Genomic DNA, 144,179 nt, shown 5'->3' with positions numbered 1-144,179 from the left:
TGCCAAACCACATACTGCATCAATTACAGCATCATGGCTGCATAGAAGAAGGGTCCGGGTACTGAACTGGCCAGCCTGCAGTCCAGATCTTTCACCCACAGAAAACATTTGGCACATCATAAAACGGAAGATATGACAAAAAAGACCTAAGACAGTTGAGCAACTAGAATCCTACATTAGACAAGAATGGGTTAACATTCCTATCCCTAAACTTGAGCAACTTGTCTCCTCAGTCCCCAGACGTTTACAGACTGTTGTAAAGTGAAAAGGGGATGTCTCACAGTGGGAAACATGGCCTTGTCCCAACTTTTTTGAGATGTGGTGGTGTCATGAAATTTAAAATCACCTAATTTTTCTCTTAAAATGATACATTTTCCCAGTTTAGACATTTGATATGTCATCTATGTTCTATTCTGAATAAAATATGGAATTTTGAAACTTCCACATCATTGCATTCCGTTTTTATTTACAATTTGTACTTTGTCCCAACTTTTTTGGAATCGGGGTTGTAAATAAACACTACCCCAGCACAGTTACTGCTGCTATAAACAAACTCCATCCCAACACAGTTACTGTGACTGTAAATAAACACTACCCCAGCATAGTTACTGGTGCTATAAACAAACTCCATCCCAACACAGTTAGTCTTGCTATAAACAAACTCCACCCCAACACAGTTACTGTGACTATAAATAAACCCTACCCCTTGCACAGTTACTGTCACTATAAACAAACTCCACCCTCAACACAGTTACTGAGACTGTAATATAAACACTACCCCAGCACAGTTACTGTCGCTATAAACAAACTCCACCCTCAAGACAGTTACTGTGACTGTAAATAAACACTACCCCAGCACAGTTACTGTCGCTATAAACAAACTCCACCCTCAACACAGTTACTGTGACTGTAATATAAACACTACCCCAGCACAGTTACTGTCGCTATAAACAAACTCCACCCTCAACACAGTTACTGTGACTGTAATATAAACACTACCCCAGCACAGTTACTGTCGCTATAAACAAACTCCACCCTCAACACAGTTACTGTGACTGTAAATAAACACTACCCCTAGCACAGTTACTGTCACTATAAACAAACTCCGCCCTCAACACAGTTACTGTGACTGTAATATAAACACTACCCCAGCACAGTTACTGTCACTATAAACAAACTCCACCCTCAACACAGTTACTGTGACTGTAAATAAACACTACCCCAGCACAGTTACTGTCACTATAAACAAACTCCAACCCCAACACAGTTACTGTTGCTATAAACATACTCCACCCCAACACAGTTACTGTGACTATAAATAAACACTACCCCAGCACAGTTACTGTCGCTATAAACAAACTCCACCCTCAACACAGTTACTGTGACTGTAAATAAACACTACCCCAGCACAGTTACTGTCGCTATAAACAAACTCCAACCCCAACACAGTTACTGTTGCTATAAACAAACTCCAACCCCAACACAGTTACTGTTGCTATAAACATACTCCACCCCAACACAGTTACTGTGACTATAAATAAACACTACCCCAGCACAGTTACTGTTGCTATAAACAAACTCCACCCCAACACAGTTACTGTGACTATAAATAAACTCCACCCCAACACAGTTACTGTGACTGTAAATAAACACTACCCCAGCACAGTTACTGGTGCTATAAACAAACTCCACCCCAGCACAGTTACTGGTGCTATAAACAAACTCCACCCCAGCACAGTCACTGGTGCTATAAACAAACTCCACCCCAACACAGTTACTGTGACTGTAAATAAACACTACCCCAGCACAGTTACTGGTGCTATAAACAAACTCCACCCCAACACAGTTACTGTGACTGTAAATAAACACTACCCCAGCACAGTTACTGGTGCTATAAACTAACTCCACCCCAACACAGTTACTGTGACTGTAAATAAACACTACCCAGGCACAGTTACTGGTGCTATAAACAAACTCCAACCCCAACACAGTTACTGTTGCTATAAACAAACTCCAACCCCAACACAGTTACTGTTGCTATAAACATACTCCACCCCAACACAGTTACTGTGACTATAAATAAACACTACCCCAGCACAGTTACTGTTGCTATAAACAAATTCCACCCCAACACAGTTACTGTGACTATAAATAAACTCCACCCCAACACAGTTACTGTGACTATAAATAAACACTACCCCAGCACAGTTACTGGTGCTATAAACAAACTCCACCCCAGCACAGTTACTGGTGCTATAAACAAACTCCACCCCAGCACAGTTACTGGTGCTATAAACAAACTCCACCCCAACACAGTTACTGTGACTGTAAATAAACACTACCCAGGCACAGTTACTGGTGCTATAAACAAACTCCACCCCAACACAGTTACTGTGACTGTAAATAAACACTACCCCAGCACAGTTACTGGTGCTATAAACAAACTCCACCCCAACACAGTTACTGTTGCTATAAACATACTCCACCCCAACACAGTTACTGTGACTATAAATAAACACTACCCCAGCTCAGTTACTGTTGCTATAAACAAACTCCACCCCAACACAGTTACTGTGACTATAAATAAACACTACCCCAGCACAGTTACTGGTGCTATAAACAAACTCCACCCCAGCACAGTTACTGTGACTGTAAATAAACACTACCCCAGCACAATTACTGGTGCTATAAACAAACTCCACCCCAACACAGTTACTGTGACTGTAAATAAACACTATCCCAGCACAGTTACTGGTGCTATAAACAAACTCCACCCCAACACAGTTACTGTGACTGTAAATAAACACTACCCCAGCACAGTTACTGGTGCTATAAACAAACTCCACCCCAACACAGTTACTGTGACTGTAAATAAATACTACCCAGGCACAGTTACTGTTGCTATAAACAAACTCCAACCCCAACACAGTTACTGTGACTATAAATAAACACTACCCCAGCACAGTTACTGTTGCTATAAACAAACTCCACCCCAACACAGTTACTGTGACTATAAATAAACTCCACCCCAACACAGTTACTGTGACTATAAATAAACACTACCCCAGCACAGTTACTGGTGCTATAAACAAACTCCATCCCAACACAGTTACTGTGACTGTAAATAAGCACTACCAAGGCACAGTTACTGTTGCTATAAACATACTCCACCCCAACACAGTTACTGTGACTATAAATAAACACTACCCCAGCACAGTTACTGTTGCTATAAACAAACTCCACCCCAACACAGTTACTGTGACTATAAATAAACTCCACCCCAACACAGTTACTGTGACTATAAATAAACACTACCCCAGCACAGTTACTGGTGCTATAAACAAACTCCATCCCAACACAGTTACTGTGACTGTAAATAAGCACTACCCCAGCATAGTTACTGGTGCTATAAACAAACTCCACCCCAACACAGTTACTCTTGCTATAAACAAACTCCACCCCAACACAGTTACTGTGACTATAAATAAACCCTACCACTAGCACAGTTACTGTCACTATAAACAAACTCCGCCCTCAAAACAGTTACTGTGACTGTAATATAAACACTACCCCAGCACAGTTACTGTCGCTATAAACAAACTCCACCCTCAACACAGTTACTGTGACTGTAAATAAACACTACCCCAGCACAGTTACTGTCGCTATAAACAAACTCCAACCCCAACACAGTTACTGTTGCTATAAACATACTCCACCCCAACACAGTTATTGTGACTATAAATAAACACTACCCCAGCACAGTTACTGTTGCTATAAACAAACTCCACCCCAACACAGTTACTGTGACTGTAAATAAACTCCACCCAACACAGTTACTGTGACTATAAATAAACACTACCCCAGCACAGTTACTGGTGCTATAAACAAACTCCACCCCCACACAGTTACTGGTGCTATAAACAAACTCCACCCCAGCACAGTTACTGTGACTGTAAATAAACACTACCTCAGCACAGTTACTGGTGCTATAAACAAACTCCACCCCAACACAGTTACTGTGACTGTAAATAAACACTACCCCAGCACAGTTCCTGGTGCTATAAACAAACTCCACCCCAACACAGTTACTGTGACTGTAAATAAACACTACCCAGGCACAGTTACTGGTGCTATAAACAAACTCCAACCCCAACACAGTTACTGTTGCTATAAACAAACTCCAACCCCAACACAGTTACTGTTGCTATAAACATACTCCACCCCAACACAGTTACTGTGACTATAAATAAACACTACCCCAGCACAGTTACTGTTGCTATAAACAAACTCCACCCCAACACAGTTACTGTGACTATAAATAAACTCCACCCCAACACAGTTACTGTGACTATAAATAAACACTACCCCAGCACAGTTACTGTTGCTATAAACAAACTCCACCCCAGCACAGTTACTGGTCCTATAAACAAACTCCACCCCAGCACAGTTACTGGTGCTATAAACAAACTTCACCCCAACACAGTTACTGTGACTGTAAATAAACACTACCCAGGCACAGTTACTGGTGCTATAAACAAACTCCAATTCCAACACAGTTACTGGTGCTATAAACAAACTCCACCCCAACACAGTTACTGTGACTATAAATAAACCCTACCCCAGCACAGTTACTGGTGCTATAAACAAACTCCACCCCAACACAGTTACTGTCACTATAAACAAACTCCACCCTAACACATTTACTGTCGCTATAAATAAACTCCACTCCCTAGCACAGTTACTGTCACTAAAGTCCAAACTAGCCCATATAAATAATTTTTTGTGGCTACTTCCTCACATAGAAGCTGTAGCCACTATGTCATCATGTTATAAGAATGTAAGAATGAGTGTAACAATCATTCACTGTGCATGCGCATACACGTGTTCCGATTAAAATGGCCGGTGAGCGTATACAATTCGGTTCACCATTTCCAATAAATGGACTAGACTAAAGAAATCGGTTTCAGACATGTTTATGCTTATTACTGAGGGAAAGTGCATTCCTATTTTAAAATATACCCCAGTTTGTCCCCCTTTCCTCGCCTTCTTCAGCCAGTGGTCCCATGCGTGATCTCAATGTAACGCACTTCTGATTTGTTACAGGAAGTTGTCGAAAAGAGACCACTGAACTCTAGCAATAAGAGTTTGGGTCATGGTGATAGTGTGTCTGTCAGCCTCAATTCGGAGGTTTCAGTTTCGAAAACTGTAAGAGTAGAGTAATATAACGTACAGACACTTGGTATATTTGCCTTCTGTGATTTTGAAATTGTTCATTTTTGGATTACGCTTCATTTTTGTGGCTACTGCCTCATAGAGTAAATATATATGCTATATTTATTGTATAGACATGGGATCATAAAACTATTTTATTTATAAACAGTAGCCACATGGACCCATAGGGTACCTTTTTTTTTTTTACTGAAGTAATTCTGTCATTAAGGTTATACTAACTATGAAGCCATTTTTATCGCTCACCCAGAGCAGTTTGTGGAATAAATAAATACATTTGTGGGTAAATTATATGGATCTGTGATGCCTTTTAATCACTTCAGACAGCTTATCGATTTTCATTATTAACCGTCATCATACTTGCCAACCCTCCCGATTTCGGCGGGAGGCTCACGATTTTAGCCTCCGTCTCCCGCCTCCCGATCGTATTTGTTAAAAACTGGATAATCTCCCGGTTTTGGGAAATCCCTACTGCCAAGTTAAAAATACTCCCGATTATGTCCAATCAGAATTGTATGAGAAACGCTGTTGACATCAACTGATATTTAACCAGTCAACGAACAGAATGACAGTCACTTCCGTAATGTAGGATTCACCCAGGCTGTCCGACATTTTTTACAAGCAGTCATTCATCATGACCACTAAACCCAATACCAAACGGCAAAATATGAATGCAAATACCAGGTTGCATGGGAGAACGAATTTCCACAGATAAGCAAATGTTCGACCAGCCTTTTGCAAGGTAAGACTACAAAGTGAATCATTTATCCCATTTATTCAATTGCGATTCAATTATCCCAATCTTATGGTGGGGTAAAAGCAGGTAAATTACATCTCATCTCATTATCTCTAGCCGCTTTATCCTGTTCTACAGGGCCGCAGGCAAGCTGGAGCCTATCCCAGCTGACTACAGGCGAAAGGCGGGGTACACCCTGGACAAGTCGCCAGGTCATCACAGGGCTGACACATAGACACAGACAACCATTCACACCTACGGTCAATTTAGAGTCACCAGTTAACCTAACCTGCATGTCTTTGGACTGTGGGGGAAACCGGAGCACCCGGAGGAAACCCACGCGGACACGGGGAGAACATGCAAACTCCACACAGAAAGGCCCTCGCCAGCCACTGGGCTCGAACCTGGACCTTCTTGCTGTGAGGCGACAGCACTAACCACTAACCACCATGCCGCCCGTTATTTTGGAATGCTGTATTTTTTAGTGTTTAGTTTTGTTTGTTTGATTTTTTGTAGGGGCGGCACGGTGGTATAGTGGTTAGCACTGTCGCCTCACAGCAAGAAGGTCTGGGTTCGAGCCCCGTGGCCGGCGAGGGCCTATCTGTGCGGAGTTTGCATGTTCTCCCCGTGTCCGCGTGGGTTTCCTCTGGGTGCTCCGGTTTCCCCCACAGTCCAAAGACATGCAGGTTAGGTTAACTGGTGACTCTAAATTGAGCGTAGGTGTGAATGTGAGTGTGAATGGTTGTCTGTGTCTATGTGTCAGCCCTGTGATGACCTGGCGACTTGTCCAGGGTGTACCCCGCCTTTTGCCCGTAGTCAGCTGGGATAGGCTCCAGCTCGCCTGCGACCCTGTAGAACAGGATAAAGCGGCTACAGATGAGATGAGATGAGATGAGATGGTAAGTCTGCGTCATGGCTAGATTTCTTTGTTTGCCCGGCAATATGGCGGACGCTGCGTGATAAACAACAATCTGTGACGTCAGTGAAAAGAGCCTCGATCAGAGAGTAGCACGTGACAATAACACGGACCAATCATGTAGCGGTAAGCAGTGGAGGCGGAGCTAGGGCTGTGAAGTAACTAGGCAACCAGAGAAACAAACCGTGCTCAGTGAGATGACGCTTCAGCAGACGTTCATGTTCAGTTTCGCGACAGACACTGAGAGTAATTAGCTTTAGTAGCTATCTGGCTAGTATTTAAAAACTTTTTAGGCATTTTAGTGATTTCTGTGTGAAAGAACAATGGAAGAAGACACACTGGAGCATCAGCGCGCGCCCCCCAGCCGCATTTCTGTAGAGAGGACTCTGGCTTTGATCAAACCCGACGCTATTGATCAAGCAGATCAGATCCAGGAAATAATCCTTCTGTCCGGATTCACCATTCTACAGGTAATAATTCACACACTGATCACCATCATCACTTCCCATGTGATACAAAACAAATGCAGGATACAGCTGGACATGTAAAGCCCTTACACCAAACCACAGCAATAACTCTGGCTCTCTGATGATCCTGTCCAATGTATACTATTTATACAGCAAATTTACAAAACAGTGACAATTCATAATGGGGAAAAAAAGTACTGAGGACTTGTATTTATGTGAAAGTTTAAATAATGTGTCATCTTTCTCAATTAAACGTATTAAAACAAGGAGTATCCAGTGTACTCAAGTGAAAAAATTCATCTCATTCATCTCATTATCTCTAGCCGCTTTATCCTGTTCTACAGGGTCGCAGGCAAGCTGGAGCCTATCCCAGCTGACTACGGGCGAAAGGCGGGGTACACCCTGGACAAGTCGCCAGGTCATCACAGGGCTGACACATATGGCCCTTTTCCACTACCCTTTTTCAGCTCGCTTCAGCTCACTTCAGCCCGACACGGCTCGCGTTTCGACTACCAAAGAACAGCACGACTCAGCTCGCTTCAGCCCTGCTTAGCCCCTAAAACTCGCACCGTTTTGGAGTGGGGCTGAAGCGAGCCAAAGCGAGCCGAGTGAGGCTGGGGGCGTGAGCAGACACTCCCCTGTGCACTGATTGGTGAGGAGGAGTGTCCTAACATGCCCACACACGCCCCGCGAGCACGCTGGGATCTGTAAACACCGTAAACCCGGAAGAAGAATAATTACGAATTACGAGAATTTCTGAAGCCTTATGCGCCTCGCCTCATCTATACGCTCTTGCCAGTATCTGTTGGCGTTGTCGGTGACAACAAGCCACAGCACCAAGACCAGCAACACTAACGACTCCATGTCCTCCATGTTTATTGTTTACTATCCGGGTTGTGAGACTACCGCTTAAAAGCTCACTGATGTCACTGTTTGCGCTGCTTAACGACATCATGTGACGTCCACCCACTTTCGCTAACTCCACCCAATGTGTCCACCCACTTCCAGCCAGCACGGTTCAGCGCGGTTGTAGTCGAAATGCAACTTCAATAGCCCCGCTCAGCTCGACTCAGCCCAACTCAGCACGGCACGGCTCAGCCCGACTCAGCCGCGTTTGTAGTGGAAAAGCGGCATTAGACACAGACAACCATTCACACTCACATTCACACCTACGGTCAATTTAGAGTCACCAGTTAACCTAACCTGCATGTCTTTGGACTGTAGGGGAAACTGGAGCACCCGGAGGAAACCCATGCAGAGAACATGCAAACTCCGCACAGAAAGGCCCTCGCCGGCCACGGGGCTCGAACCCGGACCTTCTTGCTGTGAGGCGACAGCGCTAACCACTACACCACCGTGCCGCCCAGTGAAAAAATTAAGACTTAAACATAAAATTTAAATCTTTCACTCATGGGGTGGCACGGTGGTGTAGTAGTTAGCGCTGTCACCTCACACCAAGAAGGTCCTGGGTTCAAGCCCAGTGGCTGACGAGGGCCTTTCTGTGTGGCGTTTGCATGTTCTCCCCGTGTCTGTGTGGGTTTCCTACCACAGTCCAAAGACATGCAGGTTAGGTTAACTGGTGACTCTAAATTGACCGTAGGTGTGAACGTGAGTGTGAATGGTTGTCTGTGTCTATGTGTCAGCCCTGTGATGACCTGGCGACTTGTCCAGGGTGTACCCCGCCTCTCACTCATAGTCAGCTGGGATAGGCTCCAGCTTGCCTGTGAGCGACCCTGTCGAACAGGATAAAGCGGCTAGAGATAATGAAATGAGATGAGATGTTTTCACATTGGGCAGCACAGTGGTGTCGTGGTTAGCCCTGTCGCCTCACACCAAGAAGGTCCTGGGTTCGAGCCCAGTGGCTGATGAGGGCCTTTCTGTGTGGCGTTTGCATGTTCTCCCCGTGTCTGCGTGGGTTTCCTCCACAGTCCAAAGACATGTAGGTTAGTGTCTAAATTGACCGTAGGTGTGAATGTGAGTGTGAATGGTTGTTTGTCTCTATGTGTCAGCCCTGTGATGACCTGGTGACTTGTCCAGGGTGTACCCCACCTTTCGCCAGCTTGCCTGTGACCCTGCACAGGACAAGCAGCTACAGATAATGGATGGATCTTTCACTGATGAAATTGAGTTTCACATGTTTTCACATTGGGCAGCACGGTGGTGTCGTGGTTAGCCCTGTCGCCTCACACCAAGAAGGTCCTGGGTTCGAGCCCAGTCGCTGACGAGGGCCTTTCTATGTGGAGTTTGCATGTTCTCCCCCTGTCTGCCTGGGTTTCCTCCGGGTGCTCTGGTTTCCCCCACAGTCCAAAGACATGCAGGTTAGGATAATTGGTGGCTCTAAATTGACCGTAGTTGTGAATGGTTGTTTGTCTCTATGTGTCAGCCCTGTGATGATCTGGTGACTTGTCCAGGGTGTACCCCGCCTCTTGCCCGTAGTCTGCTGGGATAGGCTCCAGCTTGCCTGCGACCCTGCACAGGATAAGCGGCTACAGACAATGGATGTATGGATGTTTTGACATCAAAAGTCACTTTTTATTTTCTAGCTTTTCATTTTAAAGCATGCTGAAAATATCATTCAATCTCTGCAAGGTTGCTGATCATACAAATGCATGAGATCAGACTAGACAATATTTTGTCTTTCACGATGGTCAGAATGTCTGATATAGTGCCATAAAGTCTTGCCGTGTCTTTGTTGGGAGACTGGCAACATTACAAGTTTGACCCCGACCAATCATTGTTCATGTCCTTGCGTGTGGTCAAGAAACTGTCACTCATGACTATCAGTGAACATGTCGTAGGAGTTGTCAAACTAGGCACAAAAAAAAAAATACAATAATATCTGACATGCTAGACTTTTCTTCAGGGTGTCGTGGGGTGTCCTAGAGGCCACGTTGCTGTTCTTTGATTATGTCACACTATAAGTCATGTATTCATATTTGGACCTGATGCTGGAAATTTGTCAGACATGAAAAAACCATGTCAAAATCAGGCTGAATTTGTGTAGTCTGATGCTGACATAGTGAAATAAAGAATGAATAAGAAGTAAAACTATACCTCGACCAATATTTACCATGAATTTGACTTTGACTTGACTGCCTTACCAGTTATGTTATATTATGTTCCAGCTACCTGTCATTAGTGAAGGAAACAGGCTCACAGAGTTAAATATCAACAATTAATGTTACCTCGAGATGCTTTTTAGCTCATCTGGCTGTAGGCCAGGCCAGATGAGCTTATGCGATCAGGCATTGTCTGTCGTATGCCCATCATTGTTGTCCGTCCACAATTTACATAAATCGCTATTTCTCCTACAGGATTGATCGTAAATACACCAAAATAAGACTCAAAGTACAATTACTCAAATATTCTCCACCCATGAAAATCACACTGAAGTAATTCGATCATATACACAAAGAGAATTAATGGTAGTTGTAATAATTTGTTGATTCTCCATCTTCTCGCTTTGCAACAGAAACGTAAGCTTCAACTGAGCCCCGAGCAGTGCAGTGACTTCTACACCGAACATTACGGACAGCCATTTTTTCCGAGTTTGACAGCCTTCATGAGCTCTGGCCCGGTCATGGCTCTTGCACTGGCGAGGCATCGGGCCATCGCAACCTGGAAAGGTTTGATGGGACCAAGCGACAGCACCAAGGCCAGAGAGACACATCCTGACTGGTAACAGATGATTCTTATTCCTCACATATCGTTAAAGAAGAACTGAAGGCAAATTTTTTATTATCAAACTTCTATATCTCATTTTATTAAATATCGGAATCCATTTCTGATCACTATTTTGTCGCTGCTGTAGCAAGTTATGAGTGTTTGAAATATGCTGTAATATATCAGTCCGTATGTCAAAGCGACGGCCGTAAACGAGAGTCGTCAAGACCTGTGCGAGACATCGTAGGACGGAAGTAAAACGTATAGCAGAAATCAAAGTGACCAACATCTGCCAACGTTGTCAAAAGACGCACGCGCCCTCTTTCGAATGCTGACGTAATCAAGTCGGAAGTTTTGTTTGTTTTGATAGCAATCAGGAAAGTTTGAAAAAAAGTAGGCAGTAATCGTCATTTAAACTCGTTTTTGTGCAATATTTCATTTGGAAAACAGTTTTCAAAATGGCGGCGCTGACACCTGGCTGACGCTTCACGTTTTGAAGTCTCGCACAAGCCTCGTGAAGATCGCGCGGATAAGTGACGCCTACCGTCGACCAAACGAACTAAATTCAACATGGCTGAAAACCGAATAGGCCGATAAGTATAATATTTGACTGCAGTTAGTTGCCAATATGAGTCACGATATAAGGTTACTAAAACCGAAAACGTCATTGAATAACACGTTAATTAAGAAATAAAGCAAGTTTAAAAATGACTTCAGTTCCCCTTTAAAGATGTAATAGGCAACTTAGGGCTTGTCCTCAGCACAAGAAATCCTGTTTGGAAAACGGACTTCCAGCCCGGAGGCTTGTGTGTCTTTGAATGGACTTCCTGTTAGTCATGTTATAGATGCGCTCATAGATTTACATAGAAGACTAGATGCCTCACCGCGTATTCCAGAACGTCCGCACAGGGCGGCCATCTTACCACAGGCAAGCTTTTCCACAGAATTTGCGGTACACTGAGGTAAGACCATTGAGGTGCTTAAATGTTTATACTCTTGTCTCGCTGAAATTTTGACGTATATACAAATGGTTTGATTTCTTAAAACATTATTAATGTGGTTGTAATTCTGGGTGCTTGAACATGCTAAAATCGTACCTTTTGTCTTCAAAAACGACTTACTGCAGCTTTGTCAAAGTTGTGTTTCATGCTAGGCTAGCTCGTAGCACCAAGTAATTTTACATGGAAGGTCATGAGATAATATTTTCAGTAACTGAAGTTGCACTTGCACATGGTTTTCATTTTCGGGTTGGTTAATTTAAAACAACTTACATTATGATTTCTAGAGGAAATAAAATTACTGACTGTGACGAGATGCCAGACTTCTGCGCGGCTTTCGGTTGCTCGAACCGGCGATGTCTGGAAAGTAGGGCACGCGGGATCACCTTTCACCAGTAAGATAATACATCATTTTTTTAAGGATAATCGGTAGTGTTATTTACTTAGTGAAATAATGTCCAATACAGTTCCTGATATGAGCAGCCGGGCTTTTTTTTGTCACAAACTACCGTGAGTCGCTGTCACTGTTTTATACTATTACTTACTCGGGCAGTGCATTTGTTATTATGCCATGATGTGAGTGCATTAGGTTTTTGAGGTGGATGAAGTATTTCTGAAGTTTCAGAAGTGAGTAAGCTGTTTATTTAACTTTAGCTTCCCCTACGGCCCTATCACATGTAAAAATATTTTCACTAAAAATTGGAAATAAATTGTATGGTTATTTGTCCCAAGGCCGCAGTTATCCATAAGTATGCAGTGTTAGGCTTCTCACAGCATAGGAATTTCAGCATGTATTTTTTTAAAAACATAAAATGATTATTCATCATTAATATCATAAATACATACTTCCGTTTGTTTTTTTTTATATAACAAACCAAACCGTTTGAATATCGATTGAAATTTGAGGAAGTTACGGTCATCTGAAAAGTACATATCGCTACCAACACAATGTAATGGGTAAGCCAGCTGTCTGAGGTAAGATGGCCGCCATGTGCGGACGTTCGACTTCGTTGACGGGCAACAGGGACGAGGCATCTAGTCTTCTATGTATATCTATGGATGCGCTAGTTCCTGGGGGCGGAGCTTCCTGAGCATGGGTGGGAATAGGACATGGGTTCAAGCAGTGTAAAAAAAAAACACGTGACTAATCTTACCTAATGCACCTTTAACTACTGTACATGCACACTTAAAATGAGGACTATTCAGCATACAGCTGAACATTGGGTATTCAGTTCTGATCATCAGAAATATCAGTCTTTTTTTTAGTTACTTTCAGAATCAGAATCAGAATCATGTTTACTGGCCAAGTATGTTGACATACCCAAGGAATTTGATTCTGACAATTGGTGTGTCTCTAGCGGTACAGAAAAGGGGGGAATGAATATATGTATAAGTAAGATAAATATATATATATGTATATGTAATGTACAATGTGACACATATAGACATTACATAATATATAGAGGATATTACACGGTTGTGCGAAGATATGACATTTATCTGAAGTGAATAAGTCAAAATATTTTCAACACAAGAAAAACTTCATATCTTCACGCCACTGTGTAATGTTCTTTATATTATACGGACACATCCACAAAAAATACACAAGTTAATCAAAATAATTTTAATTTTGAACCGGTTGGCCATTTTGACAACGCATGTCTAGTCAGCTGGAAAACACTGATATTTGACGTCATCGGAGTCAAATATCAGGAAATATTATCCATACAGGACACTTTTTCGATGGAATAAAAACATGTGTTGTATTCCCTTCTAGCAGGTTTCATTCATTTGGTTTGAGAGCATGCAATATTGTTAGCATATCGATTATCCTACGTGTATTACATCACTTTACCCAATGGAGAATGAGCGTTGAATATGGTTTACGATATTGCATGGTTGTCAAGACAACATGACGTCACACGCCGGAGACGTAAAACTTCCACGCTAGTGAGCGACTGGGACAGTTTGTGAACAAACATGGCCCCCAGGTTTGCTTCATTAAATACGGAAGATTTTGAGAGAATTTTGAAAGAGAAAGACGCGTTGAACACCCGAAAGGAATGTGTATGTATAATAATAATAATAATAATAATAATAATAATATTGGCTGGCTTTTTTTGTGGTATATCAGTTATATTCCATTCAGCTACTCATCTCGTTCAATATCATGCTAACTGAATGGACTAGATCTGATATTCCACGAAAAAAGCCAGCCAATATTATTTAAATATGTTTGAAGGAGGGGCAGCACGGTGGTATAGTGGTTAGCACTGTTGCCTCACAGCACGAAGGTTCTGGGTTTGAGCCCAGCAGCCGATGAGGGCCTTTCTGTGTGGAGTTCGCATGTTCTCCCCTCCCATGTCTGTATGGGTTTCCTCTGGGTGCTCCAGTTTCCCCCTCCCCAGTCCAAAGACATGCAGGTTAGGTTAATTGGTGGCTCTAATTTGACCGTGAGTGTGAATGGTTGTTTGTCTCTGTGTGTCAGCCCTGTGATGATCTAATATGACTTGTCCAGGGTGTACCCCGCCTCTTGCCCACAGTCAGCTGGGATAGGCTCCAGCTCGCCCGTGACCCTGTAGAACAGGATAAGCAGTTACGGATAATGGATGGATGCTTGAAGGATGATTTATTGACACAAATAATCAATTTTGTTTGCTAATCCTCAGCCTGAGAGCTCAATTTGGGACATCTGACTTGAGGAATGCTGTGCACGGCAGTGAAACGTTTTCGGCAGCTGAAAGGGAGCTCAAGTTCATGTTTCCCAACTGTAAGTAATAATCGTGCACACACACACACACACTGGTTACTTTAATAGGAACACCTGCTCATCCATGCGATTATCCAATCAGTCTGTCATGAGGAAGCAGCAAAAATCATGCAGATACAGGTCAAGAGGATCAAACACTGGGCAAAAGGATAAACTGTGATCTCAGTGACTTGGACCATGGCATGGTTGCTGTTGCTGAGTTGGTTTGAGTGTTTCAAAAATCTCATGGGATTCACAGAACCTACAGAGTTAAAGATTGTCCAAAGGTGTTCCTATTAAAGTGACCAGCGAGTGTGTGTGTATATCATATGTACAATGGTGCTTGAAAGTTTGTGAACCCTTTAGAATTTTCTATATTTCTGCATAAATACAACCTAAAACATCATCAGATTTTCACACAAGTCCTAAAAGTAGATAAAGAGAACCCAGTTAAACAAATGAGACAAAAATATTATACTTGGTCATTTATTTATTGAGGAAAATGAGCCAATATTACATATCTGTGAGTGGCAAAAGTATGTGAACCTCTAGGATTAGCAGTTAATTTGAAGGTGAAATTAGAGTCAGGTGTTTTCAATCAATGGGATGACAATCAGGTGTGAGTGGGCACCCTGTTTTATTTAAAGAACAGGGATCTATCAAAGTCTGATCTTCACAACACATGTTTGTGGAAGTGTATCATGGCACGAATGAAGGAGATATCTGAGAACCTCAGATAAAGCGTTATTGATGCTCATCAGGCTGGAAAAGGTTACAAAATCATCTCTAAAGAGTTTGGACTCCACCAATCCACAGTTAGACAGATTGTGTACAAATGGAGGAAATTCAAGACTATTGTTACCCTCCCCAGGAGTGGTCGACCAACAAAGATCACTCCAAGAGCAAGGTGTGTAATAGTCGGCAAGGTCACAAAGGACCCCAGGGTAACTTCTAAGCAACTGAAGGCCTCTCTCACATTGACTAATGTTAATGTTCATGAGTCCACCATCAGGAGAACACTGAACAACAATGGTGTGCATGGCAGGGTTGCAAGGAGAAAGCCACTGCTCTCCAAAAAGAACATTGCTGCTCGTCTGCAGTTTGCTAAAGATCACGTGGACAAGCCAGAAGGCTACTGGAAAAATGTTTTGTGGACGGATGAGACGAAAATAGAACTTTTTGGTTTAAATGAGAAGTGTTCTGTTTGGAGAAAGGAAAACACTGAATTCCAGCATAAGAACCTTATCCCATCTGTGAAACATGGTGGTGGTAGTATCATGGCCTGTTTTGCTGCATCTGGGCCAGGATGGCTTGCCATCATTGATGGAACAATGAATTCTGAATTATACCAGTGAATTCTAAAAGAAAACGTCAGGACATCTGTCCGTGAACTGAATCTCAAGAGAAGGTGGGTCATGCAGTAAGACAACGACCCTAAGCACACAAGTCGTTCTACCAAAGAATGGTTAAAGAAGAATAAAGTTAATGTTTTGGAATGGCCAAGTCAAAGTCCTGACCTTAATCCAATCGAAATGTTGTGGAAGGACCTGAAGCGAGCAGTTCATGTGAAGAAACCCACCAACATCCCAGAGTTGAAGCTGTTCTGTACGGAGGAACGGGCTGAAATTCCTCCAAGCCGGTGTGCAGGACTGATCAACAGTTACCGCAAACGTTTAGGTGCAGTTATTGCTGCACAAGGGGGTCACACCAGATACTGAAAGCAAAGGTTCACATACTTTTGCCCCTCACAGATATGTAATGTTGGATCATTTTCCTCAATAAATAAATGACCAAGTATAATATTTTCATCTCATTTGTTTAACTGGGTTCTTTTTATTTACTTTTAGGACTTGTGTGAAAATCTGAAGATGTTTTAGGTCATATTTATGCAGAAATATAGAACATTCTAAAGGGTTCACAAACTTTCAAGCACCACTGTATATGATATAGACAGGAAAATTTAACTTGTGTAAACTCATATTTGGTGAACGGCAACAATAAAATGACTGAAGAACCAAACTATATTAAAACTAATTTTACTGAAAAAAGATGACCGTTTGTTTGCACTTTGCGTTCGGTAATTGTCTGATGTCAAATGTTGTTTTGAAAAATTAATAGTCCTTATTAGAATGGTGTGCGTTCAGTCATTTTACACATTCTCATTAAGGGTGCCGATAATTCTGGTGCTGATTGAACCAGAAACACAAGCAAGAATTTTCGTCTACTTGTTTCTATAAACTGTATTTTTTTTTTATTTTCACTGAAGCCCCCTGCGTTTAATCGTTTCTTTATTTTCCTGTCTGTGTTCTAGCTGTAATTGAACCCATTCTTCAGGGCGAAGCTGCCATAGAGTACCTGAGCAGGAACATACATCCAACACTCCTCACCGGCCTGACTGAGCTGTGCAAGATAAAACCAGCCGATCCGTTCGTAAGTACAGCTGTAATTATTGTTCATAAGAAATAAGTGATATTACCGAAAATTATATTTCGTTTAGTTTCTGTTTTAAACTCTTTTGTCTCTAATTTGTCACCTTGTTATGTGTTTTCCCCTAGACATGGCTGGCTGACTGGTTGAGTCAAAACAACCCAAATACACCCCAAATAACTGAAGGGACTGTAGTTGAAAATGGAGTTTGAACATCATTGAAAATGATTTTATGAGTTTTCTGACAGAAATCTTTTTTTAATAAATGTGTATTAAGATTGTACACTTTTGAGACACTACTTTACTGAATGTGTTCATTAATTAGCTGCTTATGTGGATTTAATTTACATTTATTCCTTTGGTGGACACTTTTTTTAATCCAATGAAACTTACAACTGCACTAAGTAGATGAAAAGCTTAGTGATGCAGGGATTTGAACTCATAACCTTCTGAGTGGTACTCCAGCCCTATAACCACTGAGCTGCTACTTCGTAGCTCCACAAACTCTGTTTTGAGCCTGGGTTACTCCTGTCTGTGCAGAATTTTACATATTCCCCTTGCATCTATCGCAGAGTTTTCACCCACCTCCTAAAACATGCCTGTGGGTGGATTGCTGACTTCAAATTGCCTCTAGGTGTGAATGGTTGTGCTCATTGCTGTATGATGGACTGGTGTCCTGTAGTAGTCCACCGTGTTCTGCTGCTGTAGTGGTCTGGACACTCTGCAACTGCAATCAGTCTTTCTTCAACCCTCTCTACTGCATCCTGTTCTTCGCGAGCTTCCTTAGCTCCCGTAGTTTCCTTTCTGACCGTAACGGTCCTTGTCCTCTTTCTTTGAGGTCTGCCCTCAGAATACTCAGTAAGTTCTTGCAATGCCTTCCTTTTCTGGTGACCTGTACAAGGGTGTATTTGTGCCTTGTGCACAGTGATCCCAGGACAGGACGCGGAACTATGACAATCCTAACCAGAATTAAATGCTTACTGGAAAAGAATGAATGACACTCTATAGAATTGTGCATTTATTTTTAGTAATAATTGCCATGTCTAGATTTTCCTTTTGCAATCAATCAACATATGCATGCCATATCATGATAGTACATGTCTGATGATCTGGTTCATCCAAGCAGTTATATAAACCAAAGCATTTATGATTCATAGCATGGGGATCGGGCGGCACGGTGGTGTAGTGGTTAGTGCTGTTGCCTCACAGCAAGAAGGTCCGGGTTTGAGCCCTGTGGCCGGCGAGGGCCTTTCTGTGTGGAGTTTGCATGTTCTCCCCGTGTCCGCGTGGGTTTCCTCCGGGTGCTCCGGTTTCCTCCACAATCCAAAGACATGCAGGTTAGGTTAACTGGTGACTCTAAATTGACCGTAGGTGTGAATGTGAGTGTGAATGGTTGTCTGTGTCTGTGTGTCAGCCCTGTGATGACCTGGCGACTTGCCCAGGGTATACCTCGCCTTTCGCCTGTAGTCAGCTGGGATAGGCTCCAGCTTGCCTGCGACCCTGTAGAACAGGATAAAGTGGCTAGAGATAATGAGATGAGCATGGGGATCTGAGATCTTTTTAAAATGTTGTTACATTATCAAAGTTATTAAAAGTATTATTCAGCTTTGAATAAATTTCAATACCTCAGAAACAAATTATTGTTTAAATCCTATAAATAATGCCAACTTGGGGCTAATGTTATTTGTATTTGGGAAGTTTCAGAATAAAAACAGCTCAAGGATTACAATAGTCAGAATATTACTGAACTTATTTGAATAATAAGTGTAATATTTAAACAGGTGAATTATGTTCATCAGATTAATCTATGCTCAAGGCGGAGCGGTGTGTAACATTAAATTTATTTTACAGGTAAAGGAGTCTTTGGTTCCAAAAGTTGAGAAGCATTTTATTTATTTCAGACTGAAGCTCAATGGAGTGCTGTGTTTGGGTTTTCATGTAAATGTGAAAAAAAAAGCAAAACAAAAAACCCCCCAACCTTATGAATCAATTTGGAAAAGCCAATTTTAATCTTGAACATTTGTGTGAATTTTATTTCCATATTTATTAAAACAAACAAACTATCAATTTGGAAAAGAGTCCATTTTATTCTTCAACATTTGTTTGAATTTTATTTCGATATTTATTAAAAAAGGGAAAGAAATTAAAATATAAAAAACAAAAAAGAAAAAACTCAAACTATGTCAATTTGGAAGAGTCCATTTTATTCTTCAACATTTGTTTGAATTTTATTTCCATATTTATTTAAAAGAAAATATAAAAAATATATAATTGTAAATGCATAATTAAAAATATAAATGTATTATAAATCTATAAATCACTTTGGAAAAAAACAATTTTAATCTTGAACATTTCTGTGAATTTTATTACCATATTTATTAAAACAAACAAAAAAAATATAAATCAATTTGGAAAAGAGTCCATTTTACTCTTCAACATTTGTTTGAATTTTATTTCCATATTTATTAAAAAAAAAGAAAAACCCAAACTATAAACCAATTTCCAAAAGAGTCCATTTTAATCTTGAATATTTGTGTGAATTTCATTTCCATATTTATTTATTTTTTTTAAAAAAGTGCTTTTTCCGGCTTGGAAGAGATTCTGAGATTCGCGTTCGGAGATTCGCGTTCGGACGCGTTACCAAATGACGTAAGGCGAGCGCTTCTCATTGGCCATCCGCTATGATAGACAGTTCACATCATCCAATGAAAAGAGGCCTTATTCGGCTGTCTTTTCTTTCGTCCAGTAATATAACACCCTCTACAGGTCGGCGCAATAAGGAAGAGTTCTTTTTACGGAGGCTCTCAATAACCGACGGATTTTCTTTTCCCCTCCCCGAGAAGTGTAACGCTTTTAAGGTACTGGTTTCCCCGCTTTAGTTTGTGTATAACAAATTGTCGTTTATATAAATATTATATTCACGGTTTTGACTGAAAATTCGGTTGTTAGTGCATCCCGCGTGCGGTTACATAACTGAAGTAAGGTGCATGGCGGTTAGCCGCGGCGGCTAATTTTTTGAGTGGTGAAATTTATACTTTTAAAAAGGTTATAAAATATAATAATGTTCGATAGAGGATGTTTTCGTGATGTTTTAATACTTTGTTTCAGTATAGTGTGCGCTATAGCGAGCTGGCAAGCCGTTTTCTGGGGATTTTTGTTCTCGCGATTATGCTATTCTATGCTAGGCTAATCAAAATGGTGGTCAGCATCTAGCACGAGCTAGTGTGCACGCGCGCGGTCATTTTGTTATATAATGTGACGTTATTGCGTCGTTGTGTTTTTTTTTTTTTGTGATAACGGGATCCTTTTTTTTTCAGATCGTAAACAGACTCCATGGCGGACGCAGAGCAGCAGTTTATGGAGACGGCGGAAAACGGGTACCCAGGCGAAGAGAACGGGGCGCAGGGCTACGACGACGGCGGCGCGAGCGCAGGCCTGCAGGCCCAAACGGAGAACAATGGAGCCGGAGACGGAACTCAGGACGGAGACGGCGGCCGGATTGAAGCGAGTAAAAGTGAAGAAGATGCTGGGTATGTAAATTAAACCGATATAAATGTCGCATGGTGTTTTAGTGAGTTTGATTCGCGATTCTTTTGTTCGCTTTTTTTTTTTTTTTGGCGCCATGTGTGTCGCGCGCACTCACAGGGGGATGGGCGCTCGCGCACGACAGAGTCGATTCTTCTGTCCACTCGGGTGAAGAATCGATTCGGAGTCGATTCCACGCACTTTTGATTCGAATGAGGTTTTGCGCGCAGTGGGAGCTGGAATTCCGATTTAAATCTTACGTGAGTGTGTACAGAGCTACACTGCACGTTTTTTTGCTGAGAACATGCTGAATAACAAAGTTTACAGCAGAGAAGGATTGCACTAAAAGGCAAAATAAATGCCTAAACACCTTTTTTTTTTTTTTTAATTTAAACAATACTGTTTATCCTGTTTTAGAACTTGCTGTTTAATAACAAAAGTAAATGTACAGGATCGACTCCATTGGTCAACTGATTATGGAATTGCCTGTGTGTGTGCATGTGAGTGCCTTGTGCTCAAATGGTCATGAAATCCATCTTGACCTTGATGAGGGTAAAGCTGTTGCCTCAGATGAATAACTAAATCCTCATCACTCAATGTGCTGTTAAAGATGGTGATGCTTTTCCATAGATCCAAATGGCGCGCCTTTTGGCGGAGCCCGCCTTTCTCAAGGCTGTCTGGGGGACTTGTGTGAATCGCGCAGATCCGATGAGGTTTTTTTGGGGGGGGTGGTGTGTTGGAGTGTCTGATTATAATTTCATCAAAGTAAATTCTGTATTAAAATGACTAAATAAGCATATGCTGTTATAGTCCATGAAACATAGGAAGTATAAGTATGAGAAGAAAACAGTAAATCAGAAAGCTGCGCACGTAAAGCCAATTGTTTGCGTGCCAATTGCTGCTGGCTGCACTTCACTGCACACGCAAGGATTTCCATCAGTCCAACGTAAGTTACGTAATTGGCTTTACGTGCGCAGCTTTCTGATTCTGTTTTCTTCTCATACTGGCTATGTTTCATGGACTGTATCAGCGTTTGCTTATTTAGTAATTTTAATGCAGAATTTACTTTGATGAAATTATAATCAGATCCCCCCCCCCCCCCCCCCCCCAAAAAAAAAAAAAAAAAACCTGCATCGGATCTGCGTGATTCACAGAAGTCCCCCAGACAGCCGTGGGAAAGGCGGCATCCGCCAAAAGGCGCACCGTTTGCATCCATGTTTTCATATTGCTTTGAATAATCACCAAATACATTTACTTTTGTGTGTCCTGTGGAAAAAATGTTTTTTATACGTTTTTACACGATTCTTCAGTTGCACTTTCGATCAAAATAATTTGGATCATTCTTTAAAGTACTCCCGAATGATGTAAACAAAAATCAGTCCATTAAATTTCTCTAATTTTTGCATTTGATAAGTTTTGCTGGTCAAGAAAGAGGATGTGTCCTGTGATGTGATGCTTTAAAGATGTCTAAGTGTTTTTCTTATACACTCTGGGGTGAATTGCAGCGCGCTCCGTTTTATTTTCCATTTTGTATCGCCTTCGTCCTGTTTTACCATCTTTCATTGGTTGTCCTACATCCCACCACATTGCCAAAATGCCACCTCTACTTAAAGTTAATGCATCTTTCAGACTACTACACCCTCCTCCTCCCCCCCTTATTGTTTTTAATCTTTATGTTGAAGTACCGATACTTTATTCCTCTAGGAAAATGTTTGTTGGGGGACTCAGCTGGGATACTAGTAAAAAGGATCTCAAAGATTACTTCTCTAAATTTGGTGAGGTGACAGACTGCACCATTAAAATGGACCCAAACACTGGACGATCAAGAGGATTTGGGTTCATTCTGTTCAAAGATTCGGCAAGTGTAGACAAAGTAAGTTTTTGTTTTGTTTAGTTTTTTTTCGAGCGACCGTCAAAGCACTCCAAGTCTTAACTCTGAAGTTTCCACCTGAAAGCTGTTTGCCAAGCCTCTGGGTTCGTCTCTTCTTGCCAGGTGTTAACACAGAAGGAGCACCGGCTCGATGGACGGCAGATCGACCCCAAGAAAGCCATGGCAATGAAGAAGGAGCCGGTCAAGAAGATCTTCGTTGGCGGGCTGAACCCGGAAACGACGGAAGAACGGATCCGAGAGTACTTTGGTGCCTTTGGAGAGGTAGGTTCTCAGAATTTATACAGCTGGACACATCAAGAAAGCTTTTCTTGATGTGTATCGATTTGATATGGGGGTCTGTTTTTTGTTTATTTATTTTTGCCCTTTATTGCAGATTGAGACCATTGAGCTTCCAATGGATCCAAAGACAAACAAAAGGAGAGGATTTGTCTTCATAACTTTTAAGGAAGAAGACCCAGTCAAGAAGATCATGGAGAAGAAATTTCACAATGTCAGTGGAACCAAGGATGCAAACGGGAAGGAGAGCCTGGTGAGTTTGCAGTTCGGAACCAAAATGCTGATGTTTTTTGGACACTCAGACTGGTCGATTAAATATTTTGTTGTCCTCACGTCAGTGCGAGATCAAGATCGCTCAGCCGAAGGAGGTGTATCAGCAGCAGCAGTACGGCGGTCGCTTCGGAGGTGGAGGCAGAGGCAGGGGGGGGCGTGGTGGTGGTAAGTGATCGGTTTATACACTCATCCCAAGTTTATTCCGCGTTCATGCTAGCAAGCGGTTTGTTTTCCGTGTGATGTTTAAGTTTACTTGATTCTATGCAAAGTGCATATGGCATGAATGCTTCCAACCCTGTTGCATGTATCATCCTGCATTTCTGCACCTAAGATTAGTTTCAGTTTGCTGACATGATGCGCAAGAACAGGAAATACTATATACTTGTAGTTTCAACTTGTATCATATTTGCAGCCTCTAATTAAATGTGTAGAAGTGAGATGAGTGATTTGCCAGTGCAAACTGGTGATGTGGAACGTCTAGAAGTAATGTATTAAAACACATTCCATGTTTGCAGGCCAGGGTCAAAACTGGAACCAAGGTCAGAGTAATTACTGGAATCAGGGCTACGGGAACCAGGGCTATGGCTATGGAGGGCAGCAAGGCTACGGTGGATATGGAGGCTACGGAAACTACGACTACTCAGCAGGCTACTATGGTTATGGTAGCGGCTATGATTACAGTAAGAGCGCTTTCGTCTGTCAGTTTCAGTTTAATTAAACTAAGAGTGGGTGGGTGACTGACTTCTCTCATAACCTCCGTCCTCTTCTTTCTGCCCTTCAATTGCAGACCAGGGAAACACAAACTATGGAAAAACTCCAAGACGTGGTGGCCACCAGAATAACTACAAACCATACTGATCATGTTGTGCAGGTATGTCATGTGACTGCGTGTGGGGGAGAAGAGAATGACGAACAATATGGTCAGTAAAAGTTCAATCCAAGGTCAAATAGGAGAAGAAAACTGTTAACTAGATGGCAAATGCTTGGCAGTTGTATTTTTGAAGTGACTCCAAGGAAGTTCTGCCCCTTCATCCTTATTGATGTGAAATTAAATGTGTGTGTAACAATTTGTCATGCCACTGCAAAGTGTGTGTTTTATATAAATAAAGCTATTTTGCTCTGTGTGTAAACTAATAATGGAGATTTTGGTCTAATGATGACTAAATTTAAAAGGTAGAGTTTATTTATTCATGAGGGGGTTAGAATAAGCGAATTGCGAATCTCGGCCCACGCAGTGCATTATGGGATCGCTAATTTTTTTTTTTGGCTACCAAACAGCACTTCAAAATGGCGGAAAGCAGTATTGACAACTACGATTTAGATCAGTTTAAATTTTGGAAAGTTGACTATTTGAAACGGTTTTGCAGTCGTCATGGACTGCCTGTGACAACCAAGACCATGACTGGCACTAGGGCAAAATGTAAAGAAGAACTGGTTGCCCTTGCCTATGCAGCGCATATATATATTGTGTGTGTATATAAAATATTGACTACATCTACTGTTAATTATATAAAGTAATCTAAGCCTGCTTTAATCTGTAGGCCTCCTACTATAATCTATATGGCCCTTATTATGGGACATGAAGGTGGGAGATATTACAGTAGGATGGAAAGATGTAGTAAACCTGTAGGCCTTTTCTGTATAATAACTGCGTAATATTTTGTTAGAATTGCCAGAAATAAATGACAAACTAAATATCTGAACAAACAACTTTTTGCCATCTTTTATGTCCTCCTGGGTCTTTTTTTTGGTTGGAAATGTAATCAAAACAAACGGAGGTTCACATTTACATGGCCCATCTTCAGATGTAGGCCCAGTGCAATTGTGTTTTCTTCCACCGCTTTAGTTTATAACTTCCGTTAGTACATTGGTAAAAAGCACAGCGTGCACCTGTCATAGTTTTACAATTCGATTAAGGTCTTTAAGCCAATCGCTATAAAGCTTTAAAGTTCACGGTCCGCTACCTGTCTTCCTATAGTAACTTCAGCGCCTCGGTAGTTCGTTTGGTAGCTGAAATAGTTGACCTAGAAAAGCCGCGCATGCGTACAAGCGTTGCGCACTTCGCTTATTGGATAGCTCGAAAAAGATGTAACTTTGTTTAAAAAAAAAATCAAGATGAATGGATTGAAAGTGCGCCACTTTGTGAGATGACCTGAGAAAATAAACCAAATTGTTTTTATTTATTTTTAGGTAATGCCGCACAGGAGCCTGTGACCTGATCCCAGCCGACCCCTGGGCTTCAGTCTTTTACTTTTACTGGATGTAGGCAGAATCTGGACTTCTGCTCCATTTTTCTTTTTTTGTACAGACCACAAGTGAGGAACCGGGAAAAGCAAATGTCACTTTTCACGTTTTCATTTTATACCCTTTTTTTCTTTTCTTTTCTTTTTTGTCCATTTTACATTTCCAGAGATGGAAGTGTTATTTTTACTGTACTTTTTGGTACCTTTTTGAATCTAATGTATTGTATGGTTGTATTTTACGTCTCGGCTGCATTTACCACACACCTTCGCCCTGAAGCTCTGGAAAAGAAAAATCCTTTACATAATAAATTGATTTTTGTTTAATTTTGTCAGTGTTCCTGTACCTGCTTATTTTCTGTTTTCATGTGCTATGTGTTGCAAAGATGCATGGTGCGAAGTGTGCAGTGACCTGATAAGGGATTAAGGTTTTTTGTTTTTGAGTTTACAGCCATTAAGTCTTCTACGTGGAATTTTTTTTTTTTTAATAATATAAACCCCATGCTAGTTTTTAGGAGCTCCCTTTCCATCTTGTTGGTTAATTTAAAAAAAATAAAGTGGCTTTTGTAGTGGTTTAAAATTATACCTCAGCACATACACCTTTACCTGTAAGATTCACTGGAAATTCATTCCTGCAATGTCTTGGACAATTTGGTGGAAATAAACATGCTTTTTAAGATCTGTGGCATGTCTAATATTGTTGAATAATTATAACCAAACACAAAACTGTCTAAAGTCTGATCAGGTTTTGTGGATGTTGATGGCTGGGACTACAGACTTCTTGAATCTGATTGGACAGAAGTGTGCTAGTCATGTGTGGATGAGAAAGCTAATAATAAACGGATAAATTGTACAGTACCCTCCACAATTATTGGCACCCCTCATTAAGATATATTCTTAGGCTTCTAATAAGGTTTTTTTTTTTTTAAACAATATAGGACAACTAATGAAAAAAAGAAATCCAACCTTTTAATTCAAGTGCATTTGTTCAGAGGGAAAAAAATCCCACATTAAGAAATAATTCTTTTACATGAAATCATGTGTGCCACAATTATTGGCACCCCTGATGTTAATACTTTGTACAACCCCTCTTTTGCCAACACGACAGCACTTAATATTCTATAACATTTCACAAGATGGGAGAATACGGAGAGAGAATTCTTTGCACAATCTATCTAAATCGTCCTGGGTCCTTTCCTGTGCACTCTCCTCTTCAGCTCACCCCACAGATTTTCAATTGGGTTGGGGACTGAGATGGCCATGGGAGGAGCTTGATTTTGTGTCTGGTGAACCATTTTTGTGTAGATTTGGCCACATGTTTAGGGTCATTATCTTGCTGAAAGACCCAGTGACGACCCATCTTTAGCTTTTGTGCAGAGGCCACCAGATTTTGATTTAAAATGTCCTGGTATTTCAAAGAGTTCATGATGCCATGCACCCTAACAAGGTTCCCGGGGCTTTTGGAAGAGAAACAGGCCCACAGCATCACCGATCCTCCCCCATACTTCACAGTGGACATGAGGTGCTTTTCTGCATACTCATCTTTTGTGATGTATTAGTGTCTGTGTTGCCAAAAAGCTCTATGTTGGTCTCATCTGAACAAAGCACATGGTCCCAGTACCGCTTAGCGAACTCCAGACGTTTAAGTTTATGCTTGTGAGAAAAGGCTTTTTCCGTGCATGCCTCTCAAACAGCTTGTTGGCATGTAGATAGCCCCTGATGGTTGTTCTGGAGACTTTATGACCCCAAGAAGCTACTCTTTGATGCAATTCTCTAACAGTGAGCTTTGGAGAACTTTTTACTTCTCTTCCCATCCTCCTCACTGTGCGTGGTGGCAAGATAAACTTGCATCCTCGTCCAGGCTTGTTTGCCACTGTTCCAGTTGTTTTAAGCTTCTTGATGATTCCTCTGACTGTAGATACGGGCAGGTGTAGGCGAGTGGCTATTTTCTTGTAGCTGTTGCCTGACTTATGAAGGTCGACGCACATCTGCCTTACTTGAATGGTGTGTTCTCTTGTCTTTCCCATGTTGAAGAGTGGATAAGAGAAATAGGCCTCTGTGTCACATATTTATACCCCAGGGAAACAGGATGCGATGAATTACTAATTAAAGGTTCCTAGATACTCTGATCAACTTTATAAACTACAGTAGAAATGACAGAAATGCTTCAATTACATTTATTTTCTAGGAATTATGGGTGCCAATAATTGTGGGACAGGTGATTTTATGAAAAATATTTCTTAGGGATTTTTTTTTTAATTCACTTGAGTTAAGGGTTACAATTTTCAGTTTGAGATTATGCTTCTGCAATAAAAATTGAATTCATTTTAAGGCTTTTAACACATCTTAACCAAGGGTGCCAATAATTGTGGAGGGCGCTGTATAAGAGGATCAGAGAATTTTCTGAGAGTTATGGCAGGAGTCTCCGGTCTTCCTGTTTTGTCATGGTAAGATTACTGACAGAGGAAAGTCTTCAGGATGGAATTTTTTTTTTTTTTACAGGAAAAAAAAAATTAAAGCTGGTTAGGGAATGATTGCTTATCGCTGCTTTGACGTAAAAATAATTGGATAAATTACAAATTGTAATTGACATTATTGTGGTGGTGGTGGGGAACCCCACTGCTTTTGTATTATTGGAAAGCATCAACATCTAGCTGGCATTACGCTGTCGTTGATTATTTTCCTGTAACAGCACGCCCCCAAGTGGTGATAAAGGAAATTGACTCAATTACTATATCTCATCTCATTATCTCTAGCCGCTTTATCCTGTTCTACAGGGTCGCAGGCGAGCTGGAGCCTATCCCAGCTGACTACGGGCGAAAGGCGGGGTACACCCTGGACAAGTCGCCAGGTCATCACAGGGCTGACACATAGACACAGACAACCATTCACACTCACATTCACACCTACGGTCAATTTAGAGTCACCAGTTAACCTAACCTGCATGTCTTTGGACTGTGGGGGAAACCGGAGCACCCGGAGGAAACCCACGGGGAGAACATGCAAACTTCGCACAGAAAGGCCCTCGTCGGCCACGGGGCTCGAACCCGGACCTTCTTGCTGTGAGGCGACAGCGCTAACCACTACACCACCGTGCCACCCCCTCAATTACTATATATGCAGTAAATACTACAGTATATAGATTAATTTTTTTGAACATACAAAAATGCAGATTTAGAAAATTAACCTGAGAGCATACACTTTTTTTTTTTTTCCACTTCCTCTCACACAAACATTTTATACGTGGTAGATTTTCTTCCCAGAGTGCTGTTTGGTACACTGCTCCAAAATCTCACCTAGGTGTTGAGTATGAAGGTCAGAAGCATTGTGAAATGAAAGATTTATTTATAAAAGGAGACCAAATTAATGGATGATATTCATCCAGGAGCATCATCCATTAACCTGATTCTTCATTTTCAACCATAATGCCAAATGATACTGATGTCAGGACTGGTATAATTAACAATTTTATAGTAATACAGCTATTAATGTGTATTCCTGTAACAAAACAGTATGTCGTTACTATGAACAAAGTGTTACAGAAAGAATGCTGAACAGGAAAGAATATCAATCAGTCAAGAGCTGTCAATTTACAAGGTAATTAAAAAAAAAAAAAAAGTGTATTTAACTATTACAACCTGTAAGGAAGATTTAGTGGTTTTCACAGATATCTCCTGAGGGTGTACAAACTTATGCACTCAACCGTACATCGCATCCTCCTCCGGTTTTGCACTCAAGTTTCCATCAATGAAGAGTTATAACATCAACGAAACTGACCATGTTAAAACTGTTAATGTTATAGTCATGTCGTCCAGGTGAGGATGGGTTCCCTTTTGAGTCTGGTTCCTCTCGAGGTTTCTTCCTCGTGTCGTCTGGGGGAGTTTCTCCTTGCCACCGTCACCACGGGCTTGCTCATTGGGGATCGATTAGAGATAAAATTGGCTCATGTCTTGGGTCATTCAGATTCTGTAAAGCTGCTTTGGGACAATGTCTATTCTTAAAAGCGCTATTCAAAAAACAAACTCCTGTCCTGTATTGAGCTCCTGTGTCAGGACTTGCGCTCAGCTGTGTACACATTCTTTAGCTTTTTATTCCTTTTGCTTTCTGTAGCTCAGCAATGAATATTTCACCCTTCTGTGTACACGTAACATGTTGACGAAACATCTGGAAAAAAAAACTGCTGGACTCAAATGATACGTTTGTCATAGTTTAATAAAAGTAATAAAAACTCAAATGACAACCTGAAGAAAACGTCAAAGGAAAGGAAAACATCAGGGTGAAAAATGTTTAAAATATTAATTCTGTTGCTTATAGATTTTTTTTTAAAGTATCGTATTACATTTGTTTAAATATTATAAAGGGACAGCTTTGAAATGTATACTGTACGTTTATGCATTTACCATATTACCCCCCTTCTAATTGAATTTAATCATTTCCCTTAAAAAAAAATACAAAGTACCATATGTACAATAAGAATCATTTAAAGGATGCACAGACATCCACAGTCTCTTTTCTTTGTATACGGATGACAAAATACCTGAAATAATGCTGTAATTAAAAAAAAAAAAAAAAAGCCCACTTCAAACGGAACGGGGTGAATCCAGTGAAAGCTGGTCGATGAGTCAACGTAGCAGCGTACCAGCAGAAATGCATTCTCCACGGGAGGCACATCACAGGCTCAAATGTCCATCTCGAACTGGCTGTCCTCAGCTACAGGATGAAACACAGGTTACAAAGTATGTTAGCAGGGGCAGACATGGGCTGTCTGAGGGGCAGCGGCACCTAGAGGGCACTTTGTCCTTTTCTTGCATGTAGGGGAGCCTATAAAGTAACTGTATCTTGTATTTGCCACTGGAAGGGCATGTCATCACATTTATTCACACACATACAGGGGGTACCCTAGAGGGCACATCACATTTACTCACACATAGGGCACTTCATCATGCTTTCCCATTTGAGGGCACCCATTAGGGCACTTCACGTTTCCTCACACATAGGGGCAGCCTACAGGGCATGTCATCACATTTACTCACACTTAAGGGCATCTTAGAGGGCACATCATGTTTCCGCATATGTGCGACCACCCTAGAGGGCATGTGAACAGGTCTGTTCACATTTAGGGGCACCTAGAGGGCATTTCATCATATTTTCCCATTTCAGGGCATCCATTAGGGCACTTCATGTTTCCTCACAGGCAGGGACACCTTAGAGGACACATCATCACGTTTATTCACATGTAGAGCCACTTTAGAGGGCACATCATGTTTCCTCACATGTACAACCAGGGCATGTTAACTTGCCTACTCACATTTAGGGGCACTTAGAGGGCATTTCATCATGTTTTCCCATTTGAGGGGACCCATTAGGGCACTTCATCATGTTTCCTCATATGCAGGGGCACCCTAGTGGGCATGTCATCACATTTACTCACACTTAAGGATCTTAGAGGGCATATGACATTTCCTCATGCGTGTCCACCCTAGAGGGCATGTCAACATGTCTACTCACATTTTGGTGCACCTAGAGGGCATTTCATCATATTTTTCCATTTGAGGGCACCCATTAGGGCACTTCATGTTTCCTCACAAGTAGTGGCACCCTAGAGAGCATGTCATTACATTTACTCACATGCAGGGGCACCCTAAAGGGCATGTCATCATGTTTACTCACACTTAAGGGCATCTTAGAGGGCACATCACATTTCCTCATATGTGTGACCACCCTAGAGGGCATGTCAACATGCCTACTCACATTTAGGGGCACCTTTGAGGCCATACCATCATGTTTACTCACATATAGGGCATCTCGAGAGCATCTCATCAAGTTTTCCCATTTGAGGGCACTTCATCACATTTCCACACATTTCTGCAACCTAGAGGGCATGTCATCATGTTTACTCTCGCACCAGCACCCTAAAGGGCACATCAATGTGTTTACTCACATGGAGGGGCACCCTCAATGGCATGCCATCATGTTTACTCACATAGAGGGGCACCCTTGATGGCATGCTATCATGTTTACTCACATGGAGGGGCACTCTAGAGGGCAATTCATCATGTTTTAACATGATTCATCATGAGGGACACCCTAGAGGGGAGGGCATGTCATCACTTTTTACTATTTGAAAATCAACCATCATGGCATGTCACATTTTCTCCATTGTAAGAGCACCCTATAGGGCATTTTCTCACATTTAATCTTCTGTTTGAGGCAACTTCAAGGGCAGGTCATCACATTTTGCCTACCATAAGGTACTCTTGTGGGGGAACTTTCATGACACTTTTTCCACCATAGGGATTTGGTCTTCAGAAAATATTTTATTCTGATCAGAATGTCAGTAATGTGTGAATATTTGTAGAAAATAAAGCCAGCTAAATTTGTGATAAAACACATATTGCAGCAGTGATAGGATTGCTCAAGAGTCAGAAATATTACTAATAAAGACATGGCCAATCCAGTGGTGTTATGTGTCAAAGGATGATTCAATGCTGATTAAAAGTTTACAAAAGAAAAATAAGAAACATTTATTATGCAAATACATTTTGACCTTCATGTCAGACTCAGCTCGTTCATTAAAGCAAGACGGCCTTTCGATTTCATAAAATCAGTGAAATTTAGTTCGCGGTGAAATATGTTTATTTCTGGAATATCTCACAAAATATCAGGCCATTCTGTGGCTGGGAAGTTATTTAATTCGAGGGGATTAAAGCAAATAATGTGCATGAAAATCGCTCGCTTCGCGCAGTCAAGCAGACAGAGGAAGTCCGTGTGTGTGCGCATGCGCAGGTTTACCTTCTTCTTTTGGGTTTTACAGCAGCTGGCATCCACAGTGTTGCATTACTGCCATCTACAGGTTTCCCTTTGAGCGTGCACTGACAGTTCCATCATTCTGTCGCTAAACGAACAGCTGATCACACCGAGGTGCTCGCTGAGCGCCGATATTTATTAGTTTGGTCCTGCGTTTCCTTTCCTTTGTATATAACAAAGTCTTTTCTTCTCGCTTTTTTTCCGTTACTGTAGTCGGTCTTTCACGTTTCATTCGCACACTCACGTCCTCCATTTTTCTCTCCTGTTTCAAATTTGTATCCCGCAATGCTTTGCACGAACGGGGAAAGCCCACCACATCATGCATGACGTAGTATCTTGAATTGCGTCATGATGAAGCAGGAAAAAATAGCGGAGAATTTAGAACCATGTGGCTCTAAATTCATTAATTGTTCTATTAAAAAAAAAAACCTAATAAAATTGGAAGCCTGCGATTCGAATTCAGTTGCTTTCGGTTCACTAAACAAAAATAATTGGGTGTCGGGGAAAATTCTTTTTAGGACCTACACTTGAAAAATCTGAAAGGCAGTCTAGCTTTAAAGTCTTTCAGAGTGATTAAAGTACCACTGATACCTGTAATATTCTCAGACGTCACTTATATCACAATGTTCCCTAAAAATCCTGACAAGCTTATTCCCAGTCTCACCAGCTACAATTAAGAAAAAAAAAACATTTATATTCGCACACTCCTTTAAACGTTAATATAGTAACAGGATGTGCTATATTATTTTCAACTTTGAGAGAGAGAGAGAGAGAGAGAGAGAGAGGAAAAAAAACGAGGCTGTTGTGAGGGAAAATGTTTACAGCTGCTATAATGTAAGTGATAACAGAAACTTCCTTTGAGAACATTTCACAACATTGAATGTGATCATAAATGGTTAAAAAGCACTGTGATTATCAATAAATTATTGGCAGTGATGTGATAAAATTAATAACACATTTCAGGGTATGCTGGTATAGTAAAATAATGAACTCCTGGGTCATAACTGTAATTCTAGTTAACATCAGACTGCATCGCACTACCTTGTCGTTGATTATTTTCTGAGAACAACCCACCAGCTATGTATTTTCCTTCACTGGGACATGCCTAGGCAAACTTTATCCATCTGAAGAACCCTTGAGGAACCTTTTTTTAAGCCTTGAACAAGGCTTCATTTGTTCTACTCCTCTGGCAATTTACCCAGATTTGCTTTACCTGCTGCATCTTTTTCCTCCTCCAGCTCTTCTTTCAGTTCCTCGAGTTTGCCCAGAGGATGACTGGAAGGAACCGTCACCCCGGGAATCTGGGGCAGGCAGCAGGGCGGGGTCCGAGCGATCGGCGAGTTCCTACACTCAAGCAGGAACTTTCTGTCGTAAATGATACGAGTGCCTGTAGATAGAAAATGATTCAAAGCAATGAATATTTACATCTAGAGAGAAGGAATCAGTTTACTAATACAACGGAGTGCTTAAAGCATATATGCAGAGCCATGGCCTCACTTTTTGTTTATAAATGCCTTGAGACCTCAAGAATGGCACAGGAATAGTTTTAAGTGTTAACAATAAATCTAATATAGTCATTTTTACGATTAAAGTGATTTATATAGGAAGCGATCTGAGTGAATGACCTTGACGTCCATAACGTCACCGCAGGAAGTCTATTGGCCTAATTGCCATTTCCACTATACTAAAACACAGAGCTGACTGCAATGCCGATCCTCCATTTTGAGTTAATTTATCGCCATGCTACGTAGATGTGTTGCTGGCCGGTGCAGCAACACAGCAGAAGGTGGATTTACGTTGCATTCATGGCCCAAGAATGTTCAGATTTGGACGCGTTTTGTGAGAAATTCCCGGGCACATTGGGAGCCTACAAAGTGGTCTCGCCTCTGCTCTGCACATTTTACTGAGGACTCATACGAAACCTCTGATCTGTTGAGGAGCGTTGGCTGTATTGAAAGAGGGTGCAGTACCAACAGTTAAAGGGAAATAAAACTATAAGAGAAGGGAAAGTAAGTTCAGTTGCACCAGTTCTCCATGAGTGTGAGCCTAGGGTTGTTGCTAAAACCCGGGACGGGACATGTTATCGCTCGGGCAGTGACCCCCCCATGGTTGTTGCTAAAACCGGTGACATCCCATCCCATCCTGGGTTTTAGTAATTGCCTGAACAGAGCAGTAATGGCGGAGTACTCAGTATGGAGAAAATGGAGAATAAGTGGATCAGCCGTCTGATTTCTCCACTGGATATGCTCGCCTCAGCAGCAATATCTCGCCCTTATGTAGAAGCAAATTAATGGAGAACTGAAAGTCAGATTGTTTCGAAACAATCGGCCACAAGATAAGATTATTTAATTTGCTTCAGAATGTGATCGTCTCAGTTCATCTGATTATTTAATAAGCTTTTTACATTTTATCAGTGAAAATGCATGCATGTACATGTATGTTGCGTAAGTTATAACACCTATCCTGTTTTAATGAGAGTCAACCCACAATCAGTGAAGTCAAATCAGTCTTAGTTGAGCAAGTCGGTAACGGCATTTCTTACTTTCACCATAAATTTTTTATTTCTATAGCTGTCAAAGGCCTCGGCCTTAAAACCGGTTACCGCTGTGACGGCACGCACTCAGGGCTGGCTGGATCAGCGGGGAAGCTCCAATGCCAACTTTGCGGTCGATTTTAACTCTCAAAGGCTACGTTCACACTGCAGGCTGAAGTGACTCAAATCCGATCTTTTCGCCCATATGTGACCTGTATCCGATCTTTTATTGACAATATGAACGACACAGATCCGATTTTTTCAAATCCGACCAAGGCCATTTGGATATGTGGTCCTAATTCCGATTCCTATCCGCTCTTTTCATATGCGACTTCAGTCTGAACCGCCAGGTCGCATTCATCCGACTTACACGTCATCAACAAGCCACAAACGTCACTATTCTGCGCTGAAGTAGGCAGGGGGTCTCTCAAAAAAAGTTACAACAACATGACGCATAATCACGGGTGCAGATAGAGGGTGGGACGGGTGGGATTCGTCCCACCCAGATTTAAATTCACTTCGTTCGGTCCCCCCCTACTTATAGGGAGGAAAAAACGTCTATGCTGTCTTTCTTTGCATAAGGCAAACCTCACGGAAAAATCAAAAGACTAATTACCATTCGGTTTATTGAGGTGCACGGCAGTGTATACATAGTTGCAACAACTCACATAAAACAAAACAAAGACTGATATTCGGTTGGTTGAGCTGCGCAGACTGCACAGGTTGCGAGCTCGAGCTTGGTTTCTATGGTAACCCACAACAAGTTTGACAGGCATATCGGGGTTGGGGTTGGTTTGCTGGCAGCTTTGTCCCCCCCAGTTTTTTGTCCCCCCCAGTTCAAAAAACGTATCTGCGCCCCTGCGCATGACATCAATGCGAGGGACGCTTCAGGCTGTGAAGGTTCTGAATCTTCTCAATGGAAGGACGCAGAGGTTAGGGAGCTGATTTCCATTTGGGGGGATGCAGCTATTCAAGCTAGATTGGATGGGTCATACCGCAACCGGGCGGTTTTACTTCCGTAAACACTGGCCATGCTCACTGCGTGTGACGTCGTCGTATCCTGCAATGCGCATGCGGAACACTTTTAGGTCGCTTTTCGTTCATACTGAGGATCACATACAAGTCGCATACATTTGTTAATGTGAACGACCTCACAAAAAAATCGGATTTCACAAAAAAATCGGAATTGAGCATTAAGCCTTGCAGTGTGAACGTAGCGAAAAATATATATATATTTTTATTCCCATTTACGCAGCATACAAGAGTCAAGGATGGAGATATTATCCACTCAGAAATTTATTTAAAAATAAAGGTTCTGCGTATCTGCTTTAAAGTCAAACAAAACAAAACATTCACTGCTTCAATGATCGGGTTTATTTTTACACCCAAACACTTGACACTCGGGGATCTTCAAGGTTGTTTACAACAATTTAGATGTGATGTATCCACTAGATCTCAGCCTCGGAAAGTCATGTGGAGTGCAAGTGACGTCACAGTCTTGGATTCTCTTGTGTAATTTGTACTCAGAGTGGGATATTTGAACCTCAGAGAGGGTGAGATATCAGCGCCAGGGACGTTGTTTTTCTTTTAAAAACAAAATCTATACACAGTATATACACAAATACAAATATGAACAAGTGAACACTCGAACATGTCTTGTATGGAGGAGATTATCTGTCAGTATAAAGGAGTTTACTTTTTGGGTTTTTGTTTGACGAAGTTTGCATTACTTTAGGAAAGAATTAAAAAAAAAAAAGATTTAAAGCTAGACTGCCTTTCAGATTTTTCAAGTGTGGGTCATAAAAAGAATTTTATCTGACACCCAATTATTTTTGTTTAATGGACCGAAAGCTACCGAATTCAAATCACAGACTTCAAATTTTATTATTTTTTAAAACGGAAAAATTAATGAATTTATCTCCACGTGGCCCTAAATTCTCCGCTATTTTTTCCTGCTTCACCATGACCCAATTCAAGATACTACGTCATGCATGACGTGGTGGGCTTTCCCCGTTCATGCAAGGCATTGTGGGATACAAATTTGAAACAGGAGAGAAAAATGGAGGATCCAAATGAAACGTGAAAGACCGACTACAGTAACAGAAAGCGAGAAGAAAAAGACGTTATGTTATATACGAAGGAAAGGAAACGCAGGACCAAACTAATAAATATCGGCGGTCAGCGAGCACCTCGGTGTGATCAGCTGTTCGTTTAGCGACAGAATGATGGAACGGTCAGTGCAGAGTCAAAGGGAAACCTGCGTATGTGCACACACACTTCTTCGGTCTGCTTGACTACACTAAGTGAGCAATTTCATGCACATTATTTGCTTTAATCCCCTCAAATTAAATAACTTCCCAGCCACAGAATGGACTGATATTTTGTGAGATATTACAGAAATTAACATACATCACAATGACCAAATTTCAGAGGGAACCAAATTTCACCAATTTTATGAAATCGAAAGGCCGTCTAGCTTTAATTGATGCAAACAAAATAATTCATGTGTTGGGTTTCAGCGATATTTCTTCATGCAAAAAGACTGGTAAAATTGTATACAAGCACATTAATGGAAAAAAAAAAGGTTTTTGTTGATCTTGCTTCAAGTTTCCGATTGTTTTGTTGCAGGATAAAAAAAGTCACATTGAATTTTAACTACATTGTAAAAACTGAACACACAGTTCCCCGCACCCAATTCAAAAAGTATGGAAGGGGGTGCAAACTTTTGCACTCAATTGTAATAAACCAATTCTAAACAACTGATTGACTTCTGTATTGAATATACTCAATTTAGGAAGAAGAACCTACATAGAGGCTCTAATCGACTCCAGTTGTTTTCTCTGTTAATAAAATTATTCAGTTTGCATTTTATAGTTTTTAATTTTATAATCAAAGTTTTAGAGATGATGGACTATTTTTAGCTTTATTTAGCATTTTTTAAAAATTAATTCTAATCAGATGTGTTACGTTTCTCAGAGTGAAGCCATTACATCATGGCTTATCTCGTTATGTATAACTGTACATTTCATCTACGTCTTTTATATTTTGATTTTTGACAAAGGATTGTCTTTTACTTAACCCCCCCCACACACACACTGCTTGAGTACACTTATGAATCCATTACATATTGTTTGAAAAAAAAAAATCATGCATTTTATTTTCATTTGAAGCTTTTATTTAACCTATACAATAGCAAATAAGATCTTTAAAATAATAAAAAAAAAAGAACTTGAATCGTAAACAACCCAGAACACGCCGACTCTCAGCATGTGTTTATGAACCTGAAAATATTTTTATGACCCTAAAAAAAAAAAAAGACTCAGAAACTGAAAATTCAGAAAACAAAAGTATTTTCAGTGTTTCCTGTTTAAACGTCATTTTACGGAGTTGATCTTGACGATTTTACTTCAACCATTTTAACACTACAGTTCTGAAAGGTAATCGACGTTCTGCAGAAATTTCACCCAGGATTCAGATTAAACTGTTCATACGAGCACGAAGGATTTCCATACACACTTCCTGCTTAACACATCTATTCAACATGACCAAGCTGTCAGTGTGAACAAAACCAAGAGCCTTGAAAGTAATTTGCACCGAGCTTTTTGTCGCGGCTGTGCGAGCCAGCGAGGCGAGGCGAGGCGAGCCTTGGCAGCTGTGTTGAAGTTCTAGGAAATCTGAGCACATGTTCGAGGTGGAGGGAGCCATTTTGAGGCAGGACAGACCACATGGAGGTCTGACTGTGTACAAATGTGGCGCACACACACACACACACACACACACACAGCAAGCCGAGTACTCCATGATTTCATCCTTATGGTCAAGCTCCAAGACAGAGCACAGACTTTAACACCCAGCTGTAAAGGAGCAGTGATTAGATCAGATCAGATCAGTAGTTGGCTGAAGTTTGGCCTGTACAAGGGGTGGTGCTGCTCTCAGAGCTCTACTGGAGCCATGCTCTCGATCAAGAGGCAGAAAAACACGTTACGTAACCTTGTCTATTTTGCGCATGGTGTTCTTGACAAAAAGGGATGAAGGAGCAGGGAGAGGAACATGTTGACACCGAGTAATGTTTCATAAACACCAAGCTTCTGCTTGACTTCTACTCCGGTCCTTTTCTTGAAAATAATCCACTTCAGTTCCATTTTATTCATACAACACTTTTAACAAAGCAGATGTATGGAAATAATTTTAGATTTATCCTTCACGAGCAAACCAGAGGGCATGCTTGGCAAAGGAAATCTCCCTGAAATGACAGGAGGAAGAAACCTCAAAAGGGAAGACGACTCAGAAAGGGAACACATTGTTTTCTGGGTGACACCGGATACTGCGAGGACGGGTCGTTAAGGCTGCTGATGAAACTAGCTGCACTTTTTTCCACTTACTGTATTTTGTACTGTTCAGTGTTTTACAACTGCACAATAGATCATTTGTCAATCTGACCTTGTGTTAGTCTTTATTATTTATCATCATACAATACGCTCGACTAAAAGATAGTATTTTTGTGCAGCTCAGAGGTTATTTATAAATCACAGATGGCTGATATAAGATGGTATTCTTTGCTGTTTTTAGCATACACAGCAGATTATTTACTGCTAAAAATGTCAGAGGTTTTTTTTTTTCCAATTTTAATTTTTTTCTTTGGAAATATGTGCAACGGCACCACCACCGGCCCTAATGCTGGGATCAGGCGAGACAAAATCAGCCTGGTTTTGACACGACTTTGTCAGACAAATTTCCAACATCGGGCCAAAATATGAACGTCAGGAACGAGCAACTGGCCTTATAGTGTGACAAAGAACAGCGATGCACCATACGACACCCTTAAGAAAAGTGTAACGTCAGAATTTTTCTTCACCTAGTCTAACAACCCCTTCGACATTTTCTTCTGTAGTTCCTTCAAGACTGAATTTCTTGACCTTCCTCCCGTCCCCGAGGGCATGCAAGGAAGTGACTGATGATCGGTTGTGGTCAAACTTGGAGCGTTACAAGTCTCCTGACCAAGACGTAGGAAGAATTTATGATGGCACGATGATTGCCTAATCTGTCATGTTGACTACTGGGAAAGACGAAGATATCATGTGGTCTGATACCAGCATAAGAAAAACACAGCCATGTGTGAAGACAGGCTGGGGCTGATTTCTTTCGAGCCCAGAGAGTAGATTCATTGCACACAGAGTGAAACAGATTTTCAGCTGAGATTTTTCAGACACCTCATCGGTAGAAAACGACTGAGAAATACAGCTGAACGTGAACAAGATGGATAAATTATTCATATCATCCTTTTTTTAATATTTGGAGGAGAAACTAAGGCCCTGTCCACACGGCAACAGATTCAGGTGAATCCGATACAATTGTTTATCATTTCAGCCTCGTCCACACGGCACCGGCGTTTTGGGTGCCCCAAAACGAAATCTTTTGAGAACGGGTCCCAGAGTGGAAAGATCTGGCAACGCTGCCATTGCGAAGTCGTCTGGATGAGTAGAACGGATTTGTTTACGATGACGTCACAACCACATGTGCTTCACGCCGGGTAGAAGTGTAACGAACTCGATGCGAGTTGTCAACAAATCCTATAACTTGGTTCATGAAACGCGCTTACAAAATATTTTCACTGTGAATATTTATTGTGTAATGGTGCAAAGTGAGAGAGAGAGAGAGAGAGAGAGAGAGAGAGAGAGAGAGAGAGAGAATAGCCCTTAGGGCAGAGTCAATCCCGCCAGCAAAAATAGGGAAAAAAAGGAGCGATCTCACCTCTTCAGATGTTGGTTTAAGTCCTACAATACATTCCTCAAAAAGGGCGTAGAAGAACAAATTAATCCATCAACGTGTAGCATTCAATTTATTCCGGACCATTAAAGACGCCACCTTCCACGTAGAATCATACGTCATCCTCGCCGCCATATTGGATGGGTCAAAGCGGAGAATAAAGATGCCTCATTCATGTGCTGCATTTAACTGTACCAACAGGTTTGCCGTCCAAACGAGATCACATGGGATTACCTTTCACAGGTGAGACTGGAAAAATACTTTTCATTGTATTTGGTCATTATAATGTAATTTTACGAACAGATTTTTCTGACTTTGTGGCTAATATGAAGTCTCGCGCATAATAGTTTATGTGCATGCGTCCTTACTTCTATTGTTCTGGTGTCTCCGAAGGGACCGTCTTACAGCGCCCCTAGAGGTGTGGCATGTGTATTGCATCGTTTTCAGCAAGCGTTGCGTTGCCATATGGACCTGATATTTTACTGATCGTTGCCCATGTGGACGCGATATTTTTTTAAATAACATCTCGTTGCCGTTGTCGTGTGGATGTAGCCTAAAAGTCGGCAGCACAAACAAACATCCTCCAGTCAAAGTACCAAGAAAGGTCAAATGACAAATATACATTTAGTGGGGTTTTTTTTTGGTGGGTATTTCTTTAGTATTTGGAAGAAACATTATGGCTGAGCATTATGAAATCGCAAATGTAGCTTTCTATCTGCCTTAAGTACAGACAGATAGAAAAAGTATCATACTTTTTGCCATAGCCTTCTTCTTATCACACCATCAATAAGACCTTGTAATAGAACACATCACTCAAGCATAATAGCTTCATTCTTGAGCTATTCACAGATTTTACATTTTAATCCTCATGTTTTATCACTTCAAGGCATGATTTTGACACAAACGTTAAACAATTTAATCTAAAAATTGAATCATTTCTTCAAATAGCTCATCTTTGCCACACACAAACACAGGCCTCCATAACCTTGCCAGACCAACATTTTTTGGCCGGGACAGAAAGTCCTGGGTTATTCCTTAAATGCAACAGCTGTGGAAGTAGTGAAGGGTGGCTTTCCAAGAAAAATCCCTCCTACTTGGCACAGCGCTGCTGGTCTGGCCATTTAATAAAGACCATCTGATTAAAGAGGAACAATGAGAACACTGGATGGAGGGTTCGTCGACTGTTTTTGTTGTTGTAACAGCTCAAGAGTGTGGTATCTCTGGAACCAACAAGCTATGAATAGATAGCATATCATATTGTTATGTAAAGAACCAGTTATTCTGTCTGATAAGGAAGCAGCCAACATCTGATCCAGGATGTAGAGTTAACAAGCTATGAAGAGGAGATGAATGTAATCTCATGGCTTTTTTTTGGGGGGGGGGGTTTCTTATTCACAGAAAGGTTGCAACAGAAGCAGAGCTGCTGGAAGTATTGTAGAGCCAAGATAGAAGACACCACATGCTGGTTTCCACCATTTGTTATGTTTTTGGTTGGTTGAAAGTGGATCTGGATTGCTACACGACAGTATTATGGCTACCAAACAGCACAAACAAGCACTGAACAGCAAAATGGTACATTGCCTGCATGTTATGAAGATTTTTTTGGGATATGTTTTAGATGAAGAACTTTCGCCCACTTGCAAGTCTTGCCGCTTTGTGTTATGCAGTGTGTAAAGTGGATGTGTGTAGCTTGCACACCATGCACACTTCAATCCAATCCTGCTTAGTGAAAACCCCTCATACTGTACCCCTTTTTGGGAAGAAACATGTGCTCACCTCCTGGCGTGGTGGAGAACAGGGTTCCTCCAGGGGTCTGGCTGTAACAGTCTGGGAGCTGAGACCAGTCCTTCAGCTGGATCACACGGGTCGGGATGGGACAGCTCCTGGACTTCTGTGTATTAGCTGACATTGTGAACTTATAAGCTTGACAATTCAGTAGAAGAAGCAGACAACGAAGCTGTCCTACTGCTGCTTATTATTCTGTTTATCTGACTCCCTTACTTTTCTTTTCTGTCTGACTTGACGTCCTCAGCTAAACTAACAAACTTTCTAAAAGTGCATTATTTCAGAAGCACACAAGTTACAAGAGCTGTTGTACTTTTCCACAGCAGGAACTACAGCACTGGGTGCAGGGTGTGTGTGGATATTTAACACCAACAGACAGGACTTGCTGATCAGGGTTGCCAGATTGGGGGGTTTCTTTCCAAAGATAAAGTCAACTTGCATCCATCCATTATCCATCAGGGTCACTTGTGAAACTGAAGCCTGAAGCTGCAGCCAACCAAGAGGCACGAAGCTGACTTGGACAGGTCACCAATCTGTCATCATCATCATCATCGTCCCATAGCCCGCAAGGGCCGTAGAGGCACCACTGATGACATTAACAATCCATCGTTGGTGTGTCTAAGGCATTTTAAACTTGGCAGAGCCAATAGACCTCTTGCAGTCACGTGACCGAATCCCGGCTGGAATGTAAACAGCCGCCATCTTGTTGGTCAACAACACAGCTGAATATTGTTGCACTCGTATACAAAATGGATCAATTTCAACCGACGGACTACACTGCTCATTTTTCTAATGAACAGATAACTAGATATATGTCTAAAATAAACGACCTACAGATTAGTGACCCTTATCGATTACCGGACGTAGTTTTCACGACCGTGTCAGTGGATATTGAACTGCCAGAGGTGGAATACCCAGATGTGTATAATTACCTCATTAACTTTCCTTCGCTGTTCAGTGGTGAAGCACTGCGTGCTTATAAATCTCTGGACAGTTATCTTTACAGAAATTCAGGATTTGTCAGCCCCCCTCAGATGTGGCATCTTGTAAACAAGAAAATAACAATCCTCATTGGACGGGTAAGTCACTTAAGTATTGAGTACTAGTACTGATACTAGATATATCAGTAGTATCTGACCAGCCGATTATAGAATAGAATAAGGTAATTCCAGCTGTAATTCCAAATCGTCCATCTTGTTTACCATGGATCTGGCGTTGGAGAGGTAGAGGCTTGGCAGTGGAGGTTTGAGTGGCTGTTTTCTGAGCTTAGTCAACAGGCTGGCTCTGCCTGCAGCCTCGCTTTTGCTTCCTCTCCCGACGCCGCCTCCTTCGCCTGCCAGACCTGATAACAATCCACGGAGACCCCGCTGGTCTTGCTATCTCATCCGGAATGTTGTGCATGCGATGGAAATCGCTACAAACCGTCATTTTCTGCTGGAAACCAATGTCCAGTAAGTCCATACGGTTGTAGTGGATATTGAAGTCCGGTACAGACGAACAACACGCAAAAATACACACAAAAACCGTGCACAGGTAGGGAGAGCTTGTAGCCGCAGCATCCCCATCATGCGCCGCCATATCCACTATTATGGTTGAATATTTTATATTATCAGTTAGATCAAGTATCAGTAGTCTATCACTATTACTGTATATATGGTATTCCTGATAGCAGCAATCCATTTTGCACGCCTGTCAGGGTCCCGTGGCAGCCTACTGTCAAGTGTATGTGAGCATCATGGGTTTCCCACACTTGAAAGGGAAGGACTCGGACACAGGATTCCACTCGTCTTATGTTTTATTGATTTTCAGTGGAGTTGACGTTGTAGTAGAATTGTATATAGTAGGGTTTTCCAGAAGAAAAGGTAGAATTAGAAGTAGAACCAGAATTAGAAGTGGAACCAGAAGTAGAAGTGGAACCAGAAGTAGAAGTAGAAGGCGGAAATATGGCGTTTGACCGACAAGATGGCGTCTGTTTACAATCTGGATCGGCTGTGACGTCACATGCAAGTGGTCTATTGGTGGACAATTTAGAGTAGCCTAACCTGCATGTCTTTGGACTGTAGGGGAAACCCACACAGACAGGGGAAGAACATGCAAACTCCACACAGAAAGGCCCCTGTCAGCCACTGGGCTCAAACCCAGAACCTTCTTGCTGTGAGGCAACAGTGCCAACCACTAGACCACCATTCCGCCCACCAATCTGTCACAGGGCTAACACAGAGACAAACAACCATTCACACCTATGGACAATTTAGAGTAGCCAGTTGACCTTTGACCTAATCCATATGTCTTTGGACTGTGGGAAGAAACCAGAACTCCAGGAGGAAACCCAGGCAGGCTTGAGGAGAACATTCAAACTCGACACGGAAACTCCAGTTGTCCATGAGGTTCAAACCCAGAACCTTCTTTCTGTGAGACGACTGCACCATTATGCTGCCAAAATTCATGACCAACATTTATTTATTTTCATCATGAAATGCTGAGTCAATTTCTTTTACTTTAAAACTCTTTATCTTTGCATTGTTGGTGTCTTGTCACTTTGGTTAACTGTGGGAAGCAGCAATGCAGCAGCACTTTAGTACAATACTTTAGTCCATCCATCTCTACACAGTGAAAACAGATCAGCTTCCAAAGTGTCAGTTTTCTTGCAAGTGTCACCATCACACACGCTCATCATCTTCTAGATCGCTAACTGGGCAAAACATCTCTGAATTATCACCTGAATCACCACATCGTACCTCACAGCTAATCAATTTAAATCCATTATTTTTATCCCAAATATGTTGTTCCTAATTTGCATTATCCATTTTCTTTGATACTTTTGACTGAAGGGGCGGCACGGTGGTGTGGTGGTTAGCGCTGTCGCCTCACAGCAAGAAGGTCCGGGTTCGAGCCCTGTGGCCGGCGAGGGACTTTCTGTGCGGAGTTTGCATGTTCTCCTCGTGTCCACGTGGGTTTCCTCCGGGTGCTCCGGTTTCCCCCACAGTCCAAAGACATGCAGGTTAGGTTAACTGGTGGCTCTAAATTGACCGTAGATGTGAGTGTGAATGGTTGTCTGTGTCTATGTGTCAGCCCTGTGATGACCTGGCGACTTGTCCAGGGTGTACCCTGCCTTTCGCCCGTAGTCAGCTGGGATAGGCTCCAGCTTGCCTGCGACCCTGTAGAAGGATAAAGTGGCTAGAGATAATGAGATGAGATGAGATGAATTTATTGTGCTCAGTAGTGGGTGGCACGGTGGTGTAGTGGTTAGCGCTGTCGCCTCACAGCAAGAAGGTTCTGGGTTCGAGCCCCGTGGCTGGCGAGGGTCTTTCTGTGTGGAGTTTGCATGTTCTCCCCGTGTCCGTGTGGGTTTCCTCCGGGTGCTCCGGTTTCCCCCACAGTCCAAAGACATGCAGGCTAGGTTAACTGGTGACTCTAAATTGACCGTGAATGGTTGTCTGTGTCTATGTGTCAGCCCTGTGATGACCTGGCGACTTGTCCAGGGTGTACCCTGCCTTTTGCCCGTAGTCAGCTGGGATAGGCTCCTAAAGCGGCTCGAGATAATGAGAGGAGATGAGGTGCTCAGTAGTGCACTGGGAGAAAAACGGATGTAAGGATTCTGTGCAATCTGGCAACCCTGAATACGTGACTGGGATCATGTGATTGGGGGGGGGATGCGCTCGGGCGAAAGTAAAAACAGAATTCACCACGTGCTCTAAATAGGACGCTGAGTTGAGCACGTGCTCAGGAGCCTGTTCACCACTGCTGGTGCGGATCAAACATCTGTGTGTGTAAACACAATTAACTGGTTTCAAGTGCTCTGTGTGGGAATTTCCCCATAACGGTGACTCTGGTTGTTGAAGGAGACGTTTGTTCAACTATTTTATATGTATAGTATAAGACATCAATAAAATAAATGAACTTAGGCCAAAACAGTAACCATCACTATCGGTTTATTCGACACACGAACATTATACAGCAGTGTTCGGACAAAAACGATCGATTCTCTGATTCCATAGATTGGGAACCGGAAATCCGACTCTGAATCTTTGGAGCCGATTCAATACTTTGATCCTGATTCAGATCGTCATTGAGAAATTTACCGTGTAGAATCGATTCCTAGATTCGACCTGATTCTTTACGTTAAGATTAATCCAACTCATTCATGCTGCACGAAATGTACAATATTACTTTTGGGAATCGACTCAGAGGTTTCTAGAGTCAGTTCTGTACGTCGATACTGATTCAGCGTGTTCATATCCGCCATTGAAAAATCCATTGTGTGGAATAGAGTCCCTGATTCGACTTAAACAAATTCCAAAACACGGTCAGAATCGACTCCTAAATTTCTTATTCAAATCGTTCATCCTATCAGTCATTTTGAATGGTATTGCGTAGAATCGATTCCCGAATGCACAGAGTCGACTCTATGATTTCGGTTCGTCTTGATCACGCATGCGCACTGTTTGTTCACGCACGCGTATTGCTATCCTGCTAGCAATTCACCGTTTTCACACCGACACCAAAATCAGCTAATAAAGGTAGTTCGATTATTTAGACTATATAATATGTTTCTGGTGATATTTGTAATATATTTATAAAAGGTTAAAGAGTAATTTTGTTTAATGGACGGTTAATGTAACATGTTAAGTCAAATAAAGGGTGCTGGTTGTAGTTAGCTTAGCTTAGCTAGCTAACCGGAATAATTAGCACACGACTGAATAGATTGACCTGTTTTTCCTCTTTTTGCTTTATTCGGGTTTGCAGTTGCTTTTCTGATGGTGCAGTACATATTCTGCACCCCAAAAACACGTTATTTTGGATGTACAATGCTTTAAAGCGGGTGTGAAAACACTCTGTGTAGTATACGCATACATTCTTAACGAAATTTAGCCTGACTGCTTGCTTTAAAGGTGCAGTAAGCGATTTTTTTACATTCCTTAATTGTACAAAAAACATGGAGAATATGTAAAACATGATTAAAAAATAATGGCTTAAACTTCGGTCTTAACAAAAATGTATTAAGTTGCTGAGAAAACGTGTTTGGAAAAGTGCTGTCCGGGCCGGAATACTTGGTTGTGTTTCGTCATTTTATCTACTGTACACTCCACAGCTGTGTTGGCTGTCCTTTCCTAACCCCTTTTCCTTAACCTCGATGGAAAACGTCACGAGGTTAAAGGAGATACACAGAGCCTTTATTTTTAAATACATTTCTGAGTGGATAGTATCTCCATCTTTGACTCTTGTATGCTGCATAAATGTGAATAAAAAAAATATTTTTGAGAGTTAAAATCAACCGCAAAGTTGGCATTGGAGCTGCCCTGCTGATCCAGCCAGCCCTGAGTGCGTAACGTCACAGCGATAACCGGTTTTAAGGCCGAGGCCTTTTACAGCTATAGAAATAAATTTATGGTGAAAGTAAGAAATACTGTTATCGACTTGCTCACCTAAGACTGATTTGACATCATTGATTATGGGTTGACTCTCATTAAAACAGGATAGGCGTTATAACTTATGCAACATGCATGCATTTTCACTGATAAAAGGTTAATTAAATAATCAGATGAACTGAGACAATCACATTCTGAAGCAAATTAAATAATCTTATACCGCTAACTTAAACACACAATACAAGTTACATGTATTAATCTAAACGCAGGTAAACAACGAGTGGTGGTGTTTTGTATCCAAATGAGAGTCGGAGCTTACCCGTCTGTGTTCTCGCTTCTTGAAGGCCGACTGTTTTGAAACAGTCTGACTTTCAGTTCTCCGTTCATTCGCTTCTTCAACGTAAGGACGAGATATTGCTGCTGAGGCGAGCGTATCCAGCGAAGAAATCAGACGGCTGGTCCACTCATTCTCCATTTTCTCCATACCGAGTACTCCGCCATTACTGCTCGGCTCAGGCAATTACTAAAACCCAGGACGGGACGTCACCGGTTTTAGCAACAACCGCAGGGAGGTCACTGCCCGAGCGATAATGTCCCGTTTCATCCCGGGTTTTAGCAACAACCCTCGGCTCAGGCTCCGGGAGGACTGGTGTAACTGAATTTACTTTCCTTTTCTTATAGTTTTCTTTTCTTTTAATTGTTGGTACTGCACCCTCTTTCAATACGGACTTATAGCCAACGCTCCTCAACGGATCAGAGTTCTCGTACGAGTCTTCAGTAAAATGTGCAGAACAGAGTAGAGACCATTTCGTAGGCGCCCAATGTGCCCGTGAACTTCTCGCAAAACGCGTCCAAATCTTTGCAGTTTGAACATTCTTGGGCCATGAATGCAACGTAAATCCACCTTCTGTCATGTTGCTCTACTGGCCAAAAACAGATCTACATGGCATGGTGATAAATTAGCTCAAAATGGAAGATTGGAGTTGCAGTCAGCTCTGTGTTTTAGTATAGCGGAAATGGCGACGAGACCGATAGACTTCCTGCTGTGACATCACGGACGTCAAGGTCATTCAGTCAGACCGCTACCTATATGAATCATTTTAATCGTGAAAATGACTATATTAGATTTATTGTTAACGCTTAAAACTATTCCTGTGCCATTCTTGAGGTCTCAAAGCATTTATAAACAAAAAGTGAGGCCATGGCTCTGCGTATATGCTTTAAGGAAAGATGTGAAGAAGAATTCCTAAGGATGCAAGAAACGACATCTTTGGTGCTAAGAGAAGGCGATTGAGAAAATAGGACTAGATCATGGACTATGGGTTACGGAAATATAATTAAAAAAAGATACAAAATATGGAATGGTTATGGATTTTAATACAGATGCTAGTAATTTATGGATTGGTCACAGATGTCACAATGATACAGGTGTCATAAAGATTGTCTCCATGGTGATGCTATCTGCTGATGGTAGCTACATGATGGAGGTAGAAGTGCTAGATAAAGCTGAGCCAATACTCACGAATCGGCAGCCGAGTCTTTCAATAAAAGATGTGGAACATTTAATAGTATACAGAGAACACAACTCTGAAATGGTATTTTTGCCCAAAGGTGGTGAAGTTTACGTATTTCATCCAAAGACTGATGTAGAAAGTAGGGACTGGGTAGCAGATGGTCGCAGATAAATTATAATAAAAAAGGATACAAAATGTGGATGATGTATCATGGATAAAACAAATTAAGAAGTCTAGAACAATTAAATGTTTGTCGTTGTAATTATTCAGACCGTAAGGATTTTAGAAATTCATTACTAATCCGTATTCAGTTTGTTCGAGCCTAACATATCTGCATTATATCCTCGGTCTATGTTATAAGCATGGCAGATGGAGAGGGTTTCGTGGTGCGAGTGAGAGGATTGCCTTGGTCCTGTTCAGCAGATGAAGTCCAGAGATTCTTCTCAGGTAAAATCAAGACCTCACATTTCTACTTAAGATCTCATTCGGATGCAAATTGAAACGTCGGGCTTCACCTGTGTTGCAGACTGTAAAATCGCAAGCAACGGCGCGAGCATACACTTCACGTACACGAGGGAAGGGCGGCCGAGCGGCGAGGCGTTTGTGGAGTTCGAAAGCGAGGAAGATCTAAAGATTGCCGTGAAGAAGGATCGAGAAACTATGGGACACCGTTATGTAGAAGGTGAGTGTCGGGGAAAGGAGGGTGAAAGCATGTGAGAGTGATGCGACCAGGTACTGAGTGAGCGTTGTGTTGTTTTAGTCTTCAAATCCAACAATGTGGAGATGGACTGGGTCTTAAAGCACACTGGTCCTAACTGTCCGGACACAGCAGGGGACGGCCTGGTCAGGCTTCGGGGTCTGCCCTTCGGCTGCAGCAAAGAGGAGATTGTTCAGTTTTTTGCAGGTATGTCTGCGAGCACTTTGGGTGTTTATCCCACACCTCATCAATCACAAACTCTCAGTATGTAAGTCAATGTTTGAGAATGCTTCTAGGCTATGATTTTTGTGGCATTAGGTCAGTTGTAATATTTAGTAATTATATAGAAAGCCATAAAGACCAAAATGTCACTTTTATATTCTTATCTCATAAACTAATGGTTGCCTGTATGCCTCATGTTAAGACCTTTGCATGATAAGGAGGCATGGGGTGTTTTTCCACTGCACACTCAAACAAGACCTGACCCAAAAAGGTACCAACAGAACCTGGGCTTACTCTGCATCAGCATCATTATTATGAAATTTCAGGTGAAGTCTGTATTTAGATATAATCCTGATACTAAAGACTCCTAAAATGACCGGGTGTAAACTTTTAAATGTAAAATTGTTGCTTTCGGTAAGTAAATATGATGGCGTGAAATTAACACTGGGTCTCGTTTATCAAGCTGGTTATGAATGGTTTTATTCGTAAATAATTTGCACGAGCACTTCTGCAAGAAAGTTGTCATTCGTAGAAATCCTGTAAATTTGACAAAACGTTTGATTTAGTACGAAGTACTTGTGTTTGTGTACATTTACGCACAAGAACAATAATTTAAACCTCGACTTAATCAATTTCAGATCTATTCAAACTATATCATTTGCATGGATTAATGCACTTTTACTGTATATCTGGAACATACTATGGAGTTTAAATCACTTATTTTATTACATTCATGGCATTTACCAGAAGGTCTCATGAAGATAGACTTATAGAAAAGCTTTGGAGTCTCTATCAGAAACACATCAAGCTAGTTCACTAGGTTGGACACTGATACCCCTTTTCTACCAAATCAGTTCCAGGGCTGGTTCGGGGCCAGTGCTTAGTTTGGAACCGGGTTTTCTGTTTCCACTGACAAAGAACTGGCTCTGGGCCAGAAAAACCGGTTCCAGCGTAGCACCAGCTCTTTGCTGGGCCAGAGGAAAGAACTGCTTACGTCAGCGGGGGGGGGGGGGGGGCCGAGTTGTTAAGACCAACAACAATAGATAGTTTTCACTGACGTCACGGCATTCCGGGGAACGCCCCCCAGCTGCCATCTTGGAGGGCAAACAAAACGGACCATCGCCACTACCGGCTACGTTATCTCGGATGAATTTATGAAGTTATATAGTCAGTTTTCTAAAATAAAGATCAATGTCGGGAAAATCAAGCAAACAGAAGTATATAGATACATTAGACGACATCTCACGACAACGGTATGCAGCCAAACTGGCCTTGATTGGGGGAATTGACCCCTACGAACAAAGATGCATTTTAAAGTGACTATGCAGGGCTGCCAAAGCCTGCTCCAAAGCCTGAAACTGCCAAAGCCTGCTCCAAAGCCTGATTCATCAAACTTTAAAGGCTGTCTGATATATACAACTTTATATATTTACAGCGCGCCTTTTGGCGGATGCCGCCTGAATCGCGCAGATCCGGTTTTTTTTTTTTAGGGGGGGCGTTGGAGTGTCTGATTTGTAATTTCAAAGTAAATTCTGTATTAAAATGACTAAATAAGCAAATCCGTTACAGTCCATGAAACAGGAAGTATAAGGATGAGAAAAAAACAGTTTAAATCGGGAAGCTGCGCACATTTGCGCAGTCCTGCACACCGCTCGGGCTGCGCAAATGTGCGCAGCTTGACCGATTTAAACTGTTTTTTTCTCATCCTTATACTTCCTGTTTCATGGACTGTAACGGATTTGCTTATTTAGTCATTTTAATACAGAATTTACTTTGAAATTACAATCAGACACTCCAACGCCCCCCCCAAAAAAATACCCCGGATCTGCGCGATTCAGGCGGCATCCGCCAAAAGGCGCGCTGTTTGCATCCCAAACACAAATGAAATCATACAGAATAGACCTAAAATGTTTTTCAAAAATGACCCTTGCGTGAGTGAAGTGACAAGTTTCAAATAGAAACGTGACAAACGAGCGATATTAAGTGTACATTACAATGTAAACGTACACTCAGCGGTTCCAGTTAGGCATTCTCCAGAGATTGTTCACATGATGTTTTGGTTTCCAAAAACAAACTTAAACACAATTGATTGTTTATTTAAAGAACTTACCACTTATAAAATGATCGGAGCAGACTTTGCTGTGTTTGGAAGGCTGATAATCCTTGCGGTTGATTCTCGCAAGCCATAGATTTCTCCTTTGTATGCTGAGTTTGTTTGCTGCCTTAGTGCTCCCGTACAGTGGGAATTCCATAAAAGCTCCGCTTGACTTCATCATCTGACCTATTACGAAAGCCGTGAATACAACAGGTGTGCACCATTGCTAGCTTTAAATAGTAGTAATGTAACTATAAATGTAAATAATATATAAATGAATGTAACTTGCGCGCTACAATGTGTGCTCAGTGACCCGTACGGTAAGCTTGCCCTCCAAGATGGCCGCCACCAGGGAATCCCCGACTCTGTGACGTCATGTGAAAACTATCTATAGCAAGACCGCGAGAGGGCGCCATTTTTAAATAAGCGACGAGATACTGTATCATGGATGCAGTAAAGCAACAGTCATCCATTATTGTTGTTGTTGTTGTTGCTGCTGCTGCTTCTTCTCTGTGGTGTTGTTGCTTCGATATTCGCGCCAAGGTTTATGCAAACGCAGCGACGTAACTGACGTATACAGTGACGTAATGATGTGGCTCCCCTTAGCACCCCAAGCTATGGAAAAGCAAACTGGTTCTCAGCTGGTTCGCAAGTTGAACGAGTTGTGAACCAGCACCAGCACTGGCCCTGAACCAGCCCTGGAACTGATTTGGTGGAAAAGGGGTATCAGAGTACCTTTTTGAAAACCAGTCGTTTTATATTCCTCTCATGTTTCACTTTACTCCTGATAGGACTGTCAGCAGATAAGCTTTTTCCATTTATTTATACTTACTTAGGCCCTTAGCTCCTCCTGGAGTACAGTATAGGCCATCGATGATCTCCCTCCTCCATCTCGTCCTGTCTTGGGCTAGCCTCTCGAGCGTGTTCCAGGTATGGCCCCAGCTCTTCATCGCAGCCTCAGCATCATGCCTTTAGGCATTTTTGCGGCGTCCTCTTTTCCGCTTGCCCTGGGGATTCCATTTTAAAACTTGCCTTGTAACACAGTCTGGATGTTTCCTCGAGGTGTGGCCAATCCATCTGCATTTACACATTTGTATTTGAATGCGTTCCTGACCTGATCGTTCCCAAAGATCTTCGTTTGTTACTCTGTTTGTCCATCTTATCTTCCGAATTCTTCTCAAACAGTTGTTCGTAAAGGTTTGTAGCTTGTTGCTAGATGCCTTTGTAGTTCTCCGTGTCTCTGATCCGTACAAGAGGACGCTCTTCACGTTGGAGTTAAAGATCCTGAGCTTTGTTTTGCGGGAGATGACACGGGAACACCACACTTTGTTTAACAAGTTAAAAACCACTCGTGCCTTGTTGATCCTGACTCTGATATCTTCATCAGTTCATCCAGTTTTCCATTCATCCCGATCTTTAAATAATTCGACTTCCATTACAGAATCCAAAGATATCGATCTTACTGTGAGTGACACTGTAATATTTTGGATCCATCGCTTTCTTGGCCGTCCTACGGGTCTTTAAGTCATAGGTTTCCAGATGAACCGTTTCTTTGGTATTCGTTGGTCCTCCTTTCTTATAATATGACTAAGTTGGGCACGCTCCACAAAAGTGAGGCCTCTCTCCATACCCAGTTCTCGTCTAATTTGTTCATTCCTGATTTTGTCGAGTTTGGTGACGCATGTAATCAAGTCCAAACATTTATACAGTTGTGCTCATAAGTTTACATACCCTGGCAGAATCTATGATTTTTTGACCATTTTTCAGAGAATATGAATGACAACACAAAAACATCTTTTCCACTCATGCTTAGTGGTTGGGTGAAACCATTTATTGTCAAACGACTGTTTTTTTTTTCTCTTTTTAAATCATAATGACAACAGAAACTACCCAAATGACCCTGATCAAAAGTTCACATACCCTGGTGATTTTGGCCTGATAACATGCGCAGAAGTTGACACAAATGGGTTTGAATGGCTACTAAAGGTAACGTCCTCACCTGTGATCTGTTTGCTTGTAATCAGTGTGTGCGCATAAAAGCTGAGTGAGTTTCTGGGATCCAGACAGACTCTTGCATCTTTCATCCAGCCACTGACGTTTCTGGATTCTGAGTCATGGGGAAGGTAAAAGAATTGTCTACGGATCTACGGGAAAAGGTAGTTGAACTGTGTAAAACAGGAAAGGGATACAAAAAGATATCCACGGAATTGATGATGCCAGTCAGCAGTGTTCAAACTGTGATTAACAAATGGAAAATCAGGGGCTCTGTTAAAACCAAACCACGGTCAGGTAGACCAACAAAAATTTACGCCAAACAGCACAGAGACAAGCCTCAAAACTTCTGGAACAAGGTAATTTGGAGTGACGAGACCAAAATTGAACTTTTTGGCCACAATCATAAACGTTACATTTGGAGAGGCGTCAACAAGGCCTATGATGAAAGGAACACCATTCCTACTGTAAAGCACGGAGGTGGATCGCTGATGCTTTGGGGATGTGTGAGCTACAAAGGCGCAGGAAACTTGGTCAAAGTTGAAGGAAAGATGAATGCAGCACGTTATCAGCAAATACTGGAGGCAAATTTGCACTCATCAGCCCGGAAGCTGCGCATGGGACGTACTTGGACGTTCCAACATGACAACGATCCAAAACACAAGGCCAAGTCGACCTGTCATTGGCTACAGCAGAACAAAGTGAAGGTTCTGGAGTGGCCATCTCAGTCTCCTGACCTCAATATCATTGAGACACTCTGGGGAGATCTCAGGCACGCAGTTCATGCAAGACAGCCCAGGAATTTACAGGAACTGGAGGCTTTTTGCCAAGAAGAATGGGCAGCTTTACCATCTGAGAAAATAAAGAGCCTCATCCACAACTACCACAAAAGACTTCAGGCTGTCATTGATGTTAGAGGGGGCAATACACGGTATTAAGAACTGGGGCATGTAAACTTTTGATCAGGGTCATTTGGATGTTTTTTGTTGTCATTATGATTTAAAAATAGAAAACACAGTTGTTCATCAATAAATGGCTTCACCCAACCACTAACCATGAGTGGGGAAAAAAGTTTTTGTGTTATCATTCATATTCTCTGTAAAAAGGCCAAGAAAGCAAAAATTCTGCCAGGGTATGTAAACTTATGAGCACAACTGTAGTAGCCAATTTTAGAAATGGTTTAGTATTTCCTTTTTTCTTTTCCTCTTCCGTTCCTAAGTCAATTCTTTTGAGTGTATCCATCCTTTCGAGCAACATTTATCTGGCAGTAGCTTGCTAGGTCTATCCTGCCTTCACCAGAAGCCCTTTAGCCGGCCCTGTCCATAGATAAGAGCGTTATCCAGGATGGACCACGAGGAGGTGGGGCTGGGCTTTGCATCCCTTATTTTATATTGTTGGCATTAATTAAAGAATATTGGGGAAAAAAAAGGCAAGTCGAAACAAACCCATAAATTAAGACAAATATAATTATTAATCATTCTGTTATGACAAAATATGGCGCTGTATAAACAGAGGACGGGCCGGTCGGTCTGCTTCTCGCCATAAGCTGTAAACAAACGGTGTAGAAGCGAGTCAAAATAACTTCCGCGTCGATCTTTCAGCCTTTACCCTGATTGTTCATTTCGTACTCCTGGTTCTCTGTACACTTAACCTTTTATGGAGTTTTGTGGGCGTCGCAACATGCAAATGATCTGTACTGGGAACATGCTTTGCACTTCGTGAATGTGATTTATGAAGAAAATCTGCGCTTCTGAAACTTTATATTTGGTGAAACAATAATAAAATTCTGTTTGGTTTAAGCAACTCATTCACACACAACTTTGCTAAAAGATTGATAAATAAGGCCCATTATATTACCACCCTGTATGATGATTAAAAAAAAAAAATCACTGTTGCATGCATCAGCAATGAACAGTGCTGCTAGCTCCCCCCTCAAAAAAAAAAAAAAATCAAAGGTTCCTGTAATTTGTGCAGTGGAAAACGGCCTATAGAGATGTTTTGGGTATCTGATGATACTTTCTCATACCATAACAATATAATTTATATAACGTTATCACACATAGTACATTGCAACTCATCTAGTTTTTTTTTTTTTTCCATGTAACCTCATTTCTTATGTACAAAAGTTCCCTTAGCAAACTATAAATCTTTGTCAATGGGTTTGTGATTTAATGTCCCCCACTGGGGTTATCTGTCCTTGGGTTGAAGGGTTGGAAATCGTGCCAAATGGGATAACATTGCCGGTGGACTTCCAGGGGAGGAGTACGGGGGAGGCCTTCGTGCAGTTTGCTTCACAGGATATAGCTGAAAAGGCTCTAAAGAAACACAAGGAAAGAATAGGGCACAGGTGGGGATGGTTGGTTGGTTGGCTGGATAAGTTGCTTTTCTTATGGTGTACACCTCTCAACAATTATATGCACTGCAGAAATGGCAAGACCTTCTCTCACACTGTTAGCATTAACAACCACACATAACTTTTTAAAAGATGAGGCCCAGTTCTTATGAAACCACACTGTTTCCCAGCATTAGTGCTGAGTGAATCATCATTGAACGAACTCGTGAATCATTTGATCATCACTTTACGGGTGTTTTTACAAATGCAGTGTTTAATCCGCTTTAATTTTCTAATTCTTTCGGCAGATGAGAACAGAGAAATTACACACGGTTGTGAACCAAACAACCGGCCAAGTGATCAAGTCGACTCTAAATTGACTCGACTCCAAGATGCTGCGAAATTGAGTCATGAAGCACAGACTGAGACTGTAGTGCTACAGAAATTGCATGCGTTGTGTAGATTTGGACTGATTAGGTTGGAGGAAGGAGAGACTTTAGAAGCAATACAAAATGTTTTAAACGAGTTATGTATATAATTACTAGTGCTGTCAAAAATGTCGCGTTATTAACGCGTTAACTTGACTCAATTTTAACGGCGATAATTTTTTTATCGCGAGATTAACGCTCTGTGACATGTAGGTTTTTCATAAGCTTTTGAAACTGCCAGGAACTTGGAACAGAGACTTTGCTTAGAAAAACGATAGCAGCTAGACTGTAATGCCACGCCCCGCACAGCCAGAGTCCTCTGCCCTCCCCCGAAGAGCCACGGTGCTTGGCTTAGGTTTCGTTTTCCCATCGGTGGCTCCAGCCCGACTTTGCAGTGGCTGTGACAAGACGTGTTATGCTCTGCAATAAAAAAAAAACATTGGTACAACCAGTGTTCGAACTATGCCGATATTTTCGGGGGGGTCCCTTTTTTCCCTTGGGGGGGGGTGCTTGCGCTTGTCTCAGAGCGCGGCTCTCCATCGCGCGCTCACTTCGGATATGCAGATGCTTCCTGTTACACACGATTGCTATGTCAATAAACATCATTTTGCCAATATTTTAGAGACCCCCCAACATTTCCCAAATCATGTTTTCAAGGGATCTCATGTCTGTTTCAGGGGATCTCGGATCCCCCGAGTACCCCCGTAGTTCGAACGGTGAGCAAGCCCGTTCACTTTTTTATGCTGATAAGAGAATTACAATGGGTTTTCATGTGACAAAAATGTGCGATTAAATTGCGATTAATCGCGAGTTAACTATGACAGTCGCGACATTAATCGCGATTAAATATTTTAATCGCTTGACAGCACTAATAATTACGGTATCATTTATTGCGCATCGTGTCCGTGTTCTCTGCGAAAGCTTTTTCCAAGGACGTTTCGGCTCTACGCACCCCTCAGCCAACATTTTTATTTCATTTTTTTGATTTGTTTTATTACATTACCAAAAACTATCAGTGTCTCTTTAAGAATTCTGTAAACGGACAAATACGCGTGAAAGCACCCGAAGACGAGACGTTCTTTACTTTTGTCACGGTTAAACAGGTTTTTTTTTTTTTCGGTTACTAGAGGTCAGGTCTAAATCAACGATTGGATTTTAACGAAAATACCATATACCTTTACCATTATACGCAAGTACAGTATATTTAAGTTATTCCACGAAATCGAGTCGTACATGAGCTGGTAGCGGATATAATCCATGTACGACGAGATTGAGTGGAATAACTGTTCTATTCGATCCACATTTTTCTGGAGTTTGAGAAATGGAGCATTTTTATTTTTTTGCAAATTTGATAAATAAAAACTTTATACAAAATGTCAGACAAAATTTCTGCTTAGAATGTAAACAAACTGGCGAAATGCTGGGAGCAATTTGTGAAAAATGCGATAATTTTTAATAAAAAGAAAGATGTTCTTACCATCAAATACTTTCTTTTTTTTGGGGGGGGGGTTGTTTTCAAGTAGAGTTTTTATTTCGTCCTCGGTTAGTTCCGCAAAACGCTCCGCCATTTTGTTTTTGTCTACTCGCGGTGTATGAGTTGATAGCCTAATAGTAGAGTAGCCAATCAGAGTGCGCGATTGCTCATATCCAGTGAATGTAGAGAGAATAATTTGTTGTGTGTGTGTGTGTGGATAATGCCGGATTCAGAACGTGAAGGATTCCGGTGGCGAGGATGTTCACTCAGCACTAAGTTTGATGCTGTAGGGATTTCTTCTTACACTTTTCTTTACTACATTGAATACTTCAGATCATGAGGACCCGGTAACGCAGGTAATACTGAGTCAGACATGACAGCCTGAAGTCTCTTTGTACCATGTTCTCTGTACTCTAACAGTATAACCTCTGTATACTTAAAAGTAATAATAATATAGAGTAATAGTTAAAGAAATAATAATAATAATGTAAAAATCAAAGTGGCCATAAGAAAAGCTGAATGAGGGTTTGACTGAGAAGTTTCCATTTAATTTTCAAACTCACTAAGCGGAGTCATTGCCAGTTATTCAGTGCTGCAGTTCTTAGGGTTTATTATTTCCTGTGCACGCAGCAATGCTCTGTATTTTCAGGTCTCTAGACTGCAGTTCCAACGGTGTGCTTTGGCCCTCGTAGGTACATAGAGATTTTCAAGAGCAGTCGTGCAGAGGTGCGTACGCACTACGAGCCGCAGAGGAAGGTGATGGGAATGCAGAGGCCGGGACCTTATGACCGGCCGGGCGGCCGCGGCTACAGCAGCATGAGCCGCGGGGTCTCGTTTGAACGTGTGCGCCGCGGAGGTTACGGAGGAGGTATGTACAACTAAATAATAATAAAGACATAATTTTGTCATCTAGCCGTTGAGTAGAGACACTAACACATGACTTTGCTGTTTCTGTTCCTACTCTTATCTCTTGCTTCCTCAGATGGCCGTTATGGAGACGGCGGTTCCTCTTTTCAGAGCACGACTGGTCACTGTGTGCATATGAGAGGCCTTCCTTACAGAGCCACAGAGACCGACATCTACACCGTGAGTTCCTGCGTTGCGCTTTGTGTTGGACCAAATGCCATACTAATGAATCGAATGCCGGCTTATTAAGATTAATAATAAAAATATGAATATGTTATCGCCATTTTTAACACTCTTTCTATTCCACATGCAGTTTTTCTCTCCCCTGAACCCGGTGCGTGTGCACATGGAGATCGGACCCGACGGGAGAGTAACGGGTGAAGCCGACGTAGAGTTCGCTACGCACGAAGACGCCGTTGCTGCCATGTCAAAGGACAAGGCCAATATGCGTAAGTATCGGGATGTATACGTACATGGGATCTTTAAACATGTAGATATGGATTTAAAAAAAATACGCAAGTATGAAAATTAGAATAGCGTTGCCTGCCAGCCATATGAGGTGTGTTCTCATACAGCACGCCTATAATTTTGGTATAGACAGTAGGGCTGTAACAATATGCGTATCGAAATCGCGATACGCAGAGCCACGATCCGTGTCGCGATACAAGAAGGCAGAATCGCGGTACACCCTTTCAAACTTCTCCTCAGCCCAAAAACAGAGGCGCTTCCAAACTTCAATTTATGAATACTTTACTTTTTATTTAAATTACATTTTAAACTTACTTAAATTACTTTTATTTTTTTAATATCTATTAGTAAGTCGTTTTTTCGCCGACCTGCGACAGTCTTCTGCGAGTCACGCAACGTCCACACTCGCCACTGGCAGAGCATTCATTTCTTTTAAGCGGTCGCCATTCTGGTTGCGACGCGGGGAGCGAATCTGTAAACAAGCAGCTCATTGGCTGGCTAGGTGTGCCACAAGCCAATCACAATCACTTGACCGGAAAGGCATGCAGTGTTGCCAGATTGGGCGGGTTTAGGTGCTTTTTGGCTGGTTTTGAACATATTTTGGGGTGGAAAACGTTAGCAATATCTGGCAACACTGAAGGCATGTCTGCTTGGGCGGAAGCCTTCTGCGGCAGTTACATTTTGACACGCGAGCAATGTTTCACCATAAAAATTCCGTAATTTCCATCTGTTTTCCGCGATCACAGAAAATCATTGGCCCTATGAGAGTGAGACAGTGAGAGAGCCACCCCCCCAAAAAAAAAATCTTAACGGATTTACACGATTTGGAAAAATGACTTTTTCAGAACCGAAAAAAACAGCTTCCGGCTCAACGGTATTATTTTGAGAAATTAAACAATCTTTGGATATACATTTGTTCATTTTTGCATACATATTACTCATTCTCTGCAGTGGTCTGAATTATTTGTTATTAAATAGTTAATGTAAGTAAGTAAATGTTAATAAGTCAAATTTACTACTTAAAAAAAACATTTTTAAAAAAATCGTGGGTGTATCGAATCGTGGGTCAAAAATCGCGATACGAATCGAATCGTGAGTTGGGTGTATCGTTACAGCCCTAATAGACAGAGATCTTTTGGCGCGTTTGCTTTTCTGTATTATTATGAAGCGGTTTCTTAACGTTGTATAAGAGCTCTGCGTTTTAACATCAGAGTACGTTGGAACGAGTTTTCGCTCAGAAATATACAGTCGTCCTTTCCGCACTCTAAAACAAACAAACCAGCAGATAAGCCAATTTACAGTTGCGTAGATGTTTTGAAATCTATTAACTGACACGCCCTGGAAGCTCCGCCCACTTCTGCCATTTCGTATTAGTTATCTCAAATCAACTGGCCTGACCTGAGTGTTTTTGCAAAATGATGCTGCTAATATTAAAAAAGCAGAACAGAATTTTTTTCTTTTCCTTGCAGAGCATCGTTACGTCGAACTGTTCCTGAACTCGACAGCAGGGGGCGGCAGCGGCGGATATGGAGGTCAGATGATGGGCGCGATGGGTTAGTCTCTAGCATGGGTTTTTTTTTTTTCCTCCCCGGGCTATGTTGGCTGTTAAGGTGAAACGAGTCATGAGGTTGCTTTAGCTCGCATTGGCTCTGAGTTTGTCTGTCCGTTTATCTCAGGAAACCAGTCGTCCTACGGCCACGGCGGCCAGCAGATGAGCTCCGGATACAGCGGCGGCTACAGCAACCAGAGCAGCATGGGAGGATACAGTGATTACAGTGAGTGTCAGCTCTGTTATACACATTCAACAGTTCAGTTCATACCCTAGTTTACTACTACAGTACCCATAACGTGTAATGTTTTATAGGGCCGGCCATTTTGGAATACAGTCACGCCAGAAAGTCTGCACACCCCTTTCGCTTTCTCCACATTTTATTACGTTACAGACTTATTCTACAATAGATTGAGTTCATTTTTTGTCACAAAATTCTACACAAAATAGCCCATAATGACAGAGTGAAAGCAGATTTTTAGAAAATGTGCAATTTTATTTTACTGACAAAAATAGGTTACGTAGAGGTTACATATCTGTACACACCCTTAGCCTAATACTTGGTTGATGCACCTTTGGTAGCAATTACAGTTTCAAGGCGTCTTGGGGAAGAAGCTACGAGCTTGGCACACTTGTTTCTGGACGTTTTTGCCCATTCCTCTTGGCATATCCTTGCTCTATCAGGTTGAATGGGGAGCATCGGTACACAGCCATTTTCAACTCCTTCCACAGATGTTCAATTGGATTCAGGTCTGGGCTCAGGCTGCGCCACTCAAGGACCGTCACAGACTTTCTCCAAAGCCACTCCTTTGTTCTCTTGGCTGTGTGCTTCGGGTCGTTGTCATGTTGGCCCAGTCTGAGGTCCAGAACGCTCTGGAGCAGGTTTTCTTCAAGGACTTCGGTGTACTTAGCTGCATTCATCTTTCCCTCTATCAGGACTAGTCGCCCTGTTCCCGCTGCTGAAAAATATCCCCACATCATGATACTGCCACCACCATGTTTCACTGTAGGGATGGCATTAGCCAGGTGATGAATGGTGCCTGGTTTCCTCCAGACATGATGCTTGATGTTCAGGCCAAAAAGCTCAATTTTGGTTTCATCAGACCAGAGAATCTTGTTTCTCATGGTTTGAGATAGAGGTCTGCGCGGGTCGGATTTTTCAGTCCCGCCCGCGCCCGCATTGTGCAGTCCCACTCCCGCCCACGAAGAATTATGATTTTCAGTCCCGCTCCTGCCCGTGCCCACAAAGAATTATGATTTTCAGTCCCGCTCCCGCCCACCATATTTTGTCCCGCTCCCGCCCGCAAATCCCGCATGATGCAGACGTTCGCGTTATTTCTCAGGAAAGTTCTTGTCTTGACACAGCGTGATGGTGCCCCGCCCCCTACTTTGAGTGGATTTGAGCATAAATATATACAGCTCACGTTCACGTTTATTATTTACCTTGTTTCTGAATTCAGCATGTAGTGTCTCTAATAATAATAATAAGTGCTGTCAAGCGATTAAAACATTTAATAGCGAATCGCACATTTTTGTCACATGAGAAACCATTGTAATTCTCTGATCAGCATAAAAAAGTGAATGTGCTTGCTTTGTACCAATGTTTTTTTTTTTTTTATTGCAAAGCAGAGCTAGCAAGAGAACCATGAGTGAACAACTCTAATCAGAGAGACAGGTTACACAGTGCCGGTAGGCTTGACTCAATGCTATCCCAGAAATCCTTCCTGTAATATGCAAATTTGGCCGCCTCTGATTGGACAGCCAAATTTGCATATTACAGGAAGGATTTCTGGGATAGCATTGAGTCAAGCCTACCGGCACTGTGTAACCTGTCTCTCTGATTAGAGTTGTAGACTAACTCAAGCAGTAAATCACTTCACTCATGGTTCTCTTGCTAGCTGGGTGTAAACGGCGAGTCATTAGAGTGATCAAAGGATTTCCCGTTAGGGTGATCAATGGCAAATTTAAGATGCCATTCCTCACTCAATCTGGCAATCTGACTCTCTCTGCAAATTTAGGCATCTTAAAATGTTTTTATTAATGCCAAATAAAATATCCAGCACAAATTATGTGATAGACATAAATTAGTAATTTATAAATTTTATTTCAAATATGTTTTTAGTTAGCGGGACTGCAGCTTATCACCGCTCCTGCCCGCGCCGCGTATGTGCACTCCCGCTCCCACCCACGCCCGCATATGTGCACTTCCGGTCCCGCCCGCAATGAGCTTTCAAAATTTGTCCCGCGCCGCACTGCTTTGTGGCGGGTCCCGCGAGTCCCGCGGGACTCCCGCGGGAGTGCAGGGCTCTAGTTTGAGAGTCCTCTAGGTGCCTTTTGGGAAACTCCAAGCGGGCTGTCATGTGCCTTTTACTAAGGAGTGGCTTCCGTCTGGCCACTGTACCATAAAGGCCTGATTTGTGGAATGCTGCCTGGGTGGTTGATCTTCTGAAAGGTTCTCCCATCTCCACGCTGGAGCTCTGTCAGAGTGACCTTCGGGTTCCTGCTCACCTCTCTGGCCAAGGCCCGTCTTCCCCGATTGCTCAGTTTGGCCAGGCGGCCAGGTCTAGGAAGATTCTTGGTGGTTCCAAACTTCTTCCGTTTACGAATGATGGTGGCCACTGTGCTCTTTGGGGACTGTAAAGCGGCAGCAATTTTTCTGTACCCTTCTCCAGATCCATGCCTTGACACAATCCTGTTTCTGAGGTCTGCAGATAATTCCTTCGACCCCATGGCTCCGAGTTTGCTCGGACATGCACTGTCAACTGTGGGACCTTATATAGGCAGGTGTTGGCAATGTCCAATCAATTGAATTTGCCACAGCTGGACTCCAGTTAAGTTGTAGAAACATCTCAGGCAGTATCAGTGGAAACAGAATGCACCTCAGCTCACTTTTGGAAGTCATATCAAAGGGTGTGCCTACTTGTGTACGTATATTTTGCATTTTCATTTTTAATAAATTAGCACAAATGTCTAAAACCTGCTTTCATTTTGTCATTATGGCCTACTTTGTGTAGAATTTTTTGACCAAAAATGAACTCAATCTATTGTAGAATCAGTCTGTAATGTAATAAAATGTGGAGAAGGTGAAAGGGGCGTGCAGACTTTCCAGCTTGACTGTAACTATTTGAGTTACAATTTTGTGTGATTTCACAACAGTGTAAAAAGCTGGAAGTGACGCAGATGATGATTAATTGGCATAATATAGACTGTCCGGTATTTTGCACAATTTGTTATTAAGCAAGTATACTCCCTGGCCACTTTATGAGGAACACCTGCACATTCATGCAGTTCTCTAATCAGCCGATCCCTTGACAGCATGCAGATACAAATCAAGAGCTTCAGTTAATGTTCACACATCAGAATGAGAAATTGTGATTTCAAAGTGTGACTTTCACTGTGGCATGGGTGTTGGTTTGAGGATTTCAAAAAACTGCTGATCTCCTGGGATTTCCACACAAGTAACAATATCATGTGACTACCGTGGGGCGTATTCGACCTGCTTTTAACCAAAACAAGTCGGCGTGGGCGAACATGGCGGACTCGTCTGTCCCTCCAGTGGAAAAGAAAAGGAAAGCCTGCCTAGCGAGTGCAACTGCAAGATTAGAGTGCATGTCATTTTTCTGGACAGATAACCAAATCATTCTACATGGATGCAAACGGCGCGCCTTTTGGCGGATGCCGCCTTTTTCACGGCTGTATGGGGGACTTGTGTGAATCGTGCAGATCCGATGAGGTTTTTTTTGGGGGGGGCGTTGGAGTGTCTGATTACAACCCCGATTCCAAAAAAGTTGGGACAAAGTACAAATTGTAAATAAAAACGGAATGCAATGATGTGGAAGTTTCAAAATTCCATATTCAATTATTCAGAATAGAGCATAGATGACATATCAAATGTTTAAACTGAGAAAATGTATCATTTAAAGAGAAAAATTAGGTGATTTTTAAATTTCATGACAACACATCTCAAAAAAGTTGGGACAAGGCCATGTTTCTCACTGTGAGACATCCCCTTTTCTCTTTACAACAGTCTGTAAACGTCTGGGGACTGAGGAGACAAGTTGCTCAAGTTTAGGGATAGGAATGTTAACCCATTCTTGTCTAATGTAGGATTCTAGTTGCTCAACTGTCTTAGGTCTTTTTTGTCGTATCTTCCGTTTTATGATGCGCCAAATGTTTTCTATGGGTGAAAGATCTGGACTGCAGGCTGGCCAGTTCAGTACCCGGACCCTTCTTCTACGCAGCCATGATGCTGTAATTGATGCAGTATGTGGTTTGGCATTGTCATGTTGGAAAATGCAAGGTCTTCCCTGAAAGAGACGTCGTCTGGATGGGAGCATATGTTGCTCTAGAACCTGGATATACCTTTCAGCATTGATGGTGTCTTTCCAGATGTGTAAGCTGCCCATGCCACACGCACTAATGCAACCCCATACCATCAGAGATGCAGGCTTCTGAACTGAGCGCTGATAACAACTTTGGTCGTCCTTCTCCTCTTTAGTCCGAATGACACGGCGTCCCTGATTTCCATAAAGAACTTCAAATTTTGATTCGTCTGACCACAGAACAGTTTTCCACTTTGCCACAGTCCATTTTAAATGAGCCTTGGCCCAGAGAAGACGTCTGTGCTTCTGGATCATGTTTAGATACGGCTTCTTCTTTGAACTATAGAGTTTTAGCTGGCAACGGCGGATGGCACGGTGAATTGTATTCACAGATAATGTTCTCTGGAAATATTCCTGAGCCCATTTTGTGATTTCCAATACAGAAGCATGCCTGTATGTGATGCAGTGCCGTCTAAGGGCCCGAAGATCACGGGCACCCAGTATGGTTTTCCGGCCTTGACCCTTACGCACAGAGATTCTTCCAGATTCTCTGAATCTTTTGATGATATTATGCACTGTAGATGATGATATGTTCAAAATCTTTGCAATTTTACACTGTCGAACTCCTTTCTGATATTGCTCCACTATTTGTCGGTGCAGAATTAGGGGGATTGGTGATCCTCTTCCCATCTTTACTTCTGAGAGCCGCTGCCACTCCAAGATGCTCTTTTTATACCCAGTCATGTTAATGACCTATTGCCAATTGACCTAATGAGTTGCAATTTGGTCCTCCAGCTGTTCCTTTTTTGTACCTTTAACTTTTCCAGCCTCTTATTGCCCCTGTCCCAACTTTTTTGAGATGTGTTGCTGTCATGAAATTTCAAATGAGCCAATATTTGGCATGAAATTTCAAAATGTCTCACTTTCGACATTTGATATGTTGTCTATGTTCTATTGTGAATACAATATCAGTTTTTGAGATTTGTAAATTATTGCATTCCGTTTTTATTTACAATTTGCACTTTGTCCCAACTTTTTTGGAATCGGGGTTGTATGATTTGATCAAAGTAAATTCTGTATTAAAATTACTAAATAAGCAAATGCCGTTACAGTCCATGAAACATAGGAAGTATAAGTATGAGAAGAAAACAGTAAATCAGAAAGCTGCACACGTAAAGCCAATTGGCTGCACGCCATTATCTGCTGCTGGCTGCACTTCACTGCACGCGCAAGGATTTCCATCAGTCCAACGTAACGGAATTTTGTGTCGCGCCTGGTCTTTTTGCAAGAGAGGTAAGGTTAACCATATTATAATATGGCTTTACGTGCACAGCTTTCTGATTTACTGTTTTCTTCTCATACTTATACTTCCTGTGTTTCATGGACTGTAACGGCATTTGCTTATTTAGTAATTTTAATACAGAATTTACTTTGATGAAATTATAATCAGACACACCAACGCCCCCCCCCCCCCCCCCCCCCCCCCCCCCCCCAAAAAAAAAAAAACCTCATCGGATCTTCACGATTCACACAAGTCCCCCAGGTGGGGTTTACATTAGACCGTATCAGCGGATCATCAGATTAACGTTTTTAAAACGATTAGCGTGCACACAGCAACACCAATACACGGATACGCTCGGCTCCGCAGGCATCCTGCGCTCCAAATCACTCCGCCCTGAACAGCGAGTGCCCTCTGGAGGGTGCGCACTCCGGCCCTGCGCAGCTCACAGAGCGCGCGAGTGAAGCGCACGAGCAGTGATTCGGGACTGAGCCGCTGTGTGAGAGATCCCAGTGCATATCACTTACCACTTGCAAGTGGAAGGATGGCAAGCCTAAAGACAATCATAACTACACAATGGGCAGTATTTGCATCCGTATTTGCAGTATTTTCATACTTTTATACTCTTTAATGAAAGGTGATACAAGGCGGAAGTCCGCGCCGTTTTTCAGCAGTCGCGTCACATGACCAACGCCAGCGAATCAGGAAGGTGGATGTCACAGTGACGACGTCCAATGACGACGCCAGCTAGAGCTCAGCACAGCGTATCCGCGTATTCTCAATGTTTACACAGCACCGGACCAGACACGATCTGGATTGAATACGTGGACCCTGGCGGATTCCCGTTTCCCGGCGTTTCCAGGCGTTTTAATGTAAACGGACAGTGCATCCGCGAAGAAAACGAGACAGATACGGTCTAATGTAAACTTGGGCCCAGACAGCCGTGAAAAAGGCGGCATCCGCCAAAAGGCACGCCGTTTGCATCTATGATTCTAGCTAGCGCTTAGCTATCTAAGCTTTAGAATGCATGAGCTTGACTCCACGGTAGCGAGTATGGAGTTCTACACCTAATGTTTTGATCTTACGGAGCAAGAAATGAGAACAGGGACAAGATGTATTCATCTTGTGGACGAACATCAACCACAAATTACATCCCTGCAGTTCCATAGTTATGCTAATTAGTTAAAGCTCCTCCTGTTTCCGTAGGGCCATACTGTTTACCTCAAGAGGGAGCAAAGCGACACGTCAAAATGATCACATCTCGTCCACATGATATTGTTCTTGTGAGGCTGGGAATAACATCCACTCGCGATCTGATCTCGTATGATGTTTCGGATGGAAGAAGGGTCTTGCACGCATTAGGTCTACCTTCACAATACAAACTTGATTTGGTTTGAGTGAGTGATTGAGACACATTCACACCTGGACTCGGTGCTCTCTTCATGGATGATCAGATCACTCCAGGTGTGAATGGGGCCTATTATTAATCATTTACACCCTAATTGTGATTAAAAATGTGTGTTAATGGCTCCCAGGTCCTAAAGTGTGTATTTGTCCCTCCTGTCAGGTAATCAGGGCGGAATGGGGAGTAGTTACTACGGCGGGGGAAGCCGCAGCTCGATGGGGATGAACGGCTTGAACAGCAGCATGGGCGGAGGCTGGGGCATGTAGCTACACCTAGATCCGACTTCCACAACTCCCTGATTTTTTTTTTTCTTCCCCCATTCACTTTCTTCATTTTACTCTGTTTTGTGTTAACAGTGAAGTACGTTTTGACGTTACTTTAGTAGTGGAAAAGCTGCCCATCAGTTATACGTATGAACAAAGATTCAGGTTTAACAGTTACAGCTTCCTCTGAGCTTCTGTAATGTTAAATAGATGCATGCAGTGAAGGTGTTTATCATGTGCTCTTCTGTCTTTTTTTTTTTTGATGACAGACGTCCAAATCTTCATTTTTGCCGGGGCAAAACGTGTGTGTTAAAATCTGTATTGTTAAATGTTCATGTGTGATTGCAATTTAAACATATATCTTTAATTTTTGTAGCATCCGTTTAAAGTTAGGTCAGTTTTAGTTGTATATGTGAAAACCATTAGTCATCCCTCATCTCTCACGCTGTTTTTCCTTAATTACTTGGATATCTCGTCAGATTAAAAGATGAAAGCTTTGAACTGGTGGCACAAATAAAACTCGAATTGGTCAGAGTTTAAAGGAGGAAAAAAGGGTTATGTATTGTTTTCTACAAGTGGCATTTTATTTTACAAAAAGTATTGCCATTAAAATGGCATTTCAGAAACTTCTCCTGGCTTCGTGTAGTTAAGTTTTGGCACTGCATGATTAATCAAGCACAGATTTGTTTTTGATGAAGCTTGACCTACACTTTCTAAAAGGTCAGACTTTATCCTTACTGTTTTAAAAGATGTCATACGTGTCAATTACTTGTTCAAAAGTGTCATATAGGGACACCCACAAATCTCCATAAAAGGTCAAGAGCACAGAATCAGTGTAAAGGCTAAGTGGGAGTTATTTTGACTCACTTTTTTTATGCTGTGTTCACACTTATACCGGTACAAAAGTGGTATAACTGTATCGATACAAAGTATACCGGAACAGTTTAGTGCATCTGTCCACACTAGCGAGAAATGTTTGCGGTTTTACCGAGTAACTTACTTCCGAGAATATATGGCATCTGTTATTCCATGATCTCGAGAAAAAATTTCATGGTCTCAGCTGGATCACTGTATCTCCATCGGTAGAGATGAAGCCGGGCCAGTCTTCTGCGGAGGTGCTGCGGACTAATTTTGAAATTATCCCTTATTAAAAGACTTAATGAAATCTCTCCCTGTGTCAACCCCTGATCAAAATATTGCCTTATTAGGTGATCGATTATTCCAGACATTCTAATGACCAAAGTTGCGTCTATACAGAATGAGAAATAGCCCCAAAGTCAGCATATCACAATTCTCTTGGTGCACCTGAATGAACCATTTCTCAGCTGTTTACTCAAGATCATGAAATAGTTGTGCTGTTTTCTCGAGATCCTGAATTAATTATGTCGTTATCTCAGGATAATAGGGCTGTAACGATATGAGTATCGAAATCGCGATATGCAGAGCCATGATCCGTATCGCGATACAAGAAGGCAGAATCGCGGTACACCCTTTCAAACTTCTCCTCAGCCCAAAAACAGAGGCGCTTCCAAACTTCAATTTATGAATACTTAACTTTTTATTTAAATTACATTTTAAACTTAAATTACTTTTTTTTAAAAATATCTATTAGTAAGTCGTTTTTTCGCCGACCTGCGACAATCTTCTGCGAGTCACGCAACGTCCACACTCGCCACTGGCAGAGCATTCATTTCTTTTAAGCGGTCGCCATTCTGGTGGCGACGCGGGGAGCGAATCTGTAAACAAGCAGCTCATTGGCTGGCTAGGTGTGCCACAAGCCAATCACAATCACTTGACCGGAAAGGCATGCAGTGTTGCCAGATTGGGCGGGTTTAGGTGCTTTTTGGCTGGTTTTGAACATATTTTGGGGTGGAAAACGTTAGCAATATCTGGCAACACTGAAGGCATGTCTGCTTGGGCGGAAGCCTTCTGCGGCAGTTACATTTTGACACGCGAGCAATGTTTCACCATAAAAATTCCGTAATTTCCATCTGTTTTCCGCGATCACAGAAAATCATCGGCCCTATGAGAGTGAGACAGTGAGCGAGCCACCCCCCCAAAAAAAAATCTTAACGGATTTACACGATTTAGAAAAATGACTTTTTCAGAACCGAAAAAAACAGAGCTTCCGGCTCAACAGTATTATTTTGAGAAATAAAACAATCTTTGGATATACATTTGTTCATTTTTGCATACATATTACTCATTCTCTGCAGTGGTCTGAATTATTTATTATTAAATAGTTAAAGTAAGTAAGTAAATGTTAATAAGTCAAATTTACTACTTTAAAAAAAAATCGTGGACGTATCGAATTGTGGGTCAAAAATCGCGATTCGAATCGTGAGTTGGGTGTATCGTTACAGCCCTACAGGATAACAAGGTGAATAAAAAAAAAAAGGATTATATGAAGGGCCTCTCTCGGCTTCCGTACGGATGAAACAATGTGTGTGTGCTTTTTGTTGTCAATGTACAGTCTGTATTTCTGGTGGTCATTTATTCAGTCGAATCGTATAAAACGCGCGAGGCAGTTGAGAAAGAAACAAACGAATCTCCGTTCTTCACTATTTTATTCAGCGAAGACATCGATTGAGGTGTGTGACTTTGTGCATGCGCATTATATTTGTATTGATACAGAACCGCTTCATCTGTCCACACTACAGCGAAGCGCTACAGTACCGGTATAGTTGCTAGTGTGGACAGGTGTTGTGGCACGAAAGTTTCGTATCGGTACAAAATCCCTAGTGTGCACAGGGTATTAAACTTCAACAATGCATCATGTTCGTTTGCTTCTGTTTAAATCCACTCAGAAACTGCTTATTTTATTTATTTGCACACGGCAGGCAGTGGTTGATCTTACAACAGTTTAAAGAAAATCTCTATTCTTAAATCACATTTAGAAAAGGACAACTGATTCAAAAGATTATTGAAAGGTGTTTTTCTCCCTAAAATGGAGATTATCAGCAAGAGAGAAAAATATAAATTGTTCATTAGTATCATTAGGTATTAGTTTACTGTAGTAGTCCTCTTAAAAAATTAATCACATTCTCCCTGTAGAAGAAATTACAAAATTACTTTGCATATAATTCTTCGATTACTGTATCACATGCTGGCTAAAAGGTTTCTGATAAACAGAAGCCCCTTCGAATCAGCAATGCATATACATACACACACATGCACCGTATATTCATCTAACGCAGCTCAGACAGGTCAGCCCGTGGATCTTGAGACGACGAGGAGCGTCAGGAGCCGCTGGAGCTTCTCTGGAGCAGGAGGGAGTGACAGACGTCGCAGACGCGCACTGGTCTGGGGTAGGACGGCAGCGCCAGCTCGTTACTGGAACAGCTGCTGCAGTAAATGTCTCCGCAGTTCCTACAGTGGTGCTGAAAGGACGACAGAAGGGTGGCGTTAGCTACGTGACAACAAAACGGACTCTGGATTCTCATCCGACTCTGATAGTGAAGCTCACTTTTCTGCGAGAGATGGAGAATTCCTTCCGGCACTGCTTACACTGCGTGGCTTCGTCGTCTTTCAGCCAAGCCTGACCCTAAACGAGGACGTGAACAGGAAGATACGTTGGTTAACCTCAAGCTACATCTACACATCGCTGCTTTGAAAGTAGTTCTGGCTACAAAAACGGATTCGTATCTGCTGTACTAAAAATCACATCATTAAAACGTAACAACCCAATCACTTCTCTGAAATGGATAGAACGGTCCTGAAACTCTTTAAAAAAGCAGCTGCTTACTTTTAATGCTTTATTAACTTCTTTAAAGTCCTCCATCTTCAGTTTGGACCTGAAGGAAAAAGAGCAGCGTGTACGTGATGCAAGATGAAGGACCATATGAACTAACGAGCCTTATTTATCTCGTCTTACTGGCTGAGGTGAAGGCCCATCTCCTGCAGCGCCTGCTCCTGCTCCTCACACAGCTGCTGCAGCTGTTTCTTCTCCTGCCGCAGGTCCAGCATTTCCTGTGACGAGCCATTTCATTTAGAGCTTAAAAGGTCACAGGCAACGGTTTTAATTTTATGCACGTTTGAAACTTTATATGTTAAACCCTCTGTAATTTTCTTCTGGTTCCAAGAAGTATTTTTAATAAGTAATTTAAGTTAGCACGGATCACGGCGAATTTCTGTTCGGCGATTTCCATGACCACTCGGCGCGTGACGTCATTTAAGACAAACAAACCGCTTGAGTTTAGTCCGTTTACTTACGTTGCCGTTCGGCTTGAGTGCAGACGTGCGTTCAGGAATTTCCAAAGAAAAAATCATGCCTTAAAGGAACAGTCCACCGTGTTTCCATAATGAAATATGCTCTTATCTGAATTGAGACGAGCTGCTCCGTACCTGTCCGAGCTTTGCGCGACCTCCCAGTCAGTCAGACGCGCTGTCACTCCTGTTAGCAATGTAGCTAGGCTCAGCATGGCCAATGGTATTTTTTGGGGCTGTAGTTAGATGCGACCAAACTCTTCCGCGTTTTTCCTGTTTACATAGGTTTATATGACCAGTGACATGAAACAAGTTCAGTTACACAAATTGAAACGTAGCGATTTTCTATGCTATGGAAAGTCCGCACTATAATGACAGGCGTACTAACACCTTCTGCGCGCTTCGGCAGCGCATTGATATCTGAGCTCTGTATCAATGCGCTGTCGAAGCGCGCAGAAGGTGTTAGTACGCCTGTCATTATAGTGCGGACTTTCCATAGCATAGAAAATCGCTACGTTTCAATTTGTGTAACTGAACTTGTTTCATGTCACTGGTCATATAAACCTATGTAAACAGGAAAAACGCGGAAGAGTTTGGTCGCATCTAACTACAGCCCCAAAAAAATACCATTGGCCATGCTGAGCCTAGCTACATTGCTAACAGGAGTGACAGCGCGTCTGACTGACTGGGAGGTCGCGCAAAGCTCGGACAGGTACGGAGCAGCTCGTCTCAATTCAGATAAGAGCATATTTCATTATGGAAATACGGTGGACTGTTCCTTTAAGGCCAATTTATGCTGACAACGCAGTCCTCGCAGATGGCGTCTGCGTAGCCCCCCCCTTCGCAGACGCTCTGCGCGCACCTCCCAAAAATTGTGACCACCGCAGAAGCCTCGCAGACAAGAGGGCTCTGATTGGTCCACTCTACATCCGCTGTACATGCACTTCCGCACTTTCCCAGTTTGTTTTGTTTTTACAACTGCCATTTTTAAAAACACGAGCGAAGATGGAGCAGCACGAAGAGCGGTTGATTGAGGAAGTACGTACATCTATACGACTCCAGTTCTAGTCATTATAAGTAACCGGAGGATAAACACTCCACTAACCACACCCACCAACTACTCCTAGCGATTTCGCGACTTCGCGCCCCCTTGCGTTGTGGCGGTGAATAACATCGCGCACGCCTATTACTCAACGATAAATTACAACTGTCTGCGAAAAGCTATCTGCGAAAGCCTTGTTGCAAGAGCATGCAGAGGCCCTTATTGTTGTGTAGTGAACTGTAACGATGGGACCGGTTCAGGAAGAAGTTTTTAACTTTTTCCGAGAGAGGAGACGAGGCGGAGAGAGTGGATTGTGCGCGTGAAACAAAATCAAGCAGTCAAAGAAGAAACGGAGCAGCAATGCTCAAGCAAAAAGGAGAAGATTGGAGGGAAACATTTTTACTTTTGCTTGCAATTGACAAGTCAAGAATCCTGAGGGATCCTGTACAATCATTGTGGAAATGAGACAAAGGGATATTTCCTCGCTTAGAGTCGGCTATAAATAGTATAATGCCGCGGATGGCAGGCTAACGTGGCCCACCGGCGCACTGTCCAGTAATCGTTCCCTATATCCACTAGGGAGGCGGTTTAATTATTCTTCAAAAGGGCTCTTATTTAGTATTACGACGAAAGTAGGAATTTATCATAACTACCAGGATAAATCGTTTGGGCGCGAGTCTTGTTGAGGTCCGGGGTCACCGCGATCACAGTCGTCCGAGTCGCTGTCCGATTCCGAGGCCGCACGGTCAAACCAGTGAGCCACATTCACCGATTGTGTCGCAACGGCCATAGGGTCATACATATACGGTTTCACCTCTGGATATTCAATTTGGAGAGTTCCTACTTCAAAATCACTTTCGCTTTCAGACATTTTACACAACCTCTCACGACCAAAGTCCGTACACGTGTGCTCAGTTCGCAGGTAAACACAGAGCTGCTCCCGGTCTGTTTGGCTTAAATGACGTCACGACGACGGGCCCCTGGGGGTGAAAGTGCGCATAAGTGAGAAGTAAACAAACCTTCAGAAATTGCGCAAACCAGTATATTTTAAGGTGCAAATTAGACACCAGGAAGGTTGAATTCGCTTTTTGGGTCGCTCTTCTAGACAATAAAGTTGATATTCTACATTTCGCCTCTGACCCATGACCTTTAATTTGAAGGAATTAAACACTTGGGGACATGATGTTCTAGGAAAAATATTCAGCAAATGTATGATGAGTCCTGGTGCAATATCACTCCAAAGTGGATGTAAAATTTCAACACCAAGGGAAATAAAATTTTTTTTTATTTTGCATTATGTGATGAGTTTCACGTGTTTTTCTGACCATCTGAAGGCCTTGCAGCTGTTGCAGCTGCGTGCGCAGTTCGGCGCTGTCGTCCTGCTCACGCTGCAGATCTCTCTGCAGACTCTGCCTCTGCTCCTTCTCCCTGCTTAGCTCCGCCTCCAGCCCTGCCCTGAACAGCATTCAAATGCACATCAAAGCTAGCCTTTTAAAATGACGTTTTAAATTAAGATATAATTTTCAAAAATGTGAAACTCATGGAACAACTGGTTATCGAGTCACTACGCCTTTAAATATAAAGCTGCGTGTGGTACCTCAGCGCGTCGAGGTCGCCGAGCCGTTTGTGCAGCCCGTCCACTCTCCCTTTCATTTCGGAGCACAGCTCCTTCTGACTCTCCTCCGTGCTCTTCCTTCCGTTCTCAGAGTTCTGTAACCTGCAGCATCCGAAAACAGCCATTTAAAAAAAAAAAAAAGTACGTGCTGAAATACTGAGCACTCTAATACGGCACTGACCATCAAATCCTCGCTAATTTACTCAAACGGATCAGTTCAGAGGGTGAAAGCGACTCTACCTCAGTTCCAGCTCTTTCATCGCCGTTTCCATCTTTTTCATCTTCTCCTCCAGTCTCACAGCCTCTTCTTCTTTCCTCAGCACCACGCTGTTCGTGTCCTTCAGCAACCAGCAGGGGAGACACAGAACACCAGCATGAACACGAATATACATAGTATGCACTGCTTTAAAATAGACAGGCTAGCTTTCAATACTTTATACTGAGTTCTCCAGACGACTCCGAAGTGTCTCACCAACGTCATGATTTATTATACAGTTGTGCTCATAAGTTTACATACCCTGGCAGAATCTATGATTCTTTGACCATTTTTCAGAGAATATGAATGATAACACAAAAACAACTTTTCCACTCATGCTTAGTGGTTGGGTGAAACCATTTATTGTCAAACGACTGTGTTTTCTCTTTTTAAAATCATAATGACAACAGAAACTACCCAAATGACCCTGATCAAAAGTTCACATACCCTGGTGATTTTGGCCTGATAACATGCGCAGAAGTTGACACAAATGGGTTTGAATGGCTACTAAAGGTAATGTCCTCACCTGTGATCTGTTTGCTTGTAATCAGTGTGTGCACATAAAAGCTGAGTGAGTTTCTGGGATCCAGACAGACTCTTGCATCTTTCATCCAGCCACTGACGTTTCTGGATTCCGAGTCATGGGGAAAGCAAAAGAATTGTCTACGGATCTACGGGAAAAGGTAGTTGAACTGTGTAAAACAGGAAAGGGATACAAAAAGATATCCACGGAATTGATAATGCCAGTCAGCAGTGTTCAAACTGTGATTAACAAATGGAAAATCAGGGGCTCTGTTAAAACCAAACCACGGTCAGGTAGACCAACAAAAATTTACGCCAAACAGCACAGAGACAAGCCTCAAAACTTCTGGAACAAGGTAATTTGGAGTCATGAGACGAAAATTGAACTTTTTGGCCACAACCATAAACGTTACATTTGGAGAGGTGTCAACAAGGCCTATGATGAAAGGAACACCATTCCTACTGTAAAGCACGGAGGTGGATCGCTGATGTTTTGGGGATGTGTGAGCTCCAAAGGCACAGGAAACTTGGTCAAAGTTGAAGGAAAGATGAATGCAGCACGTCATCAGCAAATACTGGAGGCAAATTTGCACTCATCAGCCCGGAAGCTGCGCATGGGACGTACTTGGACGTTCCAACATGACAACGATCCAAAACACAAGGCCAAGTCGACCTGTCATTGGCTACAGCAGAACAAAGTGAAGGTTCTGGAGTGGCCATCTCAGTCTCCTGACCTCAATATCATTGAGACACTCTGGGGAGATCTCAAGCGCACAGTTCATGCAAGACAGCCCAGGAATTTACAGGAACTGGAGGCTTTTTGCCAAGAAGAATGGGCAGCTTTACCATCTGAGAAAATAAAGAGCCTCATCCACAACGACCACAAAAGACTTCAGGCTGTCATTGATGTTAGAGGGGGCAATACACGGTATTAAGAACTGGGGTATGTAAACTTTTGATCAGGGTCATTTGGATGTTTTTTTGTTGTCATTATGATTTAAAAATAGAAAACAGCTGTTTATCAATAAATGGCTTCACCCAACCACTAACCATGAGTGGGGGAAAAAGTTTTTGTTATCATTCATATTCTCTGAAAAAGGCCAAGAAAGCAAAAATTCTGCCAGGGTATGTAAACTTATGAGCACAACTGTATATTAGTATTATTATTTTGAGCTACGTAGAGGCAGTTCAGCTATTGGCTGGCGTTGAGTGGTATATCAGATATATTCCATTCAGCTAGCGTGATATTGAACGAGTCGAAGACGAGTAGCTGAATGGAATATATCTGATATACCACTCAACGCCAACCAATGCTATTATTATACATACACACAGTTTTTCGATGTCAATTGGTATGTTTTTCTCTTGTAAACAGAACCGTGGAACCGTCAGGGCTTTCTAAGGTCTTCAGAGAAGCCCAAACATATCAGCTATACAAATATATTTAATATTTCATTATAATTATTCTCTTCTAATTTGGCCTCATTTTCTATCAAATTTACTTCAGAAATGAAAGTTACTGTCCTGAAAACCATAAACTCAAGTTATCCAATAACATTTTTTTTGTTTGTTTCTAGGCTGAGAAGAGTTTAGAGCTGCTCACTCATTGGTTAGGACTTCACTGCTGGGACAGGCAGCCATGGCAGTGTACGTTTATGTCGGAAGTGACGGATGAATTAACCAATCAGATTTTGATTTATAGTGGGAGGGACCAAAAATTTATCACCCTAGACCTTCTTGAAGGCCATTGCGAGTTTAACCATGAGTTGGTGCTGTCAGCGCAGCAGTGAAGGCACCTTCCAGCTGGTGTAGCGCTCATCAGTAGTGTTAGCAGATACTAATAAAGCGGTCAAGCCAGTGCTATCTACCAAGAGCAAGCAGCACAGGCTAACGACCAAGAAACTAAGACTTTTGTCTCCAGAATCTTTTTCCATGCTGCACACTTGCGACAGTATTTTTCACTCAGACTTAAGTATTCATTTCCCTGTGTAATTCATTTCGTTACTTTTAAAATCAACATCGACAGCCTGCTGCTAATCCTTTACCCTGTTGCTTTTTTGGTGTCTGGTAAACTTTTGGCTGAGCTCAAGTCCCAGCACTAATAGTAACAGTTCACCAGTGCTTGTAAATATGCATGAAGAATATCTAATGAAGTTTTGGGAGCCTTTTGGGTGTTCAGCGCGTCTTTCTCGGTGAGCAAAGAAATGGCTGTGCACACACGCAGCAGAAAACTCTCTCATTGGATATTCGCATCAGCGCCGACATGCGACGTCATGTTGTCTTGACAACCATGCAATATCGTAAACCATATTCAACGCTCGTTCTCCACTGGGTAGAGCAGACCTGGGCATTTTACGGCCTGCAGGCCGCATCCGGTCCTTTGGTTCATTCTGACCGGCCCGCGTAAGGTTAACTTGCGCTACGTTCACACTGCAAGGCTTAATGCTCAATTCCGATTTTTTTGTGAAATCCGATTTTTTTTGTGAGGTCGTTCACATTAACAAATATATGCGACTTGTATGTGATCCTCAGCATGAACGAAAAGCGACCTAAAAGTGTTCCGCATGCGCATTGCAGGATACGACGACGTCACACGCAGTGAGCACGGCCAGTGTTTACGGAAGTAAAACCGCCCGGTTGCGGTATGACCCATCCGATCTAGCTTGAATAGCTGCATCCCCCCAAATGGAAATCAGCTCCCTAACCTCTGCGTCCTTCCATTGAGAAGATTCAGAACCTTCACAGCCCGAAGCGTCCCTCGCATTGATGTCATGCGCAGGGGCGCAGATACGTTTTTTGAACTGGGGGGGACAAAAAACTGGGGGGGACAAAGCTGCCAGCAAACCAACCCCAACCCCGATATGCCTGTCAAACTTGTTGTGGGTTACCATAGCAACCAAGCTCGAGCTCGCAACCTGTGCAGTCTGCGCAGCTCAACCAACCGAATATCAGTCTTTGTTTTGTTTTATGTGAATTGTTGCAACTATGTATGTACTGCTGTGCACCTCAATAAACCGAATGGTAATTAGTCTTTTGATTTTTCCGTGAGGTTTGCCTCATGCAAAGAAAGACAGCATAGACGTTTTTTCCTCCCTATAAGTGGGGGGGACTGAGCGAGGTGAATTTAAATCTGTGTGGGACGAGTCCCACCCTCTATCTGCGCCCGTGATTATGCGCCATGTTGTTGTAACTTTTTTTGAGAGACCCGCTGCCTACTTCAGCGCAGAATAGTGACGTTTGTGGCTTGTTGATGACGTGTAAGTCGGATGAATGCGACCTGGCGGTTCAGACTGAAGTCGCATATGAAAAGAGCGGATAGGAATCGGAATTAGGACCACATATCCAAACGGCCTGGGTCGGATTTGAAAAAAATCGGATCTGTGTCGTTCATATTGTCAATAAAAGATCGGATACAGGTCACATATGGGCGAAAAGATCAGATTTGAGTCACTTCAGCCTGCAGTGTGAACGTAGCCTTAAAGTTACAAAATAAACGTATTTTCTAATTTTACCTCATGCATGGAATGAATGTGCATTGCTTTTGTTTTGAAGTTGTGTTCAACAAAAACGCAATGCGCGCGACACGAACATGACATGAAATCCCACGAAACCTAATCTCGCGATAACTACTTCCGAAATTTATCCAGACCAACCACAAACTTGCACGTCATCCTTCAAACGGTCCAGCCAATCACACAGTGTGACGTCACCAGCAGGCGCCGGAGCCCGAGCCGATCTGTAGATCTGATTCCTACACCGAATCGACACGGCATCATTATTATAATATAATGCATCTTGCTTGATATTTGGAGCAGAAAGACAATATTGTGATGTCTTTATTGTGTTTTGGGGTGAAGGTGACAAAAAAAAAAAAAAAAAAAAAAAGGTACAAACGTTCACATTTTGTTAACCATTGTTTTGGGAAATTTGATTGAATAAATGACAGTTTTTGTAAGGCAACCTCGTTTTTTTTCCCCATACTCTTACCAGTCTTAGCAGCTTGTAAAAACAAAAGTTATTTACTGCTTTATATAAAGAAATACAATTAATATTATGCAGAATTTGCTCAGCCTTTTGGTCCGGCCCTCCACAAAATTTTCTGTTTCTCATGTGGCCCCATGGAAAGAATAATTCCCCACCCCTGGGGTAGAGAGACGTAATACACGTAGGATAAGCGATATGCTAACAATATTGCATGCTATCAAACCAAATGAATAGAACACGTTTTTATTCCACTGGAAAAAAAAAAAGTGACCTTTTCCAAGTAAAGGAAACCGGTCTCATACCAAATATAATAAATCTATGCCCAGATTTTCCATGATCACTCCAAATGACACAGGAGTGTGAAGATATCTTGAATAAAGGATTGAATACATTTCTTATTATGAAATGACAGAAAAGTGCATGGAGCCTAGTTTTAGTCAAATTAAGAAAAACATTCCAACAGAGTAAGACAATTTCAAGCTTGAAACGAATAGAAATATCTAAAAATGAATTTTAGTAGTAGGCATTTTGTGCCAAGATGCTTTCCAAATCAATTTTTATACACAATTTTGTTTCCTGCTTTGTTTGTTTAATTAATTTGGGACAAAATGACTTTAGCAGTTGCAGTTTCAATATAAACACAAAAACACACAACAACTTGATTACCTGTGCTTTATTGAACATCTGCAGGTTGAGAGATTTGACCTGGTCCAGCTGTTGGCGCAGAGCCGCCAGCGTGTCTTGTTTCTCATGAATATCCTTCTCTAGCAGCTTCATGGCCACTTCCATCTCCTGCTTCAGACCCACCTGCAGCTCCAGCTCCTTCTGCAGCTCCTGCATGACCAACACATTCCAGCCGAGTCAAGGCAACCGGTTTCAGATTTATTAATTACAGTATACCGGTCGGATTTTCGTGTCTCTGACCTGCCGAATGCGTTTCTCCTCCTTGTACTGCTTCCACACCACGTTATACATTTCATCCAGACCTTGCCTTGTCTGCTTGTAGGTCTCCAGCTCCACCTGGCTGTCCTGCAGAGTCACCTGGACAAACAGGAAGTGCAAAGAGCAATATAATACCCACAATGCACTGCTGGAATCATTGTTCGGTTTCTTAATCTGACCTCTTCTTTCCTCTGGCTGGTCTGGAGGATGGTGGCGTTCTCCTGCCGGAGCTGCTCCTGCTCCTCCCTCAGGGAATTGATCCGGTCTGTAGCTGCTGAGAGCTGTACATCACACACGCGTATATAAGGTACACACAATTAAAAGAGCTTTTAAAAACCCTAATCATTCTTTATATACTTTTCACACAGGCGCTCTGACCTCCTCTATGAGTTTAGAGTTGGTTTTCTCCAGCGAGTCCATCTTGGATTGAAGGTCCGTCACTGTGCCGCTCAGGTGGCGGTTCAGTTCTTCTATGTAGTGCTTCTGGTCCAGAATCGCAGTCATTTTAGAGTCACTAACAAGCAAAATGACAATATGACTTTTTTTTTTTAATCAGTGTGATACCAATCTCAGACCTGAAATCAGCTAAAACTGAGCATTATTATTATTCAGGAGCCAAGAACCAAAGGTGGTGGTGGTTCTTTTTCCTCTTCTTCCATTTCCACATGGGAGTCTTTAGCAGCCCATAGATCGCTTTGGATGCTTTTTTATAAAACAATAAAATGACAGCGGGCAGTCTGAGCTACCTTCATACCCCACTCATTCACTCGAGCAAATTAGGACATACAGTACGTTTCAATAATAATCATCGACACGCAACGTCATGGTTCCATTTTCCAATGCTTCTTTCGGGTCATGCAGAATTCGAGAAACACCATGTTAATTTCTGCCGTATTGGATTTTTTCCACCAGTGTTTTGGAAATTCACGTCTTCTCTTTTTGCATCGTAAGAGCAACCCAAATAACGATTACAAAAGCTGTTCATGTGCTTCTAAGGCCCTGTCCACACGGCAACAGATTCAGGTGAATCCGATACAATTGCTTATCGTTTAGGCCTGGCGTCCACATGGCACCGGCGTTTTGGGTGCCCCAAAACGCAATCTTTTGAGAACGGGTTCCAGAGTGGAAAGATCTGGCAACGTTGCCGTTGCGAAGTCGTCTGGATGAGTAGAACGGATTTGTTTACGATGACGTCACAACCACATTACTGTCAGTGCTTCACGCCGGGTAGAAGTGTAACGAACTCGATGCGAGTTGTCAACAAATCCTATAACTTGGTTCATGAAACGTGCTTACAAAAGTGAGAGAGAGAGAGAGAGAGAGAGAGAGAGAGAGAGAGAGAGAATAGCCCTTAGGGCAGAGTCAATCCCGCCAGCAAAAATAGGGAAAAAAAAGGAGCGATCTCACCTCTTCAGATGTTGGTTTAAGTCCTACAATACATTCCTCAAAAAGGGCGTAGAACAACAAATTAATCCATCAACGTGTAGCATTCAATTTATTCCGGACCATTAAAGACGCCGCCTTCCGCGTAGAATCATACGTCATCCTCGCCGCCATATTGGATGGGTCAAAGCGGAGAATAAAGATGCCTCATTCATGTGCTGCGTTTAACTGTACCAACAGGTTTACCGTCCAAACGAGATCACATGGGATTACCTTTCACAGGTGAGACTGGAAAAATACTTTTCATTGTATTTGGTCGTTATAATGTAATTTTACGAACAGATTTTCCTGACTTTGTGGCTAATATGAAGTCTCGCGCATAATAGTTTATGCGCATGCGTCCTTACTTCTTCTATTGTTCTGGTGTCTCCGAAGGGACCGTCTTACAGCGCCCCTAGAGGTGTGGCATGTGTATTGCATCGTTTTCAGCAAGCGTTGCGTTGCCATATGGACCTGATATTTTACTGATCGTTGCCCATTTGGACGCGATATATTTTTAAATAACATCTCGTTGCCGTTGTCGTGTGGATGTAGCCTATGATAGCTTTCCAAACTAAGAAAAGAGAAAACTGCTTCATATCACCACACTGACACCGTGTATAAAGTCAATATACGTAACAGTTTAGCTCAGACGCTAGACAAATTAACAGCTTTAAGATATTCTTAAAAGCATCTTAAAAGCTTATGAAACGCTAAATTTCAGTGTATTTAACCATAGGTGCTAAAGAAGGCAGCTGGACTTGCTTGAAATTCTTGAAGAGGTTTCACCTCTCATCTGAAAGGCTTCTTCAGTTCTGTCTGATTAGTGGGAAGTTCCAGGTGTTTATCCTCCAGTGGACCAAAAGCAACCCTAAGGGGAGTCATTGAGGTCACATGGGTCGTTGACCCTGTCAGTCAGTCAGTGCGTTTACATGCACATAGAGAAAATTCAATTTCTGCTGTAGCTCGACTGAAATCGAAGTTCTAAATGCCATGGATACACCTTAGCTCGGCTGAAATCGAACCGAACTGGATTTCTCGTAATCGAGCTATGCGACCTAGATTATGCGATTGTAGCCGAGCTACTTCGTGCATGTAAACTCTATCGAGCTACGTAGTCGAGCTACTTACATCAGCACTGCCCCTTCCGGAAGTGACGAGTGATGAGACCACAAGCGGGAAACACAACAGCCTCGGTCGGCATGACGACAGTAGTAGTAGCGAGCAGCAGAAGAGGTCAGGAGGAACAAGGAGAACGAACGAACACGGAACTGATAACTTTGTTTATACTCTTGAATAGCTCTTCATGACGACAACCGGAAGTGTACCAACACGATGGGACGTGTAGCGCCACCTGTGGCTCAGGTGCACAATGTACCTCACACAATAGCTCGATTTCCTTGTGTGCATGTAGGATTGGATTTCTCTGGCACCCCTGCTGGGACCCTTAGCTTGATTACCGACAGTAGCTCGATTTGGATGTGCATGCAAACGCACTGACTCAGTCATCCTGTAGGTATTAGGGTCACTGGAGGCTAGGTGTGAACCAGTAGCCTGGCTTGTCCATGTGATCTTTAGCAAACTGCAGATGAGCAGCAATGTTCTTTTTGGAGAGCTGTGGCTTTCTCCTTGCAACCCTGCCATGCACACCATTGTTGTTCAGTGTTCTCCTGATGGTGGACTCATGAACATTAGCCAATGTGAGAGAGGCCTTCAGTTGCTTAGAAGTTACCCTGGGGTCCTTTGTGACCTCGCCAACTATTACATGCCTTGCTCTTGGAGTGATCTTTGTTGGTCGACCACTCCTGGGGAGGGTAACAATGGTCTTGAATTTCCTCCATTTGTACACAATCTGTCTGACTGTGGATTGGTGGAGTCCAAACTCTTTAGAGATGGTTTTGTAACCTTTTCCAGCCTGATGAGCATCAACAACGCTTTTTCTGAGGTCCTCAGAAATCTCCTTTGTTCGTGCCATGATACACTTCCACAAACATGTGTTGTGAAGGTCAGACTTTGATAGATCCCTGTTCTTTAAATAAAACAGGGTGCCCACTCACACCTGATTGTCATCCCATTGATTGAAAACACCTGACTCTAATTTCACCTTCAAATTAACTGCTAATCCTAGAGGTTCACATACTTTTGCCACTCACAGATATGTAATATTGGATCATTTTCCTCAATAAATAAATGACCAAGTATAATATTTTTGTCTCGTTTGTTTAACTGGGTTCTCTTTATCTACTTTTAGGACTTGTGTGAAAATCGGTTGATGTTTTAGGTCATATTTATGCAGAAATATAAAAAATTCGAAAGGGTTCACAAACTCTCAAGCACCACTGTATGTCAAAGTGACGGCTGTAAATGAGATTCGTTGAGACCTGTGCGAGACATCATAGGATGGAAGTAAAACGTACAGCGGAAATCAAAGCAACCGACATCTGCCAACGTTGTCAGAAGACACGCGCGCCCTCTGTCGAATGCTGACATAATCAAGCCGGAAGTTTTGTTTGTTTTGATAGCAATCAGGAAAGTTTGAAAAAAGTCTGCAGTAATCGTCATTCAAACTCGTTTTTGTGCAATATTTCGTTTGGAAAACAGTTTTCAAAATGGCAGCACTGACACCTGGCTGACACTTCTTCACGTTTCGAAGTCTCGCACAAGACTCGTGAAGATCGCGCGGATAAGCGACGCCTACCGTGGACCAAACGAACTAAATCCAACACGGCTAAAAACCGAATAGGCCGATAAGTATAATATTTAATTGCAACTAGTTGCCAATACGAGTCACGATATAAGGTTACTAAAACCGAAAACGTAATTGAATAACACGTTAATTAAGAAATAAAGCAAGTTTAAAAATGACTTCAGTTCCCCTTTAACATTTAGATGGGCAATTCTTCAGCAGAGAGGCCAAAATTATGAAACGATCAAGACTGCCTTAACTTGTCGGTTCAGTGATCTTGCTAAAGTGTGGAACCCAAGACAAAATGGACTAAAAACCATATTTAAAAACTCATCACAACCTCCAATTACAGCAACGTCACTTCAGAGAAATCTTGGTTTGAATTTTAAGAAATGAAAGTTCAGTTTTTTCTGATGTAATTCCGTTACTGACTTTTCGTTCCTCGTAAATTTCTGATTTTGCATTCAGAGTTAAAGATAGAAAAAATCGTTATGCTTTTTTAGGGTCAAAAGAGACCCCATACAGTGTGAAACTTTTATTTAATACCATCATCATCTTGAGTACTGCAACTTTAAAAAAAAAAAAAAAAAAAAAGACCACATTTTGCTGTGAATGGAATTCCATTACCAAAGAACGACCCATGTGTACTTAGTTACTAGTCTTAAAGCCACTAGTATATGTAATGAATTTAAGGGTGTATTCAGACCAGGATAGTTCGATAGTTCACTTGCTTTGGTCCGAACCAAATGTTTTTTTTATTTTGGTGCGGTTCGCTTTCACACTGTACATTTTAGTAAGCGGACCAAAATCTGTCAACAAAGCCACGCGCCCTGAGGTCGTTCAGCTATTGGTCAGAGACGACACGCGCACAAAGCGTTAAGTTCAAAAGTAGTCATGGAGGCTTTCTGTGCTGTTATTCTTTTTAATGTCATCAAAGCTATACGTTTTTTCCAGTTTTTACTGTTTTCACAATTGTGCGATTACTATGCTGTTGTACAAGTAATTTATCAACGACGACGACAAAGGGCAAGGCGGCTACGGAGGATAGCGCTGATGAGCACACATCATGTGACAGTTCTGGCTCTTCACGCAATAGATGAATTTCTTTTTTGCGTCGCTAGTACCGCCACTTTTTGAAAGAATGTCCCTGATTTTAATGTAGGTCTGACGGAGTTTCTTCACTTTTAGTCGACATTGTTCTGGGGAGCGCGTGAACCCCTTCTCCTTCATTTTCTCACTGAATACAGCAAACACGTCGGCATCTTTGTGTGTTCTCTCCAAAAGCTCAGATATGTGGACATCTGCCCATATATCCACAAGGGTACGCGTTTCTTCCTCGGCCCACTTTTGCCCCCTACTCATTTTTTGTACTCTGTAGTCTAGCCTACCACTGGTCTGAATGACTGAATGACTGTTGTAAGGTTCCCTTGACAACCGAAACAGTGTTTGCACTTTGTGGTGGAGTGTCAAGACTCTGTTTCCCATAATGCTCGACAAACGACGGAAGCTCCTGAGGTACAAAAAAGCAAAACTGTCGGATTAGGTCCGGTCTGCTTTCACACCTCCAAAAGGTCCGCACCAGGGTTCCTTTGGTCCGGACCGAGTCCGACCTTGCAGCTCGGTCTTGGTCCGCTTGTTTGGTCCGGACCAGAGTTCGGTGGTTTGTATTCAGACCAACCCAAAAGGTCCGGACCAAGGGAAATTTGGTTCGTTTGGTCCGGACCAAACAACGTAGGTGTGAATACGCCATAAAAAGCAGCTCAGTAAAGGTACTTTAAATTTACAGGCTGGTCTTAAAGGCAACTTAAATACACAACTAAACTTACGGTTCGTTTAATGTTTAGATTAAATGCAATTAAATTCACGGTTTCACCGAGTGATAACCAATCACTAAATTTTATAAAACATTTTTATGACTTGACACGAACGAACGAGAGGCAATTATTCAGCGACATACAATTATTTAGTTCCTACAGCGGTTAAAATTAAGTAACAGGATACACACAAAAAAAGGCATTAAAATCTGGCAAATGTTACATCATAAAATATAAGAACCAATCACATTCTGATATGCAAATACTGTACATATTTACTAATTACGTGCTCCATTTAAGATCTGTGCTTTAATTTAAATACATTAATTAATAATTCAGCTGAAATAACACGATTAGAGCGCTGAAAGTCATCTGAAAGATCGTCGAAAAATATAGCACAACCGAGTCGAACCCCACGCTCTGGTCCATCCCGGGCCGTTCCAAGTGAGCCTTTATAAACCTCATGATGTTCGTCTAGCGCCTTCCTTCAGTTTGTTAATTGTTGTAGCTAACAGATTAGCATCATAGCAAATCAACTCAATCACATCTCTGTGTAAATAAACACGTTCTCAGTCAACTGTATGGAAAAACTAACGTGATTGAAGCCAAGTAAATATTCAAAAGATGCAAGAAGGTGATCTGAAACGAAGCACTCGGTCAGCAGTTTTGATTTAAGGAGGTGGAGTTACTCACTCTTGTGGGTTCTCAGTTGTCTGAGGGTCCTTTAGGTACAGTGAGAAATCAATGACACCCACCTGTAACACCCAGAGAACACACTCCGGATTAAACTCCGGGACACAAACTGCAGCAGTGTGTACGTGTGCGTGCGCGAGAGAGAGTCCCGTGTCTCACCTGAGAATCCAGGTCTTCCCCTTTCACACACAGGTTGGCGTCGATGACGTTCAGCCCCACCAGCATCCCGACGATCACAGAACCTTCTTCCTCCATGATCAAAGCTCCTGGCTCATAAAACTCCCTGTTACACGACAGCGCGATCTTTACAAATCTCACAGCTTCACACTCAATTTACATATTACTGATTGACAGCACAGTACTGTTGAAGTCTCAAATCTGACTGTTCAGTAAATGAACTGTTGACTCATTTTCTATCACAGCAGATCGCAATTATTGGCACCCTGGCAATAATTTTACGCAACATAACTTACAACCCCGATTCCAAAAAAGTTGGGACAAAGTACAAATTGTAAATAAAAACGGAATGCAATGATGTGGAAGTTTCAAAATTCCATATTTTATTCAGAATAGAACATAGATGACATATCAAATGTTTAAACTGAGAAAATGTATCATTTAAAGAGAAAAATTAGGTGATTTCATGACAACACCACATCTCAAAAAAGTTGGGACAAGGCCATGTTTACCACTGTGAGACATCCCCTTTTCTCTTTACAACAGTCTGTAAACGTCTGGGGACTGAGGAGACAAGTTGCTCAAGTTTAGGGATCGGAATGTTAACCCATTCTTGTCTAATGTAGGATTCTAGTTGCTCAACTGTCTTAGGTCTTTTTTGTTGTATCTTCCGTTTTATGATGTGCCAAATGTTTTCTATGGGTGAAAGATCTGGACTGCAGGCTGGCCAGTTCAGTACCCGGACCCTTCTTCTACGCAGCCATGATGCTGTAATTGATGCAGTATGTGGTTTGGCATTGTCATGTTGGAAAATGCAAGGTCTTCCCTGAAAGAGACGTCGTCTGGATGGGAGCATATGTTGCTCTAGAACCTGGATATACCTTTCAGCATTGATGGTGTCTTTCCAGATGTGTAAGCTGCCCATGCCACACGCACTAATGCGACCCCATACCATCAGAGATGCAGGCTTATGAACTGAGCGCTGATAACAACTTGGGTCGTCCTTCTCCTCTTTAGTCCGAATGACACGGCGTCCCTGATTTCCATAAAGAACTTCAAATTTTGATTCGTCTGACCACAGAACAGTTTTCCACTTTGCCACAGTCCATTTTAAATGAGCCTTGGCCCAGAGAAGACGTCTGCGCTTCTGGATCGTGTTTAGATACGGCTTCTTCTTTGAACTATAGAGTTTTAGCTGGCAACGGCGGATGGCACGGCGAATTGTGTTCACAGATAATGTTCTCTGGAAATATTCCTGAGCCCATTTTGTGATTTCCAATACAGAAGCATGCCTGTATGTGATGCAGTGCCGTCTAAGGGCCCGAAGATCACGGGCACCCAGTATGGTTTTCCGGCCTTGACCCTTACGCACAGAGATTCTTCCAGATTCTCTGAATCTTTTGATGATGATATGCACTGTAGATGATGATATGTTCAAACTCTTTGCAATTTTACACTGTCGAACTCCTTTCTGATATTGCTCCACTATTTGTCGGCGCAGAATTAGGGGGATTGGTGATCCTCTTCCCATCTTTACTTCTGAGAGCCGCTGCCACTCCAAGATGCTCTTTTTATACCCAGTCATGTTAATGACCTATTGCCAATTGACCTAATGAGTTGCAATTTGGTCCTCCAGCTGTTCCTTTTTTGTACCTTTAACTTTTCCAGCCTCTTATTGCCCGTCCTAACTTTTTTGAGATGTGTTGCTGTCATGAAATTTCAAATGAGCCAATATTTGGCATGAAATTTCAAAATGTCTCACTTTTGACATTTGATATGTTGTCTATGTTCTATTGTGAATACAATATCAATTTTTGTGATTTGTAAATTATTGCATTCCATTTTTATTTACAAATTGTACTTTGTCCCAACTTTTTTGGAATCGGGGTTGTACTTTCATTGTGAGAGTTAAAGTAAATGAGGACAAAACCATTTTCATATCTTTTTAATATTAAAACACATGCTTACCATAATTCTAGAGCTCTCAATTTTTTGTTATTTATATTTTATTTTTATTATTTATGTTTAGACTGAAATTTAATGCATTTTTTGCTTTAGTTTCAGTCCTACAGGTAAACAGTATTCTGATCATCAGCTCACCCCAGAAGGTCCTTCCTGTTTATAAGATCTTTCATGTAATCTGCTATTTTCTTCTGCATGAGAGCCAAATGCATCCACGCTCGAGCTCGACCCAGTCCCGTCCTGCGAAAGGCAAACAAACAGGGTTTACAGTCCTCAGGAAAAACGCATAAAACTTAAGGCAAGATGCAACATGTAGAAATATCTAGAAAAAAAAAAAAAGACTTCTGGATAAACTGCACCTTTATCATCTTTTCTTAATCCGTGGTAATAAGATGATCAACAGAAAAGTGTGACTTTTATTCACCGCGTCATCTTAAAACTTTGAAGGCTTTAGCTCCGCCCACTCCTCCAAATCACACTCACAATCCACTTTAATAGAAACTTCTTGTTGACTAAGATTCCCGTTCTTGGCTACAGGACTGGAACCCAATATTGTCTTCTCTCTCTCTTTTTTTTTTGTATGCCGAGATGCTTTTCTGCTCACCACGGTTATAAAGAGTGATTAACTGAGTTCCTATATCCTTCCTGGCAAAAAAAAAAAAGCTCAAACCAATCTGGTCATTTTCCTCTGAGTGCTTATCAACAAGTCATTTATTTCCATTCCCATACTGTCACTCACTAGATGTTTTTTTTCTGTTTCTCGCACCTTTCTGTGTAAACTCTAGAGCCTGTTGTGTGTGAAAACCCCAGGAGGAGATCAGCAGTTTCTGAAATACTCAAACCAGTCCATCTGGCGCTCAAACCAACACCCATGCCACAGTGAAAGAAAAAGTCACAGTTTTTCCCATTCTGCGGTTTGAACATTGTGAACATTAACTGAAGCTCTTGATTTGGATCTGCCTTGTGCTGCTGTCAAGGGATCGGCTGATTAGAGAACTGCATCAAACAGCAGGTGTTCCTAATAAAGTGGCTGTAGTGAGAGTCCTTATAAGCATGCGCTGTGATTGCACTCTAATCCGGAACAGGTGCATGGTAATCAGTCCGAATGGGACACCGTTGAAGACAAACTTCGTATCCTGGAGTGTCTAAAGGATGGTGAGAAAGCAACGAATTTGTCTAAAGAATCTGGCATCCCGAAAAATTCAATTTCAACTTTTAAAGCAAAAGAAAGAGCTCCGAGACTTCATCGATAACTATAAAATTCAACATGACGGGCTGAAAAGAAAGAAGATGCGGCGAGTGTGGCTTATTTCCTTTACTTAAGAGTGACTCAGCGCCTTTACTTTATAAAAATGAAGAGAATTCAGCAAAAATACTGTATAAATTAAACAGTTTATAAAAACAGAGTGAGTGTTTGGTGTAACAAGTGGCTCCGTTTCAGCATTACGAACCTTCTGGACGTCCCGCAAGGAGTTTGTTATAGCGCAGCTGCAGCGTATATTTAAACCATTTTTCTTCAGAATTGACTATTTTGCTTATTTCAGAACCTAAAAGATCAGTTTCAGTGACATGCATTCATGCATTTTCATTCCTACACCATCACAACAATGTAAGAATTTCTCAAAATGTTGATTGTTGAATTTACACTTGATTTTATATTTAACTTGTTTTGGTCTCTTGAGAGTATCTTTATATTGAAATTACGATTTCCACTCCGACATCATCAGAATTCGAAATATTTTGGTCTTATTAAATATGCAAATATGTGCTAACTTAATCCCCAAAGTAATCCCCATATATAAGCCAAGCTAAAATATCAAAAATCAATTAACAAAAGATTGTCATGCCTATTGATTTTTTAAAATTTATTTTTTAAAATGACCTCATTTACCCGTAAAGTCTTGCATTAAAACAGATTTTCACACAGGCGGAGACTCACTTGAGTCCAGGCATGTCTCGGACACTCGTGGCGAGGTCGGCTGACTCGGGACACAGCTTCTCGACCAGCTCCAGAGGAGCCCAGATTGATTTATTCTGCCCAATGAAGGACTTCTTTACTGCACCGTGTTCACAGTAAAAGGACAGAACATTGATACACAGTCCATGCACAAATTATACAAATAAAATCTTCTGTAAAATTTTGCAAACTGAATTTTACCCTTCAGTCCATGTTTAAGGCAGTGTTCTAGTACAACAAAAAACTGCTGCAGAGGCTGATACTCGGAGTCGAGCGTCCGACCCAGGCTGAGCGAGGACTGGATCAGAACTTTTATACTGAGCTTCATCATGGACAACAGATTGGACCGCTCCACAGACATTGGATCTTTCATTGCTGCAAAGGCACAAAGGTTTAGACAATATTAATGAGGAAAAAAAAAAAGCCCTGAAAATTGTAAAGTTGTCACTTAAAAAGGGTCATGAGTAATATTTTCTCTGGAGTTATTTAAACATGAAATGAAATAATTGAAAATTTCCACTCGTAAAAACAATTAAAAACTGCCCAAACTTACCATAACAAAAAAACCACATGACAAAAATACTGACATTTTAAAAACCTGTATTTTAAATAAATGCAAACATACAGTGGTGCTTGAAAGTTTGTGAACCCTTTAGAATTTTCTATATTTCCGCATAAATATGATCTGAAACATCAGATTTTCACACAAGTCCTAAAAGTAGATAAAGAGAACCCAGTTAAACAAATGAGACAAAAATATTATACTTGGTCATTTATTTATTGAGGAAAATGACCCAATATTACATATCTGTGAGCGGCAAAAGTATGTGAACCTTTGCTTTCAGTATCTGGTGTGACCCCCTTGTGCAGCAATAACTGCAACTAAACGTTTGCGGTAACTGTTGATCAGTCCTGCACACCGGCTTGGAGGAATTTTAGCCCGTTCCTCCGTACAGAACAGCTTCAACTCTGGGATGTTTGTGGGTTTCCTCACATGAACTGCTCGCTTCAGGTCCTTCCACAACATTTCGATTGGATTAAGGTCAGGACTTTGACTTGGCCATTCCAAAACATTCACTTTATTCTTCTTTAACCATTCTTTGGTAGAATGACTTGTGTGCTTAGGGTCGTTGTCTTACTGCATGACCCACCTTCTCTTGAGATTCAGTTCATGGACAGATGTCCTGACATTTTCCTTTAGAATTCATTGTTTCATCAATGATGGCAAGCCGTCCTAGCCCAGATGCAGCAAAACAGGCCTAAACCATGATACTACCACCACCATGTTTCACAGATGGGATAAGGTTCTTATGCTGGAATGCAGTGTTTTCCTTTCTCCAAACATAACGCTTCTCATTTAAACCAAAAAGTTCTATTTTGGTCTCATCCATCCACAAAACATTTTTCCAACAGCTTTCTGGCTTGTCCACGTGATCATTAGCAAACTGCAGACGAGCAGCAATGTTCTTTTTGGAGAGCAGTGGCTTTCTCCTTGCAACCCTGCCATGTACACCATTGTTGTTCAGTGTTCTCCTGATGGTGGACTCATGAACATTAACATTAGCCAGTGTGAGAGAGGCCTTCAGTTGCTTAGAAGTTACCCTGGGGTCCTTTGTGACCTCGCTGACTATTACACGCCTTGCTCTTGGAGTGATCTTTGTTAGTCGACCACTCCTGGCGAGGGTAACAATGGTCTTGAATTTCCTCCATTTGTACACAATCTGTCTGACTGTGGATGGGTGGAGTCCAAACTCTTTAGAGATGGTTTTGTAACCTTTTCCAGCCTGATGAGCATCAACAATGCTTTTTCTGAGGTCCTCAGAAATCTCCTTTGTTCGTGCCATGATACACTTCCACAAACGTGTTGTGAAGATCAGACTTTGATAGATCCCTGTTCTTTAAATAAAACAGGGCGCCCACTCACACCTGAGTGTCATCCTATTGATTGAAAACACCTGACTCTAATTTCACCTTCAAATTAACTGCTAATCCTAGAGGTTCACATACTTTTGCCATTCACCGATATGTAATATTGGATCATTTTCCTCAATAAATAAATGACCAAGTATAATATTTTTGTCTCATTTGTTTAACTGGGTTCTCTTTATCTACTTTTGGGACTTGTGTGAAAATCTGATGTTTTAGGTCATATTTATGCAGAAATATAGAAAATTAAGAGTTCACAAACTTTCAAGCACCACTGTACATATCCTTTAATTTATTTAAATGAATAATTTAACTCATCAGTCTCTCCATTGTTGATTTTGGTCAGGTCAAGACGTAAACATGAGGTGTTGCACGTGCAAAATATCTTTTGAGGGAAAACCAGAGCTTATAACAACACACTCAAAAAAAGGGACAAATGGCTCATAAATAAATAATTTAAATAAAATAAAAAAAGCTGCAGATCTTCCAATAGCCTTAAAATTGCTGTTCATTCAGTAACAGGGTGGTCAAGTGTCAACATCGAATATTAGACGCCACCTCCAGCTATAGAACTCGGAGAACTGTACCCGAGTGACAGAACGCCGCCATATTTGTTGACGAGTTCTCACTAGAGATTAGCACATAAGGAAACCACATTAAATGGCTTCAAAATCACCAAAATAGCTGCAATTTTTTTGTTTTAGGTCAATACCCAACCCTAACCCACACATGCATGTGTAAAGTAGTTTCTGGTGTTACTGTTGCAAAATTCAAATTTTATTTGGTCACATACACAAATCATACAGATTACGATATGCAGTGAAATGCTTATTGCAATTCTCCATAGGTTGTGAGGATCATTGGAGGGGTGGATAAATATATTGCACACAAGAAATATCTTGCACTGTAACGAAGAGTACAAAACCACCCTGTAGCTCTATAACCACTCCTGCTGAAACCAAAAGAAAACTTGTTCGGGAAACAAAGGGGAACGCATACGATGGAAAGCCTCCTGCGCAAAATACAGCAGAGGATCACTGATACTTTGGGGACGTTTTCAGTACCAGCATCTTTCAGCCCCAAACCCAGACAGGAATTTTAGATTTGGATCCAAGTGTATTTTTAAACAAATATTATGACCGCAACCATACATCTAAAATCAACACTCAAATGATTTTAGGAAAGATATTTTTCAAATTGCCATCTTCTGAACAGAACCAAGGAGTTGATTGTAGACTTTCGGCTGAAAAGGTGCACCGGTCCACTTCTAAAATCACTCTGGGATATTAATGACCTGGTTCTACAACAAGTAAGAACTTGCGCAATAAGTGAATGCAATAAAATCAGATTATTACACACACACACGACACTTTTTCAATTGGAATAAAAACGTGTTCTATTCCTTTCGAGTGGGTTTCATTCATCTGGTTTGAGAGCATGCAATATTGTTAGCATATCGCTTATCCTACGTGTATTACATCAATGTATCCAATGGAGAGTGTTGAATATGGTTTACGATATCGCATGGTTGTCAAGACATGACGTCACACGTCAGAGACGTAAAACTTCCACGCTAGCGAGCGACACTGACAATTTGTAAACAAACATGGCCGCCAGGTTTGCTTTGTTAAATACGGAAAATTGAGAGAATTTTGAAAGAGAAAGATGGATTGAACACCTGAAAGGAATGTATAATTAATCAATTAATAAATACGGCGGCACAGTGGTGTAGTGGTTAGCGCTGTCGCCTCACAGCAAGAAGGTCCTGGGTTCGAGCCCCGTGGCCGGCGAGGGCCTTTCTGTGCGGAGTTTGCATGTTCTCCCCGTGTCCGTGTGGGTTTCCTCCGGGTGCTCCGGTTTCCCCCACAGTCCAAAGACATGCAGGTTAGGTTAACTGGTGACTCTAAATTGACCGTAGGTGTGAATGTGAGTGTGAATGGTTGTCTATGTGTCAGCCCTGTGATGACCTGGCGACTTGTCCAGGGTGTACCCCGCCTTTCACCCGTAGTCAGCTGGGATAGGCTCCAGCTTGCCTGCGACCCTGTAGAACAGGATAAAGCGGCTACAGATAATGAGATGAGAATTAATAAATAATAATAATGGCAGCTAGCATGATATTGAACTCATCTTTGACTTGTTCAACATCATGCTCGCTGAATGGAAGAGATCTGATATACCACGAAAAAAAAAAATCAGCCAATATTATTTAAAAATTGTGCAATATCAACACTCAAGGCTAAAAGTTTATCAATCAACATCGCGTTCCAGATTGGTTTACAGTTATTTAGCACAAAAGTCTTTTAGAACAAGTTCTAAAGTCTCTTAGCACAAGATCCAAGAACACTCTTCTTCATCTTCTTGCTTCACGATTGTCATATTATAAACAATATATTAATTTTGGTTGTTTTGTCATTCCTGAACATTTATATTGCACTTTTATTTAACTGCCATTTGTTCTAGGATACTTTAGTGTAAGTTTCTTTACAGATCACAACCGTTGGTTACTAAGGAGACATGATTCTCGTTTTTCTCATTGAAACCGGTCTTTTTTTGGTTAGCTTTATTCATCAAATACATATGAAAACAGTAATATGTGATATCAAATGAACTTAATCTGAGTAAGTTTTTAGGAATAGATTCCGCTCTTAGCAAAACACATTGTCAAGCAGGGCAAGAGATATAATCCCCTGGTTAATTAATTCAGCAAACGTGTAATTATTGACAGTCAGCTGAATTTGTGATATGATCAGAAGAAATCAGTGAAGGTGCCCACAGCTCAAGGTTTTTTTTTTTTTTAAAGATTTTTTTTTACCTTTATTGGATAGGACAGTGTAGAGACAGGAAATGAGCAGGAGAGAGAGACGGGGAGGGATTGGGAAATGACCTCGGGTCGGAATCGAACCCGGGTCCCCAGATTTATGGTATGGCGCCTTATCCAGCTGAGCCACAACGCCCCTACAGTTCAAGGTTTGTTACGGATTAACTCCAAATATCCAAAGAATCGGATTTTCAGTCCACGTTTCAGGGATCAACAACTGATCCTTCACAAGAACAGCAGCAGAACAGCGGCTTCCAGTTCCTAAGCAATCATAACAAACCCGTTCCTAGATCACGAGGAGTAATTTTTTTTTTTTTTTTTTAATTGTGACCATAATCCAACATTGTGCTAAGAGACTTTAGAACTTGTGCTAAAAGAAAGACTTTTGTGCTAAATAACCGTACATGTCCAGATTTATTTCTCCTGTTATAATAACTTCCACTCTTCTGGGAAGGCTGTCCATTAGATTTTGGGGCGTGGCTGTAGAGCTGTCAAGTCAAGTTTGTTTGTATAGCACTTTTAACAATAAACATTGTCCCAAAGAAGCTTTACAGAATCTGAATGACCCAAGCCATGAGCTAATTTTATCCCTAATCTATCCCCAGTGAGCAACCCTGTGGCGACACGAGGAAGAAACCTCAAGAGGAACCAGACCCAAAAGGGAACCCATCCTCACCTGGACAACAACAGACAACATGACTATAACATTAACAGTTTTAACATGAAGTCAGTGAAGATGTGTGTTCATTCAGACAGTCAGGAGGCCTAGGTTGTGTTCAGCGTTCTGGTTCATCCCAAAAGGCGTTCAGTGGGGTTGAGGTCACTTTACCTAACAACTTGTATTTTCTCTCTCTGCCCCCAAATCTGTCTGTCTGAGTTACATGTCGGTCCTGGGATCGAGATGCTGACCTCTTCTGCTCCTCGGACCTGCCTGATCCATCCTGGTGCCCTGTGTCTGGTTGGAGTCTCATCGCATCGCTCCTGTGGAGCGCGGCCTCATGCGGACAGTTTGGGGTCGCGCCTGGAGGACGCTCTGGACTCTTGCAGTGGTGCTTTTGTGGCTGGGGACTGCAGTTGCCGTGAACAGTTTTGCACTCGGGTTTCCAGCATCAACGAAGCTGACTTTATGTTAGGACTGTTAATGTTGCCGAAATGAGGATGGGTTCCCCTCGAGGTTTCTTCCTCATGTCGTCTGAGGGAGTTTTTCTTTGCCACCGTCACCACAGGCGTGCTCATCGGGGATAGATTAGGGATAAAATTAGCTTTACAGTGGGGTTGAGGTCAGACATTCTGTCGCATGTCCCAGACCCGGTGAAATGTAACTGAATTGTCTTGGCCAGCCCTAACGGTCCCATCTGCATCTCATCATTGCTGAGGAGTGTGCTCCCATCACCCAATCAAGCATCCAGCCAGAGCAGGTCAGGATATATTTTACCATATTAACATGCCATTGTTGTGTGTTATGCCTAATGTAAAGACTCTCGTCTCTGCGAGCCTACCACACAGATTTAATACTTGTCATTTTTAGGGCATACCTAATAACGTGTTTTCTTTCTCTCTCTCCCCCCAATCTGTCCCTCTGAGTTACATGTTGATCCTGGGATTGAGATGCTGGCCTCTTCTGCCCCTCGGACCTGCTTGATCCATCCTGGTGCCCTGTGTCTGGTCGGAGTTTTATCGCACCGCTCCTGTGAAGGACGGCCCCATGAGGACAGTTGAGGGTTATACCTGTTAAAACTGTTAATATTATAGTCAGGCTGTCTGTTGTTGCCCAAATGAGGATGGGTTCCCTTTTGAGTCTGGTTCCTCTCGAGGTTTCTTCCTCATGTCGTCTGAGGGAGTTTTTCCTTGCCACTGTCACCACAGGCTTGCTCATTGGGGATAGATTAGGGATAAAATTAGCTCATGTTTTAAGTCGTTCAAATTCCGTAAAGCTGCTTTGCGACAATGTTTATTGTTAAAAGCGCTGTACAAATAAACTTGACTTGACTTTGTGGACATGCTGGAGCAGGTTTGGACCTCTTGGTTCTGGTGAAGGTGGTACAGCAAACATAACCTGGCTATTTGATGTGATGGTCGGGTGTCCACAAACTTTTGCCCATATTTGTGTAAGATGTTACCTGCCACTCTGAAAACTGAAAGCCTGAGTATTAAAGAGAACAGAACAGTCCAGTCCAGATGTTCACATCTAACCATCTAAAGGAGCGTCAAGTGTTCTGGACTGACATGTAGATTTTTACACAAACCTGTCAAGTTTGGACTTTTATTTCTCTGCAGTTGTGTGTGTTGCTGAAACAGGTGTCCTACCCGGTCTGATGGACTCGGACGGGTCCGGATTCGGAGCCTCAGACGCGGATAACGGGTTCCTCAAACCAGCGCTGCTGATACTTTCAGACGCTTTTCGAGCCAACGACAATATCGGTGCCGACCAAGAACTTTCACCAGCTTTTTCCTTTCGCTCTCCATCCGGTTCGCTCTCCACACCGTCCTGTTCCACCGCTGTCCTTCCTGCTTTCTCATCTTCACCAGCCTTGTTTTGAACTTCACTGTTTGGACCTCCGTCCGCCATTTTCGCTCAGCCTGATCACGTGACGCCAGACAGAAGTAATCAAGTGACATCAGGCTCAAATAATCGCTCAGCGACCAGAGGAGCAGCGTTACCACGAGGAATACCACACTAAAGTGGATTATTATTCAAATTAATTCTTTTTCACGCCGTTTTGATTGGCTGAGCAAACTGCAAATGCCTGCCCACAAGTCTGCGCATGCGCACTTTTATCAACATGGCTCAATTTCTTTCGGGTCAGCCACAATCAGATGTATACCTACTTGTTTGAGATCATGTAACTGTTACATGATCTCAAACAAGTAGGTACATCTGATCAGGGGTCATCAAACTACGGCCCGCGGGCCGACTCCGGCCCGCCACCCCCCTTTGACCGGCCCCCCAGCCCTTCTGCCCCCCACCACTTGAACCGGCCCTATGAGGCAATCCCCAAAAGTGGTCATGGCCTATTTTTTAAAATTGCTTTTTGGCAAATAATAACATGTCTGCATCTTGTATTTTGTTGATTTTATCAATTAAAATTGATATTTAGTTATAAAATGAACTATTCATATTTTCTGAATTTTCGTCATATGCTCTCGATCAAGCAGTGACAGGCAGCGCACGCGCAGAGAACTGTCAGTGTTCAGGACAGCAAAATGGCGAGCGGTAAGCGAAAAGCTGACAGAGAGTGCAGAGTTTTTAAAGAACAGTGGACCACCGATTATTTTTTTGTTCAGTGTAAGGACCGTGCAGTTTGTCTTGTATGTAAAGAAAGTGTGTCGGTTTTCAAAGAATATAATCTGCGTCGTCACTACGAAACCCGCCACAAAGAGTATGCTAGTTTGCGAGGGCAAACAAGAGAAGACAGGATTCGGAGGATGAAATGCGGACTGGCTGCACAACAGAATGTATTCCTTCACCAAACCCAGATCAACCAGGCTGCTGTCCGAGCTAGCTATAAGGTAGCTCACCTACTAGCTACCCATGGAAAGCCGTTTACTGACGGGGACTTTGTTAAAGTATGCATGCTTGCTGTGGCCGAGGAGGTGTGTCCCGACAAGAAGTACAAATCGACAAGTACAAATCCAGCTCACCTACATATACTACTGATTTTGATTCCCATTCTTCTGTGTTATGCTTTAGTTTTGACCTGTAAATGGCCTACTGCTCATTTCATTTTCACCTTGACCTAAAAAATGTTTACTGAACATGCTCAAATGGATAGGCATAAGAGCTGGCTAGTTGATCTATTGCTCATATTATTATAATTTCACTGTTTTTTTCAAAATGTATTTATTTTCTAGGCCTATTTATTTGACCTTTATTAAGTGCTGCACACAATTATTAATATTATCAATTATTAATATTATTAATAATATCAACAGGCACCTACAATTTATAATTTTCCACTCACCTTTGCCAGTGTCAATCACCTCAACTAGGCAGATGTTTCTTACCTTGACAGCTTTGATGTTATTTTTATTAGAAAATAAATAAATGGAATATCTGTGGTATTTCAAATTAAAACAAAGTGTGAAGACTCAATTACTACTTTTGCAAACCACTAGTAAAGATAAACAAATATGTGCCAGGAATCAAGTGTTGATATAGTAGTGTGGATATAGTAGTGGGGATATAGTAGTGGGGATGGCTGTGCCAGGCTAGTAATCTCTACTACACAATGAGGCCTGCTGGTGGTCATATTTGTCTGGGTCATACAATTCTATGTTATATAGCTGACCCGACCCCGGTCCCCCATCACAGTCAGGAATGACACTGTGGCCCCCAGAGAAAAAAGTTTGGTGACCCCTGATGTAACACTATGTAACAGCCTTCTATTTATGTTTATTAAACTATTTCATATGTTGTAATGGTAGACTATCATTGCCAATGTATGATGTTTCAAAGCCAGGTCATAATTTACCACCACTGAATCCATGTTTCAGTTTTTTTTATCAGACAAACTCTTCACATTGCACATTTTCACCATGTAACGCATGTTCATTTGATTTAATACCCCAGAATGCATCATTGCTGCTTAAACTTGGCAATAATTTGTCAAACACTAATTGTTTTAGTAAATCAGCAGATTTTTGAGGAACAAATTGACAGCTGAATCACGGAATTCCGATAAAAATGAAATCTTTCACAATAGTTTTGTCAATGGGGGGGGGGTGCTGAACCTAATTTGTTTTCTTTGTCACTGCAAAGTTGAAAATGGCCTGAGAAATCTTATTTAATGCATTTTAATAAACACTTTAAATTAAATACAGACATTTTATGTAGTATGTGATATGATTTGATACAAAAACCTTGTTGCTGGGGGCATATGTTTGCAAAATTCACATGCCAAAGATTTTGCGTGTCATTTCCGTTGTTTTCTGTAGTGTCCGTAACGGTCTTGCTGTAACAGAATGCTGCAGAATTTTTTACCATTTTTGGTGATTATGACATGCATTGGTCCTGTTGGCCTCATGTAGGGCTCTAGTTACATATTCATACGTCTTTAGTTGTTATATTAATAGATATATTTGCAATATGTAGTGTCCGTAACGGGTGTAGTGTCCGTAACGCCAAATTGATATTTTGGTAAAGCCAGTTAATTGAGACTTCTTGACAAATTTAAATGAAACCTTCATGTGAGAATGACGCAAATTAATCATATTCTTCTCTCAAAGTTGTAATTGATTGAATTAAGACCCCACAGTCCAACTATTTGAACACTAAGTTATTATAATCAAGATGTTACCAAGACATATTTTGACCATTCAAGATACAGCCCTGGCTTGTTAATAACATATTTTTTGACATAATGTGCTTTTTAACACTTTTGTTTTTGAGACGGCTATTCATGTACAGTTGAACCTCGTTTGAGTGGCCTCCCCTATTGCCGGCCAAAAGTGGCCTTATAATGTAGTGTCCGTAACGTCAACAACCTAGCAGAATGGGGCATGTATGAAATGAGGTATATTTTCAAAACGGAAAGAGAATGCTACATGAAATTTTAGGTATGGGACCCCAATATGTTCAAGCCCATAATATCACAGTTTTGACCATTTTGGGTAACCTTGGGTTTTTTGTTATTTTGGAACCTATAAGGTCCATCTGATCTTGGCTGACCCGTTTGCTATCGTTTAACGTGTCACGTTAACTTTATAATCAGCATTTCAAAATACTAATTTAATGATAATACAATTATTGAACTCGGTTTTCACAAAATATCCTGATTTGTTAGTGTCTCACAAGCAATTATTTGCCTCTCCCTTGTTCAGCCTCGTCCAATAATTGCTTATTATTTTTCGCGGTGCGATTTCCATCAAATCCTGCGCTCTGATTGGCTGGCAAGCGGGTCCGTATCTATGGTTATGAACCTCTGGCGACTCGCTCGTTCACAACAACAACAAACATAGTAGAATTTTTTGTCAACATTTATCTTTTTTTAATAAAATTTTTTTATAAGATTATCAAAAATCTTACAAATTTTTGCCAGCATTTCTCAGGAAATATCATTAATTTTACATCATGGATCGCGATAACGACAGGGTTCACAGCGAAAGTGAGTTTTACTACCCTGAGGAAGAAGAAATAAAAGAAAACATTTCAGGAGAAAGCTAAAAACCTGTAACTTGCTAACACCGAGCAAAAACATGGCTGAATCCTGAATGACTCCTATTTGTATAAATAGAGGACTACATAGGCGGCAAAATGTAGTTTTTTTCCTGCCATGGAAGTGCACTTGTATACCGAGGAGGAAGCAATTTGCATTACAGCCGTGAACGAGGATTCAAAATGGCGGCTCGCCTCAGCTCAGCTTGGCTTTCCCTTTTGGGCGCTCTCGTTTTCTGTTAGAATTTGGTAAAGAAAAAAATAAATATATTATTTACCAGCTTAAGGTCGGTGAAATACTGTGACCTCGGCCTTGAATACTGACCTCGGTCACAGTATTTCATGATACGGACCTCCCAGCTGGTAAATAACATATATTTATTAACTACTTATTAACCGAGCACGAGGTCTTTATGAGAAACTATCAGACCGAGGTCTTAACACCGAGGTCTGTACAAAAAGACCTCGGTCGGATATTTTCCCATAAACATCGAGCAAGCGAGATTAATAAAGAGTTTATTATATGGATGTTTTTATTTCTAAGATTAAAATAGACAGTCATTATAACAAGGCGTGATGCTGCTTTCAGTCACGTCATATTTGTGACATAGTTGAGTCACGCATGCAGAATAAACGGCTAGTGGTTTCAAGCTGAATTTCTGTTAGCGGTTAGTGGTTTCTGAATGCTCTTCGTCGCTCATTTCTTGAATAATTCGGTGACTCTGGTTTGTCTTTTGTGTTTCGGTTGTTTTTGTTTCCATTTTGATTTCTAATGAATCTTTTTTCGTCGTTTTGTTTTTGATGTGTGCCTTTGCAGATAATAAAATAATTAGGAAACTAGAAGGGCACTCAGTAGATTGCATACCTCCGCCAAGCCACATATTCGGATTTGCATCAAAATCTAATCTAAATCTGATCACTACTTTTTGAGTTACGTTGGGAACAGACCAAAAAAAAAAAAAATCCTGCATCTGCATACATATCTGGATCCTGGATCCACATACAAATTTGTATTTGCATGAAAATTTAATCAGTTGTTCTTTGGCCCATTTCATCAAAATTTCATCAAAATCCGTTCATGACTTTTGGAGTAACATTAGGAATGGGAAAAAAAATCCTGGATCTGTATACGTATTTAGATTTGAATCAAAATCTCATCAATTGGCCCTTGGCCCATCAAGTCAATCCATTATCTGTAGCCACTTATCCTGTTCTACGGGGTCACAGGCAAGCTGGAGCCTATCCCAGCTGACTATGGGCGAAAGGCGGGGTACACCCTGGACAAGTCACCAGGTCATCACAGGACTGACACATAGAGACAAACAACCATTCACACTCACACCTACGGTCAATTTAGAGTCACCAGTTAACCTAACCTGCATGTCTTTGGACTGTGGGGGAAACCGGAGCACCTGGAGGAAACCCACGTGGACACGGGGAGAACATGCAAACTCCACACAGAAAGGCCCTCGCCGGCCACGGGGCTCGAACCCGGACCTTCTTGCTGTGAGGCAACAGTGCTAACCACTACACCACTGTGCTGCCCCCCGTCAAGTCAAGTTTATTTGTATAGCGCTTTTAACAATAGACATTGTCACAAAGCAGCTTCACAGAAAATTAAAGGCTTTAAACATGAGCAAATTTTATTCCTAATTTATCCCCAATGAGCAAGCCTGTGGTGACTGTGGCAAGGAAAAACTCCCTCAGACGACATAAGGAAGAAACCTCAAGAGGAACTCATGGCCCATGGTCCACCCTTCCTCAAAATTTTATCAAAATCCATTCACTACTTTTTGAGTTATGTTGGGAAAAGTAAAAAAAAACTAGATAGAACTCGACGCCAACGGCATCGATGGGGATGCCTCCGCCTGGTAGAGTACACGCCTTATTAAGCTGTGATTTGGGGATGGATGTTTGACCTCACAGTAATCTTGACCTGTGACCTTTTAACCTCACAATCTAATCAGTTCATGTTTGTCCCAAAGCGCACAAATGGTGAAAGTTTGGTGAAATTCCTTTCATTTGCCTTGGAGATATTGTGTTCACAAGGTTTTCGGACAGACATTTGACCTCACAGTGACCTTAGACCTTTTAACTTCAAAATCTAATCAGTTCATGTTTGTCCCAAAGCGCACAAATGGTGAAAGTTTGGTGAAATTCCTTTCATTAGCCTTTGAGATACCGTGTTCACAAGGTTTCGGGACGCACGGACGGACGGACAACCCGAAAACATAATGCCTCCTGCACCTTACGGTGGTGGAGGCATAAAGAAAATCCTGGATCCACAGACATATTCGGATTTGCATCAAAGTCTGATCAATTGTTCCATGGTCCACCTTTCCTCCAAACACAAGGCCCGTCAGGAGTAAATTGACAACCAACACGCCCAGTTTCCATTGTGCTATAGATGTAGTTCCGGTTCACCTTACGAGCGTACATCACGACTTTGGAAATATGGCGTCTGCTAACGCTCCAATTGACGATGGTAGGTATAGAAATCACTGGACATTGTTGCTATAACGAATTTCAACTGATATATCATATTTGAGATAGATTATATGATGATTCAGGGTGAATCTGGATGGTATTTTGATAGGCGGCAATGACTAATTTTGAAGAACAATCCTACAGATTATAGCCCCCCCCGACCTGTTCCTTTGTGCAGTCACTGAGCAGTCGTGCAATCACTAAACAAATCATGATAAATCCTGTTCCCAAAACTGATGAATACAATCCATTATTTTTTTTGATATTAGATAGGGTTTGGGTTTGTATTGACAGACCCCCCCCCCATATAGTTGAATATGGATTTATTTTTACATGCCAAAACATAAGAGTCCTACGTATTAAGGCTGAGATGTTAGGCATGCACCCAATTTTGATAAACACACAAGACATCAGTTTTAAGTATGAAAGTCCCCACTAGTATATAAAAATATATTTTTGAAATGTTCAGAACTGAAGGGATAGATCTAGGTACTGGACCACCACCACCACCACTCTGGCCACCACCAAATAGATCATCCACCAAAATTTCCATTTTACCTGGAAAATGAAAGTATACCATCATTATTAGAACAATTTATATACAAGTGCATCCTTATATCATCAACGATATCTGATGACTAGGTTTAGTTTTGAACGAGTATTTTGCAAAAAAAGTTACAAAGGAAACTTCCTACCTACCCTAGAAAATTTGTCGTAAACTTTTGGGATAAACAAATTTTTTTTCCCTACCTACCTACCCTATTTTGAAAACCCAGGAAACAGGAAACACATATATTATTTTGTTTGGCCTCACTACTTTTTGAGTTCCGTAGGGAACAAACAAACAAACAAACAAGCAGATGCGAAAACATAACCTTCTCCAACAAAGTTGACGGAGGTAATAATCGATTGCAGTGCAATGACCAGTGAAAACTTCAACTCCATTTTCCATTGAGACATGAATTATCATTTCATCTGTACCCTGGGGCGGCATGGTGGTGTAGTGGTTAGTGCTGTCGCCTCACAGTAAGAAGGTCCTGGGTTCGAGCCCCGTGGCCAGCGAGGGCCTTTCTGTGTGGAGTTTGCATGTTCTCCCCGTGTCCGCGTGGGTTTCCTCCGGGTGCTCCGGTTTCCCCCACAGTCCAAAGACATGCAGGTTAGGTTAACTGGTGACTCTAATGCCGCTTTTCCACTACAAACGCGGCTGAGTCGAGCTGAGCTGAGCTGAGTGGGGCTGTTGGAGTTGCATTTCGACTACAACCGTGCTGGCTGGAAGTGGGTGGACACATTGGGTGGAGTTAGCGAAAGTGGGTGGATGTCACGTGATGTCGTTAAGCAGCGCAAACAGTGACATCAGTGATCTTTTAAGCGGTAGTCTCACGACCCGAATAGTAAACAATAAACATGGAGTCGTTAGTGTTGCTGGTCTTGGTGCTGTGGCTTGTTGTCACCGACAACGCCAACAGATACTGGCAAGAGCGTATAGATGAGGCGAGGCGCATAAGGCTTCAGAAATTCTCGTAATTCGTAATTCTTCTTCTTCCGGGTTTGCGGTGTTTACAGATCCCAGCGTGCTCGCGGGGCGTGTGTGGGCATGTGAGGACACTCCTCCTCACCAATCTGTGCACAGGGGAGTGTCTGCTCACGCCCCCAGCCTCACTCGGCTCGCTTTGGCTCGCTTCAGCCCCACTCCAAAACGGTGCGAGTTTTAGGGGCTAAGCAGGGCTGAAGCGAGCCGAGTCGTGCTGTTCTTTGGTAGTCGAAACGCGAGCCGTGTCGGGCTGAAGTGAGCTGAAGCGAGCTGAAAAAGGGTAGTGGAAAAGGGCCATAAATTGACCGTAGGTGTGAATGTGAGTGTGAATGGTTGCCTGTGTCTATGTGTCAGCCCTGTGATGACCTGGCGACTTGTCCAGGGTGTACCCCGCCTTTCGCCCGTAGTCAGCTGGGATAGGCTCCAGCTTGCCTGCGACCCTGTGGAAGGATAAAGCGGCTTGAGATCTGTACCCTGAGCAAAACATAGAAACTGTCCAAGGTGACTGAGCGAGATGAGCGGTATGTAAATGCAGCAGCTCTGTATGATGTGTTTGTGGGTCAGAGATGTTAAATGCAACACGGTGTATATTTCTGCTACAGCGCTCTCTGGTGGTTGTTGGATTACAGATAGGTGTTGAGTGCAGAATTTTAAACCCCAGGTCGGGTCTGATTAAAAACTCCTGCCGTGACCCGGATTCGAACCGGGGTTGCTGCGGCCACAACGCAGAGTACTGACCACTATACGATCACGGCTCTCCACCGCGGAGGCACGAGCGCCTCCTGGCATTAAAGCATACCCGTGTTGTGTGTGATGCACTCAGCACCGCACCCACGTGCAATGAACCGGTGCTCCAGGTGCTCCAGCCCCTGCCCCTTTTCTGTTTGCTGTCCAAAGTGCCCTTTTCATAGGGACTGTTTTGTTGTTGTTGTTTTTTTTAATATCTGTAAAAGATAAGTTAGCTCCAACATCAATATTCTCTACAATTTGACAACAATAATATATGAAATTACAGATTTATAAAATAACGTTTTTCTGTGTAAATGCGGGCATCAATCCGTGACGTCATGCATTCAGTGCGCCTCCGTGCAGAAAGCGCATGCAGGCGGTTGGCAGTGGGAGACAGTGCGAGGAACGGCATGGTGAGGTCACACTGAAAGTCTCCTTTCATTTCTTATCTGAACATGCGATATTGTGCAGCTTAGAACACAACAGTAAATGCATAGGGCTGTTTATCATTTAATGAAGCCGCCTAGGCTATATTTAGTAAGTAAGTAAGTAAGTATGCCCTTTATTATCCCACAATGGGGAAATTCATGTGTCGCAGCAGTACATCACACAATCAACATGTATCCAAAGATAGACAACATACGTACAAACACAGGACCAAAGTTAAAACTAAAAGGATATATACAAGATAGATACAAAAGGGGGGATGTTATGAAAGTAAAAGTGTTGTTACTAATCGACTAAATAAATAAATAAATAAATAAGTAAGCTACATAAATAAAAAGTTATAAGTACACAGACAGTGCAGTCATATAGCAGCATAAGAGGGGATAAAAAAATCCTAGCAGCACAAGATCATCATCGTCTTCATCACCCTCATCACAACCCCCCTCACCCCTACCACAAACCCCCCCCTCTCCCGCAGCATCATCATCACCATGACTACCGCAAAGAGTTGTTAAACAGTCTAACCGCAGAGGGAAGAAAAGACCTGCGGTACCTCTCAGTCTTACAATGTGGGTGGATAAGCCTGCTGCTGCTCAGTGGGCTCTCCAGGGCTGCCATTGCTCCATGCAAGGGGTGGTGGACATTACCCAGGATTGATGACAATTTTCTCATCATCCTCCTGTCCCGTTTGCTCCTAAACCGTTTGCTCCATCCATTTCATTAACGTGGCAGATTCGGAAACTTTAGTTTGAACGACGGCGTTAATAACATATTCTAGCAGCTTCGAAAACTTAAGGCTGAATGACGACGTCCACAACATATTCTGTCAAGACTATTATGTTATCACTGTAAAAAATGTCCGTAGAATTAACAGTGAATTTATGTAAAATCATGACATAAAAAAACCCTATAAATACAAAAACAATGAAGCAGTGTGTAATTTACATCAATATACTGTAAAACTCCTAACCAAATACCACTGTTAATTTAACAGTAAGAATATGTTGAATTGATCATATTTTTTTGTAGAATTTACAAATTGTTGTAGTTTAAACACAGACAAACTGTAATACTAAAACAGAATGTGATAGTTAAAATTACATCATTGCCCTGTTAAAAAAAAATCAAAAAGCTGCCACCACTGTGGCTCAGTTGACTAAGGCACCATACCATGAATCCAGGGACCTGGGTTCGATTCTGACCCGAGGTCGTTTCCTGATCTCTCTCCAGCTCATTTCCTGTCTCTACACTGTCCTATCCAATAAAGGTGAAAAAAGCCCCCCCAAAAATATGTCTAGTAGATCATTGCTTGTAACCATTGTTTATTGTACAATGAATATCTGTAAAATTAACAGTTATGTATTGATTATTGTACATTGAATACCTGTAAAATTTACATTTAGTTATCATTAATTCATCTCATCTCATTATCTCTAGCCGCTTTATCCTTCTACAGGGTCGCAGGCAAGCTGGAGCCTATCCCAGCTGACTACGGGCGAAAGGCGGGGTACACCCTGGACAAGTCGCCAGGTCATCACAGGGCTGACACATAGACACAGACAACCATTCACACTCACATTCACACCTACGCTCAATTTAGAGTCACCAGTTAACCTAACCTGCATGTCTTTGGACTGTGGGGGAAACCGGAGCACCCGGAGGAAACCCACGCGGACACGGGGAGAACATGCAAACTCCGCACAGAAAGGCCCTCGCCGGCCCCGGGGCTCGAACCCAGGACCTTCTTGCTGTGAGGCGACAGCGCTAACCACTACACCACCGTGCCGCCCCAGTTATCATTAATTGTACATGGAATCCCAGTGAAATGTACAAGTTATTCTGTAATGTTGTTTCCATTTCACTGTATTTTTAACAGGATTATTCTACCAGTGTTTTTCCGTAAAAACAACGGATTTTTTTTTTACAGTGTAGTAGCGTTTCCCACTTTGCAGGAGTACTACCGTGCTAAGGTGTACTCAGTGGTGTAGTGGAGATTTTTAAAGTGGGGGTACGCGATTCGTGACGTCATCGATTTGATATCATGTCAGAAGCGGTAGCCTTTGTTTGGTCGCCTATGTTTGGTATGAATGATTTGTATAAATGTTACATTCTTTTAACAACACAAGAGGGCACAAGAAGAGACTTTTTTTCAGACGTTTTTATGTGTGCAATTTTCATTCGTGTTTGTCAGTACAGCCCAACTGTTATGGCGAAAAGCCGCGGTTTATTTTGTCTCCAATAAATATGCCGAAATGGCTAAAGAGGAACAAATTCGCCTTCTCCTTCCGAATGCATCGTCGTAGACAGCACCACTCTGCTGCTGGAACTCAACATAAACCTTGCATAGGTTTAACATGGACTATCAGGCGTGAAGCCAAAATATTGGAAATTATGATACACAAACACCTTTGTTCATGTTCGAGTCATGTTCATTTGAGCCGAGCTGCATTCGGAATTCGATATCTTTACCAGCCTACTTACTGCCGTGGCAACAGCTACAGCATGCGTCCAGAAGTTCAAAAAAAGTCACGTCACTCACTCACATCGCATACAAACCAGTAATGGGCTGAAATTTATTATAAAAGGCACCAATCGAATAAATCAAGCATTTAGTCTGGCGCGATTGAGGCACCTGCGTATACAAAATACATGACATGCAGCCATTGGGTTAAGCCCTACCATGCACTCCTTCTTAAAGACTTGAGTATTTCTTTAAATTTATTGTCATTTCACATTTTTGGATGTACAACAAAACACTAAACAGGAAGGCCACAAAGATTATGAATTTCAAATCATATATATAATACAGTATGTGGTGAAGGGTGGCACGGTGGTGTAATGGTTAGCGCTGTTGCCTCACAGCAAGAAGGTCCTGGGTTCGAGCCCCGGGGCCGGCGAGGGCCTTTCTGTGTGGAGTTTGCATGTTCTCCCCGTGTCTGCGTGGGTTTCCTCCGGGTGCTCCGGTTTCCCCCACAGTCCAAAGACATGCAGGTTAGGTTAACTAGTGACTCTAAAGTGAGTGTGAATGGTTGTCTGTGTCTATGTGTCAGCCCTGTGATGACCTGGCGACTTGTCCAGGGTGTATCCCGCCTTTCGCCCGTAGTCAGCTGGGATAGGCTCCAGCTTGCCTGCGACCCTGTAGAAGGATAAAGCGGCTAGAGATAATGAGATGAGTATGTGGTGAAATTATCCGCGTAAGGATGACCAGGCAGGCGATTATATCAGTTCTGTTGCCCTCTCGGTGCTGCTACCATGAACGCCCGGAAATCGCACACAGAGAGAGAGAGACCCTACTGTTATTATTAGGCTATTCAAAATCATAGGCCTATACTGAGCAAAAATCGCATTAGAACTTCAAAGATCATAAAGCATTAAACCGACAGATCATGCTGCCTCGAAAATGAAAAAATAAAATCCGTATAACTTACATTTGACGTTGGCTGTCAAGAGCGTATAAACTCAGGCCATTGAATGACAGTTTTTTTTTTTGAATCTCACCTCGGGAGAAGTGGGTGGACGGCGTACCCCCGCGTACCACGCCCACTACACCCCTGTCTACAATTTGACAACAATAATATATGAAATTATAGATTTATAAAATAACGTTTTTCTATGTAAATGCAGGCATCAATCCGTGACGTCATGCATTCAGTGAGCCTCCGTGCAGAAAGCGCATGCAGGCGGTTGACAGTGGGAGACAGTGCGAGGAACGGCATGGTGAGGTCACACTGAAAGTCTCCTTTCATTTCTTATCTGAACATGCGATATTGTGCAGCTTAGAACACAACAGTAAATGCGTAGGGCTGTTTATCATTTAATGAAGCCGCCTAGGCTATATTTAAACCGTTTGCTCCATCCATTTCATTAACGTGGCAGATTCGGAAACTTTAAGGCCCGGTCCCACTGCACTTACGGATGCAAAGAGGATGTAAAACGTAAAAAAATCTTTGCCATCCGTTGGAAAACGCTATGCATCCGTTGTGTACTCATTGCATACGTGCTTCATACGCTCTATCCATCGAGCATCCGTCCACTGTGATTTCATCCGCGCAAAAAGTTTTGAGCTGCACAAAACTTTTAGAACGGATGAACTTTCCGCCGTGTACGATGTAAATCCGCGACATATACGAGCAACAAACGTTCTATGTCCGTTATCATCCGTTAAACGTCTGCTGTATCCTCTCTGCATCCTCTGGGCATCCTCGCAACTCACATCCGCTGCAGCTGAAAACGGAAAGAGGGAGGAAAGATAAGGTACATGAAACGTCTATTCATCGTTAGTAGCACGGAAATAGAAAGGATGTAAGCGTATGCATCTCGTATATAAAGTATTCAAAACGGACAAAGCGTTTATATCTGGGATGTATCTCGTATATTTAGGATGTCTGGAGTATGTCTAGAGTATGTAGAAGGACACCTAGCGCAGTGAACGGTCTGCATCCGATATACATCCGCGCAACATCCCCTTTGTTTCCGTTAGGCGTACGTGATGCATCCCCTTCATCCGCTATGCGTCCGCTTCTCAGTTATCACCGGTAACCCCTTCGGAGCTGTCATCCACTTCCATCCGCTTTCATCTGCTAGGCTTCCTATGAACATGCATTTAACATCCCCGCTATATACTACCCACGTCCGTTCTTTTCCGTTCTGTTTTCGCAAATTTTCGCCAATTTTGTCCATTTCTGGAGCGGATGAAAACGGATAGCGCCACCCCCAAAATTTTGCTCGTCCGCTGTGTCCTTTTTGCATACGTTTTGTGTCCATCGGCCAGTGAGACCGGGCCTTTAGTTTGAACGACGGTGTTAATAACATATTCTAGCAGCTTCGAAAACTTAAGGCTGAATGACGACATCCACAACATATTCTGTCAAGACTATTATGTTATAGTAGCGTTTCCCACTTTGCACTAGTACTACCGTGCTAAGGTGTACTATGTTTTTGTTGACACAATGACACAAGAGCTTCAGAGGCGCTTTAAAGGAAGAGATGATACTACATGGGAAGTGTTGAGTGCTTTGCAACACCTCACTGAACAAAACAACTGGCAAACACGGAAAAGTCCAGAAGAAGCACTAGCATCTGTCAGGAAGCTTTGTGAGTTTTATGAGATTGAGGAAGAGGAGAAATTACTGACGGAACTTAAAGTCTTTCACTCCTCCTGCTCTTGCCTCCCCAGTGTGGCATCCATGCTTTCTGTGCTCAAGGAGAACAATGCCGACTTGGTTTTTCCAGAGCTGGCTGGGCTGCTGAAAATATATGGAACACTACCTGTGTCAACTGCAACGGTAGAGCGTTCCTTTTCAAAGTTAAAGCTAGTGAAGACAAAACTCTGCAGCCTTTGTCATGAAGAAAGGCTGTCAGACCTTCTTCTGCTGGCAATTGAGAAAGATATCCATATTGAATACAGTGTTGTCATAGACATTTTCAAGAACATGGCAAACCGAAGACTGCTGCTTTGAAGAATACTGCAGCATTTAGATGGATCTCACTTTCACACACACACACACAGAATGTTCAGTTGCAATTGAAATTTAGTTTTGAATAAAGTTAACTTGTGTGAAAAATTTGTTGCCCTTTTTTGAATGTTGAGCCCCTGCCCCTCCAAAGGTCTTTGCACGGCCCTGCAGCACCTCATTCAGCTGACTAATCCCTTTTTTTCAGTGTTTTGTGGGTTTAATCATCAACTCATCATCACTCCTGCCCGAACATCCCGGTCTAGGTTGCCAGATTGTGTTATATACCTTTGCATTTATCACTTTGACCTTGACTGAGACAGGTTAATATTTGAAAGTTTTGGTTAAAGTTTTTTTTTAAAGTAACTCTTTAGTGCTCTGTATAATGACATGTAATTATATTTTATAAATAAATTGAGATAAAAGCCATTACTTGGCTAATATTCTAGCCTGTACTCGCGATTTGGCTCAAGAGCTAGCTTCTCAGCGACTTTTGCCTAATCTATTTTACTTCTTTTTAACGCCTTTGGCATTTTTGACTCCACCCTTTCTTTACTAAATAATTCAAATGATTCCTGCCATAACCATGTTTCAGAATATTTGTTTCTATTTCGTTTCTCCTGACCGCCAGAGGCGGTGCTTTCAGCACATGGATATCCATCACACGAACGTGCAGGTCGAGTAATAGTAACAACAAAGTCACGTGTGACCTGGGTGACGTCACCCCGTGACCCCGGCACAAAAGACCGGTGAACCCAGGAAGTGACCTCTTGCATCTTCTCGCGTTTTGCAGGTTGCGAGTTGGATTGGAATTTGGATTTTGGACAAAGCGCCGTGTTAGTTTCGTTACCCGTGGGGTTGGGGCTGTGCTTACGCATCCCCCAAGAAACTGCGTTAAGTCCATCAATTCTTTTTTTCTCTTGTCGTTGTATTCGTATTGTTTTGTTACTCCGTTAGCTGAGTGCTCTCGCTCGGTGGAGTTAGCTGACTAGCCCTCCGAGGCGGTGTTCTCGCCGCTGGAGGCCGGCTTGTTTTCGTTCAGGTAAATGGTTTTCATTTCATTTGAATTAAAGCGGTGTTTCTCACCGCTGTTTTGTTATCAGTTCTGTGGCGCACGACGCCTATTTTTGTTAGTGTTATCGACCGCCTTGTTTTGTGTAGCCTTGCCTCGGGCCTGTTCACGGGCTGGCTGTCTTGTGTTTTAGCGGTGTATGATGTCTTCTCACGCTAGTGAGTGACTGTTTAGTTGCGGCTGTCTTTTAAAACCCACGGCAGTAGGCTCGCGGTTCGCGAGGTCCGGGTGCTCCCGCTTAGGCCCTCGCACCATTTTTTCCTGACCACAGGTGTGTTTGCCCGGTCGTTTTTCGTTGCCACCTGATTGCTTATTTTGTGTTACTTACTAATTATTGGGGTGTTCTCGCCCTATTTTTTAAGTTCCCTTCTGCCAGCCAGGTGTCATGGACCTATTCTCTTGCTGCGCCAACTGCCGGGCCCCCCTCGAGCCGGAGGACGGCCACCGCGAGTGCCCTTCGTGCCTGGGTATTGATCACCTGCAGCAGGGGCTGATGGACATGGCCTGCGCAGACTGCATGTGCCTGAGCGTGGCTGCGCGGACGGCCAGGCTGGCTCGGATGGATCCTCCGTCTGACATCCCCTGGGCCTCGGGGGGACAGGACATGGTGCCGGGTGCAGCAGCGGAGCCCAGCAAGCGCCGTGGGGCTCCCCCACGCGTCTCCGCTTCCAAGGCGAAAAAGAAGCGCTCGGGCGATTTGGCTCAGAAGGTGGAGATGATGTCCACCGAGCTGGAGGAGATGAAGGCCCTGCTGGCGAATCTCCAGCCTCCGCCACAGGGGAGCAGTGTTCCCGCAGCCACCCCATCTGCCTGGCAGCCCGACCGTTCGCCATCACCACCGCTTCTGCCACCGGCCGTTGATGCACGCGGCCTGGATGAGCTGTCGATCCAGGCGTCGGAGAGCTTTGACTGCGGTGGGTCTGACGGTCACGACTCCACCTCTCCGGCCGGTTCCCAGGCCACCAGCCATGGCACCGTGGCAGCGTCGGAAGGCGGACGCTCATCCATCCAGCCAACGCTGAGGGCTGCATTGGCCTGTCTGGGTTTGGACACGCCCCCGGTGGCCCAGCATCAGAGCGCTTTTTTCAGAGGCTCCACACAGCCTTCCTCATTGTCTGTTCCGCCCTCGGCCCCATACATCGAGGAGTTACAGAGGTGTTGGGCGAACCCCAGACGCCTTTCCCACCTCCCTAATGACTGCAGGGCCCTGGCAGCAATGCAGGACGCCCCCACCTACGGCCTCCAGCAGATGCCCAACATTGAGCCCTCCGTGGCTGCCCTCGTCCTTTCGCCCAACGAGGCTCTGCGGCCTGACGCCCGATGCCCCCGCACTCAATGCCGTGTGACCGACGACCTCATTGTGCGGGGATACGACACGGTGGCACGAATGGGTCGTATCGACAATTCCATGTCCCACCTGCTGCTGGCCCTCGCCCAGACGCTGGAGGGGACGAGCGCAGCATCACAGGAGCTGTGCGACGCGGCTCTCCAGGCCTTTGCCTACTCGTCGCGGGAACTGGGCCGGCTGATGTCGTATCTCACCCTCGCCCGCCGGCAGAGATGGCTGGCGCAGTCTTTTGCTGCGTTCAAAACTTTTGCTGCATTCAAATGATTGTGCTTCTATTTTGCTGCTATAATATGCTCATCTTATGTATGTTCTAGACAATACAAAAAGCACCACATGCCAAATAAATAATTGAATACATAATAATAACAATAATAATAAATGCTTCCAATGTTATAGTGTTGTTTGTATTTGGTTGCATTCACTGCATGAATATATTTGATTGACAATTTGACTGACAGTGTTTTGGCATATTTAACATTTATCCTCCAAAATAAATCAACTGTTTTGGTTTAAGATTGTGCAAGCCTTCAAATTTTCTCACTGAACATTTCTCCTTCACATTTTTCACCTGTAGGCATGTGACAAGATTTAACATGATATTGCTCAACCTACCTCTGTAAAGTCAGCTAACAACTTATTAAAATGCACCAGAATTCAGCAAATAACATGTATGATAATAAAAAACTTCTGGGGGAGGACCCCCAGACCCCCCACTAATCATTTCCTTCAAACCAATGTACAACAACCTGTACAATCTGTTACATTGGCCAACCAATCTACATTCAAACTGCCATAATGTGTAGGGGGGCACTACAAGACATACATAGGCCTACAACACACAGATAAGGTGTATATCTCTGTGCAATATGATATGGTTATCAAATTAGAGGGTTATTTTCCAAAAAGTATATTGTGGCAGGGCGGCGGGGGCAGGGGCGGGTACGAGGCAGAGCCCCCCCACATAACCAATCCCAATTTAACCCCTGGTGTTGGTGATTAGTCAAAGAAAATAATTGTTTGTCAGTGATAAGTCAATGGAAATCATTGTCAGTGATTAGTCAGGGGACATAGTTATTAGTTGGGGGAATCATGGTTGTCAGCGATTAGTTGAGGGATCATGGTTATCAGTGATTAGCCATGGGAATGTAGTTATTAGTTGGGGGAATCATGGTTGTCAGTGATTAGTCAGGAGGACCATGGTTATCAGTGAGTAGCCATGGGATCATGGTTGTCAGTGATTAGTTGGGGAATCATGATTATCAGTGATTGGTCGCAAGCGCAAGTCAGGTATTACACTGGGGTAAGTTATAGCTTTTCCACCATCACGGAATGGGCTCCTTTCTGGTTCGTGAACCAAATTTTGGACCAAGTTTTCAGAGCATTTCAGCCAAAAATAAATTGGTTCATAACCTGAAAACTTGGTTCCTAGCTGGAACCAAAATTTTGCTGGTTTTCCCTGCATGAACCATGACACGTGTCAGTAGTTTGGAGAGGAAGCAGAGCGCAGCAATGAAGAACGCAACGGAAAAGGATACATCTTCAGAAAAAATGGAACAAAAACAAATATCTGCAATAACAGAACAAAAGCTCACAGGTAATCATACGCTCAACCATCGACTGTTTATTTTTGTTGTGCATTGTGCAACACCCATTCAAGATGCATCCTTGATTACAATGGTTCTGCTAAAAATTGGTGAAAATGCGAGCTTTTAAATCGCGATTTCTCATGTCTAGAACATTTATTCACACAATACAGTACAGAGCTACAAGCAAGCCAGTTCTGACACCACCAAGAAAAAGAAGACATTGGTTACAGAGACAAATTACTTGTGACCAGTGTTGTGAATGGTGCTGAGCAGTGAGAAGTCGGTTACAGTTGGTCGAATTAATTTGGTGCATAAATTGTGTGTTTAGATATGCAGTTTTTGCATACATGCACAAAAGGAGCAACAAAGTGAGACACGAGATGGCCATACATTGAAAATATTCAATGTATATGCACAACACAGAGCCGTAATTTCAGTGACAAAGTGAGTACAGATTTTCATATCTGTATGCAGATGAGGTTTGACACAAATCCAAGTGACTGGCTCGACTGAGTCCTTGGACCAAACTTTTAGTGGAATATTTTGCTCGTGATTCACAGATTTAATTGGATTGTAGTAAAATCCTTGTATTTGCTTTAGACTACGACTAATACCTATTTCTTAAGAAATATTGGTATATTGATTAATTATAGGAAAGGGAGAGTTATATTTAATTCTTATGCACTTAAAGTTAGAAGTTTGCTCTTTTCTTAGTATGTCTGTGAAGGTTCTCAATCATTCAGGTCATCGTAAGCCGTAGGTGCTAAAGAAGGCAACTGGACTTGCTTGAAATTCTTGGAGATGTTTCACCTCTCATCCAAAAGGCTTCTACAAACACAACATTCCTGTACATTTCAGACCCAGTAACACTCTGAGGCAGAAATTGGTCCACCCTAAGGCCAGAATACCCAGACACAAACAGGACAACATCTCGCCTCATTATCTCATTATCTCTAGCTGCTTTATCCTGTTCTACAGGGTCGCAGGCAAGCTGGAGCCTATCCCAGCTGACTACGGGCGAAAGGCGGGGTACACCCTGGACAAGTCACCAGGTCATCACAGGGCTGACACATAGACACAGACAACCATTCACACTCACATTCACACCTACGGTCAATTTAGAGTCACCAGTTAACCTAACCTGCATGTCTTTGGACTGTGGGGGAAACTGGAGCACCCGGAGGAAACCCACGCGGACACGGGGAGAACATGCAAACTCCACACAGAAAGGCCCTCGCTGGCCACGGGGCTTGAACCCGGACCTTCTTGCTGTGAGGCAACAGCGCTAACCACTACACCACCGTGCCGCCCCACAGGACAACATAGTGTACGCAATTCAGTGAAGTAAGGAATGCACAAACTTGTACATTGGGGAAACAATTGCTTTATAAGCACAAGGCTGAACACAGGAGAGCCAGTTCCTCAGGCCAGGACTCTGCAGTCTATCTTCATCTAAATAACAAAGGACACTCGTTTCAGGACTGCAATGTACACATTCTAGCCAGAGAAGACCGGTGGTTTGAAAGAGAAATAAAAGAAGCCATCTTCATCAACCTGAAACAACCACCATTGAATAGAGAAGGGGGTCTGAGATGCCACTTACCGGTATCAGCCACCTACAATGCAGTCCTTGGCATGCTTCCCAGAAAACTGAATACACATCCACACCAAGACTCAGCTGACTTCAATGACTCGCATGATGGCAGGGAGAGCCAATGATCCACAGATCACCCTAATGACTCTCTAGGCTGCTAACACCATTCACACCTGGCCTCCAGTGACCCTAACAACCTACAGGATGACTGAGAGGGTCAATGACCCATGTGACCTCAATGACTCCCCTTAGGGTTGCTTTTGGTCCACTAGTGGATAAATATCTGGAACTCCCCACTAATCAGACAGAGCTGAAGAAGCCTTTCAGATGAGAGGTGAAACATCTTCAAGAATTTCAAGCAAGTCCAGCTGCCTTCTTTAGCACCTACGGTTCTTCTCTAAGTAATTGCTTAGCTCTCAAAAAAGCATTTGTGTTGTTATTGGCTCTTAAAAGTGTCTTTTAAATGGTTTTCATGGCACATAGTCCTGCCAAGGAATGGCACCCTGAGCAGTAAAATAGGTAGCAAGTGTCTCCCTGACTTGAACTACTTCCTGAGCCACATTGTTGCTACCTACCACTAGGGCAATTATTTCCTCTTCCTCAAACTCTCCAACTCTTTATGTATCTCTTGTGGTTCTCCATACTGCAAGAAGCTATGAACACCACAAATGGCCTTTACACATGCCACTGCATTGTCAAGGCTTGTATTGATGACACATCTCTACATGAAGATGGTGTCTGAGAGGAAAGACTTCATCAGCTACAAATACATGAGGTTGTGGTTCTACATCCTCTGCAGCTGGAACACTTGGAAGCAGCATGTCAAATGTCTGCTATCACAAAGGGCACACTACTTGGTACACTATTTGGTATGTGGTTTGGAACACAGCCCTAAGACAACATGCCTATATTTTAGCTCCCTGACAGCATTTTGTCGCTGTCCATGGTGTTGAAACTCAAGTGATGAGAGCTTATCACACAAAAAATATACAATGGAAAGCCACCAAAAAGTAAAACAACTAATTTTACAGCCTGTAATACTAACTATTTGTGTTATTTTCATCTCATACAGGCCAAGCAACTGAAAATAAACATAGTACAATATTAATACACTACCTAAGTGATGGGAATGATCGAGTAAATGAGGAAATCTGGGTGTAAAATGAAGTCGAGTTCTAATCCAAATATAAAGTGGAGCAGTTTAGAGTCTCACTCAAGGCTATATTAGGAGAAGTCCTGGGAATTAAACTCACATGCTTTAACGCAATATCACTAACTGCTAAGGTTTCATTTCGAGGAAACATCTTTTGAAACAAATGAATCATCATTTAAATATATACCACCATCTCCCACTAGGTGGCAGTAAATCCTCACCCATGAAGCTCTGGGAGTAAAATGTCTCATCTCATCTCATTATCTCTAGCCGCTTTATCCTTCTACAGGGTCGCAGGCAAGCTGGAGCCTATCCCAGCTGACCACGGGCGAAAGGCGGGGTACACCCTGGACAAGTCGCCAGGTCATCACAGGACTGACACATAGACAACCATTCACACCTACAGTCAATTTAGAGTCACCGGTTAATCTAACCTGCATGTCTTTGGACTGTGGGGGAAACCGGATACCCGGAGGAAACCCACGCGGACAGAACATGCAAACTCCACACAGAAAGGCCCTCGCCGGCCACGGGGCTCGAACCCAGACCTTCTTGCTGTGAGGCGACAGCGCTAACCACTACACCACCGTGCCGCCCGGAGTAAAATGTAATTGGAGAAAAAAAAGTTAAATTAAACAACTGAAGAAATATTGCTGTATTTATGGTACAGTTATACACTGTTTTATATTTTATATTGTGACCAAAACAGACATCATGGTAGTATGCGTGGGGAAGCCATGGCCTAATGGGACCAAAATGTTGCTGGTTCTGGTCCCTAGACCAGCAGGGATGGCTGAAGTAGCCTTAAACAAGGCACCTAACCCTCTAACTGTTCCCCAGGCTGCTCTGGGTATGTCGCTCTGGATAAGAATGTCTGCGAAATGTCAGTAATATAATTTTATCTGTTACAGTGCAGGCCTTGACTTTACCAGGTATTTTTCTGACCATTATATACAAATATATATGAAAATATTCAGTTATATGATACACTTCAATACAATTCACAGTCCAGCTGTTTATGGTAGACTACACGGTCCTTTTCCAGCATACATTAACCTTCCATAGCATGTAACTTTACAATGTGAAAAAAGGTAAGGTGATGGGGTCGCAACTCCACACACCACCACTATCCAACTGAGTGTTGGGATTTTTTTTATCGGAGTTGTTTCCCCTAGATCTGCCATGATTCTGTGACACTATGGCGATGCTGAGAGCCACTGCGGATGGTCTTCATCATGTGAGAGGCTAGATGGTGCGGCTACTTGCTGGAATATTGGCCATGTTTTGCGCATCACATGATGCTGGATATGGGGAGACCAGATGGGGACGCCAGGTGTATCAAGGACACCCAGAAAGATACGACTCCTCCAGAGATCCCTGGCTTATTCAGTCAAATGGTCTAGGTTTTTTTTTTAATCAGACTTTGAGGTTACATTTGTGCTTCATGTCTCAGCAGAACACAATACTGACATGCCCACATTCCAGGATGGTCACTATAGTGTGTGCATAAGACCAAATCTCTGTTCACATTTACAGCATTTGGCAGACTCACTAATCCAAAGCAAATTATTTGTTATTGTGTACAAACAAGTTAAATTAAGAAGGCAATTAAAATAAACAATAAGGCATTGGTGTAGGTGCACGAGAGTGTACGAGTAAACCACATTTTCCATTCTGTCAGAACATCTTTATCAAGACCTCACTGTGCAACACCAAAACACAAATATGGAACAATGTGGGGTCGATGTAGGCAGATCAGAATATCATGTGCTCACTGATCATGTCATTTTTTTTTTTTATTACACCCAATCACGTCATATTCTGGGGCGTGTTCAGTACAGAGCGCCTGGAGTATAAATATAAATCCAAACCCTGCTTCAAGTGCATTCATATTCTGTTCATAAATGAGATACAAACACTGTAGAAGTACGAAGAAATGAAAAATGACTTGTTTGTGGATTTTAATTTTGATCTTCAGCACCATGTGTAAGTAATATGAGTCAATTATTCACATCTAGTTTCACAGATTTAAAAAAAATAAAGTTTATTGAGCTTATTACTCTCAACCACTTTGTGAAACTGTTTATGTTGAAGGATCTCCTGATGTGATTTTTAATAACAGTTTATATAGATTGGTTTTTGAAATGTATTCATTACTTAATTACTGTGATTTTTCTCGAGATCCAGTCCAACCTGGTAGACGCTGGGTTGCTGCACAATCCCTCACAGAGTCAGGAGTTTATCAGCCTGATAAAGAGCTCAGTGTGGATATCGGAGACTCGGCGACTCTGCAGTGTTGTATTTCTGAAAATGAAATTGGGATAATCGCCTGGTTTAAGCAACTGAACAGAAAAAAACCTCAGATTATAGTCACGGTGTATAAAAGTGTTGGAGAAACATTTTATAATGAATTCCAAAAGTCACGTTTCCAAATAGAAAGATCTTCAAACTGCTTCAATTTGATCATTTTAAACATCATTCAGTCTGATGAAGCCATGTACTACTGTGCACTGACGACACCCAGCCTTGTGTTTGGAGATGGAACTTATTTAAAAATTAAAGGTAGGATTTCCACTAAACTTTCTTAAACTCCTGGTTTAATATCGTGATATTTTTCCTTATTATCATTAACATGTTCAACCTGGAAGACAAATAATCCTGAAGTAGTGAAATGTTCACTGTGTTTTCTTCTTCAACTACACTGAGTTACAGACTTTTAGTCAGTGAATGATGATAAATGTTTCCAGGTGAACATGTTACTATTGAATCAGAAACATCTAAACCAGCTCTGGGTGATAATTCAGTGGGCTGTGAACCAACACTGCATGGAAACAGCATGAACATGAACACACAAGATAAAACAGGTCAGATGCCTGATAATTCACTATTAATTAATCATCCTTAATTCATAATATAGTGAAATAACATTCTCAGAAGTGACCAGATCTCTCCACTCCTCAGTGCTCGGTTTGGGAACGGCTTTGGGTTTGTGTGCACTTCTGATTTTCTGTCTCATTTATTTCATACTGAGGAGAAGAAAATGGGATAAAAGTAAGTGATTCTGTGATCATAATAATGAACAATTTTGTCAGTACAGTTAACTTTACTTTTTAGCAAAAAGCACTAATAGGTGGCTTTCTGTATTAATAGCGAAAACTAGTATAGAAGATTTTCCAGGAATGACGCAGGTATGTGAGATACTTATGTATGTGAATTACTGGATTGCTACGTTCATATCATACTAATTATAATGTTCTAGATATAATTTATAAAGTTAGGTTATTTAGTTGTGCTCTTGTTCTGTGTAGTTAGTGTGTATAATGCAGTTCACCATATTGTATAGTTATTACTTCAGTCCTGACTTCTTCTTCTTCTTCTTCTTCTTCTTCTTCAGGAATCTGAAGCTGAAACACTGAATTATGCAGCTGTGCAATTCTCTAAGAGGAACCCCAAAGCTGAAACAAAGAAAACTGGCTCTTCAGATGAGTGTGTGTACTCCGGTGTGAAGAAAACTCTAAGATGTGACAGAAATAATTTATAACGCATGGTACTGTTACACGGCAAATACAATGACTATTGTTCATTACCATGATATGATATGATATGATATGATATGATATATGATATGCCAACAGAAAAAAAGCAGAATAGCCCAGAAATCATACATTTGTTTACACTAATCTCATAATAAGAATTATATTAAAGTTGCCTGTATTTAAGATTTTTTTATTTGCAGTGTCGAGAGATGTCTGTGCTCAAGGTTTTTATTTCTGTGCACACATTTAAAATAACTACTGGTGTTTTTTCATGATGATTTCTTTCGGTTCAAGTGTCAGTATGTTAACTTTCAGTAAGAGTGACCTTGTAAAAATCCAACTTGTATGTTTTTTTTTGTTTTTAGTTTCATGATTTCAGTAATGCCCCCGTGTTGGGCTCATTTGTATGTCTGATTTTTAACGCGGTAAATGTAAAAAGCAATTCCATAAAAAAGTAACAAAAACATGGTCTTTAACATTATTCTGAAAATTATTCTGTGAGTAATGTTCCATTTCTAGTGTATTTTCAAAAAAGATGTGGCTTGCCTAGAAATGCAAGTTACTGTCTATTTGACTGTGACCTCGACATTACTGTATGTCGTTTATGATATGATTTACATCTTTAGAGACTCAGATAGTGGTGTGAGTTTTACCAGTGGAAGTGAAACCAGTGAATGCAGTGAGGATGATTAAATCAGCAATAAAAAATACAAAAAATCTAACGGATGGATTAATCTTAATACAGACCCTGTTGCAGAAATGACTTCCCACCTCTTCTAAGGCTGTTTTTGTCACTGATCTTTGCCTTTTAAAGATTTTGTTTTCCTGTTTGTGGAGCTCAGAACGTGGAAGTATTTTTCTTCGCCATTGAGTGTTGAGTAAAATTTTTTCAAACACATTTTACATGAACCGAATTGAAGCAAAAAGATAAACCCTTCCAGTGTGGCACGGTGGTGTAGTGGTTAGCACTGTTACCTCACAGCAGGAAGGTTCTGGGTTTGGGCCCCGTGGCTGACGAGGGGCCTTTCTGTGTGGAGTTTGCATATTCTCCCCTTCAAGTGTTCTGGTTTCCCCCGCAGTCCAAAGACATGTGGTGAGGTTATCATGAGCAAGGCATTTAGCTCTGCGTATGTGTGTGTGCTCATGGCTCACTTGTGTGTGCGCGCATGTGTGTGTTCACTGCTGCAGATGGGTTAAATGCAGAGGACGAATTTCTCTGTGCTTGAGTGTGCATGTGACAAATAAAGAAGTGAAACCATAATCAATCATATTATACAGTCCAGAATTTTCATTTCACATTGCATGCACCTTACAACAATCACTCATTTATTTGTGGATTTTTACCAGCTTTCTCACTGTCAGTTAATATTATATCATGCACATTCCTGACCATCAGATTATTACAAACACATGCTACCATCCATCCATAATCCATAGCCACTTATCATGTGCAGGGTCGCACGCAAGCTGGAGCCTATTCCAGCTGACTATTGGCGAGAGGCGGGGTACACCCTGGGCAAGTCACCAGATCGTTGCAGGGCTGTGACATAGAGACAAAGAACCATTCACACTCATGGTCAATTTAGAGCCACTAATTAGCCTAACCTGCATGTCTTTGGACTATAGGGAAAAATGGAACAACTGGAGGAAACCCACACAGACACAAGGAGATCATGCAAACTCCACACAGAAAGGCCCCCGTCAGCCACTGGGCTCAAACCCATCACCTCCTTGCTGTGAGGTGACAGTGCTAACCACTACACCACCGTGCAGCCCCACATACTACCAATGAAGACGATACAATAATGTAAAAAAAGAGATAGATTCATATTTAGAATTTTTATTGTTGAATTTCTCATAAAGAAGTTAAAGAAAAATAAATTATTATACTCCTGGTTCGTCCAGGACAACAAACATATGGATCGGCAATAATTATTGAAGGATAACTAATATAAATAAATAAAAATGCAGCAGTGATATCATACTTACTTTCATCACAATGTCAAATATTATTTTCATCTTACTGAAGCAAGTTGATTACATATGTCAAAAAAGTCAAAGTCCTTCCCATACCAGGACCTGGTTTTCCCAGGCAGTCTCCCGTCCCAGGATGAACCAGACCCTTAAGGCGCATTGGGTGGCGCCGATCTCAGTTTCCATAGCCTTCGGCCTCTTGCCTATACAGCTAGTGTTACAGTGGGGGTCTAGTCCTCTGGTAACCACAAGAGTTTGACTCCCTAATCACATCTGTATTGCAGCGTGACTTGCCAGACGGCAGTAGGTACAACTTTTATAATGGTCTTTGGTATGATCTGACTGTGAGTAGAATGTGCAATGTCCCAATTGAGAGGCGGACATACTAACCACTAGGCCAACTCACAGTCCCTTCTTAAGTATGAGTCCTGTAATTCGTGTTCTCTGTGCAGAGTTTGTGTCCCCGTAAGTTCTGTTGTTTATTGTACTGCTGCAGCCAAACAATTTCCCTCAGGGATCAATAAAGTACTCTCTGTCTCTCTCTCTCTCTCTCTCTCTCTCTCTCTCTCTCTCGTACAGGGAGCTTAGCATTTAAGACTTTTATATCCTGGGACAATAAGCTATTAGAGAGTCTGCTGGTTGTGGCTCAAATGCTGCAGTACCTCTTACCACAAGCTAGTTGGCAGAAGAGACTATGGTAATGATGGATAGAAAATTTGATTATTCTGCATGCTCCTGTTTCACAATGCCAGAGGTAAATTCTTGATAAGGACATTTTGTGATACACCAATAAAACTATCTACAACCCCAATTCCAAAAAAGTTGGGACAAAGTACAAATTGTAAATAAAAATGGAATGCAATAATTTACAAATCTCAAAAACTGATATTAGAACATAGACAACATATCAAATGTCGAAAGTGAGACATTTTGAAATTTCATGCCAAATACTGGCTCATTTGAAATTTCATGACAGCAACACATCTCAAAAAAGTTGGGACAGGGGCAATAAGAGGCTGGAAAAGTTAAAGATACAAAAAAAGAACAGCTGGAGGACCAAATTGCAACTCATTAGGTCAATTGGCAATAGGTCATTAACATGACTGGGTATAAAAAGAGCATCTTGGAGTGGCAGCGGCTCTCAGAAGTAAAGATGGGAAGAGGATCACCAATCCCCCTAATTCTGCACCGACAAATAATGGAGCAATATCAGAAAGGAGTTCGACAGTGTAAAATTGCAAAGAGTTTGAACATATCATCATCTACAGTGCATAATATCATCAAAAGATTCAGAGAATCTGGAAAAATCTCTGTGCGTAAGAGTCAAGGCCGGAAAACCATACTGGGTGCCCGTGATCTTCGGGCCCTTAGACGGCACTGCATCACATACAGGCATGCTTCTGTATTGGAAATCACAAAATGGGCTCAGGAATATTTCCAGAGAACATTATCTGTGAACACAATTCACCGTGCCATCCGCCGTTGCCAGCTAAAACTCTATAGTTCAAAGAAGAAGCCGTATCTAAACATGATCCAGAAGTGCAGACGTCTTCTTTGGGTCAAGGCTCATTTAAAATGGACTGTGGCAAAGTGGAAAACTGTTCTGTGGTCAGACGAATCAAAATTTTGAAGTTCTTTATGGAAATCAGGGACGCCATGTCATTCGGACTAAAGAGGAGAAGGATGACCCAAGTTGTTATCAGCGCTCAGTTCAGAAGCCTGCATCTCTGATGGTATGGGGTTACATTAGTGCGTGTGGCATGGGCAGCTTACACATCTGGAAAGACACCATCAATGCTGAAAGGTATATCCAGGTTCTAGAGCAACATATGCTCCCATCCAGATGACGTCTCTTTCAGGAAAGACCTTGCGTTTTCCAACATGACAATGCCAAACCACATACTGCATCAATTACAGCATCATGGCTGCGTAGAAGAAGGTACTGAACTGGCCAGCCTGCAGTCCAGATCTTTCACCCATAGAAAACATTTGGCGCATCATAAAACGGAAGATATGACAAAAAAGACCTAAGACAGTTGAGCAACTAGAATCCTACATTAGACAAGAATGGGTTAACATTCCTATCCCTAAACTTGAGCAACTTGTCTCCTCAGTCCCCAGACATTTACAGACTGTTGTAAAGAGAAAAGGGGATGTCTCACAGTGGTAAACATGGCCTTGTCCCAACTTTTTTGAGATGTGTTGTTGTCATGAAATTTAAAATCACCTAATTTTTCTCTTTAAATGATACATTTTCTCAGTTTAAACATTTGATATGTCATCTATGTTCTATTCTGAATAAAATATGGAATTTTGAAACTTCCACATCATTGCATTCCATTTTTATTTACAATTTGTACTTTGTCCCAACTTTTTTGGAATCGGGGTTGTATGTGTTTGTTTGAATATTTTAAATATCCCTTGTATCCCTGTTTCCTCTCGATCTGATGCAAGATCTATGACTGTTGTGTAATAATCTCCTCGGAGAGTGAGTGCCATAATCACTTCACTGACTGAGAATTGAAGAAATTCAATCACCCAGAAGTCCATGGTGGTGGACAGAACTCATCCATCCCCATAGGAACAAATATGCCAGACAAATATGGAACTTTGTCTATGCCTATGTCTGTTGCAGAGTGTCTGGATACATGCTAGCATCTTAGCTGCCTGAAAACACCTGGTCCTCAGAGTTATCTGGGGATTAACATCTCTAAACATGATATCGCAAGAAGGTTCTGGGTTTGAGCCCAGTGGCCAATGGGGGCCTTTCTGTGTGGAGTTTGCATGTTCTCCCAGTGTCTGCATGGGTTTCCTCCTGGTGCTCCAGTTTTCCCCACAGTCCAAAGATATGCAGTTAGGTTAACTGGCCACTCTAAATTGCCCATAGATGTAAATGTGTGTGTGTGTGTGTGAGAGAGAATATGCAGAAAGGAACCACCCACCCTACTGCTGCAATTCTGGCCAAATCAACCAAACATGGTTCACCTCAAGCCTGGATTGGGTTTGGCAGTGATGACGATGAAACATGATATCTCTATCTCATTTAACATCATAATGTGATTGAGTTGGGATGAAATTTTGATATATTTTGCAGACATGATTGACTCATGGTCCATGGGCAGCTTTATAGCAGAAAACCTATTCCCCTCCTCTCTGAGCCCAGGGTGTGGATTGGGGACCTCTGGGCTCAAAATGAGTTCGGTTTCAAATCCAACCACTAACAATACAGATTGAACCTATCCATTCAAGACAATTCACATTTTTGTCATTGATTGAGCTAGACATGGCTCAGAGAATGGAAATAGCTGGGCATTAAGCTGCTGAGAGATGTTGTCTCCACTTTCCATGTGGGTCACACTCCACAGAAAGCCCTGAAGCAATGAGAATAGAGAGTGTGCCCATAGAGATCCATCATTTTGCACAAGCAAAGTGCCAACAAACTCCCACACTAAACGCTGGGATTGCCCTCTTGACCTGTTCCTAGGGGCCAATCCTACTAGATTCCTCATCAACTTTCTCTCAGACAAAACACAGGAGTACAGCCAGAAGGGCTCTTGGCAGGGGTACATTCAACACTCTACATTACCTGCATCTGTTTACCGCTTCTTTATAGAGGAAAAGGACAAAGGTCTGAGGCCATGTATTGATAGATTAGAGGAGCAAACAGCAGAGCATTTGGGAGGGGGATGAGTGGAAGACGGTCTTCTCTGCAGCCACTGGGCAATATGAATACTTGGTGATGTTGTCCAGTTTGATGATTGCCCCAAATGTCTTGTCGGAATTCATTAAGATGGTGCTCTGTGATGTGATATGTCTTGATGTTTCTTGTTGGTGGATGTAGGCTGGGGGTGTTGGGCTCCCAAGGTGTGTCATGATTTGGGGTGTTATAAACAGTATAATCCACATTTTGGTGCTTTTAAGTATACACTCTGGAACACAATCAGTATTTCCAATGATGACCTGCAGAAGCAGCTATAGATTCCATCCATCCATCCATTATCCATAACTGCTTATCCTGTGCAGGGTCGCAGGCAAGCTGGAGCCTATCCCAGGTGGCTATGGGCGAGAGGCGGGGTACACCCTTAACAAGTCGCCAGGCCATTGCAGGGCTGACACATAGAGACAAAGAACCATTCACACTCACATTCACACCTACGGTCAATTTAGAGTCACCAATTAACCTAACCTTGGCGGCACGGTGGTGAAAATGGTCACCTCACAGCAAGAAGGTTGCTTGGTTCAAGCCCGGCAGCCGGCAGATGCCTTTCTGTGCAGAGTTTGCATGTTCTCTCTGTGTCTGCGTGGGTTTTCGCCGGGTGCTCCAGTTTCCCCCACAGTTCAAAGACATGCAGGTTAGGTTAATATGGGACGGCCTTGGGCTGAGGTGCCCTTGAGTGAGGCACCTAACTCCCGATTGCTCCCCGGACGCTGTTAGCATGGCTGCCCACTGCTCTGGGTATGTGTGTGGTCATTGCTCATGTGTGTGTTCACTGCTTCAGATGGGTTAAATGCAGAGAGGAAATTTCACAAGTGTGTGATGAATAAAGTTATGCTTTCTTTTCTTTCTTTCTAACTTGCATGTCTTTGGACTGTGGGGAAAACCGGAGCACCCGCAGGAAACCCAGACAGACACGGGGAGAACATGCAAATTCCACACAGAAAGGCCCCCATCGGCCACTGGGCTCGAACACAGAACCTTCTCGCTGTGAGGCGGCAGTGCTATCTATTATACAACCGTGCCGCCCCGCAGTTATAGATATCCTGTTTAATACATTTCAGGCACTGAACCAGGTTTACTCTATATTATTGCATAATACTGTACTGTCTCCATGTCAGACAGATTCTCAAATGCATCTTATACAGCTGCTATAAATAATAAATTTGTATCCCTGACCTGTCCCCCAATCATCAGCTTTTATTGTTTTGAAAGGACTTCATGTCTCTTTGAAGGAGTTAAGCTCCATCTGGCTCAACACTGCTGTCAGTTTCTTCAATCATAACATTCAAATGCATTCATCTGGTCCAAATAACTATTCATATTTTGGCAAGTTTTTGTACAAACAAGTTTAATTCAGTGGGCAATTAAAATAAACAAAAAAGGATTAGTGTAGGCACACCTGAGAGTACGAGTAAACCACATTTTCCATTCTGTCAGAACATCTTTGTCAAGACCTCACTGTGCAACACCAAAACACAAATATGGAACAATGTGGGGTCGATGTAGGCAGATCAGAATATCATGTGCTCACTGATCATGTCTTTTTTTTTATGACACCCAATCACGTCATATTCTGGGGCGTGTTCAGTACAGAGCGCCTGGAGTATAAATATAAATCCAAACCCTGCTTCAAGTGCATTCATATTCTGTTCATGAATGAGATACAAACACTGTAGAAGTATGAAGAAATGAAAAATGACTTGTTTGTGGATTTTAATTTTGATCTTCAGCACCATGTGTAAGTAATATGAGTCAATTATTCACATCTAGTTTCATATATTTTTTTAAAGTCTACAGCATTTATTATTCCAAAGCACTTTGTGCAAGCTGTATGTAGAAGTCTTTTCTATTATTTTTATAGTGATTTTAATACCTCATTATGTATAATAATAATAATATCTGAATTACATTCATTACTTAATTAATGTGTTTGTTTTTTCTAGATCCAGTCCAACCTGGTAGACGCTGGGTTGCTGCACAATCCCTCACAGAGTCAGGAGTTTATCAGCCTGATAAAGAGCTCAGTGTGGATATCGGAGACTCGGCGACTCTGCAGTGTTGTATTTCTGAAAATATATTTGGGGTAATCGCCTGGTTTAAGCAACCGAACAGAAAAAAACCTCAGATTATAGTCACAGTGTATAAAAGTGCTGGAGATACATTTTACAATGAATCCCAAAAGTCACGTTTCCAAATAGAAAGATCTTCAAACTGCTTCAATCTGATCATTTTAAACACCTTTCAGTCTGATGAAGCCATGTACTACTGTGCACTGACGAGACCCGACCTTGTGTTTGCAGATGGAACTTATTTAAAAATTAAAGGTAGGATTTCCACTAAACTTTCTTAAACTCCTGGTTTAATGTCGTGATATTTTTCCTTATTATCATTAACATGTTCAACCTGGAAGACAAATAATCCTGAAGTAGTGAAATGTTCACTGTGCTTTCTTCTTCAACTACACTGAGTTACAGACTTTTAGTCAGTGAATGATGATAAATGTTTCCAGGTGAACATGTTACTATTGAATCAGAAACATCTAAACCAGCTCTGGGTGATAATTCAGTGGGCTGTGAACCAACACTGCATGGAAACAGCACTAACATGAACACACAAGAGAAAACAGGTAAATGCCTGATAATTCACGATTAATTAATCATCCTTAATTCATAATATAGTGAAATAACATTCTCAGAAGTGACCAGATCTCTCCACTCCTCAGTGCTCGGTTTGGGAACGGCTTTGGGTTTGTGTGCACTTCTGATTTTCTGTCTCATTTATTTCATACTGAGGAGAAGAAAATGGGATAAAAGTAAGTGATTCTGTGATCATAATAATGAACAATTTTGTCAGTACAGTTAACTTTACTTTTTAGCAAAAAGCACTAATAGGTGGCTTTCTGTATTAATAGCGAAAACTAGTATAGAAGATTTTCCAGGAATGACACAGGTATGTGTGCTACTTATTACTGTATTGCTACGTTCATATCATACTAATTATAATGTTCTAGATATAATTTATAAAGAGGTTATTTAGATGTGCTCTTGTTCTGTGTAGTTAGTGTGTATAATGCAGTTCACCATATTGTATAGTTATTACTTCAGTCAGGACTTCTTCTTCTTGTTATTATTATTATTATTATTATTATTATTATTTAGGAATCTGAAGCTGAAACACTGAATTATGCAGCTGTGCAATTCTCTAAGAGGAACCCCAAAGCTGAAACAAAGAAAACTGGCTCTTCAGATGAGTGTGTGTACTCCGGTGTGAAGAAAACTCTAAGATGTGACAGAAATAATTTATAACGCATGGTACTGTTACACGGCAAATACAATGACTATTGTTCATTACCATGATATGTTATGATATATGATATGCCAACAGAAAAAAGCAGAATTGCCCAGAAATCATACATTTGTTTACACTAATCTCATAATAAGAATTATATTAAAGTTGCCTGTATTTAAGATTTTTTTATTTGCAGTGTCGAGAGATGTCTGTGCTCAAGGTTTTTATTTCTGTGCACACATTTAAAATAACTACTGGTGTTTTTTCATGATGATTTCTTTCGGTTCAAGTGTCAGTATGTTAACTTTCAGTAAGAGTGACCTTGTAAAAATCCAACTTGTATGTTTTTTTGTTTTTAGTTTCATGATTTCAGTAATGCCCCGTGTTGTGCTATTGAAAGATTTTATGGGCTCATTTGTATGTCTGATTTTTAATAGATTAAATGTAAAAAGCAATTCCATAAAAAAAGTAACAAAAAACATGGTCTTTAACATTATTCTAAAAATTATTCTGTGAGTAATGTTCCATTTCTAGTATATTTTCAAAAAAGATGTGGCTTGCCTAGAAATGCAAGTTACTGTCTATTTGACTGTGACCTCGACATTACTGTATGCCATTTATTATATGATTTACATCTTTAGAGACTCAGATAGTGGTGTGAGTTTTACCAGTGGAAGTGAAACCAGTGAATGCAGTGAGGATGATTAAATCAGCAATAAAAATACAACAAATCTAATGGATATATTAATCTTAATACAGACTGTGTTGCAGAAATGACTTCCAACCTCTTCTAAGGCTGTTTTTGTCACTGATCTTTGCCTTTTAAAGATTTTGTTTTCCTCTTTGTGGAGCTCAGAACGTGGAAGTAGTTTTCTACATGATTGAGTGTCGAGTAAATTTTTTCAAACACATTTTACATGAACTGAAATGAAACAACAAGATAAACCCTTCCAGCATGGCACGGGGGTGTAGTGGTTAGCACTGTTACCTCACAGCAGGAAGGTTCTGGGTTTGGGCCCCATGGCAGACGAGGGGCCTTTCTGTGTGGAGTTTGCATGTTCTCCCCTCCGAGTGTTCCAGTTTCCCCCACAGTCTAAAGACATGTTTTGAGATTATCATGGGGCAGCCATAGCCTTAAGTGCCCTTGAACAAGGCACTTAGCTCTGGGCATGTGTGTGTACCGTATGTGCTCATTGCTCTCTTGTGTGTGCATATGTGTGTTCACTGCTGCAGATGGGTTAAATGCAGGCAACGAATTTCACTGTACTTGAGTGTGCATGTGACAAATAAAGAAGTGAAGCCATAATCAATCATTGTTGTATGTTGAGCGGGTGGGTAGAGCACAGAAGTATGGCAGGCCAGAACTGAGTTTGCAAAAACTCTTTATTTTCAGCTTCAAATACTACTCCCAGTCACACAGACACACACACACACACACACACACACACATCAGTTGTCTGGTTGGGGAGAGAGCTCCCTTCCTCTGCTCTCTCTCTCCTTATATAGGGCGTGGTCACTGGGGAAGACATACAAACACAGATTAACCAACATCAGGTGCAGTGATTCTGCCACTTACCTTCCCTGACTCCGCCCTCCGGTCACAGACCGACGCTTGACCACGCCCCCGCTGCCACATATCCCCACTGCCCGATTCAGGCCAGGCAGCCGTCCAGCCCGCAGCCGACTCCCCCACCCTTGATGGGAGAGGAAGTCGGCCATGACCATCTGCGCTCCCGGCCTGTGGACCACCTTGAAATTAAAGGGCTGGAGTCCCAGATACCAATGGGTGATCTGCGCATTGGCATCCTTCATGCGGTGGAGCCACTGGAGGGGCATGTGGTCCGAACAGAGGGTGAAAGGGCACCCCAGGAGGTAGTAGCGGAGGGCAAGGACCGCCCACTTGATCGCCAGGCACTCCTTCTCAATGGTGCTGTAGCGCCCCTCACACACCGACAGCTTCCTGCTTATGTACAGCACGGGGCGGTCCTCCCCCTTCTCCTCCTGGGACAGAACGGCCCCCAGCCCTCTGTCCAACGCGTCCGTCTGCAACGTAAAGGGGAGAGAAAAGTCAGGGGAGTGTAACAGTGGCCCCCCGCACAGTGCAGCCTTCACCTCAGAGGAAGCCCGCTGGCATTGCTCCATCCACTGGACCGGATCTGGTGCTCCCATTTTAGTGAGATCAGTCAGCGGGCTGGTGATGTCTGAATAATTAGGTATAAACCTACGATAGTAGCCAGCCAGCCCCAGGAACTGTCTCACCCCCTTTTTGGTCTTGGGCCTTGGGCAGGCCGCAATCGCTGCTGTCTTATTAATTTGGAGATGCACCTGCCCATTGCCCAAGTGGAAGCCCAGATACCATACTTCCACCCACCCAATCGCACACTTCTTCGGGTTGGCTGTGAGACCCGCTTGCCTCAGCGACCCAAGGATGGCCCTCAGGTGTTGCAGGTGCCGCGGCCAGTTGTTACTATAGATTATGATATCGTCCGAGTACGTGGCCGCATAGGTGGTGTGGGGGTGGAGGACCCTGTCCATAAGCCGCTGGAACGTAGCGGGCGCCCCAAACAACCCAAAAGGAAGTGTGACAAATTGGTGTAAGCCAAACTGTGTGGAAAAGGCCATTTTTTCTTGGGATAGTGGAGTCAAGGGGATCTGCCAATAACCCTTTTTCAAATCCAGTGTTGAATAAAAGCGAGCCGTGCCTAGTTGATCAAGCAACTCGTCAATACGAGGCATTGGGTACGCATCGAATTTAGACACCGCGTTGACTTTTCTATAGTCCACACAGAACCGGACCGACCCATCGGCCTTGGGAACCAAGACCACCGGGCTGCTCCAGTCACTGTGGGACTCCTTGACGATGCCCATTTCGAGCATGGCCTTGAGTTCTTCCCGAACCACCTTTTTCTTGTGTTCGGGCAGCCTGTAAGGGCGGCTGCACACTACCACCCCTGGGGGCGTCTCAATGTGGTGTTCTATGAGGTGGGTGTGGCTGGGCAGGGGCAAGAACATGTCCAAAAATTCGGTCTGCAACTGGGCAACCTCTGTGAGTTGGGTCGGGGAGAGGTGGTCTCCACAGGGAGAGGTACGCGATGCCAATGTTCCCTTTGGAACCTCCGGCCCCAGCTCTGCCTTCTCTGGAACCAACAACACCAATGCCACGGGGACCACCTCATTCCAGAGTTTGAGCAGATTGAGGTGGTAAATCTGTAGCGCCCCGCCCCTGTCCGTCCACCTCATCTCATAGTCAACGTCCCCGACTCGCCGTGTGACCTCAAAGGGTCCTTGCCACTTGGCGATCAATTTGGAGCTCAACGTGGGCAACAGTACGAGTACTTTATCTCCCGATGTGAACTCCCTAAGGCGCGTACCCCTGTCGTACAGGCGGATTTGCCGTTCTTGGGCCTGCCACAAATTCTCCTGGGTTAGATGAGTGAGTGTGTGGAGTTTTGCGTGCAGGTCGATAATGTATTGAATTTTATTTTTGCTCGGTGAAGGTCCCTCCTCCCAATTTTCCCACAGTACATCTAGGATGCCGCGCGGCTTACGCCCATATAATAATTCAAATGGGGAGAACCCTGTGGAGGCTTGTGGGACCTCTTGCACTGCGAATAACAGGGGTTCGAGCCATTTATCCCAATTGCGTGCGTCCTCGCGTACAAATTTTTAAATTATATTCTTGAGGGTGCGATTGAACCATTCGACTAAACCGTCCATTTGTGGGTGATAAATGCTGGTGCGGATCAGCTTAATTCCCAGTAACCCATACTGTTTGTGCAGTGTGCGTGACATAAACGAAGTGCCTTGATCAGTCAGAATCTCTTTGGGGATTCCGACTCGGGAGATGACGTGGAAGAGCGCTTCCTCAATACTACGTGCTGAGATACTGCGAACAGGCACTGCTTCTGGGTATCGCATTGCATAGTCCACCAGAACTAAAATAAAGCGATACCCTCGTGTTGACCGATCTAATGGCCCAACGAGATCCATCCCAATTCTTTCAAACAGGGTCTCGATTAATGGTAGAGGGCGCAAAGGTGCTTTTGGAATGGCCGCTGGATTTACCAACTGGCATTTGTAGCATGCCGTACACCACCTATGGACATCGCTGCGAATCCCTGGCCAATAGAATTGGGCCATTATTTGGGCTAGTGTCTTATCCTGCCCCAAGTGTCTGGCCATGGGATTAAAGTGAGCCGCCTGGAATACCAATTCCCTGCGGCTCTTTGGGATCAAAAGCTGCGTGATCGGCTCCTTAGTCTGAGTGTCCTGCGTCACTTGGTATAATCTCTCTCTCATAATGGAGAAATAGGGGAAGGACGGGGTGGTGTTTAGCTGGAGCGTTTGACCATTGATTACTCTCACTTGGTCAAACGCATGCTGCAGAGTCTCGTCTCGCGACTGCTCTAATGGAAAATCCGCGAGGGATTCCCTGAGAGAGGGAGGAGGAGCCTGCGGTTCCTCACTCTGATGCAGAGATGATGTAGATGGCTCTGTGACAGCTGCTCCCGCCAATGCCACACCGGGACCTCCCCCTGCTAAACTACGGCAGGACCCACTCTTCACTAAATGTGCCATTAACTCCCGAAATCCCTGCCAATCAGTCCCCAAAATTATCGAGTGGGTGAGGCGAGGATTAACCGCCGCCTTTACACTAAATTTCTCCCCTCAAAATAGAATGTGGACCGACACTCAAGGGTAGTTGTGAACATCCCCATGCACACACAACACCTTCACCAATTGTGCTCTCCCCAATGCCTCGTCTTGCACCAGGCTTTGGTGGATTGAGATCTGATTACACCCGGAGTCCACCAAAGCCTGATATGTATCCCCTTGGACACTCACCGGTATGCGATACGCTCCAGCCTGATCGAGGGTGGTTCCTGGCGCGTCGGGGATCCGGACCACTGCGCCCACCTCCATTGCCGAGCACTGATGCTGGAGGTGCCCCGGTTCCCCGCAGCACCAGCAAACCAGCCCGGGTTCTCTCTCTGCACCAGCGCTTTAGGGCTCACTCACCTGATGGGGGGAGAGACAAACACGGAAGCGGGAAACGGGAGGGCACCGCGGATGCAGCGGGCCGGCTGGGGTGGAGCCGGCCCCCGCCTCTGCGGTGGGGAACGGGATGAGGACGAGACACAGGACGGGGGTAGAGAGAGAGAGAGAAGGAGAGAGAGAGAAGACGCGATCTGCGATCCTGCCGTGGGAACAGCCGCCAAATCATCCTCCGCCAACTAGATGGCCTGATCCAGCGACGCCGGGTGATGGCACTGGACCCACTCAGCGGTTCCATCGGGGAGTCGTGCGATGAACTGTTCCAGTACCACCAGATCGACGATTCCCTCTGTGTCACAGTTGTCAGCCCTCAGCCACCGCCGGCAGGCGTCCCAGAGTTGCTGGCCAAATGCGAACAGCCGGCTGACCTCCTCTAGGTGTAGAGCGCGGAAGTGCTGGCGTTGTTGTTCAGAGGTGCGCCCCACACGCTGGAGGATGGCCTGGTGCAGGTCTGCGTAGACCAGCCGGCTGTCGGCAGGGAGCTGTAGTGCAGCCAGCTGTGCCTAGCCTGTTAGCAGGGGGAGGAGGCGCGCCGCGCGCTGTTCCACCGGCCAGCCCCAGGCCTCTGCTGCTTGCTCGAAGAGCACTAGGAAGGCCTCGGGGTCGTCGTGCATCGTCGTTCATTAGGGTGAAGGGGGAGGGCCCGCGGTGGTGGAGGTGGTGGACCCCGTCGATGCGAGGAGGTGCCGGAACGCCTGACAAACTTCCTGTTGCGCCAGCACCAGGACCTCGAACCTTTGCGCTTGCTCCTTTCGGCGGGCGACCAGCGCCTGGTGCTGGCTCTGTTGGGCCATGGTGAGGGCGTGGATCAGGTCCGCGAAGGGGGAGGACTCCATGGGGCTGTTCTCCTCTGTGCTCCTGTCCCCGGATTTCGGCACCACTGTAGTATGTTGAGCGGGTGGGTGGAGCACAGAAGTACGGCAGGCCAGAACTGAGTTTGCAAAAACTCTTTATTTTCAGCTTTTCAGCTTCAAATACTACTCCAAGTCACACAGACACGCACACACACATCAGTTGCCTGGTAGGGGAGAGAGCTCCCTTCCTCTGCTCTCTCTCTCCTTATATAGGGTGCGGTCACTGGGGAAGACACACAAACACAGATTAACCAACATCAGGTGCAGTGATTCTGCCACTTACCTTCCCTGACTCCGCCCTCCGGTCACAGACCGACGCTTGACCACGCCCCCGCTGCCACAATCATATTATACAGTCCAGAATTTTCACTTCACATTGCATGCAACGGTGGTGTAGTGGTTAGCGCTGTCGCCTCACAGCAAAAAGGTCCGGGTTCGAGCCCCGTGGCCGGTGAGGGCCTTTCTGTGTGGAGTTTGCATGTTCTCCCCATGTCCGCGTAGGTTTCCTTCGGGTGCTCCGGTTTCCCCCACAGTCCAAAGACATGCAGGTTAGGTTAACTGGTGACTCTAAATTGAGCGTAGGTGTGAATGTGAGTGTGAATGGTTGTCTGTGTCTATGTGTCAGCCCTGTGATGACCTGGCGACTTGTCCAGGGTGTACCCCGCCTTTCGCCCGTAGTCAGCTGGGATAGGCCCCATCTTGCCTGCGGCCCTGTAGAACAGGATAAAGCGACTACAGATAATGAGATGAGACATTGCATGCAACTTACAACAATGATTCATTTATTTGTGGATTTTTACCAGCTTTCTCCCTGAAAGTTAATATCATGCACACTCCTGACCATCAAATTATTACAAACACATGCTACCATCCATCCATCCATTGTTTGTAACCGCTTATCCTATGCAGGGTGGTAGGCAAGCTGGAGCCTATGCCAGCTGACTATGGGCGAGAGGCGGGGTACACCCTGGACAAGTCGGCAGACCATCACAGGGCTGACACATAGAGACAAACAACCAGGTCTGAGGCCATGTATTGATAGATGGGAGGAGCAAACAGCAGAGCATTTGGGAGGAGGATGAGTGGAAGATGGTCTTCTCTGCAGCCACTGGGCAATATCAATACTTGATGATGTCGTACGGTTTGATGAATGCCCCAATTGTGTTGTAGGAATTCCTTAAGATGGTGCTCCATGATGTGATATATCTTGATGTTTCTTGTTGGAGGATGTAGGGTGGAGGTGTTGGGCTCCCAAGGTTTGTCATGATTTGGGGTGTTATATACAGTATAATCCATATTTTGGTGCTTTTAAATATATGATCTGGAACACATTCAGTATTTCCAACGATGACCTGCAGAAGCAGCTAAAGAGTCCATCTATCCATCCATTATCCATAACTGCTTATCCTATGCAGGGTCACAGGCATGCTGGAGCCTATCCGAACTGACTATGGGCAAGAGGAGGGGTACACCCTTGACAAGTCACCTGGTCATCACAGGGCTGACACATATAGACAAACAACCATTCACACTCACATTCACACTTACAGTCAATTTAGAGTCACCAATTAGCCTAACCTGCATGTCTTTGGACTCTGGGAGAAACTGGAACACCCAGAGGAAACCCACGCAGACACAGGGAGAACATGCAAACTCCATACAGAAAAGCCCCCTTTGGCCACTGAGCTTGAAACCAGAACCTTCTTGCTGTAAGGCGACAGTGCTAACCACTACACTATCGTGCCTCCCCACAGCTATATATACTGTGCTATATTTATTTCATTTCAGCCATTGAACCAGGTGTACTCTATATTATTGCATAATACTGTACTGTCTCCATGTCAGACAGATTCTCAAATGCATCTTATACAGCTGCTATAAATAATAAATTCATATTCTTGACCTGTCCCCCAATCATCAGCTTTTATTGTTTTGAAAGGACTTAATGTCTCTTTGAAGGAGTTAAGCTCCATCTTGCTCAACACTGCTGTCAGTTTCTTCAATAATAAAATTCAAATGCATTCATCTGGTCCAAATAACTATTAATATATAGGCAAGTTTTTGTACAAATAAGTTTAATTTAGTGTTAAATAAAAATAAACAATCAGGCATTAGTGTAGGAACACGAGAGTGTACGAGTAAACCACATTTTCCATTCTGTCAGAACATCTTTATCAAGACCTCACTGTGCAACACCAAAACACAAATATGGAACAATGTGGGGTCGATGTAGGCAGATCAGAATATCATGTGCTCACTGATCATGTCTTTTTTTTATTACACCCAATCACGTCATATTCTGGGGCGTGTTCAGTACAGAGCGCCTGGAGTATAAATATAAATCCAAACCCTGCTTCAAGTGCATTCATATTCTGTTCATAAATGAGATACAAACACTGTAGTCTTTCTGAGAAAGGAAAATGACTTGTATGTGGATTTTAATTTTGATTTTCACCACTATCTGTAAGTAATATGATTTAATTATTCCAATCTTGTTTCATATAGTTTGAAAATAAGAACATCTTGGAGACTATTATTCTAAATCACTTGGAGTGAGCTGCGTGGAAGAATAACTCCAAAATGAATCCTTTCATAACTCTGTGTCCATTATACATTGAATTAATGCATTTGTTTTTCTCGATCCAGTCCAACCTGGTAGACGCTGGGTTGCTGCACAATCCCTCACAGAGTCAGGAGTTTATCAGCCTGATAAAGAGCTCAGTGTGGATATCGGAGACTCGGCGACTCTGCAGTGTTGTATTTCTGAAAATGTAGTGGGGATAATCGCCTGGTTTAAGCAACCAAACAGAAAAAAACCTCAGATTATAGTTATGGTATATAAAACTACTGGAGACAAGTTTTACAATGAATCCCAGAAGTCACGTTTTCAAATAGAAAAATTTTCAAACTGCTTCAATCTGATCATTTTAAACACCTTTCAGTCTGATGAAGCCATGTACTACTGTGCACTGACGAGACCCAACCTTGTGTTTGCAGATGGAACTTATTTAAAAATTAAAGGTAGGATTTCCACTAAACTTTCTTAAACTCCTGGTTTAATGTTGTGATATTTTTCCTTATTATCATTAACATGTTCAACCTGGAAGACAAATAATCCTGAAGTAGTGAAATGTTCACTGTGTTTTCTTCTTCAACTACACTGAGTTACAGACTTTTAGTCAGTGAATGATGATAAATGTTTCCAGGTGAACATGTTACTATTGAATCAGAAACATCTAAACCAGCTCTGGGTGATAATTCAGTGGGCTGTGAACCAACACAGCATGGAAACAGCATGAACATGAACACACAAGAGAAAACAGGTCAGATGCCTGATAATTCACTATTAATTAATCATCCTTAATTCAAAATATAGTGAAATAACATTCTCAGAAGTGACCAGATCTCTCCACTCCTCAGTGCTCGGTTTGGGAACGGCTTTGGGTTTGTGTGCACTTCTGATTTTCTGTCTCATTTATTTCATCCTGAGGAGAAGAAAATGGGATAAAAGTAAGTGATTTTGTCATCATAATAATTAACAATTATGTAAGTACAGTTAACTTTTAATTTCAGCGAAAAAAAGCACTAATAGGTGGCTTTCTGTATTAATAGCGAAATCTGGGATAGAAGATTTTCCAGGAATGACGCAGGTATGTGAGATACTTATGTATGTGAATTACTGTATTGCTACATTCATATCATACTAATTATAATGTTCTAGACATAATTTATAAAGTCAGGTTATTTAGATGTGCTCTTGTTCTGTGTAGTTAGTGTGTATAATGCAGTTCACCATATTGTATAGTTATTACTTCAATCCTGATATCTTCTTCTTCTTCTTCTTCTTCTTCTTCTTCTTCTATTATTATTATTCAGGAATCTGAAGCTGAAACACTGAATTATGCAGCTGTGCAATTCTCTAAGAGGAACCCCAAAGCTGAAACAAAGAAAACTGGCTCTTCAGATGAGTGTGTGTACTCCGGTGTGAAGAAAACTCTAAGATGTAACAGAAATAATTTATAACGCATGGTACTGTTACACGGCAAATACAATGACTATTGTTCATTACCATGATATGATATGAGATATGATATGCCAACAGAAAAAAAAGCAGAATAGCCTAGAAATCATACATTTGTTTACACTAATCTCATAATAAGAATTATATTAAAGTTGCCTGTATTTAAGATTTTTTTTTAATTTGCAGTGTCGAGAGATGTCTGTGCTCAAGGTTTTTATTTCTGTGCACACATTTAAAATAACTACTGGTGTTTTTTCATGATGATTCCTTTCGGTTCAAGTGTCAGTATGTTAACTTTCAGTAAGAGTGACCTTGTAAAAATCCAACTTGTATGTTTTTTTTTTTAATTTTAGTTTCATGAGTTCAGTAATGCCCTTGTGTTGGGCTCATTTGTATGTCTGATTTTTAACACAGTAAATGTAAAAAGCAATTTCGTAAAAAAAAGTAACAAAAACATGGTCTTTAACATTATTCTGAAAATTATTCTGTGAGTAATGTTCCATTTCTAGTGTATTTTCAAAAAAGATGTGGCTTGCCTAGAAATGCAAGTTACTGTCTATTTGACTGTGACCTCGACATTACTGTATGTCATTTATTATATGATTTACATCTTTAGAGACTCAGATAGTGGTGTGAGTTTTACCAGTGGAAGTGAAACCAGTGAATGCAGTGAGGATGATTAAATCAGCAATAAAAAATACAATAAATCTCACTGCTGTATTAATCTTGATACAGACCCGGTTGCAGAAATGACTTCCAACCTCTTCTAAGGCTGTTTTTGTCACTGATCTTTGCCTTTTAAAGATTTTGTTTTCCTGTTTGTGGAGCTCAGAACGTGGAAGTAGTTTTCTTCGCCATTGAGTGTCAAGCAAAATTTTTTCAAACACATTTTACATGAACCGAATTGAAGCAAAAAGATAAACCCTTCCAGGGTGGCACGGTGGTGTAGTGGTTAGCACTGTTACCTCACAGCAGGAAGGTTCTGGGTTTGAGTCCATTAGCAGACGAGGAGCCTTTCTGTGTGGAGTTTGCATGTTCTCCCTTCCCAGTGCTCCGATTTCCCCCACAGTCCAAAGACATGTGAGGTTCATATGGGGTGGCCTTGGGCTGAGGTGCCCTTGAGCAAGGCACTTAACCCCCAGCTGCTCCCTGGGTGTTGTAGCATAGCTGCCCACTGATCTGTGTGTGTGTGTGTGTGTGTGTGTGTTCATTGCTGTAGATGGGCTAAATGCAGAGGATGAATTTCATTGTGCTTGAGTTTGCATGTGACAAATAAAGATGTGAAGCCATAATCAATCATATTTTACAGTCCAAAATTTTCACTTCACATTGCATGCAACTTACAACAATCACTCATTTATTTGTGGATTTTTACCAGCTTTCTCACTGTAAGTTAATATTATATCATGCACATTCCTGACCACCAGATTATTACAAACACATACTACCATCCATCCATCCATCCATCCATCTATTAGTTGTAACCGCTTATCCTATGCAGGGTCATAGGCAATCTGTGTAGGATCGCTGGCAAGCTGGAGCCTATCCCAGCTGACTATGG

The 144,179-nt window shown here is 42.4% G+C and overlaps 6 protein-coding genes, 2 long non-coding RNA genes and 1 other non-coding gene across 10 annotated transcripts; 6 read left to right on the top strand and 3 right to left on the bottom strand.

The window, feature by feature from the left end:
• Positions 1 to 7,204: 7,204 nt before the first annotated feature.
• On the top strand, positions 7,205 to 17,397 carry nme5 (NME/NM23 family member 5). The gene is made up of 5 exons (XM_060927175.1): positions 7,205 to 7,351; positions 10,821 to 11,026; positions 14,679 to 14,779; positions 17,070 to 17,188; positions 17,314 to 17,397. Exons 1-5 carry the CDS (start codon positions 7,205 to 7,207, stop codon positions 17,395 to 17,397), a joined length of 657 nt encoding a protein of 218 aa, XP_060783158.1.
• A 2,534-nt stretch (positions 17,398 to 19,931) lies between these two features.
• On the top strand, positions 19,932 to 25,717 carry hnrnpaba (heterogeneous nuclear ribonucleoprotein A/Ba). Its single transcript, XM_060927248.1, has 9 exons — positions 19,932 to 20,043; positions 20,503 to 20,715; positions 22,415 to 22,583; positions 22,704 to 22,862; positions 22,975 to 23,130; positions 23,216 to 23,315; positions 23,666 to 23,830; positions 23,938 to 24,021; positions 25,341 to 25,717. Exons 2-8 carry the CDS (start codon positions 20,519 to 20,521, stop codon positions 24,006 to 24,008), a joined length of 1,017 nt encoding a protein of 338 aa, XP_060783231.1. The 5' UTR covers positions 19,932 to 20,043; positions 20,503 to 20,518; the 3' UTR covers positions 24,009 to 24,021; positions 25,341 to 25,717.
• A 3,867-nt stretch (positions 25,718 to 29,584) lies between these two features.
• On the bottom strand, positions 29,585 to 42,642 carry eif4ebp3l (eukaryotic translation initiation factor 4E binding protein 3, like). The gene is made up of 3 exons (XM_060927257.1): positions 42,273 to 42,642; positions 33,411 to 33,584; positions 29,585 to 30,100 (listed from the first exon to the last, which is right to left on the bottom strand). The coding sequence occupies exons 1-3, from the start codon at positions 42,403 to 42,405 to the stop codon at positions 30,069 to 30,071; spliced, it is 339 nt and encodes a 112-aa protein (XP_060783240.1). The 5' UTR covers positions 42,406 to 42,642; the 3' UTR covers positions 29,585 to 30,068.
• A 4,058-nt stretch (positions 42,643 to 46,700) lies between these two features.
• hnrnph1 (heterogeneous nuclear ribonucleoprotein H1) lies at positions 46,701 to 69,225 on the top strand. Of its 2 annotated transcripts, none has more exons than XM_060927255.1 (11): positions 46,701 to 46,801; positions 49,526 to 49,611; positions 49,691 to 49,846; positions 49,925 to 50,068; positions 56,379 to 56,517; positions 59,097 to 59,272; positions 59,387 to 59,490; positions 59,624 to 59,759; positions 61,248 to 61,310; positions 61,455 to 61,553; positions 68,496 to 69,225. In XM_060927255.1, the coding sequence occupies exons 2-11, from the start codon at positions 49,527 to 49,529 to the stop codon at positions 68,597 to 68,599; spliced, it is 1,206 nt and encodes a 401-aa protein (XP_060783238.1). In that variant the 5' UTR covers positions 46,701 to 46,801; position 49,526; the 3' UTR covers positions 68,600 to 69,225. The 2 variants fall into 2 exon arrangements, with proteins under 2 accessions (XP_060783238.1, XP_060783237.1); XM_060927254.1 differs by having other exon boundaries at positions 61,248 to 61,331.
• Positions 69,226 to 71,146: 1,921 nt separating this feature from the next.
• On the bottom strand, positions 71,147 to 99,234 carry rufy1 (RUN and FYVE domain containing 1). The gene is made up of 17 exons (XM_060927253.1): positions 98,926 to 99,234; positions 92,076 to 92,249; positions 91,857 to 91,974; positions 90,056 to 90,157; positions 87,938 to 88,061; positions 87,779 to 87,840; positions 81,542 to 81,677; positions 81,343 to 81,444; positions 81,146 to 81,262; positions 80,888 to 81,055; positions 75,700 to 75,797; positions 75,442 to 75,561; positions 75,170 to 75,299; positions 72,471 to 72,565; positions 72,342 to 72,390; positions 72,063 to 72,140; positions 71,147 to 71,976 (listed from the first exon to the last, which is right to left on the bottom strand). The coding sequence occupies exons 1-17, from the start codon at positions 99,185 to 99,187 to the stop codon at positions 71,836 to 71,838; spliced, it is 2,076 nt and encodes a 691-aa protein (XP_060783236.1). The 5' UTR covers positions 99,188 to 99,234; the 3' UTR covers positions 71,147 to 71,835.
• Positions 99,235 to 107,473: 8,239 nt separating this feature from the next.
• On the bottom strand, positions 107,474 to 107,545 carry trnah-gug (transfer RNA histidin (anticodon GUG)). Its single transcript has one exon. It is a non-coding gene; the product is annotated as a tRNA-His (tRNA).
• Positions 107,546 to 122,026: 14,481 nt separating this feature from the next.
• On the top strand, positions 122,027 to 124,046 carry LOC132890035 (uncharacterized). Its single transcript, XM_060926830.1, has 6 exons — positions 122,027 to 122,158; positions 122,354 to 122,734; positions 122,920 to 123,036; positions 123,134 to 123,227; positions 123,333 to 123,360; positions 123,567 to 124,046. Exons 1-6 carry the CDS (start codon positions 122,116 to 122,118, stop codon positions 123,711 to 123,713), a joined length of 810 nt encoding a protein of 269 aa, XP_060782813.1. The 5' UTR covers positions 122,027 to 122,115; the 3' UTR covers positions 123,714 to 124,046.
• An 8,079-nt stretch (positions 124,047 to 132,125) lies between these two features.
• LOC132890034 (uncharacterized) lies at positions 132,126 to 133,994 on the top strand. Its single transcript, XR_009655140.1, has 3 exons — positions 132,126 to 132,212; positions 132,312 to 132,349; positions 132,559 to 133,994. It is a non-coding gene; the product is annotated as an uncharacterized LOC132890034 (long non-coding RNA).
• Positions 133,995 to 142,019: 8,025 nt separating this feature from the next.
• On the top strand, positions 142,020 to 143,495 carry LOC132890033 (uncharacterized). Its single transcript, XR_009655139.1, has 3 exons — positions 142,020 to 142,107; positions 142,210 to 142,247; positions 142,474 to 143,495. It is a non-coding gene; the product is annotated as an uncharacterized LOC132890033 (long non-coding RNA).
• Positions 143,496 to 144,179: the final 684 nt, after the last annotated feature.

Source organism: Neoarius graeffei, chromosome 8 (assembly GCF_027579695.1).
Source record: "Neoarius graeffei isolate fNeoGra1 chromosome 8, fNeoGra1.pri, whole genome shotgun sequence".
Taxonomy (NCBI): Eukaryota; Metazoa; Chordata; class Actinopteri; order Siluriformes; family Ariidae; genus Neoarius; species Neoarius graeffei.
The sequence above is the reverse complement of the archived record's forward strand: the minus strand, read 5'-3'. Positions and strand labels throughout refer to the sequence as shown.

Bases quoted from the DNA above. Each gene is read 5' to 3' on its own strand.
- rufy1 (XM_060927253.1), bottom strand. From the start codon at position 99,187: ATGGCGGACGGAGGTCCAAACAGTGAAGTTCAAAACAAGGCTGGTGAA. The intron at 92,250-98,925 runs GTAGGACACCTG...GTGCCTTTGCAG, and splicing joins GTCCGAGTCCATCAGACCGG to CAATGAAAGATCCAATGTCT. The intron at 72,141-72,341 runs GTAAGCAGCTGC...GTCCTCGTTTAG, and splicing joins AAGTTAATAAAGCATTAAAA to GGTCAGGCTTGGCTGAAAGA.
- nme5 (XM_060927175.1), top strand. From the start codon at position 7,205: ATGGAAGAAGACACACTGGAGCATCAGCGCGCGCCCCCCAGCCGCATT. The intron at 7,352-10,820 runs GTAATAATTCAC...GCTTTGCAACAG, and splicing joins CCGGATTCACCATTCTACAG to AAACGTAAGCTTCAACTGAG. The intron at 11,027-14,678 runs GTAACAGATGAT...GCTAATCCTCAG, and splicing joins AGAGAGACACATCCTGACTG to CCTGAGAGCTCAATTTGGGA.
- LOC132890035 (XM_060926830.1), top strand. From the start codon at position 122,116: ATGACTTGTTTGTGGATTTTAATTTTGATCTTCAGCACCATGT. The intron at 122,735-122,919 runs GTAGGATTTCCA...AAATGTTTCCAG, and splicing joins AACTTATTTAAAAATTAAAG to GTGAACATGTTACTATTGAA. The intron at 123,228-123,332 runs GTGATTCTGTGA...AGCGAAAACTAG, and splicing joins AGAAAATGGGATAAAAGTAA to TATAGAAGATTTTCCAGGAA.
- hnrnph1 (XM_060927254.1), top strand. From the start codon at position 49,527: ATGGCAGATGGAGAGGGTTTCGTGGTGCGAGTGAGAGGATTGCCTTGG. The intron at 49,612-49,690 runs GTAAAATCAAGA...CCTGTGTTGCAG, and splicing joins AGTCCAGAGATTCTTCTCAG to ACTGTAAAATCGCAAGCAAC. The intron at 59,760-61,247 runs GTAAGTATCGGG...TTTTCCTTGCAG, and splicing joins AAAGGACAAGGCCAATATGC to AGCATCGTTACGTCGAACTG.
- hnrnpaba (XM_060927248.1), top strand. From the start codon at position 20,519: ATGGCGGACGCAGAGCAGCAGTTTATGGAGACGGCGGAAAACGGGTAC. The intron at 23,131-23,215 runs GTGAGTTTGCAG...TCCTCACGTCAG, and splicing joins CAAACGGGAAGGAGAGCCTG to TGCGAGATCAAGATCGCTCA. The intron at 23,831-23,937 runs GTAAGAGCGCTT...CTTCAATTGCAG, and splicing joins TGGTAGCGGCTATGATTACA to ACCAGGGAAACACAAACTAT.
- eif4ebp3l (XM_060927257.1), bottom strand. From the start codon at position 42,405: ATGTCAGCTAATACACAGAAGTCCAGGAGCTGTCCCATCCCGACCCGT. The intron at 33,585-42,272 runs GTGAGCACATGT...TTCTATCTACAG, and splicing joins GTTCTCCACCACGCCAGGAG to GCACTCGTATCATTTACGAC. The intron at 30,101-33,410 runs GTAAAGCAAATC...TTCATCCTGTAG, and splicing joins GGAGGAAAAAGATGCAGCAG to CTGAGGACAGCCAGTTCGAG.